The sequence below is a fragment of the Alosa alosa genome, chromosome 18, assembly GCF_017589495.1.
Source record: "Alosa alosa isolate M-15738 ecotype Scorff River chromosome 18, AALO_Geno_1.1, whole genome shotgun sequence".
Taxonomy (NCBI): domain Eukaryota; kingdom Metazoa; phylum Chordata; class Actinopteri; order Clupeiformes; family Clupeidae; genus Alosa; species Alosa alosa.
Window position 1 is genome coordinate 499921 of NC_063206.1, and position 144179 is coordinate 644099.

The following is a 144179-nucleotide window of genomic DNA, read 5'->3' on the forward strand; positions in this document are numbered from 1 at the left end:
CAACATTAGCACCACACACACACAACAACATTAGCACCACAACACACACAACAACATTAGCACCACACACACAACAACATTAGCACCACACACACACACAACATTAGCACCACACACACACACACACACAACAACATTAGCACCACACACACACAACAACATTAGCACCACACACACACACACACAACAACATTAGCGACGTAACAGTAACAGATCACTCTCCTTACAGGAGTGTACTGAGATGTAACAGTAACATCTCACTCTCCTTACAGGAGTGTACTGAGACGTAACAATAAATGAAGCCCGAATCTCGAGAGGGCAGAAGTGGCTCACACTCCCAACTGTATCGGCCAACTCTGAGGAGTCCTATCATTCATAATGAATCTCTTAATTACCATTCATAATTAATTAATATCTTCATTATCATTCACAATCAATAAATCTTTTAATTATTATTCTTAATCAATTAATCTCCTAATTCAGGGTTGCCAACTTTGGGTGTTTGGCTGGAGTGAGATTTTGTGAAGTCATAGTGCGTGTGCGTTAAATTTTTCTTTAAACCTAATTTTAAAAATGTCTGTCCCCTGACTTTTTTGCTATGTACAGTATAATCCCTGATTTATGTTTTAAAAAAAAAATGAATGGAAAAGTTTCTTCAAAATGTACAATTAAATTATTGATTGCACTTGAAAACAAGACCAGTATTTTAACCCCGTGGCATGGAAAGATTATGAGCCACTGGGCCCCTGGGCACAGACATGAAAAGGGCCCCCCTGCCCACCTGAAAAAGGTAGCAGCTCAGTAGAAAAAATTGAAAAATAACCCCTTAAATGATGACTTCTGGTGAGTTTTGTGGAAAGAAATGGACAGATTAAGACTTATGAATGTGTGTATGAGTGTACCTATGTATCAGGGATGGAAATAGCCTAAAATATTTTTTTCCACCTACCATTGTGGCTGGTGGATTCCAAAGTCTACCAGCCACTAGAGATACAGTATGAACATTTGATGAAAATCATGACCAAAATGATCACGGTTATTGGTATTATTGCAATATGATTAAAATGTGCTGACTTTTTTTTCTAAACCTACCATCAATGTTGGACAGAACTCATAATTGGCCTGCCCTTCATGCCCAGTAGCAACAAATCTAAAGGTCAACAGAACAGCTATATTGTCATAAAAGTGGTGTGGCTCCTTTAAGACCCAATCCACTGGTGTGAGTTCTGGAGCCATCCAACTTTATCTAACTCTATACTATCCTACATCATCTGATTTTAATATTATGTCTAGGCTATATTTAACATTTGTTTTCTATTTGGCCTGTTATGAAATTATGCATTGATCAATATAAGCACACTTTTTTAAGACACTTATAAATACATGCATGCTTAGCATTTTGTGAAAACAAATCATTATGGCTACATCGACAAACTCTTAGCCATGAGCTGTATATCCTCTGATTTTAATATTTACACATATGTAGGTATTAAAGCACAGCTCAGTTTTAAGACACTAAAAGCCCAAAATTGGAGACCATATAGAAATTTGCTATACCATTTCAAAACCGGATTACTTTGGAACGGCTTATTTTACAGGGGATTGCATTACACCTTTGTGTTCGGTAAGGTCTGCTGTTTAGGCTATTCTGGTTTACGGTTTGTCATGTGTGGAACGAAAAGTTTGTGAGATATTCCACCTATATGAATTGAAATGAGCGCAGAGCTATAGCCTAATATGATTATTTCTTGAAAGTTAATTTTCTTGCGAACCGTTTATCGCAGCAAATAGCGGCTATAGCACCTTATAAAAGATGAGAAAAGTTATTTCATGTGATGTCTGTGAGGCTACTTCGCAAGTAGTTTCTAGAGAAGAATGGGCGGCCACACTTTAGCGGTCTGCCTCATGTCTACATAGCAGCGTGTTCCGTGAAGGTGTCGCGGACCGGATTAAAATAGCCTAGTCAGCGAATCAACAATCAGAGAAAACTGCGCTGAGAACGTTGTAGGCGGATATTAGACCTACCTGCTGTTGGTCTACATATGTATGCCTTAAACTCGTATCCTGTCATTTAGAAACAAGTCTAGTCTAGTCATCAACAAAAAACGAACGGATTGCAAAAAAAAATTGGCGGGATTTGGCGTGACATTTCTTGCATGTGCGTGAGAGCGTGAGATTGGTGCTGAAAGCGTGAGTGTCACGCCAGATGCGTGAGAGTTGGCAACCCTGCCTATTGAGTCTGTATATTAACAGTTGTCCACTAGGGGTAGCAGTTGGGCTCTTCAGCTAACAACCTCAGCCAGGTCTATTTGCAACATAACATCACTTGCAACATGCCCAACATGCACCACACACCTGTAAATGCCTTCTACATGTGAATTCCACAGACTGGGTTCTACATGTGAATTCCACAGGCTGGGTTCTATATGTGAATTCCACAGGCTGGGTTCCTAATGTGAATTCCACAGGCTGGGTTCTACATGTGAATTCCACAGGCTGGGTTCTACATGCATTCTAGTTCCTAATCCTGTCATTTTGTGTTCCATCTCAGTGGACAATGTTCTACATTCTATCTCTGTAGTCTTTATTTGAGTGTGAGTGTGGTTCTGCTTGTTTGTTTGGGAGATGCTTTTAACCAGTGTAACCTGTGTGCTTTCTTCCTGTGCTCTTCTCCCCTCACAGGTGTGTGTGTGTGTGTGTGTGTGTGTGCAGGGCTGGGCAGTATGAAGAGAGTGTGGGTGGCCGGCTGGGTCGTGGTGTTGCTGTTTGCGCTCCTCTGTGACCCCGTGACCTCTAAAGGGGGCAGGGGCGGGGCCAGAGGGTCGGCGCGGGGGACGGCCCGAGGGGGCCGTGGCCGGACCAGCGTTCGCTCGTCCCCCGTGCGTGTGGCGGGAGCGGCAGCAGCGGGAGCGGCGGTCGCCTTGGCAGCCGGCGGGTGGTACGCGTCAGCTCAGAAACGGCCGGACGACAGCTCGGAGCGCGATGACCAGTACGCCAACCGCACCGAATGGGACTTCTACAGGACCTCGGACTCCGCCCCCTCAGGCTGCCTCCTCACCAAAGTGTGGTCAGTCCTGCTGTCAATCAACACGCTGGCCTACGCCCACCTCTGAGGCTATCTGCTATCTCACAGCTTGATAAGCTACCTATCGTTAAGTTCCTGTGCAATAAATTCACTAGAAAACACAAACATTAGAGCAGTTTTATTACATGTTACTGGGGGGCGACAGAGAGCTGTTTAGACAGAAGACGTTTTGTACCTGAGTGACTGGGAGAGCCGTTTAGACAGAAGACATATGTGTTTGTACCTGTGTGACTGAGAGAGCCGTTTAGATAAAAGACATATGTGTTTGCACCTGAGAGAGCCGTTAAGATAGAAGACGTATGTGTTTGTACCTGAGTGATTGAGAGAGCCGTTTAGACACCTGTGTGACTGTCCGGGCAGGACACCTGCGATCCGTGTGACAGGAGGCGTTCCAGCTGTGGGGGGGACTGTGTAGCGTTTAAGCTGAAGGCGCCGGGGCAGCTGGGAAATGTAGTGTTTAAGCAGAAGGGGCCGGGACAGCTGGGAAGTGTAGTGTTTCAGCTGCAGGCTACAGGCTCTTCTGCTTCACTGATCACAGCCACACCTGGACCAGCATTACCTGTGCTCACCACACCACACCACACCTGGACCAGCATTACCTGTGCTCACCTGAGACTCTCACCTGTGCTCGGGGCACCAACGCTCACCTGACGTGCACTGTTAAGATCCCACAGATACTCTGCAGCGCTAACAAAAGCCCAGCCACTGACTCCACATTCCCAAGAGTCAGGAGGTCACGTTCACATTCATATTCAGAGCAGTGTCTCTTATTTCTACCCTTGTATAATGCAAGTGATCTGTCTTGTGAGCACCACTTTGTAAACCTACACAGATAGAATTTGAGCTACAGCTTTTGAAAAACCCGCTTGGAATATTTATATTGTAGGTATTTCCTATATGCAATTTGTAAGAAGTTTTGATTGCAGAAATAAGGACATCTCAAAATTTGAGAAAATTAAGATAGCAAAGCTACGGACCTGGTGAATTAAACCAGACAGATATTTGTATTAGAAATATTTTGATAGATAATCTGGATCTCTCCATTGCTATTGAAGCAATGCAAACGACAATACGGATCTGTGTCTGTATTGTGACTGTTGTCCAATGTGAAGTGTTTTTGTGTGTTTTGTTGTAGATTCCCTTATTGTTGTTCACCAGGTGTTTGTCATTTCTCTGTTCCTCTGAAATGTTTTTAAATCCCTGTGAAAGTATCAGATTAGATTATGAAATTATATGACGTAACCAACATCAGTGGAAATCTAAATGTACCTGTTTACCAAATATTCTGTATAATTAAATATCAAATAACACACAATATGAAAATAAATAATTTATTGCTGTTGATGTGAACCTCCTCATTAACATACTTACAGTATACTATTTTATACAGCACTATATACAGTATACTATTATATACAGCACTTACTCCTGCTAACATTTATATTGAGCCCCATGAAGACACCATAGAGATCTCCACATAATGGGACCTACTGTTTGGCGGTCAAAGTGCAAAGTCTGTCAGCAAGCAAAGTTCTCAAGTATGTACTAGAGCTATTGTGTGACGTATAGGAGCATTGAGCTGACTCATCAATGTTTGAGCTGACTCATCAATGTTTGAGCTTCAATGTCTTGCCCATAGTGTTAAATTAGCAAATTTGGTCTAGTTACTGAATTAGCTTTAGTTAGACTTGAGACTTAAGTCTTTGCACTTTACCCGTCAATCAAATGGCATGGCTGGCATGGCATGCCCGACCGAGACCTTGCAAAGGCCTAACCGGACAGCTGCTGTTGCCGTGGCTCCCAGGTCGTACCATGTGGGGTCATCCCAGGGGGCTCCCAGGTCGTCCACATGGACTAGTCCAGCATGACCTGGCCGAGCTCGCCCTTCCTGAAGGCGCGGATGAAGTCGTAGGCCGCCGCTGTGTAGTTGGGGACCGTGATGGTGATGTTGCCTGGACGACCACAGAGAGAGACACAAATGGCACGCTCCCGTGAGTGGACCAGACACAAAGGGCACGCTCCCGTGAGTAGATGGTGAAAACACAACTTGAAAACACCTCCAGCTAAACCACTAATGTAGTGCACAGCAGCTCTTAGCAGTAGCAGCAGCAGTAGCAGTAGTAGCAGCAGTAGTAGCAGTACTAGACTAAACAGCTAGTTCATGTCTAGTCATTTTATCTCACTCTTTGCAACTTGGCAGATAACAGTAGACAAGGTCGAGGGAATGCCAAGCTCCATACACTTTACAGTAGACAAAGTAAAGGGAATGCCAAGCTCCATACACTCTCTTTGGACGTGAAATATGTGGATATCTGTCTCACTCTGTGTGTGTGTGTGTGTGTGTGTGTGTATGGTGTGGTGTGGTGTATGTGTGTGTGTTGTGTGTGTGTGTGTGTGGTGTGTGTGTGTGTGTGTGTGATGTGTATGTGTGTGTGTGGTGTGTGTGTGTGTGTGGTGTGTGTGTGGTGTGTGGTGTGTGTGTGTGGTGTGTATGTGTGTTGTGGTGTGTATGTGTGTGTGTGTGTGTGTTGTGTGTGTGTGTGTGTGTATATGTGTGTGTGTGTGGTGTGTGTGTGGTGTGGTGTATGTGTGTGTTGTGTGGTGTGTGTGTGTGGTGTGTATGTGTGATGTGTGTGTGTGTGTATGTGTGTGTGTGTTGTACACACCCACTCCAGTGATGGCTTTGACACGCTGCGTCTTGCCCAGCTTGATGGCGATGCGCTTCAGTACCTGCTCGATGCTGTCACAGGGTTCCTCCAGCCCGTACTTCTCCACATAGCTGCACAACACACACACACACACACACACATATCACAACATACTTCTCCACATAGCTGCACAACACAACACACACACACACACACATCACAACATACTTCTCCACATAGCTGCACAACACAACACACACACACACATCACAACATACTTCTCCACATAGCTGCACAACACAACACACACACACACACACATATCACAACATACTTCTCCACATAGCTGCACAACACACACACACACACACACACACACACACATATCACAACATACTTCTCCACATAGCTGCACAACACACACACACACACACACACACACACACACACACACACACACACACACACACACACACATCACAACATACTTCTCCACATAGCTGCACAACACAACACACACACACAACTCTGGTGGGTCTCATCACCAAGGGCGACGAGACTCAATACAGGTTGGAGGTCGACCATCTGACCACGCAGTGCAGGGACAACAACCTCCTGCTGAACGTCCAGCAAGACCAAGGAGATTGTTGTTGACTTCCGGAGAGGTCACACCCAACACCTGCCACTGACCATCGACGGTGCTGTGGTGGGAGAGAGTGAGCAGCACCAAATTCCTGGGGGTGCACATCAGTGAAGACCTCTCCTGACCACCAACACTGCATCACTGGCTAAGAAAAGCTCAGCCTGTACTTCCTAAGTGAAACTCAGGCAAGCAAGTGCTCCACCAGCCATCATGACCACATTCTACCGAGGCACCACCAGCTGTATCGCTGTGTGGGGCGGAAGCTGCACTGAATACAACAGGGAAGCCCTGCAGCATAGTGAACACAGCTGGAAGGATTATTGGTGCTTCACTCCCTCCCTGAAGGACATTTACACCACTCCACCTCACCAAGGGGCGACCACAATTGTGAGTGATGCAAGTCACCCCACACAATTTGTTTGATCTACTGCCCTCTGGGAAGACGTACAGAAGCCTGCACTACCACACCACCAGACTCACCAACAGCAACAGGCTGTTAGGATGCACCAGGCTGTTCAGCTATGCTGAACTTTTAGACCCACCACCCTCACTACTCCACTTGCACCCTGGACTTTTACTACCCACAATGCACTGCCACTTGCACTACTCCACTTGCACTACTCCACTTGCACTACCCACTTGCACTACTCCACTTGCACTACCCACTTGCACTGCACCTGCACCCCACTTGCACTACCCACTTGCACTACACTTGCACTACTTGTTGTGCACTGTCCTGCAACTTGTTGTTGTCCTGAACACACTTCTGAACACACTTCTGCTGCTCTTACATAACTTGCACCACTATGCCACTTGCATACTTAGGTCAAACAGAACTACCTCAGCCATTTATTGGCCTGACTTTGCACTATTATATTGACTGTCTACTGTATGCACAATTGCACAATTTCTACCAAATTTTGCTGCTCTTATTTCTTCATTGTATGTGCCTTCTTATTTTTACTTTTTATATTGTTTACTTGAATGTTATGTTTGTCTGTGGACCTAATTGGTAAAATATGTCTTGTCTCCACCATGGGATAGTAGGAAACGCAATTTCGATCTCTTTGTATGTCTTGACATGTGAAGAAATTGACAATAAAGCAGACTTTGACTTTGACACACACATATCACAACATACTTCTCCACATAGCTGCACAACACAACCCACACACACACATCACAACATACTTCTCCACATAGCTGCACAACACAACACAACACACACACAGACACACCACAACATACTTCTCCACATAGCTGCACAACACAACACACACACAGGGTTCCTCCAGCCCGTACTTCTCCACATAGCTGCACAATACAACACAACACAACAGACAGAATATACACAACATGAACAACATAAACATCTATCGTAAGATACAAAATATATCGTAATATACAAACAAACGCAACACCAACAACGTACAACACACACAATGTACAACACACACAGCTAAACATACAACACACACAGCTAAACATACACAACACACACAACATACAACACACACAGCTAAACATACACAACACACAACACACACAGCTAAACATACACAACACACACAACGCACAACACACACAGCTAAACATACGCAACGCGCACAATGTACACACCATACAATATACAATATATACACAGCACAGGCACAGCAACATCAACAACAACAACACAGGCAGCACAACATGCGCAACATCAACAACAACAACACAGGCAACACAACATGCGCAACATACATAATATACACAACACAGGCATCACAACATGCGCAACATACACAACACAGGCAGCACAACATGCGCAACATCAACAACATGCGCAACATACATAATATACACAACACAGGCATCACAACATGCGCAACATACACAACACAGGCAGCACAACATGCGCAACATCAACAACATGCGCAACATACATAATATACACAACACAGGCATCACAACATGCGCAACATACACAACAACACAGGCAGCACAACATGCGCAACATACACAACAACAACACAGGCAGCACAACATGCGCAACATACACAACATGCACAATATCTCTCCTGTTTACATAGACATTAAGCCTCATAGAGCCTAAAATAAAATACTAGTATTTCATCAGCCTTGACACCTGGATAAATAAATACTAGTATTACACCTGAGGGGTATTCCATCAACCTCGCTAAAGGCCAAACCTGGCTTATTTCGATAAGTCTCGCTTAATTTTAGTGAGAAACTGCTCCATTAATGAGGTTAACGTGGAATCCCAGCTTGGTAACTATGGGAATTAATGCCACAGAACTAACCTGTTCGTAGCAGGTTAACTTTCAAGCTAAATTAAGCTGGAAAAACAATCAGTCTGAAAACGAGTCCAAAAAGATGGTTCCGGCAACCTGTGCTTTTTTCACCTGTAGCCTACAACTTTAAAAATAGAAGTAGGCCTAGAATTTTTTTTTCCGACAGTGTCACCAAGCATGGATTTACACATTCACTGGCTCCAAAGAATGTATGAAGATTATGCAACTTAAAATGTTTTAACTTCACATGCGGTGGTTCTAGGAATCGTAAGCTACTCTTGGCCACCACGCTCGTGGTGGTGTAACGTGCAGAGAGACGCATACCAAAAGCAGTTACATTCTTTATGTTCACAGGTTTGCTTCCCAAACAAAGTATTATGGCTACATAGCTTATCACCTTGATAATGGCATTTTTAGTTATACTCTTTAATGAAAGACATGTCTACTGTTGATAATGGGTCATGCACATTTGGTAGGCTGTTCAGTGACAGTAATATGCTTTGCCAGTGGGCTATATATAGACAGCTAATAATTAAAACTGCTTCATGTGTCGACAATTGTTCACGAATGTCAAATCAACTGTGTGCTACACAGATTAAATACTAGGCAAAAACAAATTGAAATTGACAAATTGAAATCCATTGCATTTCAGATAATTATATTTCAAACACTTTGGGACTTATGGGAGACATTAGGCTATTATGTTGATACTAATTTATTTTATGACCACCTACACCTAGACAATAATTTGGACTCTTTTAATCTAAGAACGTAGGCTATAGATAGTTTTGAATATATGACAAAGTTGTTTTTGCATTTATACTATTTATTTCAAGCATAGACTGTATAGTCTATGTGTTCAAGAGTGAAGCCAATCAAACTCACAATTGATTTCAAACCATTAGTATTGTGGTTTTAAATGTATGCTTTCATTATTCTCCAATTTCTGTAGGCAATCTATTTTTTTCTCTCGATGTTAAATTTGATGACTTTCGATGAAAATCCTGTAGATGGCGCTTTGCCAACCTAACAGAAATCGCCTAGTATTGTCTTAATTTTTACTACATATATCCTCTTTTGGTCAATCTACTGTTTTGGTCTACTGTTCTACCTCGTGCACAAGCAGAGATGAAGCTGAACTAAAACCTCGCTTGAATAAACGAGGCCAAGATGCCGCTAACTTGAGTTAATGGAACGGCTTCAGCCCCAAGTGAAAGTCTACGCTTAGTTCAAGCCAGGCTATTTCTGTTGTTACCATTAGCTTAGGTTGATAGAATACCCCCCTGGATAAATAAATACTAGTATTACACCTGGATAAATAAATACTAGTATTTCATCAGCCTAGACAAATGGATAAATAAATACTAGTATTACACCTGGGGCCTGTACTACGAAGGGAGCTTAACCTACCCAGATGTAACCCAGGGTTATTTGTTAAACCAGGGCTGACAAAACCTGGTTATCTTAAGTGGTGTTAATCGGGCACTACCACGACCGATTATGAAGTTGATTTGTTGAGCCGGGTTAACCTCATTGGAGTTTGTGCTGCTCACATAAAAGGGCGGGTTGTAGCGCTGTCACCACTTTCAGTGATGACGCATCACCTTATTTTACGGATGAGGAATGCACAATTATTATGCCAAGTTATGAGGAATTAAAACCCACTCTACGACAAAAATCAAATACGCCGGCAGTGAACAAAGCAAGGCAAGGTATTGCAAATCGGTAGCCTAAATGCCTAAAAGTAAAGTTTTATTTCCACATGTTCTTCAAATATGTGTTACGGAGGATTAATAGCTTTGGAATGTCTGAAATTAGTTGAAATAATTAAATTGCCTATTTTGAGTTCATAGAAATGCCTACAGATGCAACACAATTTAGAAGTGGGCATATAGATTACAGTAATAGGATATTGAATATTTAAGTAGCCCCCATTGACTGATTTAGTGTATGCCTAATCCTGTGAACATTTCAGATGCAACACCATTGCCAAACGCACATGGCAGCAGGTGAAAATGAAACACAAACACATTATTCAGAATAGTGGTTTATATAGTTATAACTTGCATTAATATTTCTTAATTATGAAAACATGTAGGCCTAGTAGGCTATAGCCTTCATTTGGCCTCTGTTTTACAGCTAAAAAAGGAGTCTTTGAACACTACTGTAAGGAGTGTTTTACAGTAGCAGAGGAGTTGGCCATCGCAAATAATAGTGGAAGGCCGATTGTGGAAGGGGTTGAGGGAGGCATTCGGTCAGATTCTGGTGCTGTGGAAATGTGTAGCCTTTATGTGCAGGGTACAGTAATATGACATTCAATTCAACAAGTTTGTTAAAATGGTGATTTTTATTTATTAGGCCTACTGTAGGCTATGTCTGATTTATTTTAGGCTATTCTTGCTCAGATGTTCAGCATACTGTAGGCCTATGTCCGATTTATTTTCGGACATACAGTATTCTTGCATCACCGATGGAATACATGAATGTCCACGTACGGGCATTGCTATGAGACATCTTCCTAGATCATCTGACAAAGATAACGAATTCCCTCGGCTGACAATCTATATCTTCATAGAGAATATCGTCCAGGTAGGCTATATATATTTTCTGGCGGTCTCTAAAACCCTCGCCCCTGCTAAGAGAGTCCCTCACGATTTGCGCCCCAATGTCGTAGCCTATGGATCATCCAGGTACGCCCGACGTCTCGGGAGAAATTGTTAGTGGAGGGGTGGTACTTATAAAGGGTGTGGTTAACGGAAACCCTCGGGTTAACCAAGAACATAACCTGCTCCGAGCAGGTTTGAGATGCAGCGTAAATTGCCATGGCAGCATACCTCGGTTAAAACATATCCAGCTTTCGTAGTACGGGTTAATCGGGAAGTTACGCCACACGTGATCAAGTTACTCTCGAAATTACCCGGATAAGCCAGTAACCCCGCTTCGTAGTACAGGCCCCTGGATAAATAAATACTAGTATTACACCTGGATAAATAAATACTGGTATTTCACAAGCCTAGACACCTGGATAAATAAATGTGGCACATTTGTGAGCAGGCTTGGTTTGGTATCTGGCCCTGGCGCTGATACACCTGGAGTGCACACCTGAATCTAATCTGTTGGGTCTGAGTTTGACGGCTCACCTGAATCTCTCTAATCTGTTAAGGGTGAACAGCAGGTAGTCCGCAATCACGTCCTCTCCAACTAGATGGTCAAGGATGGTGCCTAGGATGCACAGACAGGAAAAATATTATATATGTATTAGGGGTGTGAATCTCTCATGTAAAAGACGATACGATTCGCATCTAGATACATGGGCACGATTCGATACAAGAAAAGATACATGTTTATAAAAAACGATTCAGTACGATTCGATGCGATTCGATGCAATTCGATGCAGTTCAAGAATGGAAAGCATTCTGAAAGATTTTTTATTATTTGCTCAAGGTGCACATTCATTTTATATTATCAATTATCATGGTCATGGTTGTCAATTAGGCAACAAAATGTGTGAATATGATTATCTAAACTGAGGTTTGTTTCATATACTGTATTGAAATGAAAAAAGAATAGTCTACATTTCAGTCAAGCACAGCAGCCAAATACAACATAAAAATACATTTTTATAGACTTTACAGATTTTATAGAGTTATATCTGATTGTTTTCATGGAGCTGTAGCCTTGTTGAGGTAAGAAAATACCGAAACAAAATAAAACAGTGCTTAAGACACTCTTGGCCTTTTCTCATATAGGCCTAGCCTACAAGAATAAAATAGGCCTACAAATCAATGAACTCTCTGGGCTTATTTTGTTCCAACAGTAGACCTAATGCAGAAACCTAAAATGCCAGAAGTCTGAGTGAATATGTACAAAATCATTGGCTAATAATTTATGCATCGTTTTAGCAGCAAGGGCCAAATTATTATTTAACATTAAGGAAATCCCTTCATCAAAGGTAAGGCTACTCTACAGACTATCGTTGCTGTTTAGGAATGCTATAAGTGCTTAATTTCGCAGGGATTTCGAAAAACAAAAGCCGACCGAAAGTGCAAGTTGTCACATGCTTAAGTTGCAATAGATGTATGGGTAATGAGGTCATTTGACAACTTTGGGCAATGAATGTAACCAAAAATAACTGCATTACCCACAATTCCGTGCCGCATGATAGTTTCAAAACCCGAAGTGGGATGAACGCTGCTTGGAAATAATAAATGAGTCTGAGCGAAAGCAGAAAAGGTTGTGCACCGATTCAGAACAAGTAAATCGATATAACGACAGGTTCATTTCAGTTTTTTCCGATACGGGGCTTCACGTATCGATGTAGCCATATCTTACACGTTAAAAACGGATACCGATACATATCGGTTAATCTTTACACCCCTAATATGTATGTATGTATATAGTGTATGTCCATTCATGTCCACTCTTCACAATACGTGTGTGTGAGCATGCATAACAACACAGCACCAGTTGAAGGGAGACAGATGTAATGACATGTAAGCAGATTACACTCAATTTTTTTACACTCAATGGCACGAACGAGTGAGCGCATGTGTGTGTGTGTGAGAGAGAAAGAGAGAGCGAGAGAGATTGTGTGTGTGTGTGTGTGTGTGTGTGTGAGAGTGTGTGAGTGTCGTACCACACAGGGCTAGCTTCATCCCTGTCTCCACACTCTCAATGCCAGGTGGCTGGACCCCTGGAGTATCCACCAGGTGCATCACCGGACGCTCACACACCTGACCAGAAGGGGGCGCTCTTATTAGCATTACAAGTAAAGACACACGCACGCACACACACGCACACACACGCATACACACACACACGCATACACACACACACACACATAAACACACACACACACGCACACGAACACACACCCATACACACACACACCCATAAACACACACACCCATAAACACACACACACACACACACACACACGCACACGAACACACACACACATACATAAACACACACACACACACACACACACACACACACACCTTGCAACTCTTACTCTCTTACTCTCCTACTTCTCATAGCAGGTAAGTAAGTACACCTGTGTGTGCGCCCCCCATAAAAACACAAACACAAAGACACGTCAAACTGCCCTGGGAGTCAAACGCACCTGGATTTTGGTCAACACAGCTTTAGTGATGCCAGGCTCAGCACCAACTCTGGACGCTTTACCTGTGGAGACAGAGGGGCTTGGATGAGAGAAGCCCTCTTTGAGTACACACACATGCAAACGCACATGCAAGCAAACACACACACACACACACACACACACACACACAGGCAGACACACACACACACACAGGCAGACACACGCACGCACGCTCACATGCGAACACACACACACACACGCATGCACGCACGCACGCACGCACGCACACCCTGTGAAGCTCAGTGGCCACATCTGATACCTTTCTTCAGGTTGGTTCTTCGTAGGGCGTTGATGAACGACGACTTTCCAACGTTGGGAACTCCGATCACCATGAGGCAGTAGCTCCTCTCCTGGGAACCAGAGGAAATCAGAACGTCAGCAGAACTGAGTCAGAACGTCAGCAGAACTGAGGAAATCAGAACGTCAGCAGAACTGAGGAAATCAGAACATCAGCAGAACGTCAGCAGAACTGAGGAAATCAGAACGTCAGCAGAACCGAGTAGTTCCTCTCCTGGGAACCAGAGGAAATCAGAACGTCAGCAGAACAGAGTCAGAACGTCAGCAGAACGTCAGTAGAACTGAGGAAATCAGAACGTCAGCAGAACGTCAGTAGAACTGAGTCAGACCGTCAGCAGAACGTCAGTAGAACTGAGTCAGTCTGAATGTGCATGCTCCTGGATCAACATCCTTAAAGGATGGGTGCTGGGTGTAGTTCTCATAGTTCTTACAAGGAACTGAGAACTATGATGACCAAGATGAGGCCAGGACTTCACTGGTTTGTGTCTCACCTCATCTCTGTGAAAACGTGGACGATTCTCGATCAGCTCGACCACCTGAGGAACTACCTGAGGGGCAGAGGACGCACACATCAGTCAACAACACGACTGATTTCATTAATGTACAACACACCAACCTCACACACATCAGTCAACAACACAACTGATTTCATTAATGTACAACACACCAGCCTCTACACACTTTTGCTTTCCAAGCCAATAGGACTAAACAGGGATCCAGGCATCCCTTTAAAGGTATACTACGCAGTTTCAGGTATTTTTGACGACTGTATAGCTCCCACTAGAGTCACGATAGATTTTACTCTGCCGTTGTAAATAGCAATATATTTATATTTTACTCTGCCGTTGTAAATAGTGACATATTTATATTTTACTTTGCCGTTGTAAATAGCAATATATTTATTTACTCTGCCGTTGTAAATAGCGACATATTTATATTTTACTCTGGCGTTGATATTTATATTTTACTCTGCCATTGTAAATAACGACATATTTATATTTTACTTTGCTGTTGTAAATAGCCTACTAGTCATGGCTTGTTTCCCCTGTACAAAATGAAAATGCTTTTGTTGTGGAGGCGAAGGATTAACAACAGGAACAAACTTTCTCCAAAGAGATATCTGCTGACAAGGCAATGTTTCACAATTCTTGCGAGATGCCTTCAAGTCGACAGTTCATTAAGTTGCGACTCGCTACGGCTGTGCTCTATGGCAATGCTAGGTGAACAATACGGCTGTGCTGTATGGCTATGCTAGGTGAACACTACAGCTATGCTGTATGGCTATGCTAGGTGAACACTACGGCTATGCTGTATGCTGTACGGCTATGCTAGGTGAACACTACAGCTATGCTAGGTGAACACTACAGCTATGCTGTATGGCTATGCTAGGTGAACACTACGGCTGTGCTGTATGGCTATGCTAGGTGAACACTACAGCTATGCTGTATGCTGTACGGCTATGCTAGGTGAACACTACAGCTATGCTGTATGCTGTACGGCTATGCTAGGTGAACACTACAGCTATGCTGTATGCTGTACGGCTATGCTAGGTGAACACTACAGCTATGCTGTCCGGCTATGCTAGGTGAACACTACAGCTATGCTGTATGGCTATGCTAGGTGAACACTACGACTATGCTGTATGGCTATGCTAGGTGAACACTACAGCTATGCTGTACGGCTATGCTAGGTGAACACTACAGCTATGCTGTATGGCTATGCTAGGTGAACACTACAGCTATGCTGTATGCTGTACGGCTATGCTAGATGAACACTACAGCTATGCTGTACGGCTATGCTAGGTGAACACTACAGCTATGCTGTATGGCTATGCTAGGTGAACACTACAGCTATGCTGTATGCTGTACGGCTATGCTAGATGAACACTACAGCTATGCTGTATTGCTATGCTAGGTATATGATTCCCCTATTACAAGTTTGTTTACCATCAAATTGTCTTTGTAAAGGTTTAATTAAGGTGAATATCTTGCATAGTGTACCTTTAACCTTCAAGAGCTAATCAGGGATCCAGGCCTTAAGAACTAATCAGAGACATGGTCAGTTAAGTTTGTTAAGCATCAATGTTTGCAATAAATAAGCACCAATATTTGCAATAAATATACACCAATGTTTACATTAAATAAGCACCAATGTTTGCAATAAATAAAAACATGGTGCCTGAGAACTATGGGGTGGGATTCATTAGTAAGAAGAAGGGTATGTACTCATTAATGATAAAATGATTTAAAAAACGTGACTCATGATTAATTATAAAAATAAAGAAAACCTCACTGAGAACCATGCAAAAATGGGCTAAAAAACAGTCATGTGATCTAGCGTTGTCATGTGATCTAGCGTTGTCATGTGATCTAGCGTGGTCATGTGATCTAGCGTGGTCATGTGATCTAGAGTTGTCATGACGATCTAGCGCTATCATGTGATCTAGCGTTGTCATGACGATCTAGCATTGTCATGTGATCGAGCGTTGTCATGTGATCGAGCGTTGCCATGTGATCTAGCTTTACCTTTTTCACGTTGTCATCCCGCTGCCTCAAACAATCAGTGAAAATGACGTTCCTGATGCCGTCTTTCTCCAGCCGTCTTATAATGCTCTGGGGACACAAACAGGTGTGGACACTATGAACTTTGGGTAATGCAACTACGTTGACCAGGTTTTTAAAAGAGACAGCATAATAACTGTGGTCATACGTGCTTATTTGAGGTGTCCGCCAAGTCCACTTTGTTCAGGACTAATAGGTGGGGACGGATGTCTAACGACTCCTGAAAGAGAGGGTTTCTCCCGGAGTAAGGAATGTAGCCCAGTTAAAGAACATGATGTCACAGAGAAACAGAATAGGACATGGCAGTTAAAGAACATGATGTCACAGAGAAACAGAATAGGACATGGCAGTTAAAGAACATGATGTCACAGAGAAACAGAATAGGACATGGCAGTTAAAGAACATGATGTCACAGAGAAACAGAATAGGACATGGCAGTTAAAGAACATAATGTCACAGAGAAACAGAATAGGACATGGCAGTTAAAGAACATAATGTCACAGAGAAACAGAATAGGAAATGCCATAGGTATACAGACTGCATCATGTAAGCAGGTAAAGAAGGATATTCTGGCGTCGTGGATTTCTATGATGCAGTCAACATTCTTCAGGTTTGCTCTCATCTGCTTGAGTCCTGATAAGGAGAAACAGAATCAGTCACACTTCATTCATATCATACATCTTCAGAGAACATGACAAAGCATATAACAGCTAGGCTGGTTGGCTACATAGAGAAGCCGATGTGGTAGTCGTGGTTTAGTAGTGGTTGGGAGGTTGGGCAAATGGAACACCTGAGGGTTGAGAGTTCGACCCCACGTGCTGCACCATTCTGTTGTGACCCTGAGAACGGGCCCCATACTGTCGCTCTCAATGAGAGTATATAATCTAAACAAGTGTGCACTGTACAATGAAATGTGTGGGGCATAAAGACGAGGTTTTTAATGTTGCCATTGCTATCTGCTGTCTTTAGGTTCGCTGTAGGTTAACCCATTTCACCTCATCGGTCACAATTGTGACCGAAAAAAAATATGTACTTATAAGCCTCTAAAACTGTAACTGGGGAATATCCCAATACTCTTTCAGTAAATATTGAAACAATAGAGTGTTTCAATTAAATGTGTGCAGTGTCAAATGTTTTGAGTAAATTGTCACATGACCAAAGCTGTTTACTTTCTTGTTGCACCTTGAGAAGAGGATGACGGCCTCACAGCTCCCAAATAAAAGGTTTTTAAAGTATGTTAAAATAAACATAGGACAAATATTTTTTGTACACATGGTCTTTAAACATGTTAACGGTCACAATAGTGACCGGTGGGATAGAATGTTGTATCTAGATGCACACATACTTCTACACCTACAAACACACAGACATACACATACTCATACATACACACATACAGAGACATACACACACTCACACACAGATACACACACACATACATACTCACACACAGATATACACACTCACACACACACACAGACATACACTCACACACATACACATATTCACATATTCACACACACAGACACACACACTCACAGACATACACACACACACACACAGACATACACACTCACACACACAGATACACACACACACAAATACACACAGATATACACACACACACACATTATATATATATATATATATATATATATATATATATATAGATATATATATATACACACACACACACACACACACACACACACACAATAGTGTAAGGCCGCATGAACTTCCGGGGGCACGGCCAGCTGCTGACCCTGTGCTCACCGTTTGTTTGTCTGTGTTTTTAGACTCGTTTTATACTCGTTCATATGTTTTTATCATTCCGTTGGATTTGTATCACTTGCTAAAAATAGCATCTCACTATGGACTTTATCGTCATGAAAATCGCCTTTCTATGGATTATACTTTGCCTATCGGCGTTTGGAACTGGGGACTGCTTGCCAGGCCTTCAAGACTACCTCACTTACACCCGCGAGCACCTGCTCTCCCTACGACTAACTGGTGTAGCCCCACCACCTCTACCTGCTGACTGTGTGGAAATCCGACGGCCTGCTAAATGGCCAGAGAGGAGGAGGAAAGCAAGGAACAAGCGAGGCTCAAGGGGAGGCGTGAGGCACCGACTAAGGAGACGCCGCAGCAGATTCCCACTGCCTGTCATCACTCTGACCAACGCTCGATCGGTAAGCAACAAACTCGATGAACTGGCGTTAAGAGCAGAACATGACTGTGAATTCAGACAGAGCAACCTTGTGTGTTTGACGGAATCATGGCTCAAAGACCATCATGAAACTCCAAGTCTGTCTGGGTATACCACAATAAGAGCAGACAGAAATGAGTGCGGCTCAGGTAAACCCATCGGAGGGGGACTGTGTCTATTTGTCCACAATCGTGGGAAATCCGACCATAATGTAATCCACCTCCTGCCTAAGATACAGGTGTGGTCTGAAACAAACAAAGATCGACTCAGGGACTGCTTTGAAAACACAAATTGGGACACCTTCTTTGAATCCTGCCAGGATGGGAATGAACTTACGGACACTATAACATCATACATTAAATTCTGCGAGGACTGTGTGTCAGAAACAAAGACTATTAAAATATTCCCAAATAATAAACCCTGGGTTTCTAAACAATTAAAAATCTGTCTTAATGACAGAAAAACTGCATTTTGCTCAGGCAATATGGAACTAGCGCGGGAAAAAAGGAAAGAACTAACGGGGTAGCCTATCCTAAAGGCAAAGATTGAATATAAAAACAAGATAGAGAGCAAATTTAGCGGTAACATAAAACAGGCTTGGGAGGGCTTAAACACTTTAATGGGGAAAAGTTGTAAAAAAGCTGACAGTCCTGCAGTTTACAGTCAAGGACTTGTAGAGGTAATGAATAAGTTCTTCTGCAGGTTTGATGTTGTGGATAATAAGGTTGAGTGTGATGACCTCTCCCCATAGGTTCAGCAATATTTATTACAGAAAAAGCTGTTACCAAAAGCCTCACCAAACTGAAACCAAATAAAGCCACTGGCCCAGATGGCCTGAAAGCCCGCTTACTGAAAGACTGTGCCCCACAATTAAAAGGTGTCTTCTCAAGGCTATTTAACGCCCTCCTAGTTGCAGGTGGACCCACGTCCTGGAAATTTTCTCTAATAAGACCCATACCAAAAAAGCCAGGTGCGAGTCAGCCTGAAGATTTCCGACCTATAGCCATCACCTCCATATAGTGTAAAACAATGGAGAGGGTTCTGGTGGATATTCTGACCCTTGAAGCATGGTGCAATGATAGCGAGCTAGAGATCAATGTGTCAAAAACAAAGGAGTTAGTCTTCTGCAAAAAACAACACACAACAGAGCCAGTTTCACTTAATGGCCTAGCAGTTGAAACTGTGGGAACTTTTAAATACCTAGGTACGGTTGTTGACAACCATCTCAGTTTTTCAGACAACACCGAGTACATTTTTAAGAAATACTCACAACGACTCAGTCTCCTTAGAAGACTGAGCCGTCTGGGTGTTAGTGCTCAGATAACTGAGCTAGTATACACCACACACATTGAAAGTGTGTTAACCTTTCACCTCTCTGCTTGGTTTGGACACCTAAGCTGTAGATCCAGGAACAAACTAAATAGGATAGTGTCAATGGCTAGTAAAATAGTAGGAAGACCTCAAAGACATCTGGCACAAATATGTACTGACAGAATGAGAAAGAAAGCTAGGAAAATCATTGCAGATAGAACCATGGAGGTATGGATAGAACACACCCTCTCTCTGCAGATAGTACCATGGAGGTAGTACACACCCTCTCTCTTTATATGGCTCTGGGCCACACCCTCTCTCTTTATATGGCTCTGGGCCACACCCTCTCTCTTTATATGGCTCTGGGCCACACCCTCTCTCTTTATATGGCTCTGGGTCACACCCTCTCTCTAGCCAGTTTGAGCTCCTGAAGTCTGGAAGGCACTACAGAGTGCCTCTGGCCAAAAGTGGATTTAAAATCCTTTACTCCAAATGCCATCAGTATCCTCAATCAAACCAAGTGACAATATCAAACTGAGATGCTATTTCTTCTTTTATTTTTATTTTTATGTATTTTTTACTCTTATTCTTTTCTATGTATTTTATCATGATATTTCAACTCATATGTCTGAGATGATATTGTGGCTGTATGTCTATCTGTCTTTTATGTCTGGTGAGCCAAAGAAAAATGTCCACCTTGGTGGACATTAAAAATTTATTCTATTCTATGCACACTAACTCACACCCCATGCAGATACACACACACAGATCATATACACTAACTCTACATGCAGGCACACACGCACGCACAGACATACACATTCAAGGTTCTATTTTAACGAGCCGAAGCTCCTGGTAAATAAACAATGTTTACATGTTTTTCATATTTATTATTGCCATTGGTCTCAGTGTTCATATCAGTTTGAAAAGTCCTGTCAGAATACCTTTATTTTAACAAAAAAGCAATTTGAGCAACCTTTTTGAGTATAAGCATATCCCACCTGTGACCGGTAATAAAACTCACTTTTTCATCTACTTTTCTAAATTTTTAGAAAAAAATAATTATTGATTACTTCAAAGGGTTGCTAATAACACATGACTTCCATATTTGCATGTCTGGGGAAAATTTGGGCTTAAATGGGTTAGAGAGGGAGTTGTTCGCACACTGAAAGAATTAACTTAAAGTCTACAGCAAGAGTTTGTCCATTTAATTTTGGGAGCACGAGCAGACGTTTCAGCCGTCCGGCTATTCTCAATGCTCACAGCCGGACGGCTGAAACGTCTGCTCGTGCTCCCAAAATTAAATGGACAAACTCTTGCTGTAGACTTTGTTTAAGTTAATTCTTTCAGTGTGCGAACTACTCCTCTCTCTCTCTTCAACTCTTGGTTTAAACGCACCTGGCTAAAACTCTAGATCATCTGAGCGCAACAATACTCCCCTGCATCCTGGCTTAAATGGGTTAAGCATAAGGAACGAACCTTTTGCCATATGACCGGGAAACCAATGCGCCACTTCCCTCTCGCCGAAATCAAACGCCGACCTGAATTTCACAGCATTCTGTAAAGTCCGATAAAGCTTCATCGTGGATAAAATAACTTTGACATTCAATCACACTGCAAGCAGACCTTCAACACATAATCTACCATGAGGGCAAGTAAACAGTTGTTCTTCGTGTTTTCCAATGGACAAGCTACCAATGTTTACACTTACCGCCACCAAGTGGTTAGGAAGATACAAGGCCCACGCACTGATTTCAGTCACGGAAATCTGTCACCGATAACTTTCGATCCGTGGCGTGAAAGTTGGATTTGCTGTGACTTCGCGGGTGACACTGATCGGAGACAGGTAAAGTAACTTAATTCTTTGGCATTCTAAATGGGATCGTTCGATAGGTTTCGGGATTCAGCTGGTTGGTTATCAGAATTTCTGTTTAGTAGTTCTAGGTTATTCGGTAGCCGTCTAGCCAGCCTATTACTTCTTAAATCTTAGTTTCTATTAGCCTACCGCTCCCAATACTCTCCTGCTAGTTCTCAATGTAACTTCAAGTTCAAGTTCAACTTCAAGTAGGGCAGGCTATTTTGAGTGGCCTATTTTCAAGTGTTTTAAAACAATTGTGAAGGCAACCTAATCATTCTTGTCAGCCTTGGCGTGCGTGAAGAAGATATAGCTCTTCGGGGATCCTAAATGCACAATGATAAGCACACACTGTAACTTAGTGGCAGTAGTCCAGCAGCCATGTGGTCAGACCTGGTTTTGTCGGTTAAAGTTTTTTTTTTTTTTTTTTTTGCAGAATCTTGTAGACTAGGGGTATCTCTTTAAGATTTAGGAGGGTGCCCAGTGATATCCCTTGGGCAATTTTGTATATTAACCCTTTCTTGTTCAATGTATTGAATACAAGGTGAGACAAGTGAATAGGGTAAAAGAAATAACTAGCAGATATCACTATGAAACTTCCCCAGTTGATTACTTAAATTAATATGGAAAACAAATGTATTACAAGTGATCTGAAATGTAATGTTTAAATATGCAAATTAGGCACAATCTAATTAAATATGTGCTGATTTGCATAAAGTTTAAAAAGAAAAAAATCTGAACATTAGATGAAGCCGGGTTCAAAATTAGCCTACTTTTTCATTGTGTTCACATATTAAATGAAAAGTCTTTTACACAGGAAATTTGTATTACAAGTTTTCTGTAATTTAAAGGGACACCAGGCAACGTTTTCGTGTTAATTACTCATCTTCCTAAGTCGGTATATGGTTAAATGACTTTAATTACAGGGCGAATGAAGACTCTCTCGCCCGCCCCTACTGCCTGTAGGAAGAATATCCCACTTGCAAGTTCAGTGTATCGTACCCACCGACCGAAGCAGGATCAGTTTACATCCTGCATCCACAGCAAAGAGGCAGGCTAACGAAACGCTAGCGATTGTTGCAAACGTGTGTATAATGGTAGCCTGGGTGTTCCCATGCTGCCTTGCGCGCGATTTGATTCACGCTGCTAAGGCAGCCTGGAGACCATGGAGCAAATTTTCGCCTGAGAAAGGGAACCAATCACAGAACAGGGGGGAAAGCAAGACGATGATGAGCTATGCACAGACGCATTTGATAGACATCCATGGCACCCAATAAACGGGTCTGGGCATTTTTTTCAAATACGAGAAAATGAACGTTTGGTTCCCAGACCACGTCTCATTGAGAAGTGGTGGCGCTAGCCAGGCTAGTATAATAGCAGAGCCGGCGAAGAAGCAGCGAAAACCCTGATGGAAGACACAAAGGAGAAGAGCTACAGGCCGAGCGAGGGGGAGTTCCGTAGAGAAAAAGCATCAGGCTTGCCTGGTGTCCCTTTAATGTTTAAATATGAAAAAGCCCAATCATGAAAAAATAGGATATACCTCTAATTTCAAGATGAGTAGGCATACTCATTAAATGCAAATCAACTCAATTAAAATGTACTAAAATACAGTGTTCTGTGTGGTAGTTTTTCAGACAGTTTTTTCAGATTTTTTAGACAAATTTGGAAATTCAACCCTTTACTAAGCAAATTAATGAATTTCTATATTTCAGATAATGCCAGTCCGGGAGCCATGGGGTCAGACCTGGTTTTGGGGGTTATTTATTTAATATTTTTTGCTTAGACTTGTTGACTTGGGGTGGCTCTTTAATATTTAGGAGGGTGCCCAGTGATATCCCTTGGGCAACATCCTATATTAACCATGTGTAAAAGACTTTTCATCTAATATGTCAACACAATGAAAAAGTAATTTTGAACCTGGCTTCATCCAATGTTCTGATTTAGTTTTTTTTTGTTTATGCAAATCAGCACATATTTAATTCGATTATGCTTAATTTGCATATTCAAACTTTATATTACAGATCACTTGTAATACATTTTGTTCCATATTAATGTAAGTAATCAACTGGGGAAGTTTCATAGTGATATCTGCTAGTTCATTTTTGTACCCTATTCACCTGTGGAGCCTCGCCTTATTTTCAACACATTGGACAAGAAAGGCTTACTATCGAGAATTGCCCAAGGGATATCACCGGGCACCCTCTCTAATCTTATTGAGTTACCCTTTGGAAGCAAGAAACAGTAAAAAAAAAAACTTTAACCGACAAAACCAGGTTCACCTAAATTATGGCATTTGGCTGCCGGACTACAGTGGTTCTAAACTAAACCCCCAAAACACTGTCCAAGTGTCGCTTCGAGTCTCTCTCTCTCTCTCTCTCTCTCCAACCTCCGAAATGTGGTTTCACTTTTGAAATTAACTTTCCAATGTTGGCTGGCCAGACTGATCTGCCCGTGAACCTGTCAGTGCACAGTTTCAGGTGATACCTTTGGAGTAGTCCCCTGGTGAGCGGCTTAGGAGAGAGCAATTATAGCCGTAGTGTAGGCTATGGCTGCAACATTTAGCTGAATTGATTAATCACAATAAAACAATAACAATTAACTATTAAATTAATGTTTGCTCCTCTATAAAGGTAAATTAAACGCTTTTGGCGTGTGGACTAAACGGCATTTGAGGGAAACGTTCTTGGGCTTTGGGAAACACTCTTTAACATGTTTCACCATTTGCTGGCATTTTATAGTTTAAACAACTGCGTGACCGATCTAGAAAATAATCTACAGATTAATCTACTATTAAAATATTTATTAGTTGCAGCCTTACTATTGAGATTGCTTTTGATATCTACAATTCAGCTGACTTCCACTTGCAGTATTAGCCTTTACGTAAGTCTTTATTCACACACTCTATACACAGGTTTCCCGTTTACCAACAAAACTAGATGCGAGCGCAGCCGGGGGGCAGAAGACGCTTCGGGGCCGTCCACAACGTTATAAACCTAAATAGTCGGCTGCTGTAAGCTACAATCAGATTTTTTTGTACCCCTGTTGTCTCAATAACAATAACATCTCATTTCAGACTATATTTCAAAGTTTGCCGTTCATTTGCATTATTAATATAACATCGTATTTTGTCATTTTTGGCGAAGACATGCATTCCGTTAGGGATATTGAACATGTTTAACATATTTAACGTTCTCTAACCGTTGTGATTTCCAATTGGTGCAAAAACTCATTTTATTCTTCTGTGCGTTTGCATTGCTTTCTGCTGTTCTATGGTGCTTTCTGCTGTTCAATGGTGCTCTATGCTGTTCTATGCTGTTCTATGGTGCTTTCTGCTGTTCTATGGTGCTTTCTGCCTCTTGGTTGCGCACGCTTTATGCTGTTCTATGGTGCTTTCTGCCTCTTGGTTGCGCACGCACGTTGTCGTGACGTTGCATAGAAATCCATGTATAGGGAGGGGAAAGTAATCTCATCGCCATCTAGTGGTTGCGTTCCTAGAGTTTAGCGGAGTGGATGGGTTTTTGTTTTAGAAAAAATATATCTCGGTGCACATTGGGATCTTAATTTAATGCCTTCCATATGTTAGGCACTGGGGTCACCTCTATTGCTTCAAGTGGTCATACCTTATTTTTAGGATCAGTTGAATTGTTTTGAGTTTTTGTCGTAACACGGTGATAACGAACTACAGCTGCATGTGATATCACAGGTTTGGGCGCTTAATCTCTAACTGATCAATACGGCAATTTGCATCACTGGCTTAACATATTTTTGTAATAACGGAGCGCGATGTTAACCCTGTGGTGATTACCTTTATGTCTGGATAACTGGTGTTGTGCTTCTACTCACATGAAGAGCTGGCAGTAAGTGTTAAGTGTCAATGCTAACCAGGCTAATAAACAAACCATGCTACCGTGAGTCGAAGGGTAAAGTCACGTGACTTTTTTTGTAGTTCGTTTATGAAACAAAAGGAGCAATTTCGATTTTTATAAATAAGGCAAAATATGGTCTGACATTTTCACAGTTAGAAGATTATTACTGTATAGACACTGAAAAATATTTTTGGTGGATAACATCGCTGATTTGGCTTCACAATATTTTCTTTAAAATAGGTCTATTGGACTTAACATTGGAGCTGCTCTTCGATAGGAACGCAACCACTTGGGGCGCTGGTTTTCACTTTCCCTCCCTATACTACTTATAGGCAGCGTACATCACCATGGCGTCCCCTCAACCAATCAGTGAGCGGGAGATAAGTGAGATGAGTTCCATGCTGCCGTCTGGTGTGGTTTCCGTGGTGATGGGTCAGGTGCGAGGCATGCTGGAACAGGCGGACTCCACCACTCTAGACATTGCAGTGACCGGGGAGGCCGGAGCAGGCAAGTCCTCCTTCATCAACGCCTTCCGCTGTCTCCGTGACGACGATCCCGGTGCTGCGGAAACAGGTGTCACGGAAACCACACAGAAAGCTTCCGCATACGCCCACCCTACTGCTCCAAACGTGCGTCTGTGGGATTTGCCGGGCATAGGAACTCCGGCGTTCCGTCCAGAGCGCTACCTGGAGGACGTTGGTCTGCTGCGGACGTACGACTTCTTCATCATCCTGGCCTCCGAGCGGTTCCGAGAGTGCCACGCCCAACTTGCCGGCGCCATCTCGGAGGCCGGGAAGCACTTCTACTTCGTACGCAACAAAGTGGACCGAGAGCTACAGGCAAACGCACGCCGACGAGGCCCACAGTCCAGGACTGACGCAGATGTTCTGCAGGAGATCAGAACAGACTGCTTGGAGAACCTGAGAAGGACTGGGCTGAAGGAACAAAAGGTGTTCCTGATCTCCTGTTTCGAGCCGCAGAGCTTCGATCTGGTCCTGCTGCAGACCAGCCTGCTGGACGACCTGGACGGTCTGAAGAGACGCGCCCTCCTCCTGTCCCTCCCCAGCCACACCTCCACCCTAGTGGAGCACAAGAAACAGGTGTAGTCACATCTACAGTACCTCCATCACCTAGCCACACCTCCACCCTAGTGGAGCACAAGAAACAGGTGTAGTCACATCTACAGTACCTCCATCACCCAGCCACACCTCCACCCTAGTGGAGCACAAGAAAACAGGTGTAGTCACATCTACCTCCCATCACTTAGCTGATGATGCTTTTAGCCACATTGACTTACAGCAGAGATACACATTTTGAACAGTATAGGCCATGTGCAATCCCAAACCCATCATCAAACCTGTGATGAACAGTATAGGCCATGTGCAATCCCAAACCCATCATCAAACCTGTGATGAACAGTATAGGCCATGTGCAATCCCAAACCCATTATCAAACCCGTGATGAACAGTATAGGCTATGAGCAATCCCAAACCATCATTAAACCCGTGATGAACAGTATAGGCTACGAGCAATTCCAAACCCATTATCAAACCTGTGATGAACAGTATAGGCTATGAGCAATCCCAAAGCCATGTTGAACAGTATAGGCTATGAGCAATCCCAAACCCGTGATGAACAGTATAGGCCATGTGCAATCCCAAACCATCATCAAACCTGTGATGTCTGTGTAATTTGCTCCTCTGCCAGTGAAGCCAAAAGAGCTCAGGACATCTACTGACACTCTGTGACCTCAAAAATGAGACACATTCACTCAACTGGTGCTTGGAGTTACAGCACAGAAAGATATTCTCATCAGCCATGTGTGTAACCGTGGGGATGGTGCTGTTAGTTCTTATTGGTGCATACACAGTATCCTAGTGGCACTGTAACCATGGGGATGGTGCTGCTAGTTCTTATTGGTGCATACACAGCATCCTAGTGGCACTGTAACCATGGAGATGGTGCTGCTAGTTCTTATTGGTGCATACACAGCATCCTAGTGGCACTCTTTCCATGGAGATGGTGCTGCTAGTTCTTATTTGTGTGTATACAGTATCCTAGTGGCATTGTAACCATGGGGATGGTGCTGCTAGTTCTTATTGGTGTGTATACAGCATCCTAGTGGCACTGTAACCATGGGGATGGTGCTGCTAGTTCTTATTAGTGCATACACAGTATCCTAGTGGCACTGTACCTTTATTGGTCCTTATTGTACCTTGATTGTTCTAAGTCGCTTTGTTGATTGTTCTATGTCACTTTGGGTAAAAGCATCAGCTAAGTGCTTGAATGTGATCCCTCTGCCAGTGGAACCAAAAGAACACAGGGCATTAAGTGACTTCCTGTGACCTCACAATGTTCTTTAATTTGTTCTTTATCCTTTTGTCCTCTGTGGTGCAGTTCCTAATTTGAGCACAATTACAATCATAATCCCAGTACAAATCAGTAGAGGGAGCAGTTAAACCTAGATACAGTATTCCAATTAGCAGAGAAATAATATAATAATCATGTAATATTGAAAATAAATCATGTATTAATAAAACAAATAGTAATAATGTATTGCTTGTTGATATTCTGTGCTAACACTTTTTTGTTTGTAAAATATTTTTGAAACAGAGTGTTCCTCCACAAAGGTGTTCTCTTGATGTGACTGAGTAATTGATTTTGAGTAAACATTTGGGTTAAATGTAGTTAAATGCAGAGGTGAAAAAAGTACGAAAATATTGTACTCAAGTAAAAGTACCAATACCTTGATGAAATATTACTCAAGTACAAGTTAAAATACCGATCTGAAAATGTACTCAAGTAAAAGTAAAAAGTAGTTCATTTAAAATGTACTTTTAAGTAAAAGTTACTTAGTTACTTTTTTTTTTGGGGGGGGGGGGGGGGGGTACCAGAACAACCAGTTTTACCAGAGACTTTCTAATGAGCAGATACAGCACTCAAAAAATCCTCCGTAGTAATGCATGGGGTTAGTTTGTAACGTTGTCTACACATATCACAACCCTTCCGCGGCAAAACGTCGACATGTGAATACATTGAGCCAATCATGTGGTGTGTTGTGAATACATTGAGCCAATCATGTAGCCTGGCTCATTGAGATGGGGTCTGGGAACTAGACATTCATTTTCTCGTATTTGAAACGTGGTTTACTTAATGCCCAGAGCCGTTGATTGGGCGCTACGAATGTCTATCAAATGCATTTGTACATAGCTCATAACGGCTTTGGTGTGTCGTCATCGTCTTGCTGCCCTCCCTCCGTTCTGTGATTGGTTCCTTCGTTGAGGTGAAAACGAAGTCCATAGAATCCAGGCAGAATCCAGGCCGCGTGCGTAAGCCAGCATGGGAAAACCCAGACTACCAATCATGTGGTGTGCTGTGAAGACATCGTGCCAATTATCTGTTGTGATCTCACCGCTGGAGCAAGATTGGTGTCGTGAAGCCTTTCGCACATGCATTTCTGCCGAAATAGATGCACGATAAGTGCCCAAAAAGCTTTGCAATATGGCCGCCAAGTGGAGGTACTTGCCTAAAAGGACTTTGGTCCTAGCTCGAGTTGCTGCAGCCAGCAGCTAAGGCAGCCATGTTCATGCTCCCAGTGTGTAGCGCTGTAGCTGCAGCAACTCGAGCTAGGTAAAACTGATTGTTTCAGTTTTGTTCATACCGACAGTACTCGGCGACATTAAGAAATGGAGATCTATGTGAAAAATCACCGGAGTTCTCCTTTAGGTTTGAGCAGTAGTTGCAGTAGTTTTGTCATAGGCTACAGGAAATGTCTTGAAGCTGTCTTTACATACAAAGGCTTTTCCACAAAGTATTGAAGAAATTTCAGTAGGCACGTTCAATACTTTTTTCCTGTGTCATTTCACTTTAATACACATAACTCTTATGTTTGACTCACTGGAAGTTTAGGCTAATTACTGAAAAAAAAAATTAAACGTTCAATACTTATTTCCACCATATATTTATTTTACCTGAATATTTTAACTTCCAAATTAAATGTCAAAATGAATGTCAGACGAAATTTAAAGTTTGACTGACTGGATTTTGTATACAAAACATAGTGAAAACTGTCTCAGGTCACTCTCACTCTCCCTTGCTAAAGAGCTAAATGGTTTAGTCCGCCTGCACTTGGCTTTCTTGGAGAAAGACATTGCATGTTGTTCTGCTGGTGCAATGTCTTTCTCCAAGAAAGCCAAGTCAGGTTACTAAAAACAAAGGCCAAAAGGAAAAAGAGAGACATCAAAATGAGGGGAAACAACTGCTAATAAACTTCTTTCCAAAGAAAGGTGAGCACAAATGTCAAAACACGAAATCCCGTGGTGTTTGCTTGAATATCTCCGCAATCATTAGTGCTAAAACGAACTGAGACAACCCATTGAAATAGCGGAAAATACACTTTCATAGGTTAGGCTACACATGTAATCTGATGCATCTGGTGATCCAGCTCCATCTCCATCCCAGAAAGACTGCATGGCGCCAGCTTGATTCATGTGCTGTTGTAGGCTACATGCTGATCATTATCACTAGGCTGGTGGTTTAGGGCGCGATTTCTTTTCTCTCCCTTTCTGTTTTCGTTAGTCTTAACTTTTTTTTTTTTACTCAAGTAACGGATGGGATTTTTTGATGTAGCGAAGCACAATACTTCACTCAAAATGTAATCAAGTAAAATTTAAAATACCGATTTTATAAACTACTTAAAAAATACAAAATACACAGAAAAACTACTCAATACAGTAACGTGAGTAAATGTATTTCGTTACTTTCCACCTCTGGTTAAATGTAAAAGTTGTCCTTTCTGAAGGAGCTGGGGGCAGAGTTGTGGAGAGGAGTCATGTCTGCGTGCCTGGACGGCTTCACCCGCGGCGATGCGATCGGCGGGGCAGTGCCCAAGCTCATGGACACACTGCGGGATTACCAGAGGAACTTCGGCCTGGACAGTGCATCTCTGCATCGCTTGGCAGCTATGACGGGCACAACATATGACGTAAGCTGAACTGTTCAACTGTCCTAAGAGTTCTGGTTATGAGCATACTGACCTGACTGTTCTTCTTAAGTGTTCTGGTTCTTTCATTACCTGTTCTTCCGTAGGAGCTGCTATGAATTTCTTGTTTCTCTTCTTTTGTTATAAATGGTGTTATATTTCCATCTCTAAACTTGTGCTATATATTGTGCTATATATTGTGTTATATCTTGTGATATATCTTGTGTTATATCTTGTGTTATATATTGTGCTATATCTTGTGTTATATATTGTGCTATATATTGTGTTATATATTGTGTTATATCTCTGTTGCTTTTCCTTTGTGCTCTCCTGTAGGACCTGTGCAGTGAGGTGAGGTCTTCGTTGGGTCGTGAGCTGGTCTCTGGGACTCTGGAGCGGCTGCTGTCCCAGCTGGGCCCAGCCCCCCAGTTCCTCATCAGGCAGCTGGAGAGCAGAGTGCCCGTGCTGGGCTCCGTGGTGTCTGGAGGCCTGTCCTTCATGGCTGGGTATTACCTGCTGAGCACCGCACTCTCAGAACTCAGCCAGGACGCAGAGAGGGTGATGCTGAGAGCCCTGCAGGCAACTCAACTCAGCTAATGACCAAGGAGGCTGGCTAACAACTCCACTGACCACTGACCACTGGTTAGCTAGACTAAGCAGTTTACCCTATGAATAGGTCCTTTGACCCCTAATCCCCCATTTGTTAAGCGACCCTGCGTAAGGCGCTATATAAGTCCAAGTCAGGGATGGGCAACTGGCGGCCCTCCTCCTCACTCAGTGCGACCCGCAGATATATTTTGAAATGTCATTAAAATGTTCTTTTCACATGGAACGTCATTACGTCAGGGAATACCTTTGGGGGGCAAGGTCATGGAATATCAGGGAATTTTGTTGAAGGAGTTTAAAATTGACTTGCCAAAATACATTATATATTTACACGCAGCATTGGGGTTTATTGAGTTATTAGCTCAGTGTTTCCCATACATTGACTAATCTGTGGCGGGGCGCCACAAAATAAAAATCGGCCGCCACACATAAATATTCTATGTTTAATTTAATTTAATTTAATTTAAATTAAATATAAGGTCAAATCCTTGCATTGCCATTGAGCTGCGCCTTTTACGCACGCAGCCTTTCCATGCCCCGCCCTGCTCTCTCTCGTAGCCCGCTGCCCCTCCTCTGCATGTGCATTTAACAAAATATTCACGATTGTTGAAGGATTGTTGTTGCCACATAGAAGCATTGCATAAAAGACGTCTGGCTAAATTACTATTAAATCCGCTTAGCATCGTGACCATGCTGCGCAAATTTGTTCAAAACTGCTGCATTGAAGTTAACTCTCCTAAGATCTTATCAAAACATAGTAGGCTACATTGAAGAGACTAAACTAAGTTAAGTTATGCAATCAAGCAGTATCTCAAAGCTAACGTTAGAATACTGTTTGGACGTCGAATTTAGCATGCTTAGCCTACTTACAGCTGCTTGTCAATTTCGTTGAAGGACTCATTTTATTGACTCTGACACTGAATGTTTGCAAAATCCCGATGTAAATGGAAAAGTGTTTTCCAAAATCCAAAAGTGCTTGTCCCAAGGAGAAGTACGAACCTTTATTTTAACTATGTAGAAAACGTTATGAATTGCATCCACACATCAGCAGCCTTTAAACTGTGTGACAATTGCAATTTGCAAGGGTTCCCTCACGAACGTCTTAAAGTGACGTTGTCCAAGTCAGCTAATCCAGTTCTGTGGGAAACACTGTAGCTTTTTCCATTACTTCTTGCTTGAGTGATTGTAGTTAGCCCTACCTGTTTTTTCAATGCCCATTTTTTAATTTCCCGATTGGTCATGGAAATTCGGGATTTTTGCCAGGGGAAAGTCATGACATTTAACATTGGACTTAGCGTGGGAACCCGGTAAAGATGCATTTACAGAGCCTTTTTACAAGAGTCACTATTACCCATTACAGTGGAAAAAGGTTTAGTCTGAATGTGTAATATTTTTTTGTTTATTTCAAGTTCATTGGTGAATAGAAGCAATATTAAAATGCATTTGAGTATAGAATATATTAAATGAATGCATGTTGGTTTAATAAACTGTACAGACATACTGTATATATTTAATACTCCTGATTCCTGATATCCCAGTGGTAGACGTGTGCAGGCCCTCGACAGCCACAAGAAAATATTTGTGTCCCTCCCTGATCCAAGGTATTATTAGGGGTCCGAGCAGCGTAGCTGCAGGACCCCTATTGTTTCTGTACCGTTCATTTTTGGCCAAAATTCTGTAAAAGTCATACTGCAGCCTAAACCGTAACTCCAAAACTCTTCAAATTTTCAGGTATGGTTACCAGTACCCCCCTCTGCCCATAACCCAAAATTTGGGGTACTGCACCCAAAGGTGGCGCTGTTGGAAAATAAGTTAATTATGCTAATTTCTCCTTACCAGATTGACCTAGACTCAAAATTCTTTCATCATATTAATCTCTACATTTAGATGCATCTTTTTTCACCCTGGTCTTATGCTCTAAAATGTTTACTTTTGCCACAATTTCAGAGAAAAGCCAAACATCATAAAAGTTTCACAGGCTTCAAAAATTATCAAATCTTCACCAAAATTCTCACAGACAATGTTTAGACAAAGCCTCACAAAAGTTATCAAAAGAATTTGGATATGTTGTTCCATTTCAGAGATATAGACCAATAAAGTGCGACCACTCAGCCCATTTCTCCTATATCACCTATATTCCAATATGAGTAATTTTTTTTCCCTTGGAGAACAACCATACAACCATCATTATCTGGATACCATTAACAGTGCACATTTTCAGATCTGTACTCTTTTTTATAAAGCCCTTAATTCTATTGTCAAATGTATGCTAGGAATTTTCTTGATTTTGTGTGTTTGCCAACACATATTTTCACCATGTGAATGTGACTGCTAAATATTTAGGATTGTCAGTGGCTCAGTGGGATAATGCCTAGTGCTGGTGTTTGTTAGGTTGAGAGTTTGAATCACCGGTAGTGCTTTAGGCTCTAGCTCAAATACTATTGGTTATTGTAGATTCACACCATTGAACAGCACCTGAATGACATCAGGCAATCAACATACACAGTCATTAGTTGCCAAGAATCAGAATGCAGAGACACTCTGACATTTAGGGGAACTTCTTTGTTTACTATTTTTCCTTCATCATTAAGTCTATCATATTTATATTTCATCCATTAGTGTTCTTCTCTACAAATGTCTAATTGCCCCAGAATTTCAAAAAGATTTCAGGTGTACTCTTTCAGGAAAGCCCTTCATTTTATTGTCAAATGTATGCTTGGAGTTTTTCTTGTGTGTTTACCAACACATATTTTCACCATGTGAATGTGACTGCCCAATGTGTATGATTGTTAGTGGCTCGGTGGGATAATGCCGTGTACTGGTGTTTCTCAGGTTGAGAGTTCGAATCCCTGTTAGAGCTTTAGGATTTGTCATTTAAGATTCACACCATTGAACAGCACCTTAATGACATCAGCCAATCAACATTCACACTCATCAGTTGCCAAAAACCAGAATGCCGGGACTATCTATTACATTTAGGGGAACTTCTTTGTTTACTATTTTTCCTTTATCATTACGTCTATCATATTTATATTTTATCCATTAGTGTTCATCTCTACAAATGTCTAATTGCCCCAGAATTTCAAAAAGTTTTCAGGTGTACTCTTTTAGGAAAGCCCTTCATTTTATTGTCAAATGTATGCTTGGAGTTTTTCTTGTTGTGTGTTTACCAATTCACATTTTCACCATGTGAATGTGACTGGCCAACATGTAGGATTGACAGTGGCTCAGTGTGATAATGCCTTGTACTGGTGATCCTTAGGTTGAGATTTCAAATCCCACGTTAAGCATTAGTGTTTGAATGCTGTTTGGTTGTGAATGTTCGCATACTACAATAGAATGCTGTTGGGTTGTGGAGGTTAACGCACTATAACATTACAGCTACTTGTCAATATGGACTTGTAGTGCAAGGCAAGTATAACTGTATAATTATAGGCTGTTTATCTTATTGACTCCGGCAAAGCTGTAGCCTATAATTATTTGTTATTCTTATAATATTTGTAATTTCTTATACATATTTAGTTGGCTCTTCCACTTGACAGAACAACTCTGTATCGGTTAAGGATGTCACGCATGAAACAATGCTGCAGAAACACAAAAATACGACTTTGAGTTTAGTAGGCTATAATTTTCAGTTCCTGTTTATCTATTGCACGATGGGTAATAATTTAAAGGAATCATGTTGCAGTCTTGTAAATAGTGACCCTGCAAGATCCCTAGTCATTGCAAAATCATAGTCTGTGACTTAAAAATCTACTACTTGTCTTTAGATGTGAGAGGGTCCGAGACTGTAGTCTTTCAAAAATCTTTTCCAAATCTTTCCAAATCTTTCCAAAGTCTGTCAGTGTAAGGAGGGCTTGAGGTGAAAGTGCTGTGGAGAAATTGCAGGATTGTTTGGCTCTGCCACCTAACCACACCCAGTTTACCTGCTGGGAAACCCTGTAGCTCCGGAGCAGGGGCTCAGACCAGGATAAATTGTTTGCTCGCCCTCAGTTCACTCTTTTGTTCATCTCAACCCAGCACTCCAGTGTGTCCTGCTCTGTGTGCGTCTTTGAGTTAACGTAAGTCATCACTTTAATGACCCTCACTATGACTTTTGTGATGTTTATCAGTTTGTAGAGTAGCTCTGCCATCATGTGTAAAGTTAACGTCTTTCTTTGTTGGTTTGGTGTGTTGGAGTCCCATGTGAGAGATGATTAGGTGATGTTGGTTGACTTGGGATGTCAAGTATTGTTTAGTTGTACCTTATATGATTTCAGTTTATTGTTCAAATGTCAATTGGTTTGTTTGTGAGTTGGGATCTGTACTGATTTACCCCATTTCACTGATTACTCCATTTTCTGTTTGTTTCCTCTTTGATGCAGCACACATACAAGTAAAGAACAAAAGAAAAGATTAATTGAAACTCAAATAAAGTTAACTTGTGTTGCACCGAAACCTGCCATCTCCGTGTCATCACTCCATACCATTGAGCCTTCTGACCGAGGCTCTGCCTGCTCGCTACACACTCACTCTACCTCGACCCACATCGCCCCCTACAGTTCCTTCAGTTGGGTTGTGGAGGTTAGCATACTAGAATAGAATACTGTTAAGAATACTGTTGGGTTGTGGAGGTTAGCACACTATAACGTTACAGCTACTTGTCAGGACATGTCGTGCAAGGCAAGTATAACTGCATAATTATAGGCTGTTCATCTTATTGACTCCAACACAGAACCCACCCCCACCCCCCTTCACTACCACCACAAATACAATTCCATTCTGTGGGAAACACTGCCTTCCATAATCAGACCCTTCATCTTATCCATGACAAATGCATAGTCCTGTAGAATAGAGTTTTGTTAGAATACTGTTGGGTTGTGGAGGTTAGCACACTAGAATATTATTAGGTTGTGGAGGTTAGCACACTATAACGTTACAGCACAGGGTAATCCTAATTTTATGCATCAAATTTATTCCAATCCAACTCAAAAGTTTTGAACCACAAATTGAAGGTTTTATCCAGATCAAAACCAAGAATAGATTATATGATCTAATCCAATTTCAGGATCCTTGTTTCCCTTTGAACAAGCTTTTTTCAAGATTTGATCCAATCCGTTAGCCGAAATCCGGTAACTAAAATCCGATAACCGAAATCCGATCACGTTTCTTTTGAACAATTGGGCCCAAACAAAGCATATGTAAAACTAAAAAGCTATGCTACCTCATGTTTGTTTTGCTCGGACCCCGTAAATCAACGCTTGCGGTTATATGTATTATTGTTATTATTATTATTACAGAGAAGAAACATTTCTAGCCATCTGTGATCATTATTTGATCCCAGAAGGTACTAGTATGCCAACAATGGCTTCCTTCCTGTACAAAAGCACCTGCTACCATAAAAATAAACATGAACAAAAACAAAATGAAGTGTCAAAATTGTTTGTCCAGTTTTAATGACTCTTTAATTTATTGAATGAGTTATTTTTATTTCATTTGTTATGTATCAGACTTTAACTGTGGCCTCCAGTCAGGGGTGACCTATTTGCTACACTTTTAAACTTAAAAACATAAATTTCAAACGCTATAATTTGATGGTAATTTAGATACCATAGATTTAATAGAGACCCAGTCGGACCAATAGTATGAAAAATCAGGAACAGAGTTTATTTACAATGATGCGCATCAAGGGAGAGACAGCATGACTTCACCTGAAGATCCATCAGCTGCTCTAACTAGACAAGGAAATAGTTTTAAGGAAATAGGGTTTAAGTATCCTTCCAGGCTGACGGGAGATGGCGTTAGTCATCCCATCTCACGTTGACTACACTGAATCAGACTCTGATTAGTGGCAGCCTGGCAATCCGAAGCAGATAGCTACTGATGCAGCCATGCAGAACAGTGAAACACTGCAAAGTCATAATATTCCTGCTTATCTCTAAACACAGTCACCCAGAGATACAGTATACACAGGGACAGTACAGATATCATGCAGTCATTACATAGAATCATACTTTTAGTATCAAAGTGACCTACTAATGAGAAATGCAGAACATTAAACCACATATTGGAATATTGGACATAATGCAGAACATTAAACCACATATTGGAATATTGGACATAATGTTCTATTCCACTTTCCCTCAAATTCAAAAACATTAAGAAATATTTGTTACAGTAGGGTATTTGCCAGAAGTGTATTTTATATTACCTGAATGTAATTATGTATGGACGCCTTCTGTTTGTAATCCATATATAATACTTACTTTGTTTGTTTATTTGTATGTTAGATGTAGTTATTAGTTTATGTTTAAGGTTGTAGCTGTGTACCGGTAACCTGACTCTCGCCAGATGAATTTCGTTCCGCCTAGCTCCACTCATCCATCTGGGATCAATCCATTGGAGTGGTGCTTCAGAAGGCTGGGCCTTATTAAAAAATCCTTGCATAAGATTGGACAAGCCACTTGTCCGTCATGTATTGACGTGCTACTTCAACCACTCACATCGAAGCCAACCCGTGACGCTGAGAACAGTCTCACAGTCACTTCTACGCTACGTCACATCTATGACTAACTCCCGCCCTGCGTCCTGATTGGCTCTACCATACAATCTGGTGCAGAAATCACTCTCAATGGAAGAGGTCCCAGATGGATGTGAGTGAAGCTAGGAGGAGCTAAGCGGAACGACATTCATCTGGCGAGAGTCAGTGTTTGTGTACCGGTACTATGGTGTGGAAGTCTAGTGTGGTCACACCATACATTTGCTTAATCGTAGAATTGAAAAAGTGCAAGTGAATGGTGGGAAAGTGGCTGCCAATAAGGAAACAAACATGTCCGCCTTTGAGAACACCATCCTCAGCCATCACAAACCTTCACTTCTTATTGTCACCTTAGTCCGCTGCCTTTGAAAGATTAACAACAATTTCACATCGCAGACCCAGAATTGGAATCATGAATCATGGCATCCACCTTATTATCTAGAAGTTGTCAGGAAAAGGCTGGACTCAATGTTTGTATTGTATTGATGAAATATTGAGTTGGAGAGGGCAAACCTACTGGGATAAAGGTGCTCTAATAACATTGCTTAGTCTAAGCGATGTTATGCAGTTTCTAAGCTAAAACGTTTTTTTGTCACATACAGCAAACGTCACCTCACCATCCGCTAGCTGCCTGTGCCCTAAAAAAATGCTCTGTCTCTGTGGACAGCCCAGGCTTTAAAAACAGCAACAAAAACAACTTGGTCCAACCTGGACCATAAAAACATAAACTAATGTGTGTGCACGGGTGGCCGTCTCCTAATGTTTCACCCACGTTCCGCAGTGCTCTAATATAGTCCATCACACTTTCATTTGGTCTTAAAGGGATTGCCAGAGAGTTGTAAGCCATTTGCAATACATGTGGCACATACAGACGATAACACCACGTTTGCAGAATTCAAGACTAACCTACGTAGTTTTGAAGAGACAGAGAAGATAAGAGCAGCTTGAAATAAAAAGGGAACTTTACTCACAAAATACAACGTGGGGAAACAAAACAACCAAGAGAGCTGGCTGATGCAAAGGCCCAGAGCAGATAAACTAAGCACACAAAATATTTATTAATATATCATTTATAACAGTAGCAAAGCTACTTCAGATAGACAAGATCTGCTTGCAGACAGCAAATAAAAGAGACAATCTGGAGAGGTACACATACAAGCACAGAAGTTAAATACAGAGGAAACTAAGGGAAGGTGGAGGGGCGGGCAAATCATTGAGCAAACATGTCACACAAGAAAACACAGCGGCCAACAGACCCAGTCTAGAGACCCTGACAACAGATTAAATCCCAAAACATCTCATTTACCATTACCACAGACAAAGTAGAACGGCATACATTTTGACATTGTAAAATCATAAACAAAAGTTCTTGCTCTGGAATAATTTTGGTAAAATGCTCTGGTATACTTTTTTCATGCTCTAGACTGAAGACCCCTCTCTAGAATTCGCTGAGCATCATCTGCAAGCTCTTGCAGGCACTTTCCCAGCATGGTTTTGACGGTAACAAATGACAGTGAGCCGGCTGCCAGGGATCCCAGAATGGGTAAAGTGCTGAGCCAGAACTCCACCACCGCCTCTCCAGCACCTGCCACTGTGGTCAGCATCTTCACCACCACCTCAGCACTGATCTCCTTACTCAGAGGAGACTTGAGACAAGCCCTAAACTCCTCCACCGGCACCTCCATCTGACTGGAGAGGCTCTCCAGGGACTCGTCATCCAAACCAAAAGTGTCATAATACCGTTTGATCTCGGTCACTAGGATTCCCAGGTCTATAGCAAATGAAAGGCCTGGGATGGGTACAGTTGCCATAGCTGCTGACAAAAGAGCCATCCGCCATATGTTGGCCTTAAGAGCCTCCACCTTTCTATGGTGGATCTTCATGTTCACATTGGGCAGAGACTGCAGCAGAACATGACACTTATGCTTGTGCAGATCTTTTGCCAAAGTCTCCTCCAGGAGGCTGAAGTCATAGAGGCCAAGGTCATAGCTGGATATTAGGAAGACTGCAGGGGATCCTATGTTACATTGCTGGAGGCCTTAGGAACAGGGGAGATAAGGAGACATTGGTTGATCTTGAAATTGTTTTTTTATTATTATTATTATTATTATTATTTATTTTTTACAGTTTTGGTGTTTGGGTTTTCTTACCATTTCCTTTCGTATTTTATCAAGCACTTGTTCTCGGTCAATGTTCCTCTTTTCTCTCCCCTTATGGTGTTATCGATCTTGGAGCTTTTTTTCATTTCCTGGATCTGTTCACACAATTGAACACAGCTGCTCTTAAAACGCTCTGATGAAATGAGAATGAAAAAGTCATAACGGTGAAATTGGACTTTCTCCAGGTACTCCTCAGCTTTAAATGGGGGGGTTCCAATGCCTGGCAGATCCCACAAGATGATGTTTGGGTACTTGGGGTGGGGGTAAGCTGTGGGCTCCATGGTGGTCTCCACTGGTCCTGTTGGAGCAGACAGCTCTTCGTCGTCCCCTAAGGCCCGGAGGGCATTCACAAACGAGGATTTACCAGAACCGGACTCCCCAGTGATGCCCATGTGCAGCTTCACATGGTCCAACTCGTTGATGTAACAAATCAGCAACTCCTCACTGATTAGTGATAAATCTCCCAAACATGCAATGAACTGTCTGGTAGCCTCAACCTCTACATCTGTAATGATGTCCCTGTCAGGAGTCAGGTCATCAGTCTGTGCACCGGAAGGCTCCATCGGGAAAGAAAACCAAAATTAAAAAAATAACTTTCAGCAGCACGACGGTGGTCCGTGTTCCATTCGTTCTTTTGAACGTGTACCATTCGTTCTTTTGAATTTCAATTAAGAATGAAAAACAATAAAATGGGAAAACAGTTTGTTATTTCATTATTCCGTTTTAGTGTCAAACAAAAAAACAGATTTCGACCTCTATTTCCAATATTTAATTTAAAGTTTATTTCAAATATACACCAATCAAAATACCATAGACTGTATATATAGAACATACATTTTGATGACCCTGACATGTTCTACATTATTAATAGCAGTCCTGGTGCTTGATTGAGTCCTTGATTCATTTAAACTTAAAAGTTATTTTGAGTCATTTGAAATAGGTGTTAGCTGAGCTAGGGCCCCGCGCCACCTAACCTGTAGTAGTAGTAGTAGCCTAGAGACCCATAGGTCAATGGTTGTTCTGCATTTAGGCTAATCACTGATAGCCTATGTTGTCCCGAGGACAGAATTGTGCGATAAACACCACAAAATGAAGTTGTTGTATCTCTCCCCCTGTCGACTTCTCCCACACGGATTGTCCCGCAGGAAGAAATGACGCCCTGGCTGTCAGCAGACGGAGGAGCACACAGTCTACGAACATGCAACGCACAGCTATAAGTTTACACGATTTTAAATGGCTCAAAACCATTTCAGTTTTAATGAATCAAAAAATACTTTCCAGGGCTACTATTAAGAATGTAGAACACGTCAGGGTCATTAAAATGTATTTTTATGTGTCACGAAAGGCTTCAGAGGGTGGGTTACAGTTAATACTATAGTACCAATATTAATATTGCTCCTTGATTAACCTTGCACTATTTGTATTTGTATAGGTGGTTGAGCATACCCTTTACCTGACTGACGACACAAATACGGCAATTTTCCCTGAGGAAAGCGATGGCCATTTTAGTTCCATGGCGCTGGTGGACAAGGCCCACTATGGCCATTTCAGTTCCATGGCGCTGGTGGACAAGGCCCACTATGAGGGTTGCGGTGATAGTGGAACTACCTGGAACTAGATTTTCTTTTCCCATCGGCCACCGCAGCATCTGGCCCAGCCTCTGCTAAGGGCCTCTGCAGCAGCAAGAGCTTCCGCAGCAAAAGCCTTTCAAAGGTCAGTATGTGAACTTTGCACTTATTTGGGGGCCTACATTTTCTACCACAACTACTTGGACGCTGAAGACAGCATAGGCCGAAACGCGTCCGTCTGGGACATGCTTCCATTAAACAAATAAAGAGCTATAGCTTGAGTGTGTTTACTTTTTCATCACCCAGTATTGTTTTACGCATCCAAACCCCATTTACTTTAATTGAGTTGAGTGCAACTTTCTCGCTCATCTATGCTTAGATTCAACCACTGTCCTAGAGAATATATGCTGTTATCTTAATGTCTGGTCCTTCAACCATAATAAAGTAAATTCACATGTCAAAGGACTTAACTGTGTGGAATAGTCTTACACTCAAATTAAGTTGTTGCAATTGTGTGTGTGTGTTTATTGAACTACCATCTTCATCGCAAACATGACCAATGGCAAGCCAGAGTCCAGTCAGTCACTGGTAGTGCGATTTTCTGAGTTTGAGGCCTCTGTTGAGGGCATACTTAGCAAAGTTAGTAGTGCCCTTGGAGAAGAGGAGACCTACGTCCTCACTGATGGTCAGGGAAACCCGATTGTGGACTCAGAGGGGACCAGAGGGGGCTATTGTTAAATACTTTATGTCTGAAGAACATCATACATGTCATCAGCTGAAAGACTTGCTCTTAGCATGGCCATTACCAGCCAATCATCATCTCAGTCTCATTTGTATCTGGAAGCATACTGCATTTGTCATCTTGTATTTCTAAAGGCCTCCACAGATCACAAAATGTATTGTCTCCACGGGTTACACCTAGGAAATGAGGTCAGTAGATAGGAGGGAAAAGTGCATTTATGTTTTAAGCTATCTCATGTTAATGGTAAATGGACTGAGTTTTGGGGTTCAGTGTTTTGCTCAATTACACTTGGACAGAGATTTGGACAGAGAGCATGCGGGGCTCGAACCAGTAGCCCTCCTGACTCTGGCTAGCCTACTCGTCTGCCTCTGTGCCACTACTGCCTCTCATGTCAATAACATGAGGTAATTCTGAAATAAATGATCTTTTTTACAGGATCTGCATTTTGGAAACAAAATGTACGGAAAATATATGCTGTGAAGGAGGAAGACTTGAGGCAGCATTCTGCACCCAAGAGACGAAGAACAAGGTATCTTAATAGAAGTTCTTAGTGTGCTTTGCAGAGGCAAACAATACTAATGAAATCCCTCTGTTTGTGTGTTTGTGCAAGACAGCCGTGAGAGACCGAGATAGAGCCAATGTGATAGATAGAAATTGTCAGTTAAAGCTGTATCTTTGACCCCTCATTCTACATTATAGATACAGTATTTTACAGTTTTCTACACTGTTTTTTTTAACAGATGACACTATTTTGACCTATCTGTTGTGTTGTTTGCTCTGTCTGCTTTTCAGTCACCGTGAAAATACAGGCCTTGATGAAGTGAAGTGTCAAATCGAGGAAGTTGTTCTAGCCTCCCAGGGCCTTGGAGAAGTACTGTAACAGATCAACAAGCTGGTGCAGTCCGTGGGCTCCGATTGTAGGACCGTACTGTCCCTGACGTCAGCCCAGGTTGATGCAGTTAAACACGCATTTGCGTGTATAATTTGTATAAGTAAGGCTTTGTAAGGCTTTATTCTGAATGTAATTAGTGTCTACACGTCCTTCTTTATTGTAACACACTGATTCACTAGGTGCAACACCCAACCGGGTCCGTGTAGACACTAATTACATTCAGAATAGCAGCAGGTTCAAACACACCTGGCTCCACAGGAAACAAACAAGCCTACCGAGAGCCTTTTTGTGCACCTAGTGTATTGCATGAATTTACATCAACCATTGGATAGTTTGAAATGCAGTGAAACAGCTGATGTGAAAGATCTCACCACCCCATATGACAATCAGACAGTATTATATTTTAAAGATTGTTTCCATTATTTCAGACCCAGTCACTGACCCATATGTGTCAGTGTGCTGCAACAGCATCATAGGCTGTGGTGCCTGTATCCACAGACTGCGACTGGAGAACACATCATGCCCTAAATGCAGGGCGGAAAATTTCAACCCTCACAAGCTCGTTGGCCTGGCTGAAGTCATGTCAGCACTGGGGGATGTATTGAAGGAGTAAGAACATATATGAATATATCTATTCATGTTTTATTTGAGAGTTCAGCACAGCACTTTTATACTTACAGTAATAGATTGTATTGTATACTTAATACTCAAAATTTATGTTTTATTGTTTAGCAATGATGCCACTGCAATTTTACAGTGTATGTTTCTTCTAAAGTGATATTCTGCTCTATGAGAGAGAGAGAGTGTTCCAATTGTTATACAGCCTTTGTATTTTTGATACATGTTGCATTTCATTGAGGACAAAAGACAGGGCAAATCTGGTGTAAATTTGACTCATTGCCCTGCTGTCACTGGCGCCTTAATGCAGGGGCTTACCTGGGCTTCAGCCCAGGGGCCTCGACCAATGAGGGGCCTCCTAATAATAATTATTATCAATATAAACGGCCGTGTCCGTATTCGCAGCGTCAGTCATAGCCTACTCTGGAGCTAGCCTACATAATTGAGCACATCACACAAAGGCAATGACATCCTTGCAGAGGCCCCCTTTGTCTTCTCTTCTAAAGTGTAACAAAATGTAACAAAACTTAATAAATCCCAACGGGTGTGTAGAGGAGCTAGAGAGGCTGAAACTGACTGACAAACTTACAAACTCTGGAGATAACATGGATAGGATTGAAGCAACGATAACAAATGACGTTGATTCCTGTAACTGTCCATGAAAATATAGCAGGTAAATATCGTAGCAAATAGCCTGGCAATGAAACGGCTTTAAAAACATGTATTTTACTTGTTTCACTAGAGTGAACGCAGAACATGGGCTGCTGCGCAAAGAAATGAATTAGTGGTCTACATCTCCGTTCATCAAAAGCTAAGTTTGTGCTAACCCATTTGTTATGTTTTCTCCATTGTTAACGTGAGATATGTCTCCATGTAGGGTAGCCTACGTAGTGATAATGCATAAGGTAGGCCTAGCCCAGGGGTCAGGAACCTTTTTGGTGGAGAGAGCCATAAACGCCCATTTTTTAAAAATAAATTTTTGTGAGAGCCATACCATTTTTAAAAACACAGAATACAATTAAATACATGTATTTCAATTAAGACCAACAATTTCAGAATGTACTTTCAAGTTATTACTTTTATTGATAACAGGTAAGTAAGAAGTCTTCAGGGGTTTATTCTGCCCTTGTGCTGGAAGACCTGTCCCTGTATCAAACATGAATTTTATTGCATGAATTTAACTACTTTGCTGCTTAACTTATTTCAGCAACCTGTTTCTTTTTGTTAACAAAACTTACTCTCAAGTCTCAAAACTTACTTTAACATCAACAATTCACATTTTACAATCACAAAACACATTTACAATCATATTTTCTTTTTTTCTTGTCTTTTTTGTTGTTGGTTTCTCTTTTCTTTTTCTTTTAAAGAGTCAAATAAGTGGCCCATAAAGTCACAAGTCTCTGTGGCGGCCTCACCTCTCTCACACCCTCCCACGTTGTTATTTTGAAGCTTCCAAAAAACAAACACTTCTCACCATTAATGAGACTTCTGGTGCTGCATCGTTTTGCTGATGGCTTTGTAGTCTGGTTAATACGCGGTGAGGTTAAGCTTCATGCAGGCGTTGAGGCTGTCATCAGTCAGACGTGATCTTAGGTTGGTCTTGATGTGTTTTAGATGAGAGAAGGACTGCTCACATGTATACGTAGATCCAAACATCGTCAATACAGCAATGCTCACTCGCTGCAGTGTGTGGTATGTGACTGGAAGCGCATTCCATGTTTTGACAATCAGCTCGTCTGCGTGTGGAAGATTTTTCATTTCTGTCCACTTGTGTTGGCTGGCCAGATCTGCTTGTTGTCATGCAAGTTTTTCAAAATCTTCTGTCAGGGACTTGAACTTATTCACCCACGTGTCTGAGGCCTTCAGATCAGCGACCTCAAGCTCGAACTCTCCGATAGACACACCAGGAATGTAACTCAGCTCTGCTGCGTCCAGTGCGCACTTGTGTGGATGAGTGATGTGTTGGAAAAGACCACTGTGCTCACGAAAATCTCTAAAACGTGCTTTCAACGACTGAAGGAGATTAGATGTCATGCCAACTAGCTGTTGGGTGTCAACATGTCGAGCGGGATCACTTGCTGTGCAGGCATCTTTAAACTCCCTCAGTTTTTCAAAGTGCAGTAAACGTCCCGTTCCGATTCAATGAAGAGCTCCAGCTTGTTCTCAAATGCGAACACTGTTTGTTGAAGGGATGCGACTGTATTTCCAATGCCTTGCATTTTCACGTTGAGTTGGTTTAGATGTGCTGACATGTCTTCAAGGTAGTAGAACTCGATGCGATTTTGTCATTGCATACGAGACACACAGCAGCCTCCTCTCTCCACAAACGCAAACTCTTCCGTCCATTCACCCCCCCGACACGACAAACACATGCACGTCTGAAAGCTTGAAACGTCCATATGTGTAACCCATCTTTTAACTTAGCCAGCTACAGCCAGAGTTCGCCAAACGCTTGTTTTCGTGCAGGCTAGCCTTTTTGATAAGCGATGTCATGGGTAGGCTGACGTGATTAAAAGAATACGCCACCCCTAGGTGAAATTGGGTCACTCCCCGCAGTCCCTAGAGTTGGAGGAGTCAACCCATGCTGACTGAAATGGAGTGTTTGTGCTGTGCAGAAAGCATAGCAAGTGTGGGCATAGCACCGCTGCCAGGCGCAAAGACATCACGCAGCATCTCTTCGGGAGCGTTGCCCACCATCGATGGCAGTATTTTATCCCACTCTGCACAGCACAAACACTCCATTTCAGTCGGCATGGGTTGGCACACTCCACACTCACACCACCAGTTCGTGTTTGCTCTCATTCTCTCATCCGACTCGCCTTGACCAGTCGCAACGTCCTCTCTTCCCAGATCCAAAGCTTGCAACTCCTCTTCAGTGAACTCAGGTTCAAAAAGGTAGGGTCTTGGATCTTGGTAGTCGAAGTCATCATCTTCGTCTATCGTGTAATCTTCCATATTCATCGCCATTAGAACTCTTAGAGAAAGCCCACCTGTCAGTGTCAGCCTAGTAGCAGAGAACTTGGTAGTCACGCTGGTGTATTGCCGAAAATTGAGGGTTTTCAGATGCTGCGTGATGTCTTTGCGCCTGGCAGCGGTGCTTTGCCGGTGCTATGCCCGAAAATAGTTCCAAATCTAAATTGGTGTAGTAAATCCCTTCGTGTTAATTTGCATTGATATTTGTACTCGATGTGAATGTACAGGTTACGAGAAATAATTATAACAAATCTTATTTTATTCACTTTTGCAACGACATGCTAGCTGATTTGGCCGGATTACAGCGACTACGCTAAGCTAAAGCTAACCAGGCTGTTTCTAGATCAGGACAATGGCTGGGTCGGCTATAAAACGCTTTGGCTCACTCCTCCAACTCTAGGGACTGCGGGGAGTGACCCAATTTCACCTAGGGGTGGCATATTACTTTGAGGGCTTTCTGTTCCTGTTTATATAAATGTTTTACATAGGCTCAATAATGATAGGCTACACTGCATGTTAGGCTTTATTAACCAAAAGCGCACGTTATGTAAATAGGCGGGTCAGATAGCAGGCCAGGTATCATTTAATCATAATTAATATTTGCGGTGTGGGGGGCCTTAAAGACATGTAGCCCAGGGGCCTCAGGTGGTATTAAGGCGCCCCTGCCTGTTGTTGGCCACCTGGTGCTGTACATTGGAAATTGAACAAGAAAACAACATGGACGGAACTATGGGAAGTGAAGTAAAGCTGACCTAATGGGCAACAGAATCAAAGGTTCTATGTCCCATTAAAACAGCTTTACATCCCTGTCCATATTTCAGTCTAAGCTGTGCCAAAATTCCTTGTTCAATTTCCTATGTACAGCACCAGGTGACCTCAAAGGTCTATGCATCAATCTACACCAGATTTGCACTTTAAATGTTTCTGTCCTATCAGAGAAAATGTTCCAATTGTTAAACAGCCATTGTATTATGTATTTTGATGCTGCACTTTATTTTTGATACTGCACTTCCATTAATCCATTAAAGAAAAAAAGAAAATATTTTTATTTTTACAAAACAGGCAAGACTTCTAGCCATACACTAACAGCTGGGGACACAGGTGTATTTATATCTGCCTTTGGGTAACATCTATAAGGTTGCACAGCGCTTTTTGAAGCGCTATGTAGTTGTCATTTACAGCATCATTAAACAACACAGAGACATCAGGGTATAGGTGTGCAAACATCTCCTCCGCACAACATTTGTCCTCCTCAGATGGAAAGGGGTCATTTGCAAATTGTCAAAGTCAGCGAGGAACACAACTCCACTTCATACATGTTTGCCACGATAGAGGCACTGGGAAGCAGCGCCTCTGCGATTTTGACAGGACAGCCACCTGTCCCCGCGGAAATTATTGATGATAATTATGTTAAGGGTGACGTGAATAGTACATGCTGTTTGGGCAACAAACGCTCAGTATTGGGTAGGTGGTCACAACCTAATAGGTAGAGTAGGGACGTGGCAGATGTGTGTTGCAAACAGCAGAGCCCCTCATCTATTTACACATAGAGCTAATCTTATGGGCTACTGAGGATGACTGGGCTGCATATAGGCTACTACTGATAATGCTGTGGTTGTGTTAGGCAGTTTAGCATACCTGGCACTCTGTGGGCATTCCATGCTTGAATCATTCTGCATAAGCCAATCTCACTTAACGTGCGGGTAAGGTTTGAGGTGCAGTATTTGGTTAAATCATCCTCCATATCAATTAGTTCTTGGTCCTGCAGCTGAATTAGGGCTTCTTTAAGTGGATAATTAACTCGTTGGTTTACCTCTGACCATATCCTCTCCACCCGATGATTCTGTTGATAGCAAAAAGCACAGTGAGTATAACTATTAGTCATACAAGTCCCTAACTAATCAATGTGCTGTGCACCACCCCCAATCCATATCTGCATTATTTTACCATCGGTATGGTGGGCCACTGGTGTTGTGTCTTCGTCCTGATAACCTCTCTTGCATGTACAGGCACATGTAAAACTCCCTTCCATGATCAACGCGTACTTGATCCCACATCCCATGACGGATCACTGCAGATCTGGAATAAGGTGCAAATGAGGTTAATATGGCACCTAAGCGTATTTTTTTCTTACCCTGCATATTAAAGCACTTTAACATGATATTATGCAAACTATTTTGAGATTTCCCATCAAGAATGAGAAGCTTGAATTAGAGTGTGTGTGTGTGTGTGTGTGTTAGGCTGAGTCACCTGTAAACTTCCTCATAGATGACAAGGTTGTTTTTAACAGGCATACTGGAATGAGCGACTATGTTACCACTGTAGCCATCCACGGCTAGGACATGAGTCACCCCAAACATCACTAATTTTTCATTTTGGTCCATATGTAGTTTATGGCCCATGTAGCAGCCTTGATAGGGGAGGGGATTCAGATTTCGCGCACCCTGTTTGATTGGACATTGTCACATTAATGCACACATATCATGACATGTTATATTAAGAATATGGTGACAAGACAAAATAAAGAGCCAATTAACCTGACATCGTTGCTCATGGTACGGCCGATGGATATCTCCCAGTACCTTCCCGACTCGACGTTCTGCTGCACACACTCCCCTCGTTGCCAGGTACCCAGTCGTGAACTTACGGCCATACAATGGGCCTGTCTGGTGATGAGAAAACATGCCTTTGTCGATGTGATCCTAGGTCTACTTCATAGCCAGACAGATAACGTGAAAGATACATACCTCACCTATCGAGCCCATAACAGCTCTTTCCAACTCTGCATCGGTAACCAATCCTTTGCGTCTTAGGTTGTGTTTCTCACAAAATCTTCGAATACCCATTGTGAACACATCTTAATTCCATTTTTCTTCAGTGTGGCGGAAATTTCTGCATGTGTTTTGCCTGCTCCAAACAACTCTTTCATGTATTTAGCATGGATCTAAATGGCAGCCATGGTAGAATAACATCCACCGATACAGACTGATGCATCCAAAAACTTAAAATACGCGCTAGGCAGCATAGCTGCATAACTTCCGGGGCATAGAAACCAGAGAGAATAAAATATCCAAATTGAAATAGGCACGAGGGTCCGTGTATCATTCGTTTATTTGATATTCAATTGAGAATCCAAAATGAAAAAACGAAAAAAGCACTTGTTTTTTCATTATTTGTTTATGAATGTGATACAAACCAACAAATAATGCTTTGTTTTTCAGACTTTTGATTTCATGATCAGATCAAAAGTAGAATGTTTAAAAAACGGCCTCAGGCCCAAAACTGATTTTGTTATTTATTTTTTCCGATTGCTCTGACCCGGAAATTATTTATCGACTTCCATTGCCAGCTGCTACTTCTGTTTTGCAGTGTTAAATCGGACTAGGCCTACCAGTCTGATTATAACTTTTCCACACACAATTTAACCTAAAGATCTATATTTAAATGACCACTCGGACAGAGCAACAGAATCTCTTTTTTTCTCCTCAGTCGACAGTCTAAACGCATAACTTAAAACACTTGGACAATCCTAGGGGAGAACCGGGACGAATGAAACACTTCTTAATTAAACGTAATTTACAAAGACATCGTAAAACACTGAAAGTTAATATTTTAGATAGATTGCTGCTGGGCTATATGTCTTGGTTCATGTCTGTTAACAACTCATTGCCGTCATGGTGAAAGCGCATTACTCGCGGTTATGGAAATAGCATGCGCTATGCCATTAATATAGCTAGAATAATGCATGTTTCGAATTATATAATGTTTCTATAGTATAAAATGTTATTTCACTCTGTTTTACGTGGTTAAAGCCACCACACATCCAAATAAGTGACCCACAGGCGACATGTCAGTCTCCAGGTTAACATGGCAAAACTCGACCCCCTACCTGAAAACCCCAAATATATTTGCATCTTTTTAAAACCGCTTTTCCATGTCTCACCTGCATAAAATATAGTATAAACACAGATATGTGTGCATTGACTTAATAAATAGGGTTTACGGCCTGGTTGGGACGAATGTAACAGGTGTTTCAATCGTCCCGTCATAGACATCTAGCATTATAGGCTGTTTTGCATCCATTACAAACAAACATGCAATGTGAACGTCTGGGATTGGGGAGAGCACTAAATGCTCTACTGAATAAGCATGAAGTCAAGCCTTTAAATGAAAAACACTCTTTAATAATAATAATAATAAAAAAACGCTAATGAAGTAAACTTGTGACCATCAAAAATCATTTATCGCCTACTCCGTGATACCAGGACGTAACAGGAAGGCATTTGGCTGAGCAACGGAGGTTATGCTCTATGTTTTGTCCAAATGATGACTGTCTATCATCGTTGCACTCGGAGAAAACCGGAATGTTTCATTCGTCCCCCGTTTCAATTGTCACGGTTGTACCCTACTGCAAAGCCATTCCTTCCATAGGCATGCAACGTCTGACATAAAAAGTTGAATATGAACGTATTTCACACCTGACAATTAAACGGAGCTGCCGCCTGCTCGAGATTTGACTGATTCGTGAGCTCTCAGAGTGTTTACTTGCGCGTCTTTTTTAGATGGTGAACGTAATTGGACGGGCAAGACTGACAAGTAGACAGGCCTAGGCCCGCCTGTGGCTATACGACTATGGCTCGATTTGAATTATTTGCTCTGTTTGTGAATGAAGTTGTAGCCCCTCTTTCTTTTGATCAATGTGCTTGTTGAACGATGTGTGTCCCTAGTTTCCCTGTCATAGCTACTGTCTTTGGTGTAATCTCACCAGAAGGCTACTGCAGCATGAGAAGGGAGATGATTTTCTGTCGATTCAACGAAACCGAGTTTGCCATCGTTGCGCAAGTCGCCCAATTTCTCGCTATAGTTGTTAGACAATATTTTCTGTCGCTAGGGATGGTCAAAATTAGTCGCTAAATCTAGCAACAAAGTCACTAAATTGTCAACACTGAGCACTGACAAGTCTAGACCAAGAAAGTGACTTGGATAGACTTCCAGGTCACAGAAATCGGAACAAATAAATATCAAAATCAGTTTCGGCCCTGAAGCCATTTTTTAATGTATTTAACGTTATACTTTTGATCTGAACATGAAATCAAAAGCCTGGAAAACAATGTGTTGTTTGTTTGTATCACATTCATAAACAAATAATGAAATAACAAGTCATTTTTTATTTTTTTCGTTTGATTCTCAATTGAATATCAAATGAACGAATGATACACGGACCCACGAGGACTGTATTTTGATTGGTGTATATTTGAAATAAACTTTAAATTAAATATTGGAAATAGAGGTTGAAATCTGTTTTTTTGTTTGACACTAAAACGGAATAAAATAAACTGTTTTCCCATTTTATTGTTTTTCGTTCTTAATTGAAATTCAAAAGAACGAATGGTACACGGACCTACACGGACCGACGGTGATTAAACAGCAGAACACTTCAGCAGCACGACGGTGATTAAACAGCAGTGTGAACACTTCCAGGTTCATGAGGTCCTGTGCTGCGGTCCTGCTGAGGAGGAAACTGGTTGGACCTGATTAGACACAGTGTGGCTGTGGAGCAGTGTTCCCACCAGGCGGTCAAGAGCGTGCAGATTAGCTTCGGCATGTTAGCATACGTCATTTTCAAGTATGGCGCCGTATGGATCATTTGGAACCAGCTCCATGCACGAAAATCTGTGTTGGGCACGAGCTCCCATGCGCGTACATGTTGGTGGGCGGGTACCTATCCGGCAGCTACAGCCAAACGTTATTCAGTGCGTAATTGAGCTTATGAGAAGACATGTATATTATGGTTATGCATGATGACGAATAAAGAGAATTGTATTGGCTTTGTTTCGTTGTTGTTTGCCCTGAACAAAAATAGCCTAAATATGATTAAAGACAATAAATTACACAACAGCGGCATAAAGCCCTTAATTGTCTCGTTATAGCCTACACCATGGGTCTCCAACACTCTCAACCCATCATAGCAGCCCCATTTTGAGCTAGCCAGAGGCTGAAGCAGTAGGCCTATGCTACTACATTTAAACACAATTGTTGCCGTGAGGCATTCCAGCCTACGAATTTAATAACAAGTAGGCCTACACCATGCATAATTAAAAAATAACTCAACTTAGGCTACATAATAAGGTTTCCATTACAGCACAGCACACATTCAATGAATGAGTGAAAGCGGCTGCCTTGTCTCGCAATAAACAGCTGGAAATTCCGACACTTTTTCAACTACGTGAAACCTCACAGTGAGCCATCAAATACCCCCTATATTTAAGTGCCTATCAGTCTCAACATTTAGATATATAATAAAACAGTCTTAAAGTAAATTAAATCCCAAACCAAACCGAAAATCGTCTGCTTTTGATAGCCTGGTATGCCGCTCCAAAAGAAACACACGTCTTACAATAAAACGCACAATGTAAGAAATAAAGCTCTGCCTCGCATACAATCCTGCCCCAAACATACCAGGCTAAGCAAATAGCAAACCCCGGACATAATTTGAGGATTTACGGAAAGTGTGCGATCATACATGGCTGCCTGGCGATGCTCTGGCCGTCTGTGCCTCCGATTCCGCTGCCTCATTTGGATGGTAACTCGACAGGTGAGCGCGAAAATTGGATGTTGTGGATGCGTAAGTAAACTGTTTTTTGCTGAGTCCGCAGACAACATTCTCTTTAAGGGTTACTTTACCATCTGCGGTGTACAACCCAAAGTATTTCCAGACACTACATTTTAGATGAGTTGGGGACGTAATTGTCCGCTCAGGCTGGCCGTTCTATGCGTTATCTTTCATTTTCGAACTCCATGCACGTTCCCGAGCAACTTTTTCTTCTTGTTACGTGGCAAGCAATGTATGTGCATTGTCGTCACCCTCTTACTGGAGGACGACTCTCTTTTTACAGAATATTCAATAAAAATCGACGTTCGTCCATGCGTCATTTCCAGCTTTGGAACTTGGCGCATGGTCAGAGCCGACTGGCGCTGGATCCGAACCCCAGTGTTCAAGATGGCGTTGACTATGAATTGGCCGGATTTACTAGCCTAGCCTCCACCATTCATTTGTATGGAGGGCGGGACTTAGTCACTCTCTCCAGTTATATATAATACCTCCATGGTTCCCACAGGGTGAACTCATGGCTCCACCCACCCATCTTGGCCCCACCCACAGGGTGAACTCATGGCTCCACCCACCCGTATTGGCTCCACCCACAGGGTGAACTCATGGCTCCACCCATCCCCTTTTTTGTGATCAAATTATTCTCTTTTGTATGGAGAATCTATATGACCAAATCACACATTTCAGAAATGAATAAACATCAAAAGAAGACAAATCACATGTTTTTAATCACCCCACCCCTGAGTACTTGACATTCCCACAGTGAACAATCTAATAGACCCACCTCTTCACCTGGGTTGGATGAGAGTTGAACACAGGTGGAGTTTGACATGATTGGCACAACCTTCCAACACTATTACTGTGTAAACATTAACACTTCTGAACTTCTGAAACCTCTACGATACTGAAGGCAGAGCTTGTATGACTTTCATTGTTTACTTGGAAGTACTGTAAAGCTTCAACATACAAAGCACTGTTATAAACCTCTTATAAATGCTTATGAAGAGTGATAAAGCTGTTTACTAGTGTTTCCCAAAGTACTGTTATATGCTCAAGGCACACGGTCGTCATTTTCAGTATTTTCTGCATGATCATGATGCTTTGGAGGTTCAGAAGTTCTGAAAGTTTCTGTGAGTAATTAGACTAATAGCTAATTACTTACCTGCAACGGAACTAATTACTAGTTTTGGTGCCCAAAAGATACAGTGGACTGCCAAAATATAGCGAGATGCTGTACCATATTTTGAGATAGCACACCAATCGTTCTCTACCCTTTTATATAGGTGATGATGTAGCCCTCTATCCTATTAATATATCCTGTTATACTGATCTCAGGATCCGATTTCCTTCATTAGCCCATGTTTTGATATCCATCATTGTGAACATTAATATCAAAGACACAAAGTTTTTCATCCAAGCCATCAGCATTGTTGTCAAAGCATCACAAACTGTAAAAACATTGTAAGTGAATGTAGCGCAGCAGCATGTCTACCACCAAACCCTTGTTTTCGCACAGAAAATGCTCAAAATGGCGACCACGTGACCTGCTCGATGCTGTTTTATGCCCCCAACGTCGTCTTCCAGGCAGCGCTGCCACCGTCGACTTTAAAACACCTTACCCTAACCCTAACCCCAACCCTTTTCCTAACCCCAACCCATGCCTTGAAGACAACGTTGGGGGCATAAAACACCAAGAAACACGTGACATAAGCATACAATAGACTATACATTGTTACATAAACTCATTATATCATGTATAAAGGAGCATGAAGCCACAGTTAAAATCACTCTACATCTGTGCGTTGCTGTGAGTCCACTTGTAGTTACTCAAACTTCAGTTTGCAGCGCCCTCATCAGGACACTCTGTGCATCAGCAGCCAGCTCTTTGAGGCAGCTCTCCAGCATGAGTTTGGTGGAGGCAAAAGACAAAGCCCCGGCAGGCAAAGAGCCAAGGAGGGGCAACATGTTGAAAACGTGCCCAGCTACCATCATACCCGCTCCTGCCGCCTTGGTCAGCATCTTCACCACCACATCAGCACTGATCTCCTTGTTCAGAGGAGACTTGAGACAAGCCCTAAACTCCTCCACCGGCACCTCCATCTGATTGGAGAGGTTCTCCAAGGATTCCTCATCCAAACCGAAGGCCTGGTAGTACTCCTTGATTTCTGTCACCAGTATTGCCACATCGGTACAGATAGAGAGGCCTGGGATTGGAACTGCTGCTATGCCTGCAGACAACAAAGCCATCTTCCACACTCTAGCCCCTAGAGCTTCTCTCTTCTTCTGGTGGATCTTCATGGTGACGTTAGGCAGAGCAAGTAGAAGCATGTCACGCTTGTGGTCAGGCAACTCCTTCTCCATAGTGTCCTGCAGGGCATTGATGTCATAGTTGCCAAGTTCATAGCTGGAGATGAGGAAGACTGCAGGATGATCCACACCATTCTTCACCAGCCCTTAAAGAGGGAACATGATTACAGGCCAACTTACAGGATGGAGAATATTCACTACAGTACTTGATCTGGAGATCTAAAAACATGTTCAACTGAGTTTATTTAGTCTGTTACTGTCATTGGTATTTTTCTATTTTTAGGTTATATGACTTTACCTTAAAGGTGCCATGTGTAAGAATTCAGGTAAAAATATCCCAAAAATGAGTTACACGCATCAAAAGAATGAGAAGAAATAAGGGTGATGATGTCATTAAAAAAATGACAAGGTATAGTGCTGCATAGACATCAACCTGAATTAGGGATCGACCGATATAGTTTTTTCAGGGCCGATACCGATATCAATTATTACCAAAACAGGAGGCCGATAACCGATATGTAAAACCGATATTTCAGTTTTCAAAAAGGGGGTAGATAGTAGCCTAGGCTATGGCGATATGCTGAAAATTTTCATTCAAAAGCATTTAATTATGCTAACTTTTCTTTCTTCTTTTGATACACAATTGTCTATCAACTTGCATCACAAGTGTAAATCCTGTGTATCATGTTAATCCAAGAGCTGACTGATAGCAATTATTTCCATAGGCTAGGCCTACACAATGGGCTATGTGCTTGTTAAGGAACCTGTCACAAAGAGGATGCTTTGCCATCATGTATGTAAGTGCACGAGAGAGGGAGAGGAAGAGGTGCATGCATGATGGCTGAATAGTGAGAAGTGTTATGGTTGAATAGTTTAACAAAACAGTTTTAAAATAGTTCTTAGGCTATTTAAGCATGCAATTTGTGTCCATATGTAGGCTATAAGCTACACTTCTGTGAGCCTAAAAGGCACGTAAATGCCAGCTCAGGTCTGACCCTGGGTGCCTGTAGTCTTTTCTGACAGTCCGTCAAAAAGCAGCAACTAGACTTTTTGACATTCGCTATCGCATAATTTAGGACTACTATGTAGGCCTAAGGAATAACGTCCGCCGAGGTGTTCCGTTATTCACAATTAATGGACGAGGCGGATGCAAAGAACTACCGAAGCGCAGCACCCGAGTTTGTAGGCTAACTAGTAAACGGTAGGCTATCACTAACATGCATCAATCGGGAATTCGCTAAATGAAGGAGGTGGGTGCTTTAGGCTACTTATTGATCCGGATCAAAGAGACAATAGCTTACAAAGTGGTGTTTTTGTAACTTCAGTGTAGTAGATGATTGTGATTCATTGCAACTTCAGCAATGTAAGGTAGGCCTACCTTCCTTACCTTCGAAAAATAGCTCCGTACAGCTGAAGCAAAAATCCTTGATTACTGCTCCGCTTTAACCCTCTCTGGCTGAAGCCCAGTCTACAGTAAGCCTCAGTGAAAATTCTAAACTTTCTCCGTGTTCAGTCTTCGATCCTGATTGGCTGCATTTGTGCTAACTAACAAATCAGACGGTGTAGTGGGCGGGACAGTGCTCTCGACCACAGAGTAGCAAATGCAGGGAGTGAGAGACGCTTTACAGACAAAGTAGCGCGTTTCATTCTTTATCCAATTTAGTATCGGCTTATCGGTGGAAAAAATGACCGATACCAATTATTATAAAAATGCTAAATATCGGCCCTAATAATCGGCCAGGCCGATAATTGGTCGATCCCTAACCTGAATTAGCATGCTAAATTACTAGCCACAGCCCGACAGGTGTCATAATACCAGTTTCGGCCATGGGAGGCGGTATGCGGGCAACATAACTGCCAGCCAAACTGCAATACACGTGTCTCGGTTGTTACTCTAGGGTAGACCAACTCACTTTCTGGAGGTATACTGCCCCCATCTTTTATGGAATGTGGAGTATGAATTGATTTTTTGGTGGACATTACACATGGGACCTTTAAACTGATTTGAACGTTAATTTATTGTTTATTGATGTCATTGTAAGTTGCTCTGGACAAAAGTTTCTGCTAAGAAGATACAATTGCTGGAAAGACTAATTAATTCCTGGCCACTCCAGTATATCTTAGCCCCGCCTCTTCACTGTTGAGTATATCTTAGCCCCGCCTCTTCACTGTTGAGTATATCTTAGCCCCACCTCTTCACTGCTGAGTATAGCCACGCCTAGCCACGCCTCTTCACTGTTGAGTATAGCCTAGCTCCGCCTCTTCACTGTTGAGTATAGCCTAGCCACGCCTCTTCACTGTTTAGTATAGCCTAGCCACACCTCTTCACTGTTTAGTATAGCCTAGCCCCGACGAAAATTAAGGTTGCTTTTGGTAGTACAAATACTTTCACCACAAAAACTGGTGTTCTAAATAGCGATTCTGTTGTCTTTGAAAGGTTCTCTTATTGACGCATTGAACTGCAATGTGGATTAACACCTGTTTTTACAAGGCGGAAGTATTTAGGCGCAGAATAGACGTGTGCTTTCAGGAGCAGTCTTTGTACATACCGCGGAATACATAACTAGGCGCTCTTTACTCTTCCCCTCCCATCTCTTTACACTAAACTCCCACTTTCCCCTGGATCCTCCCATGAATGCATATGCATGGCATGACAAACGCAATCTGCCACTTTCAGCTCCCGCGACAGGCAGTTTGCGCTTTTACATCATTGGGGCCTGTTTGTACATACCTCGCAATGATTTTACATGCACATTGCGAAACAAATACGTCTGAAATGGGTGCAAAAGCGTTAGTACATCTGGCCCAGAGTGTTCACTTTGTGCTCTGTTTGTTTCACTAATTCACAGATGGGATAAATGCAGAGATCAAATACTTGGCCTAAACCTGATTTACATTTCTTTACATTTACATTTACACATCTAGGAACATTGTTGGGTTGTCTAGAACAATTTCCATCTATAGAACCAAACTGCATGTTTTTTTTTGTCTTAAGTTGTTTAGGAAGTCCAGAGAATGTCCAGAGAATCAGGTCTGTATATTTTCTGGGGTAGCCTTTTCCTGTATAGCACCTGATAGGAGATTACTCTGGTCAAATGCATTCTAACCCTTGAAGTTTTTGGAGTTCTTACCCTGAATGCAGTCCTGTCTTATTCGATCAAGAACCAACTTTTGATCGAAGCTCTTCCTCCTTTTCTCGGCCTGAACGTCCACGTCAATCTTCGAGCGCACAAAGTAGAACTTCTTCTTCATCTTCTGGATTTGAGTGGCCAGGTCAACATTGCTGCTTCTAAAACGCTCTGATGCAATGATGATGAAAAAGTCATATCTGTCAAACTCAACCTGCTCGAGATATGTGTCTGCCTTAAAATTCTGTGTCCCAACCCCTGGCAAGTCCCACAAGATGACGTTCGGGTACTTGGGGTGGGGGTAGGCCGTTGGCTCTGTGGTGGTCTCCACCACTCCAGTTGGAGCGGACATCTTCCTCCTCATCCCCCAAGCCTCGGAGGGCATTCACAAATGAGGATTTGCCAGACCCGGACTCCCCCGTGACCGCAATGTTCAGCAACACCTCGTCCAGGTCCCGGAAGTAAGTCTGGATCCTTTGAACGGCTGATGTGATGTTCTGGGTCTCCAGGGATTCACTGAACTCCCTCACGGCCTTCACCTCAAGGTCACTGATGAAGTCCCAGCCATTGTCAAAATCCTCCCTTTCAGCCATGGTGGTCGCCCCTCTCATGAAAAAAGAAAACAAGACAAGTTTAGTTGAAAAGAGTTTACACGTTACTCCTCAAGTCTGTCACCAATACACTTACCAATTACTGTGGTGGATTGACAAGTCTGTCACCAAAATATGCTCAATATTGTGCAGGACTGTCTTGACTGTGGTGTGGGAATCAATTCCACACGAATTAAATCAACTAATGGATACAGATATTAAGCAGATGAGCAGAGAATAGCAATTATTTATATAACAAGTATATTCTAGAGAAATGGTGGATATAAAGGATCTCCCTTAAAACGGATAAGGCAGCACAGATAGAGCTGAAGATCAATACAATGCAGAGTAATGCACAGGACTAATTATGGCCTTGGTACAATGGTGTGGGAACTCAACAGGACAAGGCATGCATCCAAAAACAACTAACAGCACAAAACACAACAGAAAGACAAACAACAAAGAGGGCCACGTCAGCCACACAACACGTCTCATGAGATTAAATCATCTAATATTAACAGGTCTCATGAGATAGACTGAAGCATCTAATCTTAAAGGTTGTATCAGCGATTGCAAGCCCAAAAAAGGCTCAAACATTAAATGATCACATTCATCTAATCTTTCCTAACGATCCGCTAGCTGCCAACCACTCAAAGGCAAAATAAAGTGTTCCAACCAATAACCGACTGCAATTGCACGGGAGGGAGTGGGAGGGAGTAGCGAGCTAGCTCTCTGTTTTATTTGAACGTCAACAGAGTGACATTACCCCGCCATCGCTGATACAACCTTTAACACGTCTCGTGAGATTGACTAAAGCAGGGGGGGGGGGAAACTTTTGGCTCAAGGGCCACATTGGGTTTTGAAAATTGGCCTACGGGCAGCAACCCAACCCCCGCCCCCAAACACACACACAAAAAAAATATTTTTTAAGCCCATCATTTAGTGTCAAAAGTAATTTTGTTTTAAAATATTAATTCCTTAAAAATGCTACTAATTTGATGATGTTTAACAAATTAATAAATTGTGCACTCTCACTTTAAGAACAATTCATGTTTAGTTCTCAATGATCTTCTGCCAGCTCCGCTATGGCTTCTGCTGTAGCTATGGCTGTGCCCTCTCACAGTTTATAAATGGTCGGTAGACGTTTGCTTCTTATAAGAAACTTTTAAAAGTTTCTTATAAGAAGCAGATATGAATTATCAACAATGAACAATCAAACCTGCCGCTCTCTCTCTCCCTCTCGTGAGCGCTCAGACGCGTTCCCAATTAAATGGAGGAGCAGAACGTTCAAGTTAGATCAGCTGCAAAGGAGATAACAACGAGTAGGCCCATCATCTGTAACATAATGTTGACATTGACATTGTAAACATTCTCTAAAAAGAGTGAAAAGCAGTTTGTAGTAAAGCTAACCAATGTCGTCTATCGCAGGAAAAAAATAGCGAGCAGCCTGATAACCAAATGAAATGCTCGGTGGGCCGGATGAAAGTGCTTGGCAGGCCGGATCCGGCCCGCGGGCCACAGTTTGCCCACCCCTGGACTAAAGCATCTAATATTAAGGTAGACGAATAATAATTCATCTAATATTAGCCTAACACGTCTCATGAGATAGACTAACACATTTAATATTAAGGTAGACAAACAATGACTCATCTTAGATACCTTGAGACACCTTCATTCAATGGTATAAAACACATTCAATAGTGGACTGAAGAGTAGTTGTAGATAGATTATTTTAATACATTTTGGTGACATGATCATGTGGAGTAAATCAGAACTCTGAAGTCATAATGACCTGAAACCAACACACCAAAAGACAGGTGACCTGTGGGCACAAACATGCCCTTCACTGTTGACTCAATCAGTCCCTGCTGATATTGGCCAGTTCATAGTTAGTCAAACTAGGGCTGTGCGATATATATAGAATATACTCGATATATCTCCGAAATAGATTTGTGAGATATATAAAATTAGTAAATCGTATGTATCGAGTATTTTATTGTCATACATTTTTCAAGCGGCAGCTGAGACTTGCCCTGGTTTCGTGTTTAAAAACAATCTCCGGTAGCTTTCTCCCTCTCCCTCAGGCAGTAACTGGAGTGACTGAGGGATAAAAAAAAAAACACTCGCGTCACACACTCACAAACTAATCCCGCGTGACCTGTAGTTCCGAAAGGGAGGAAACTTCATCTTCTAGTTTCTTTTGATTTGCAGCGCGAACACCGGCCTAGACAGTGCGACCTAAAGCGAACTATGAGTTTAAAATGGACGAACAGCTTGTTCCTAAGAGCCAGTTAGCAATAGGGTGGCCATACGTTCGAATTTAGACCGGCCCGGACATATGGGTTTTAAAAGCCCTGTACAGCCCAGCCGCAAGCCGGACGCTCATTTGTCCTCCTTTTTGGAGTTGCGCTGGGCATCTAGAATATTTGCTCGGATGCAGCATCGTTTCACAAACTATGGACGGGAAGACTGCTGGTCGAATTATGTGTAGTGCTTCTGTCACTCGTCTGATAAGTTGCTGCGCAATTTATGAAGGAACCACGGACTGACAGAAAAAGAAAACAAACGTAAATCAGGAGGAAATACATGTTTAGTTGATCTTTGCATCTTTCCAGCGTGTGTTGCTGGCCTAGCCTATAGGGAAGAAAATATCTAAGTTATAATACCTGTAATATCTGTCAGCAGCTTGCTTGCCAGCGTTTGTGAAATATAACCGCATATTTTTGAATGTCGGCGACTGGTTAGCCTACATAAAAAAAACATGCGTTCATAATACGTGCTTGCTTGAGATAAAACCAGCAGTTTTCAGCAGGATCATGCGAGGAGGACTTGTCTCTTAATTAATTTAAAACAAGTCAATGGTTTTACAATGTTTCAGTCAAGCTTTGGTTTGGTTAAGGTTAAGTTTGGTTAAGTAGTGGATTAAATTTTAATTTGCTGTGCTGCATATTAGAGCAGGGCGATATGTAGCAAAAAAAAGGTGTTTGGAACATTTCATATAGATTTTTGCAAATTATGTTTTTTCACTTCTTCAGACCCTATAGTTTGCAAAACTACCTGTTTCCAATTTTTTCCCAGACTGCACAGGTCCAAAATCAGGCTGATACATCACCAGAAATAGCAAATAATTGCCTTTTTAAACATTTTAAATGGATATATGTTAGGTATTATCATTATATACATACATTTTCTAATAAAATTGAATGGCTTAGGTAATAAATATGACCATGGGTGACATGAGATGATTATCAACCAGTGATGGGTGTAACCACCATTATGCTATTTATTGGCATACCCGGAAAAACACATTGACTGATTAAACGTTTCCTTCACATAACCTAATAATCATTTGAATTAAAGTAATGTTCTGCACTCACCACAATAGATTAGATTAGATTAGATTCAACTTTATTGTCATTGCAGAGTACAAGTATGAAGACAACGAAATGTGGTTTGCGTCTAACCAGAAGTGCAAAAAAGGAGAAAAGTGCAATGTGATATACAAAGTATAGACAGGTGGTGCATAGACAGGTCAAGAAATATAGTGTAGTGTAGTTGATTTATATAAGGTTGAGATGTTTACAGTAATATAAATATGTAGAGTGTATTAGCAGTTACCTTATAAGAGTAGAATAAATATGGCTATGTAATGTGAATGTATGAACAACAGACATTGGGGGGTCTGCCTCCTTGTTGTCCCTGTCAAGGTTGCCATGGTTGTGGACACCTCAATAGGCACAGGCAAGGAGGCATTGGACCGGGGGTGGGGGGGGTCTTAGTTGGTTGGTTGTCACTGGGATGGAGAGCTAGAGTTCAGCTGCAGGAAAGAAGTTTCCTCTGAACCTGCTGTGCGCCTTATGCAAGCATCACTTGCCCTGGATGGGCTCAATGGAGGGGAGTGAGGAAATGGAGATGCATTGGGCAGTTTCCACCACCCTCTGCAGTGCTTTTCGGTCGTGGCCAGAGCAGTTGGCAAACCAAACTGTGACACAGCTAGTAAGGATACGCTTGATGGTGCAGGGGTAGAAGTTCACCAGGATCTGAGGAGGAGGTGGACCTTCTTTAGCCTCCTCAGATAGAAGAGACGCTGGTAAGCCTTCTTGATCAGGGTAGAGGTGTTGAGGGTCCAAGAGAGGTCCTCAGAGATGTAGACACCCAGAAATCTGAAGCTGGTGATACACTCCACTTCAGTCCCATTGATGAGAATGGGGGTGTGTGCTAGCTTTAGACTTCCTGAAGTCCACAATGAGCTCTTTGGTCTTCAAAAATTCTGTTAACAGGACTTGCCAGAAATTGTGGGAACATCTGAATTTGTTGATTATATGCAAGCCTAATGCTGCCCACTACAGCTAAGTCTGCCTTCATCCATGAATTGTGACTGGTTTCAGAAACAGCATCCTCTGAACACAGAGAGTAGCTCAGTGCAATTAACACACACATTGGATAGCATCTTAATAGATGGCATGGCTGTTGTGCAGGATATGGTTGTCAGGAAAAGTGACATAAACTGTTGCTAAGATCTGGCAGAATGCTTCTTTGAAAATGTTGAAAGTAAGGCACGAGGCTACAATGACATATACTTATTATTTAACAGCTATACCATCACAAACTCCATGAAAGACAGGACGAGACAGGTCCATACAATGGGAAAAGCACATGATAAGGGATAAAAAATACAAGACTTCACACCAATCAAAGACTTTAAAGCTTTCCTGGGATCGAAGGAAACCAAAGCCAACCTCGTCCTCTACCTTACTCATAAAGCTGTTAAACTATGTAAACTGTAGTAGTGGAGGTGTGCACATCCCCACCGGTGAGGTGCAGGGCAAATGGAACTAGAACTGCAAAGGAATGAAATGCCCGCACTCTGCTAAAACTCTCATATATTTATTGTGTTGCAACGTTTCGACCCGGCTTTTTTGTTTTTTGCCTGAGGAAGACCCAGCCGGGTCGAAACGTTGCAACACATTAAATATATGGGAGTTTTAGCAGAGTGCGGGCATTTCATTCCTTTGCAAACTATGTAAACTGCCAGTCACAGCCCAGCCACACACACAAAGGTGGCAGTAACAGTAAGTCATTTTGGCAAAACCCCACATATCTACACAGGTCACACAGAGGTCTTGGTGCTTGCCCTTCGCAGGGTACCAGACATCAACAAAGACAGTCTCATTATCATGGCCACAAAAGATTAGCCTGACGAGCCAGACCCACATTAAAATGTAGGGTCTGGGCACTCACCGTTCGCAGTGCTCAGTCCGAGGGGCGGGATAATCAGTTGTCTTTCAAATTCCCTCTGCACGCAATAGGACAGCGCAGCAGCTATGAGTCCCATGCGTTTCCCACCAAGCGGAGCTAGTTGGCTAGTTCAAACGTTTGCCAACTTAATAAAAGCTTAACTCGTGTCAAACTGTTCGCCAACAGCAACATCCATCTTATTTGTTTTCAAGTAGCAGGGAATTCAAGCCAAACTGTTGCAACTCTGCCATCAATCATTATGTTAAGCCCACCTAACGACTCTATACACAATTGCATTGGCCTGATTGAGTTTCGATTTCTGGAGCTCACAAGCCAACGGAGAGTTGCTAGACTAGCCCTGACAGCAAATGTAATTTGCTGCCGCTAGGGGCGCGTCTAGATTTCTAGGCTAACAAAAGATACATCTCAGCCTAGAAATCTTGACGCACCCTAGCGGCAGGAAATGTAATTTGCAGCCAGGGTAGTCTAAGTATAAGTATATATACTTTTTTGATCCCGTGAGGGAAATTTGGTCTCTGCATTTAACCCAATCAGTGAATTAGTGAAACACAAACAACACACAGTGAGGTGAAGCACACACTAATCCCGGCGCAGTGAGGGGTTTGCTTGAGCCTTGCTCAAGGGCACTTCAGCCGCAGCCCACTGGTCGGGGCTCGAACCGGCAACCCTCCGGTTACAAGTCCAGAGTGCTAACCAGTGGGCCACGGCTGCCCCACACTCTAGCAACTCTCCGTTGGCTTGTGAGGTGGAAAAACCAAACTTCGGTCAGGCCAATCACATCATGTATAGAGTTGGTGGACCTATCGGGGTATCCTATTGTATCCCATTAGGAAATTGAAAGTCAACCGTTTGTCCCACCATTTACTGTTTATCCTGTGGAAAAGGAAAGGTTTCTGTTTCAAGTCAATTAAGTCATGATGGTGTCATTAACACACTTTGTAGGCTTGTAGTAGGTCCTCATCCATCTCCAGACGTGTTAGCTGGATGTGAGAAATTTGTGTCAGCTCCTCAAAACATGGTTTTCAAACAGCTAAAGCCCTTCAGTGGAACATGCTTAAAACTCTAAAACCCAACCAGGGAATGGAAAAACTCGGGAACTAGGGAAATCCCATCCCTATGATTGCCCTACCATCGCCTGTTGCTGTCCCCATGCTCGATTCCTGCCTCGCAGCCTAGCAAACCCACTACTTGCCCGATGACAACTCCTAATCCCTATGGACTCATCCCCTACACTGGACTATTTGAACTTAACACTAAATAGGATTCATGCATTATCATACTGGATATGTAACCATCCAACCACTTGGTAACATATACCTCAGGTGGCTCTAAATATCATGTTCTATTCTCTGTATATAGACCTTACTGTCCTGTAATTGACCCCAGGCAGATGGGTCAGGCCCTTGAGTCGTGGATCTGCTTGAGGTTTCATCTTATGTGTATCTCCAATTCTTGGGAGTTTTTCCTCATGGAACTCATGGGCTCTGTCTGAATGTTTAACACTCTGTAAAGCGCCATGAGACATGGGTAATGTTTTGACGCTCTATAAGTGAAATTAAATTGAAATTGAAATTCTGAGAGCACACAAGCAAGCAAATGTTTAGGCACAAGCTACAGTCCCTGGTCCAAAGATTCTTGACTCACTATCACTGGGATGGAGACAAATTGTTGATGGGCAATGGGCTCCTGTTCTGTCAAAACTTTCACCAGCACCAGAGGCTGTTCTGGAACTTGTGAAGTGTTGTTGTCTTGCCAGCCAATGCAGTATAAGGTGTTCTTGCAAGAGTAACAACTTACAATTCACGCAATTTTGCAGGTGTAAAGGCTCTGAGGAGATGTGCACCAATATTAAAGCAACACCAAAGAGTTTTTTGTACCTTAAAATAATGTTTCCAAAATCGTTTCAGTGGTTCATCAACTTCGTAACAAGGGTGAACGGCACTTCTGCATTCGCTTTGCGACCCTCAATCGGCTATAACCGCACTATGCAAGCAGATCTGTAGTTCGATGGAATGAGACATAAGAAACTACAAATTTGACTTCCTTCTGATGTCGCAATACATCATACTTTCATAAAATCATGCAATATACTCTACCTCAGGGGTCTCCAACCTTTTTGGGAATGAGGGCTACCTGAAGACCCGAAATCATATGGAGGGCTACTCATTTAAAACAAACATACCCTCACCCCTTTTTTGCGAGGGTAGTCCTCCTAAATAATAGGCCTAAGTGATTTTTACTTTTAAATTATCAATATTGTGCAGGCCTATACTTCTTTATATATTAAGCAACTGTATTTTCAAATTTAATATCAATAACCTATGCAACACTACCAACATTTTTGTTCAGTTTGTTCATTTCAAAGTTTGCATGGGGAATCTAATCTATCTTTTTGTGCAATTAATAATTTGGGTTACAATTTGTACCCAATTTATACCCACCCACCATTATGAATTCAGGGGTTGTTTAAGTTCTGATTTCAGTGGACAATTCGGTTTTAACATTTCAATAGTAATCGCCCTTTAACATATTAAAACTCCTTTTAAAGTTATTGCACACCTGAAATGATCCATGATCTGACAAAAAAGTGTAATGCACAGTCCTGCTCAGTCATGCATGCTATAACATTTTCAGCGCTATTATACGGCAGTTGCCAACGGAGGAGAAAAGGCCTGTGAGCTAAAGCAATTGTTTTTCAGTCCTTGAACAATCATGCAAGAACCGTATTTGACGAACATGGAATGGCCACAGAACTTTTGCAAAGATATGCTTCCATTGGCTACACCAGACAAGCAAGTTTTTTCCCCTTTGTCTATGCATGCGAGCAGCGTGTATGCGCTCCGCTTCCGTTGTTGTTGAGATTGTGATTGAATGGGAAACGGATTTGGAGCCAAAGGCTAAAATTTAACGCAGCTACAATTTGTAAGGTATAACCAATATCAATTTAATGTTACAGATGTATGGCTACATACATTCTTAAAATGGTTCTGGTCTAGACTTAAATATCTATTGAAAACTTCACAATGGAGTGTGTTTTTAGAGCGTGATCTGCAGGCGACCTGTTGGCTATTTTTAGAAAGTGCGCTGGGGGCGCCTCATAGCCGTCCCGCGGGCTACCTGGTGCCCGCGGGCACCGTGTTGGAGACCACTGCTCTACCTTGTCTGTGGACATAGTTATTTCCAAAGTCAGTGCTGAACAAACAAATAGCGTGTGTGCGACAGAGGAAAAGTGCTTTGGTGTTGCTTTAAAAAGACAGTGACAGTGGTGAGGATAAATACTTGAGTGACAATGACAATGTTTTTTTCACATTTTTCTCCAAATGTTTTGGCAAATGATGAAATACATCTTTTGAAAATAGTCTGTATCTCACTTGTCTACCTTATTAGGTGTATATTTATCAAAAAGTTGACCACTTTAAGCCTTTATATTATTTTTAAAAATAACAAATAACAAATAAAATACAAATAAAAATAATTATCCCAGAAAGTCCCAGAAATATGACTTGAATATAAGTTAGTTAGTTAGTTATTAACAATTCATTTATAAACTTTTAGAATACTTTGAGCACTGATGCAGTCAGCATAGGCCTCTTACATTGTTTGCAGATAGGCCTACATTTTATTCTGTTTTTGATGGCAAACGCGAAACAGCGCCAAAACAACCACCAGTGGACAAAAAGAGTATTACATGTGTACTGTTAAGACTCGCCATAGAGAATGAATGGGGGAAATTGCGGAGGTTATAGTTTGACGATGTCGTACTCCCGTGCGGGCCGGTTGCTATATACCACGGACATGTTTTGGGGGGCCACCCAAAATGAGGTGGCGGTTCGTAGTTTGGGGACCACTGCTCTAAAATCACTTTGAATTAGACATTCAAAGCCAACAACTCTCAAAGCCATCCTATAAGTTTTCAGCAAATGGTACAGGAATCGATATGGAATCGCATCGATAAGCAGACTCTATGGCATCGATATCGATAATTTCTTAACGATGCTCATCCCTACACTTTAGTTTATTGCAGTTTGAATTCTGTTCAGTTCTATTTCATATTTGTTGTAATTTTGTTTCTGCTTTGTTTGAATAAACAAATAGTCTTAAAAAAAATAGTCTTATGTCAATTTAAATGTGGTTAATCACTATGAAAATATAAAATGTTTTGGATGGATACCACCTGTGAAGTTAACCAAGAATGGTATATAATCTGCAGGGATTGTAGTGAAAACAGTAAAGGGTAAAAGTGTGATTTCATGGGGTCCTTTAAAGGAGATTTCAAAATATCGAGATATGTATCGTATATCGTGAAATTGAGAAAATGTATCGGGATAATCATTTTTTCCCATATCGCACAGCCCTAAGTCAAACATTTATTTTATAAAACAAAAAGACAATACAACAATCTCGTGTGTCTTTCAGATTGCAAAGTTAAAAAAAATATGTTGCTAACTTTAACAAGGGTGATATCAGATGGGTTATTTGATTTTTTTTTTTTTTTTAAATGTAATCATGTTAATTCAATAGTAGGCCTACCGTTCCCCAGCTACTAAGTTCCCAGTGGAACCTTTCGGATCTGAAAAGGTTCCTCTACTGTGAGAATAGTGAGGAACCCTGAAATGTTCCTCAAGGCTGTAACTTCTAATGTAGGCATATCTGGATTCAATCTACAGGCTGTGTGGATTATAGGCCTATATCAATAGGCTGGATCATAAGGTAGGCTAGCTAGTGCAGTCGTTCGGTATGGCTTGCAAAATCATGCCATGTAGGTATTAGACCTGTGTGTTGGGACCTCATATCATGCCATGTAGGTATTAGACCTGTGTGTTGGCACCTCATATGATGAAAATATGAATAAAAGTATTGTGATTTGTTTGTGCGTGATTGTGCACAAACGTCTTAAGGATATTAAACTTTAACCTGTTTAGTGACCCATCCAGCCGTATTAAACTTTAGCCTGTTTAGTGATGGGGTCAACCTGCACCCCATCATCACCTACATTTGAACAAACGAATCAAAATACTTTTATTCATATTTTCATCAACTTCACACAGCAGTGTTTCCTACAGAATTGGATTCAATTTGTGGCGGTAGCTGACTTGGACAACGTCACTTTAAGACGTTCGTGAGGGAACCCTTGCAAATTGCAATTGTAACACAGTTTAAAGGCTGCTAATGTGTGGATGCAATTCATAACGTTTTCTACATAGTTAAAATAAAGGTTCGTACTTCTCCTTGGGACAAGCACTTTTGGATTTTGGAAAACACTTTTCCATTTACATCGGGATTTTGCAAACATTCAGTGTCAGAGTCAATAAAATGAGTCCGTCAACGAAATTGACAAGCAGCTGTAAGTAGGCTAAGCATGCTAAATTCGAATTCCAAACAGTATTCTAACGTTAGCTTTGAGATACTGCTTGATTGCATAACTTAACTTAGTTTAGTCTCTTCAATGTAGCCTACTATGTTGTGATAAGATCTTAGCAGAGTTAACTTCAATGCAGCAGTTTTGAACAAATTTGCGCAGCATGGTCACGATGCTGAGCGGATTTAATAGTAATTTAGCCAGACGTCTTTTATGCAATGCTTCTATGTGGCAACAACAATCCTTCAACAATCGTGAATATTTTGTTAAATGCACATGCAGAGGAGGGGCAGCGGGCTACAAGAGAGAGCGGGGCGGGGCATGGAAAGGCTGCGTGCGTAAAAAGCGCAGCTCAATGGCAATGCAAGGATTTGATCTTATATTTAATTTAAATTAAGTTAAACATAGAATATTTATGTGTGGTGGCCGATTTTTATTCCCCGCCACAGATTAGTCAATGTATGGGAAACACTGCACAGGTAAGAATTGTAACTTGTTTTAGTCACCCATTTACCCATGCTGTTATATTGAGCTGTAGGTGGCAGTATGAGAACAAACTACCCAGAGCCTAGACTATTTCTGAGAGAAAACGAAACTTAGGAGTGAGAACAAAGCTGAAAGTAAATGTAAATGTCACGGCGCCTGAATGATCTCTTGCCTAATCCTGTGTAGTTTGAATAAATGAATATAACCTCCCCGTGAACTTGTTGAGGACATTGTGACATGTGATTCATTGTGAAGCACTATTTCTTCTTTTCTCGTACATTTCTGGCTTTATTTTCTCGCACATTTGTGACTTTACAATGTTAGAGAATGTCCGCGTTTAGAAGTCTAGGGGAGGCTGAGTTGAGTTTGTTCTCGGAATATTGCCCTCTCCCTCGTCCAGGTCAGTAGGCCTATTGTTTCATTGCCCGATGACCCTAACTTCGCCGTCATAAGTAGGCAGCCTACACATTCAGAAATGCCAATTCAACGTGGCGATGATGTAGACCGCCACAAAAAGCCTGCCCGATGTAGGTGTAGGCTAAATTTTATTGACAGCCTGAATTACGGAAGTCTAATCTAATCTATTTTGCTAGCAAGCGTATGGATAGTTTGAAAACCACTGCAGCTAAACGTTTTAAGGACAATAACTGTGCCATGCCATCACATTTCAAAGTTTATTTCTTGCTAACGTCAGACTTACCACAAAGTAGCCTATCACCAAAATTACGGGCAGTCCTCTGCGAAGCAAACGAGCAATGATTCCACTCGGAGTTTGTTTTCCCCTTAGTAGCCCAACGTCGCTGAGTTGGTGTATGTAGGCACGGCAGCTCGGCACTTTTACAGTCGGCATAACTGTGGAAGCGGGCCAATACTTTTGTTAGCCAATAGATGGCGGGCCAGAGTATGCTAATATTTAAACACCACTCTGGTAGATGACCTATTAGTCTAGTAGTTGATACAAATATGGGTGGCCGTTTAGGCCTTAACTGAATAACTTCACATGCACATATATATATATATATATATAGGCTACTGACTACTGAATATACATACAATGTAAGTATGTGTGTGTTAAAGGGGTGATAGAATGATGATATAGGGTATTTTGTGCTGGTCTTTAAGGTCTCTGAATAGGGTGTGTAACATTGGTTGGGCTGAAAATGGCATATGTGCTGTTCTATGCGCCCTAATGCAAGCCTGGTTAAAAGCCCTAGAATGAAACGAGAGGTTTTCTTCCTTTTATGGTATGCTCATGAATATTTAGATGAACTGCGTGCTGATTGGTTGGTTTACAACGAGCAAAGCTCCGGAGCAAAGACGTAAACATGGCCGACAGCACTCACTGAAACAGCCAAGGTGGAAATACTATGGAGACATAGGTGTTAATTTCAAAGTCAAAGTCAAAGTCAGCTTTATTGTCAATTTCTTCACATGTTCCAGACATACAAAGAGATCGAAATTACGTTTCTCACTATCCCACGGTGAAGACGAGACATATTTTACCAATTTAGGTCCACAGACAAACATAACATTCAAGTAAACAAAAAAGTAAGTAAATAAGTAAATAAGAGGGCACATATAATAATGAAAAAATAAGAGCAGCAAAATGTGGTTGAAATTGTGCATAGACAGTCAATAAAATACTAGTGCAAATTCAGGCCAATAAAAGGCTTGGGTAGTTCTGTTTGACCTAAGTAAGAAGAAAGTGGCATAGTGGTTACAAGTTATGTAAGAGCAGCAGAAGTGTTGTGTTTCAGGACAACAACACCAGTTGTAAAGTGTACAAGTGTGCAAGTGGAGTAGTGCAGGCGACCATTTTGGGTCCAATGTCCAGGATGTTATGTAGCTGAGGGTGGAGGGGAGAGGAGGAGAGAGTTCAGCATCCTTACAGCTTGGTGTATGAAGCTGTTGGTGAGTCTGGTAGTCTTGCGGGGCGCAGGCTTCTGTACCTCTTCCCAGAGGGCAGTAGATCAAACAGATTGTGGCGGGGTGACTTGCATCACTCACAATTTTTTTGTCGCCTTCTTGGGGTGAGGTGGGTGGTGTAAATGTCCTTCAGGGAGGGGGTGAAGCACCAATGATCCTTCCAGCTGTGTTCACTATGCGCTGCAGGGCTTTCCTGTTGTATTCAGTGCAGCTTCAGCCCCACACAGCGATACAGCTGGAGAGGATGCTCTCAATGGTGCCTCCGGTAGAATGTGGTCATGATGGCTGGTGGAGCACTTGCTCGCCTGAGTTTCCGCAGGAAGTACAGGCGGCTTGAGCTCTCTTCGCCAGTGATGCAGTGTTGGTGGTCCAGGAGGTCTTCACTGATGTGCACCCCCCAGGAATTTGGTGCTGCTCGCGCTCTCTCCACCACAGCACCGTCGATGGTCAGTGGCAGGTGTTGGGTGTGACCTCTCGGAAGTCAACAACAATCTCTTTGGTCTTGCTGGCGTTCAGCAGGAGGTTGTTGTCCCTGCACCACGTGGTCAGATGGTCGACCCTCCAACCTGTATTGAGTCTCGCCGCCCTTGGTGATGAGACCCACCAGAGTTGTGTCGTCAGCAAATTTCACTATGTGATTGTTGCTGTAGGTTGCAGTGCAGTCATCGTCAGCAGGGTGAAGAGCAGCGGACTGAGCACGCAGCCTTGGGGCCCCCCTGTGCTCAGTGTGATGCTGCTTGAGGTATTGTTGCCAACACGCACTACTTGGGGCCTCTGACAGAGGAAGTCCAGTAGCCAGTTGCAGAGGTAGGTACTGAGTCCCAGTTTGTCAAGTTTGCAGATGAGTTGTTGTGGTATTATGGTGTTGAATGCAGAACTGAAGTCTATAAACAGCAATCTCACATATGAGTCTCTTTTTTCCAGGTGGGTGAGGGCTGGGTGGAGGGCAGAGCAGATTGCATCCTCTGTAGACCGCTTGGCTCGGTATGCAAACTGGAAGGGGTCCAGGGTGGGGGGGAGAATGGCTTTGATATGTGACATGACAAGCCGCTCAAAGCACTTCATGATGATGGGTGTCAGTGCCACAGGGCGGTAGTCATTGAAGCAGGATGGAGCAGTTTTCTTCGGCACAGGTATGATGGTGGCAGCTTTGAAACATGATAATTTACCAACCATTTGGAAAGGGGCAACAATTCTACCATTCCCTAAACCAGGTAAAGATGCAACTAGCCCAGGAAATTATAGGCCTATTGCACTCACTTCACATTTGGGTAAATTGATGGAAAAACTCATAGTAGTGAGATTAAATTATTTCTTAGAATATATCAACCCTCTAAAGGGATATCAAACAGGATTTAGGAGGTGCAAGTCTACCATGGATGCTTTGGTTAAGCTATGTAATGAAATTGAAAAAGCACTAATTATGAAAGAAGTAATGATTGCAGTCTTTTTGGATATTGAAAAAGCCTATGACACAATGTGGAGAGAAGGTCTATTGATTAAGTTAAAAAAGCTAGGTATTAATGGGAAAATGTATAATTACATACTTGATTTTCTTTCTCAACGCTCCATTAGAGTCAAAGTTGGTGATGCAGTATCTGCAGAATGCATTGTCGAAAATGGTATTCCTCAGGGAAGTGCTATCAGTCTCATTCTGTTCAACATAATGATTAATGATATTTATGAGAATCTGGGGGATAACTATGATGGTCTACTATATGCAGATGATGCTGTCATTTGGAGAAGGGGAAAGGATATTAACAGGAGAAAGGATATTAACAGTCTTGAACAATGGGGAGTTGACTGGGGCTTTACATTTTCTGTTCAAAAATCACAGGTGATGTATTTTACTAGGAAGAAAATTCATGAATACCATAAATATCTACTATATAATCAGCAACTGGAGATAAGTGAAACATTTAAATACTTGGGAGTATGGTTGGATTCCAAACTTATATGGAAAAATCACATTGAGTATATTGAAACAAAATGTAAAAAGGTAATTAATCTTATGAGGATGGTTAGTGGGCATAATTGGGGAGCTGACAGACAGTCCTTGATTAACATGTATAAAGCACTGATAAGATCATCTATTGATTATGGCAGCATAGTATACAGTTCCGCATGTAAGAGTTCTCTCATGAAAATTGAGAGAATACAATATAAGGCCTTAAGACTTGCCTTAGGCGCATTTAAATCAACCCCTACTAGTGCTTTATTAGTAGAAGCTAAGGAAGCCCCTATTCATTTAAGATTTGATCAATTATGTTTGACTTACTGGGTCAGGTTAAAGGGAAGTTTCAACAACCCTTCTATGTCTGTACTAGATGATTGCTGGGAATACTCAAAGAAGTCCTGTGGATTTGGTTGGAGCATTAACAGTTTAGTCAATGACTATAGTTTAAGAGACCTCAAGTATGGCCCAGCATTAGCATTAATCTGCATTCCCCCATGGCTACTTCCTGATCCAAAAGTTAATGTTGATTTATTAACAGAAAAGCATGAACATCCTACCAAACAAAGCTTCACTGATGACTGTCTAAATTATATGAACAACTATTATGGGTATCTAAGAATATTCACTGATGGTTCTAAAGATCCTAGTGGCAGATGTGGTATTGGTATATATATTCCTCAGTACCTCAGTAGGTGGCGGTATATAACGAAAGATATGACCCGCCATTAACCGAACGAAGAAGAAGAAGAAGACATAGGTTGTTGAATAGAGTTCCGTGGAGCTAGCGACAGTAAGTTTACACAATCTCAGCGACACTAGCGGGCAATATGGCGGCGTCAAAATAAAGGTACAGACGAACGATCAGATAAAGTAGGTTAAAGTAGGTTTTCAGAGTATTTTTCAAAGGTTTACACGAAATGTAAACATGTTGCTGAAACTTAGCCTATGTAAATGCATGTGCAAATAATTGTAGCAGAATTGTCTTGCTAACATCCTTGAAATTGAACGGAAGTGATCTCACGCAACACCTTTCTCAATGCAAGGCAAGACAAACCAGAGCCCGTCTAAGGACATTCTCTGGACAAACGTCTCCATCTCCTGATGTAGGCTACTATCAAAAGAGAGGGGAACAAAAACAAACATAGAAAAAGGGGATAATAATGTACTATACATCGATTTATAATAATGTTTTATAATAATGTACTATACATCGATTTATAATAATGTACTATACATCGATTTAAAGTTAATGTTTTATAATAATGTACTATACATCGATTTATAATAATGTATTACATAAAAGTTAATGTTTTATAATAATGTACTATACATCGATTTAAAGTTAATGTTTTATAATAATGTACTATACATCGATTTATAATAATGTACTATACATCGATTTAAAGTTAATGTTTTATAATAATGTACTATACATCGATTTATAATAATGTACTATACATCGATTTAAAGTTAATGTTTTATAATAATGTACTATACATCGATTTAAAGTTAATGTTTTATAATAATGTACTATACATCGATTTATAATAATGTACTATACATCGATTTATAATAATGTACTATAATAATGTACTATACATCGATTTATAATAATGTACTATACATCGATTTAAAGTTAATGTTTTATAATAATGTACTATACATCGATTTAAAGTTAATGTTTTTATACAATTATACTTTGCATTAATATAATTGTGGAAGGATTACCTTTTTCATTAACAAGACCTAAAATAACACTATTATCAAATAACACTTAGTTCAAACTTAGGGTGGTAGGCTAAAATGGACTCCTTGTACTTTCAGAATAGATATTTATGCCAAATTAAGTCTTTATAGGTATATGCCATACTAACTCTATCACAGGACTCATATAGCCTACCCTAGGCCTGTCATACTATACACAATACTATTGAACTTTAAATTGTGTGGCTATGGAAACAATAAGTTGTGCATATTTAAAAGGGGTAAAAATGGACTCCTTATAACATATACTTTCAGAATACACATAGATATTTATACCAAGTTAAGCCTTTGTAGTACCAGGCAATACCAAGTCACTAGGCCTTCTATTGACACACACTGTTGAACTTCAAATTGTGTGGCTGTGAAAACAATAAGTTGTGCATATGTAAAAAAAGGGAGTGAAATTAAATCCTTATAACATGTACTTTCAGAATATATAAAGATATCTATACCAAATTCACCTTTGTAGGTACAAGGCCATACTAACTCTGTATCAAGTCATATACTATGTCTGCCATTGACATACACTGTTGAACTTCAAATTGTGTGGCTGTGAAAACAATAAGTTGTGCATATGTAAAAGTGGGGGTGAAATGAAATCATTATAACATGTACTTTCAGAATACATATAGATATTTATACCAAGTTAAGCCTTTGTAGGTACCAGACCATACTAACTCTGTACCGAGTCATATACTTTAGGCCTGTCATTGACATACACTGTTGAACTTCAAATTGTGTGGCTGTGAAAACAATAAGTTGTGCATATGTAAAAGTTGGGTGAAATGAAATCATTATAACATGTACTTTCAGAATACATATAGATGTTTATACCAAATTAAGCCTTTGTGAGTACCAGACCATACTACCTCTGTACCAAGTCATATACTATGTCTACCATTGACATACACTGTTGAATTCAAATTGTGTGGCTGTGAAAACAATAAGTTGTGCATATGTAAAAGGGGGGTGAAATGGAATCCTTATAACATGTACTTTCAGAATATATATAGATATTTATACCAAGTTCGCCTTTGTAGGTACCAGGCCACATGACTCGGTACACACTTAGTATGGGCTGGCACTCACAAAAAGGCTAACTTGGTATAAATATCTATATATATTCTGAAAATGCGTGTTATAAAGGATTCCATTTCTCCCCACTTATAGATATGCACAACTTATTGTTTTCACAGCCACACAATTTGAAGTTCAACAGTGTATGTCAATGGCAGACATAGTATATGACTCGGTACACACTTAGTATGGCCTGGTTTGGTATCTACAAAGTATATATTTGGTATATACATCTATATATATTCTGAAAGTACATGTTATAATGATTTCATTTCACCCCTTTACATATGCACAACTTATTGTTTTCACAGCCACACAATTTGAAGTTCAACAGTGTATGTCAATATATTCTGACATAGTATATGAACAGTCAATGACAGTACAGAGTTTGTATGGCCTGGTACAGCCACACAATTTGACAAAGTGTATGTCAATGAACTTATATATACATATCTATAAATATTCTGAAAGTACATGTTATAATGATTTCATTTGACCCCACTTTTACATATGCACAACTTATTGTTTTCACAGCCACACAATTTGAAGTTCAACAGTGTATGTCAATGACAGGCCTAAAGTATATGACTCGGTTTACACTTAGTATGGCCTGGTACCTACAAAGGCGAACTTGGTATAAATATCTATATATATTCTGAAAGTACATGTTATAAGGATTCCATTTCACCCCCCTTTTACATATGCACAACTTATTGTTTTCACAGCCACACAATTTGAAGTTCAACAGTGTATGTCAATGGCAGACATAATATCTGATATATATGGGCTGGCACTTGGTATAAATATCTATATATATTCTGAAAGTACATGTTATAATGTTTCATTTCACCCCACTTTTACATATGCACAACTTATTGTTTTCACAGCCACACAATTTGAAGTTCAACAGTGTGCCAATGACAGGCCTATTCCATTATGGCCTGGCACACCCCTATATATATTCTGAAAGTAAATGTTATAATGATTTCATTTGACCCCTTTTACATATGCACAACTTATTGTTTTCACAGCCACACAATTTGAAGTTCAACAGTGTATGTCAATGACAGGCCTAAAGTATATGACTCGGTACAGAGTTAGTATGGCCTGGTACCTACAAAGGCGAACTTGGTATAAATATCTATATATATTCTGAAAGTACATGTTATAAGGATTCCATTTCACCCCCTTTTACATATGCACAACTTATTGTTTTCACAGCCACACAATTTGAAGTTCAACAGTGTATGTCAATGGTAGACATAGTATATGACTTCGGTACACACTTAGTATGGCCTGGGTACCTACAAAGGCGAACTTGGTATAAATATCTATATATATTCTGAAAGTACATGTTATAAGGATTCCATTTCACCCCCCTTTTACATATGCACAACTTATTGTTTTCACATCCACACAGTTTAATTATATTGACGTTGAAAAAATATAGCATTCTAATGTGTATTTTCGATTTAAATGTCTTATTTAATTATTTTCTAAATTTACTTTCCCTTTGGTAACACAATACAGTTTTAAATTAATATTTTTTAAACATATTCATTACTTTTCATTGAAAAGTAATGACTATCATTCTGACTTTATTTTGAATGATTCGCGAATGGCGGCCATATTGGAATTTTCTTTACTGTCGCTAGTTTCACACTACTGTTGAATAGCATATTTGACCCTGAATCAGAGGAAGAATCTAAAATAGAGCAGCAACCAGTCGCCCATAGATTGGAAATGACTACTTCAGAGTGGTAAGTTTTGTCATTTACTTGAGTTTGCCACACGTAGCCCAGTTAGCTAGCTGTAATACTAGTGCAATACTCGCATGTTAGTGTCGTAGACTAAGCTAAACATTGTATTAGGTTCGTTTTTAGCATTGTAAGCAACATAAGTTAATTTGCACAAACAAATGTTTTACAACTTGTACCCTTGTGCAATATTTGTCAAGATGTCCAGTTAGAAGCTAGCTGAAAAGTTCGTAGCCAGTCGTGGGCAGTTCAGGCTATGCTGTAGTGAAAGGAGTACTGCTTGCAAAGAAAGTAGCTGCTACTTGTTTTAGTCAGTTAAGTATAATCTCCTGCTGAATAGGTCATCTGATTAGGAGTTACATACATTATTGTAGTGGTAATATGCGATCTTACAACAGGACGTCCAGTTAGCTGGGCAGGAGCTCTGTGCAGTTTGTAGGCTATATGGCTGAAGTGAAACGAGTAGCCTACTGCTCGCGTCAATGAAAATATTACGTTTGTGTCAGTAGGTCTAATGTACTCGTGTAACTGCTATCCTGCTGATTAAGTCATCTGATTATCGGGATTTTTACCTTCTTTCCATGTAGTAATGTATGATCTTACAACGGGACGTCCAGTTAGCTGGGCAGGAGCTCTGTGCAGTTTGTAGCCTATGGCTGAAGTGAAACGAGGTCAACGAAAATATTACTAGGCCTACTCTCGTTTGTGTCAATTCAAACACTTTTATTTATCCCCAAGGGGCAATTTACGTACCTGGAGTAGAGTACAATGATAAGAAATCCTATAAATATCACTGTTTAAAATACAGTAGGTACAGTCAGTAGGTCTAATGTAATCTTGTAACTATCCTGCTGACATCTGATTGAGATTATTACCTTCTTTCCATGTAGTAGCCTAATATGTGATCTTATAACTCTGGTAACTAAAACTGGAGACATTTACTTAAGCTACTGTGTGCTTCCTGCTCATTCAAAATTACGAAATGACAGCAGGGAAATTATGTTTGTTTTTACAGGTTATGAAAAGAATGGCCCAGGTTCCTGAGGAGCTGACCTGAATGACCATAATGGCCTCGATCCGTTGTGCCTCTATATTTATTCTCTGCAAAATGCAATGAATATTTACAGAGCTGACCATGGCCGTTTGAGAATCAGAGGGATGGAAAGGTGAGGACAATCTGATACAAGTGTTAGCAGTTACAGTATATAAATAAAATATTTTTAACCAATACACATTCATTATTGGTTCAGCATATTGCAAAAACACAGTTTGATCAACACCACAAAATGACAAACTATTTTTTTTTTTCAACAATCGTCCAGTGATACTCTAATGTAAAAAATGTTTTATCTTCTACTGTCCTTACTGCTTAGTTGTGTTTTTATATTATATACTTTAATTACTCTTCTGCTGTTAAAGAATGTGTTGTATGTATGCTGCTGAGACCTTGAATTTCCCCTGGGGATCAATAAAGTATCTATCTATCTATCTATCTATCTAGTAAAAAAATGTGCTTTTCCACCCTGTTCTCGTTGCAGGCAATGAAGTGACTTGGCCTACAGGTCTTTTGTGAGCAGATGCTTGGGTTTCCTTAGAAGAAGCGTCTGTGTCATGATCCCCTCGTGTGTGGTGCTACGCATATGGAGGGAGCTTCCGGATACTTCAGGGCAGTACGTTGGATTCAGACCCCTTGTCGACTGAACCGTGACTTATGTTCAGCAACAGCATCCTCCATGGAAGGTCTGTCAAGCTGAGCACACAAGTCTTGGGGCACAGGAATCCGCTGGACGGCATCCCAATCAGGAAGAGGGTCTTTGATGATCTCGAAGAGGACAAGAAAGAGGACTTATATTGGATACTGTAATACAGTGCATTGTAGGCTGTATACTGTACAATAAACAAATTGTATGGCCCTGAACATTGTGCTTTGTTTACAGTACTGATGATTTATTTTGACACCAGTAGCATCAGGTCTAAGACAGCCTGTTGTGTGTGAATCGATAAGTTATTTTTAGTGCCTATACTGTTGCACATTTTGATTTGTTGTTTGTAATAAAAAAGTATATTTTTATTAAACTTACAAATTGTTTGGCAAGTCTGTACATAGTTTCTCCTTGGCTGTCTTAGACAACACAGTTTTCAACATATCGACTAGATATCATTTGAATTGATAAGGTGAAGTTGTTTCCACTTCTGACGTCAATAACTTATGTGGGTTATATTACAGCTTAGCAATCAAACTATCGTGTTACTCCGCTTCAGTTAGCTATCTTGCTGAGAACATAACCTGTCAGAGATCGACAAACATGCATAGTAAAATGTAGGTTAACATGACAACACAGGTTTTATCCGAATGACACACAGGAAAATTAAATAGCCTTGGCAATGAACTAAATCACACATTCTACTTGCTAGATACACGTTAGCATAACTGCTTAGCGACAAAATAATACTTACAGCATGCGGTTGTGATGACCTTGCGGTCGAAACAGCCCCTTGTTTCAGTAACAGCAGCTTAGCAAATCCATCTTTAAACTGTCCAAGGTTTTGAAAACTGCCTTCGGTGAAATGTTTTGCAAATTAATAACGGAGTGTCAAACTTTGCAGGGATCTTCTGGTAGAAAAACATTATCCATGCCCCTCTAACTTTTGAATCCTTGGGAAGACTATGGAAAGTCTCCGCTTTCTTTGTAGCCTAAGTTTCAGCCTGGAACACTGCATTTCTTAATCGTGGCTCATTTTCGATATCCTTGAAGAACTGTCTGCTTTATAATTCCTGTGGATGTAAACGAGCAGGCAGCTAAACTAGTGTTTGTCTCATCTTCGCTCTCCATTCACGTTCCTGGGCTCAGAGCACCAGTGGGCTGGTCTGTATGTAAATTTTGAGGCGTGACAAATGTACAGGCCAGAGCCAAATAAGGTACCACCTGCGGAGTTTGCGTAAACTCGCAGCTTCGTTTGGATTCGCCCGTTTTCTGGCGGGAGTTTCGAATTGTGAGATTTGCATAGGAAGGAGGTGTCGATGGGGTTTTGAAGTTCTCTGTATGTCCATTTCACCCACTGAACTATCACTATTCATCTATGACAAGGTAAACTCGGTTTTGCATTCTATGACCCCTTTAAGTATGTATGTGTGTGCGTGCAATGCATAAGTATGTGTGTGCATAAGTATGTATGTGTGTGTGTGTGCATAAGTCAAGTCAAGTCAGTTTTATTTGTATAGCGCATTTAACGTGCACAGAGTGCAACCCAAAGCGCTCCACATATAAATAACAAATGCAAAAGATGCCGGACGGAGCGGCGTAGTCGCCAGCGTACCCGTGACACCAAGACATACAAGACAGACAACAAACAAATTAATAAATACAATAAATAAAAAATAAAAATAGTCCAATTTCCAACCGGCTGAAAATGTCCAAGGGCAATGATGACTCGCGTGAAACTGCGCACAGCTGTGTCTCCACAACCGATGCAACGCCAACAAAGTTCTTTACACTCACTGGCAGTCAGTTAGGCCTTGTTAGTCTCGACATCACTGGAAGCATATAGTCCGAAGTCGTGGGCGATCTTGTAGATCAGCAACTCGGTGACAGCGACAGTTTGTTGGTCCGTAATGCAGAGTTCTTCAACGTTAACGTTAACGTTAGTCTGCTAAATCCAGACTCCAGGCAGTTGGCATGGCACCTCACAGGTCAGAAACAGCTTGGCGGCCTCGGCAGATTTTTCGCAGAGTAGCTCCAGCTGCTGTCCCGAGAAATCCCCTTGACCAGACAGCGAAGTGCAGCACCGGCTCACAGATGGATGGGAAGGATGTAAGAGGCCCAACGCAAAAGCTAGCCATAGCAAGCTCCCAATGGACAGAACAACATCATAAGTATGTGTATGTGTGTGTGTGCATAAGGATGTATGTGTGTGTGTGTACGTGCTTACGTATGTGTGTATCCGGAAGGCACTGTGCGAAACCGGAAGTAGCACAACGTGTCATGGGGCATTTCGGGGCATCTTGCCGGGGGTGAGGGGTCAGGGGTCAGCGCGCACAGGCAGGCACAGCGCTAGCGAACCTACACTAGGTCTTAAAATCTAACAAGTTATGCTTTTTACAACAAGCTTTTGGATGGAAAAGTAGTGTTTAATTTCCATAATCTTTGTTTAGTGAACGCATAAAACCGTCAGCTTGTAAATCAAGAATTAAGATGTTTGAGTTTGTTTATCGTTACCTAGCAACCGAGGCTTTAAGTGTTAAAAATGATTGCAATTTCACTAGGCCTATGTGCCAGAAGTGCCGTAGCACAGTGGTTAGAGGTGTGAGATTTACCCTATTTTGGTTCAAATCCAACAATAATCATTCTGCCAATTTTAGTTTTGGACTGGATATTTACATATAACACAAAAGGTTGTAAAAAGGTTGTGTTTACATACAACAAAAAAGGTTGTAAAAATAAGAGTCAAATAAGCCAAATAAGAGTGCTTCTCTCACAACACATACAGTACTTACAGCAAAGATTGTTAAGGCGGAGCAAGATACTTCGTTGTAGTTCATGTCTATGGGCGCGAAATGGGGATCGAATCCTGTCTGCATAAAGAGGCGTGTCGATGACTTATTGATAAGCGTACGTTGCAACCGGCCAACAGCAGTGGCAGAAATAACCGGCGCACACCTGATATAAAGTTGATTTTCTCCAGACTGGAATGCTCAAAAATGCTAAAAATGTACCTGAAACGTTCAGAAGGGTTTGAGGATCATGAAAACGTGCCCAAAATTCACATTCTTAACTCTATAGAACCAAGACCTTAGCATATGTGGTAAAATTCTGAGCTATGCCCATAGACTTCAATGGAGCATTCGCTGCCTCTGCTCTGCATAAAGGGGGATTTTGACCCCCCCTCGTGCGATCCGGGTTCCCGGAAGTAGCTCCTGATGAAATATCTTGCTCCGCCTTAACAATCTTTGCTTACAGTATACAGTTCTTCCCTTCTCACACATACAGTGCTTATGGGTGTTGTAACGCTCCTCAGCACCCCCGCTGGCCTGTAGTGGCAGTGCAGCAGCCTTTGGGTGACGCATGGGCAGGATCAGCTAAGAAGGTGTGGATAAAAAGGCCATGAGTTTGCCTTCAGAGGAGGTGTGGATAAAAAGGCTGTGAGTTTGCCTTCAGAGAAAAGGCTGTGAGTTTGCCTTCAGAGAAGTGCACAAACACACGCACACACACACACACCGAAACCCATAAAGGGATTGCATCCATGTCATTAACAGGAAACAGCATCATGGCTAAAAACAGGCGTTTTCTTTGCCTCTGAGAGTAACTGTAAGAACTGCCCATTCTGTGAATGAGGAAGTCATTTTACATGTAAGAGTTTACTCTAAGAATCTTTCCATAAGAGTAGGATACCACTAGGGACCAGATATGCATGAGGAAATAATCTTACCAGTAAGAGTTTACCAGTAAGAGTTTAGTTATAGTTATACAACCATTAGGAAAGTTTCTGTGTAACATTCTAAACGTTCCCTCTCTCTCTCTCTGTGTCTCCATCCCTCCCTCTCTCTGTCCCTCTCTCTCTGCATCTCCACCCCCCCGCCCGACACACACACAAAAACACACACTCACACACAAGTAAGAGTTTACTCAAATAATCTTTCCAATACCACCAGTCTAGATATGCCATCCTCAGTGCATGACCAGAAATCCTCATTTAACTAGCTCACCCTCCAACCTGCTCATCACTCATTTCTCACTCTCCAACCTGCTCATTTCTCACTCTCCAATATGCTCATTTCTCACCCTCCAATCTGCTCATCACTCATTTCTCACCCTCCAACCTGCTCATCACTCATTTCTCACCCTCCAACCTGCTCATCACTCATTTCTCACCCTCCAACCTGCTCATTTCTCACCTTCCAAGCCGCTCATCGCTCATTTCTCTCTGTAGAGTCTCTTCACAAGTCTATCTTTCTCTCTGTAGAGATTGGTTTCTTCACAAGTCTATCTTTCTCTCTGTAGAGTCTCTTCACAAGTCTATCTTTCTCTCTGTAGAGAATGGTTTCTTCACAAGTCTATCTTTCTCTCTGTAGAGTCTCTTTCACAAGTCTATCTTTCTCTATCTCTTTCTCTGTAGAGTCTCTTCACAAGTCTATCTTTCTCTCTCTGTAGAGAATGGTTTCTTCACAAGTCTATCTTTCTCTCTGTAGAGAATGGTTTCTTCACAAGTCTATCTTTCTCTCTAGAGAATGGTTTCTTCACAAGTCTATCTTTCTCTCTGTAGAGTCTCTTCACAAGTCTATCTTTCTCTCTGTAGAGTCTCTTCACAAGTCTATCTTTCTCTCTGTAGAGAATGGTTTCTTCACAAGTCTATCTTTCTCTCTGTAGAGTCTCTTCACAAGTCTATCTTTCTCTCTGTAGAGAATGGTTTCTTCACAAGTCTATCTTTCTCTCTGTAGAGAATGGTTTCTTCACAAGTCTATCTTTCTCTCTGTAGAGTCTCTTCACAAGTCTATCTTTCTCTCTGTAGAGAATGGTTTCTTCACAAGTCTATCTTTCTCTCTGTAGAGTCTCTTCACAAGTCTATCTTTCTCTCTGTAGAGTCTCTTCACAAGTCTATCTTTCTCTCTGTAGAGATTGGTTTCTTCTTTATTAGTTTCTTGATCTCATGGGACTTTCTTCTTCTTTCTTCTTTCACTTTGTAACACCAACTGCACAGCTGACTCAGCTGGGGAAGCTGCCTGTTTGCATGTTAAGACCGTTAGCTAGTGATCTCGTGTTAGCGAGCTTCTTCTCGTGTTAGCTAGTGATGTCTAAATAACTCTTCTTCTCCATTTGCTAGTGATGTCTAAATAACTCTTCTTCTCCATTAGCTAGTGATGTCTAAATAACTCTTCTTCTCCATTTGCTAGTGATGTCTAAATAACTCTTCTTCTCGTGTTAGCTAGTGATGCCTAAATAACTCTTCTTCTCCATTAGCTAGTGATGTCTAAATAACTCTTCTTCTCGTGTTAGCTAGTGATGTCTAAATAACTGTTCTTCTCCATTTGCTAGTGATGTCTAAATAACTCTTCTTCTCGTGTTAGCTAGTGATGTCTAAATAACTTTTCTTCTCGTGTTAAGACCATTAGCTAGTGATGTCTAAATAACTGTTCTTCTCCATTTGCGGGGTGATGTCTAAATAACTCTTCTTCTCGTGTTAGCTAGTGATGTCTAAATAACTCTTCTTCTCGTGTTAAGACCATTAGCTAGTGATGTCTAAATAACTCTTCTTCTCTTGTTAAGACCGTTAGCTAGTGATGTCTAAATAACTCTTCTTCTCGTGTTAACTAGTGATGTCTAAATAACTCTTCTTCTTGTGTTAAGATGTCTAAATAACTCCTCTTCTCGTGTTATCTAGTGATGTCTAAATAACTCTTCTTCTCGTGTTAGCTAGTGATGTCTAAATAACTCTTCTTCTCGTGTTAGCTAGTGATGTCTAAATAACTCTTCTTCTCGTGTTAACACCATTAGCTAGTGATGTCTAAATAACTCTTCTTCTCGTGTTAAGACCATTAACTAGTGATGTCTAAATAACTCTTCTTCTCGTGTTAGCTAGTGATGTCTAAATAACTCTTCTTCTCGTGTTAGCTAGTGATGTCTAAATAACTCTTCCTCTCGTGTTAAGACCATTAGCTAGTGATGTCTAAATAACTCTTCTTCTCGTGTTAGCTAGTGATGTCTAAATAACTCTTCTCGTGTTAAGACAATTAGCTAGTGATGTCTAAATAACTCTTTTTCTCGTGTTATTAGTTAGTGATGTCTAAATAACTCTTCTTCTCGTGTTAACACCATTAGCTAGTGATGTCTAAATAACTCTTCTCGTGTTAAGACCATTAGCTAGTGATATCTAAATAACTCTTCTTCTCATGTTAAGACCATTAGCTTGTGATGTCTAAATAACTCTTCTTCTCGTGTTAAGACCGTTAGCTAGTGATGTCTAAATAACTCTTCTTCTTGTGTTTTGTGGGTGACTTGCATTGTAGCACCTCAGACTGGGAAGCGTGGATGCTAGCAACACATACAAACCGCATGGGTGCTAGCGTCTGTCACTAACACGTCTCGTAAGGTGTTAGTGATATAAAGATAGATACTTTATTGATCCCCAGGGGAAATTCAAGGTCTCAGCAGCATACATACAACACAAACACATTCTTTAACAGCAGAAAGAGTAATTAAAGTATATAATATAAAAACACAACTAAGCAGTAAGGACAGTAGAAGATAAAGAATATGCTAAATATACTAAAATACAAATTATACTAACACTTAATGCAATATATAAAACATATACTAAAATACAAATTACAAAAATACAAATTATACTAACTAACACTTAATCTAAATAAATTCTAAAAACAGTATCCACATAGTGGTGATTAATAAATCAGAGGCGCTTGCAATGACTGAGGCAGGGACTGAGCCTGTGATTCTCTGTGCATAGTAAGGTATGCTAAGGTGCTCTGTGTGAATGAGTGTCATGGTGGTAGTGCAATGGTGATAATGGTCATGGTGATAGTGCAAATGAGTAAGTCCAACAGTGCAACAATGCAGAAATAAAGTAAAGGAAAGTCTATATATCTATATATTTAACTATTTAAGAAAATGTATGTGTGGCCACAGTGGCATGGAGGGGGGTGAGGCATAAAGACAGTGGTACAAGGGGGTTAGTGAGGCATAAAGACAGTGGTACAAGTGGCTAGTGGACAGACAGTACCAAACATGGAGGGGGTGAAAAGGCAGACAGACTATGCAGAGAAGTCTATCTCTCCTCTTCCCTTAAGTGAGGCATTGAACAGTTCAATGGCCCTGGGGACAAATGACTTTCTCAGTCTTTCAGTTGTGCAAGGCAGTGAGCGAAGTCTCCAGCTGATCAGGCTCTTCTGCTTAACAATAGTGCTGTGGAGTGGGTGACACTCATTGTCCAAGATGTTGATCAGTTTGTTCAGGGTCCTTTTGTCAGATAGTGAAGTGATGCACTCCAGTTCAGCTCCCACTACAGAGCCAGCTTTCCTTACCAGACTGTCAATTCGCCCCACATCGACAGGCTGGTAAGGAAAGCTGGCTCTGTAGTGGGAGCTGAACTGGAGTGCATCACTTCACTATTGGGAGGGAGGTTTATTCACTGCAGTCAGAGTGCCCACTGGCTACTCTCCCACATAGTCCTGGACACAGGAGCCACACAGACACAGAGTCCGAGAGAGACCCGTACTGAGGGTCAGTGGCCTCTTAGCGGCCAACATGGACTTCCCCAGGCCTACTGCAGGAGGGACTGCATTACTGTTTAACAGCCACAGACCTCTTTGACAAAACTAGAGCTGCGGTCTCGCTGCTCATGACACCACTTCAAACTTGAGTCTATAATGAGCCACCTATGAGGTCCATCTCTCAGTCACGAAAAAGAGGAACTGGACTGATGTAAGGCGCAGAGGAAAACCACAGGTTCATTTCCTCTGTAAGGGTTATGCTTTGGACAGGGCTGTTTCCGCTTTAAGGGTTATGCTTTGGTACAGAGTGGATTAGAGTTTCTCACACAGAACCCTTCAGCAAAGCAGCTCAGCTCCAGCTCAGATGGAATACTCCAGAAAAACCAGGATGTTGAGAGTTCTCCTCTGTATGCTGCTGGGTAAGTTGAAGAGCTCTTGGTTGTTATGGTAGAAAAAGACAAATGTATGTTTTTGCTGTTATGTTTACCAGACATAATTATGTGTTATAAGGAAGTGAATCTGAATTATATACTGAGCGGATGATTTTTCCCAGTCTTGGAGGTCACGTTATCCAAACAGGAGAAATTAGAGACACACTCCTTAAAACAAATGGTGATAAATAATTCTGATAAATTCCATGTGAACATTAGAAAGGTTTCAGTCTCCTATTGTGTTTCCCCCCGACAGCACATCTGAGGATTCCTATCTCATCAAGTAAGTGATGACAGTGTTTATACTAAGACCCATTTAGAGCAGAAACTTTTAACTGATTTAAAGGCACAGTCAGCAATTGCACAAGAATTTGTGTTTGTTTATGTTTAAAATCATGCTTTTGTCCAGAATGTACATTATATTTTAACCAAGGACCACATGAAACAAGCTAGAGAGGTAGCTCACCCCTCCCTTTAGTTTCCCAGATAAAATCCACACAAGGTTTCATTTATGTTTGGCTGCCCCCACTTTGTTTATTTTTAGTTTTCAGAGCCTGGGCTGTCCAGAGAGACTTTTTTTTTTACAGTTTACACACTGGACAGCTAGCGGATCGTGAGGAGATCTTGCTGAAAATGACAAGAAATGTTATGGGCTTGAAATCGCGTACAATTGATGACTGCGCCTTTAACTGAGGCAGAGCTGCTGAGTGCACGTCACTTTATAGTCAGTGATCAAAGGTTACTTCTTCTAGCTCTCCTTCAGAATCCCATACATCAGGTCATCTCACCTTTCTGTCATTCACATTTAAAACTCTAGACAGTCACAAGATTGGAGACTAGTGTAAGTTTTCTTTAAAAACTAGGGGGTGCTGTTATAAGGGCAATTCCACGGAAAATTGACTTTTTGTCACATCCATAAAGCCAGTGAAATACCTTGGCATTTGTATGATATGAATGATAACTTTCATTTTTTGTGATTTTTTTTCTCATTTACATTCTTCAGCCAAAAATAGCAAATGCTCAAATTTCATGTAATCATTCACATCATACTATACCATCACATTTTATCGGCGTTATGGATGTTACAAAAAATGCAATTTTCCATGGAATTGCCCATAATGAGGGTAGTAACATGGTTGTATCTCAGCGCTTGTGGGAAAGAGTGTTGTCAAATCTACCTACACTACATAGTATCAGTTCATGTTTGAGACCAACTGCATGAGATGAGTCAGCAGTGATAGTCAGTCCCTCCAGGAATTCGCGATGTTGCGATCGCAACAATTAACGCAAATTCAGCAAATCCTCGTGAATTCTGGGCGACCTCGCAATTTTGTCCAAACACTGCAACTTTTTCGCAAATTTGACCAATCATCATGGTTTCCCCGTGAAATTTCATCTACCACAACAGCCCCTCGCGCAGAATATTGACTCAGATGCCACACTCACTTCTGCAGACACCAGAGATAACTTGTTCACTCCTCTGCAGTTTTTATGACAATAAATAAAAGGCTAACGTTAATGATCTGCTTTACTTGCATCTGTCATCTCAAACTAGTGTTGCTAACCTGCCTAAGCTATGAAAGTAAGTTAATTAAGGCCTACTTGGTTTACTGACATTTGAGTAGGCTACAATATGCAACCCATTGGCAAACGTTTACACTTGGAGATGTCCTTTTAGCTCGTGTCATGTTTGCTAGCTTGTGGGCTCAGTTTGTGTAGTGCAGTGCTACCAAAATCATAGAAATGAATAACATTGTAAGACATTTACCTCTTCTAGGATCCAAGAATGATTCCATACGAGTTATTTTTTAACATTTATTTTAACTAATGACATAGAAAACATCCCGAATTCTATCCACATATCGTAATGCACTATGCAAAAAGTTATTTCTAGTCGTAGCCGAACACAGTGAGATGCAAGCGTTCCAATCCAATTAGATATGTTATTACGCTACTCTCGCGTCCTTAAAGTGGCAGGCAGTCAATTAGACTTACACACCACCAATGTAATAACATTAAAGAAAAGTGTAGTCTAATAGTTTAAATCAATATGAAATTACTAGATACTTAGTTGGATATCAGTAATTATGCCAGTCACAGAATATGAATTATTAAAAAAGAAATGAACTTAATATGAATTACAACATATATGAATGTATTGAAACATATGATATTGACTGTCTACAGGCAGATGTGAGGGAGCGGTTGGCAGTGCTAAGAAGAGCTGAAAATATTAGGAAAAATAGTAAGAAGAAATCACAAGCTCGACTAGCATTCTATAAAGACCCATTTAAGTTTGTTAAGTCTTTATTCGTAATGCAGAAGAGTGGTAGTCTTTTGGAACCTAAGCAGAAGCTTGAGGAGTATTTAGAGGGAGTGCACAAAGATAGGGAGCGGTTCAGAGAGATGGTACTTCCTGCTGATATCCCACCTATTGGTGAATTAAGTAGCCAATGCGACGATAGTCCACCAATAGGCGGGTCAATATATGAAGAAAAAAAACACCTAACCTCAAAGAAATTGATACAAAAGGTTTTTCAACTGATTATGATACCTTTAGATGTACTTAATAACATATTAAAAATCTAGTAAAATCTGACCCCAGTAAAGGGGTCATTTTCAAGATGGCGTCCAAGATGGCCACCAGAAGCTATTTTGGGATATCTGAAGCATTAATCAGCCTAGGAAAGTGTTTTTCGTGTTTAATCAGATTTAGAGGTCACTGATTCATATATGTCACACTAAAGTATCAGTTCATAATTTTCAAAGACTTATAATTTTCAAGATGGCGTCCAAGATGGCCACCAGAAGCTAATTTTGGCTATATCTGACGCATTATTCAGCTTAGGAAAGTGTTTTTTGTGTTTAATCAGATTTAGAGGTCACTAATTTATATACATCAGACTAAAGTATCAGTTCATCATTTTCAAAGACTTGTCATTTTCAAGATGGCATCCAAGATGGCCACCAGAAGCTAATTTTGGCTATGAAGCATTATTCAGCCTAGGAAAGTGTTTTTCATGTTTAATCAGATTTAGCGGTCACTGAGTCAAATATGTCACACTAAAGTATCAGATCATCATTTTCAAAGACTTAGAATTTTCAAGATGGCCACCGGACGCTAATTTTGGCTATATCTGACACATTATTCAGCCTAGTAAAGTGTTTGTCGTGTTTAATCAGATTTAAAGGTCACTGATTCATATATGTCAGACTAGTCAGTTCATCATTTTCAAAGACTTGTCATTTTCAAGATGGCCACCAGAGGCTAATTTTGGCTATATCTGAAGCATTATTCATTCCCGTACCGCTCCCTCAGTTTAGCTTTCAGATACTGATTACCGAATGGAATGGAATCAACCTCAATCAAATACTCTTTTATGTTAGATCCAAGTACAGAGACAGTCAACTGTTCTTAATTGTGTGCATTTCTGCAAGACACTCCGCTGTTCGTGTAGAAGATATGGATTACCTTGCACTGCTGCCTGTGGAACATGTCAAAATGAACAATGTGACAATCCACACAAGTTCCTTTCAAAGGAGTCAGAGGATGATAAATAATGATATAATAATTATTTCTGATCTACTTATGCATATAGTTTGAGATTCAGTTTAATTAGCTCCCCCCTAATGATAGATGCCAACAATTATTGATCTACACAAATATACAATCCATGCCTATACACCGTGTGCACAATTATTAGACAAGTGAGTATTTTTACCTTATCATAATTTATGCATATTTCCAACTCCAACCTATATAAACCTACCTGCTAATTGTATTTATGCATCATCAGTTGATGTGTATTTGTGTAATGAGGGAGGGTGTGGCCTAAAGTGATCAACACCCTACAATCAAGGTGTGCATAATTATTAGGCAGCTTCTTTACCTCAGACAAAATGGGCCAAAAAAGAGATTTAACAGACTCTGAAAAGCAAAAAAATTTAAAATGCCTTTCATAGGGATGCAGCACTCTTGAAGAAACAAAGATATTGAGGCGTGATCACCGAATAATCAAACGTTTTGTTGCAAATAGTCAAAAGGGTTGCAAGAAACATGTGGAGAAAAAAAGGCGCAGAATGACTGCTAGAGACGTGAGAATAATTAAACATGAAGTTACCAGGAACCCATTTACATCCAGTGCGGCCTTATTGCAGAAATGCAACCTACCTGGAGTGTCCAGAAGTACAAGGTGTTCAGTGCTCAGAGACATGGCCCAGGTAAGGAAGGCTGAAACACGACCACCACTTAAGACTCATAAGTTTAACGTCAAGACTGGGCCAAGAAATATCTGAAGACAGATTTTTCAACGGTTTTATAGATAGATGAGATAAGAGTGATTCTTGACGGACAAGACGGATGAACCCGTGGCTGGATCACTAATGGGTACAGAGCTCCACTTAGTCAGACGCCAGCAACGTGGAGGTGGGGTACTGGTATGGGCTGCTATTGTTAAGGATGAGCTAGTTGGACCTTTTCGGGTTAAAGATGGACTTAAAATCAACTCCCACAGCTACTTCCAGTTTTTAGAAGATACTTTCTTCAAGCAGTGGTACAGAAAAATCTACATCCTTCAAGAAGGCAGTGAGTTGGGAGAGAGAAAGCAAGAACACATAGGCTACTACTGGCCAATCCTCTCCAATTGTTAGAATTGGACTCTGGGCGTTTAGGGAACAGCTGAGGGAGGAGGCTACTTGAAACTGTGAGTTTCGGGTCGGTGTGGCTTGAGCGGACTTTCAGTTGACAGTAATTAACACCCTTTTGAACAATCTAAGCTGTGCTTAACGTCAGAGGGCGGTCCACGCTGATGCATCATTAGCGAGATAGGAGGACAGCTGCATGCAATTCCTAGCAGCATAAAAATAGTGGCTGCTGCTGAAGCGTCAGCATAAGCGGCAGCCCTCGGTTCAGCCAGCCTCGTTTAAGACGGACGCGGTCAAGACAAGCAAGTTTACCTGTGCTGGGTCACGGCACAGGCACCGACAAAAGGCAAAATGTGCCGTTCCACCATATCTGTTATCACCGCCAATGCAGAAAACGGCATCATGCCAAAAGGGGCAGAAATCGCCTTTAACCTCCAGGAACTTAAACGGTTCTCACCGACAGAAACCTCCTTCTCCATGGGCTTGTGGAACTGTCAATCCGCCCAGTCAACAAACGGACTTCATAGCTGGCTATGCCAACCACCTTTCATTGGAACTCCTTGCTCTCACTGAGACTTGATCAAACCAGAGAACACTGCCACCCCGGCTGCACTCTCCACTAACCTTACACTATCCCACACCCCTCGCCTATCTGGGCGAGGAGGCGGACGGGCCTGCTGATCTCCAACAAATGGAAATTCACCCCGCTACTGCCTTCAAACAAATATGTCTCATTCGAATTCCATGCCATCACAGTGATCGCCCCAGCAAAACTCTACGTGCTGGTCATCTACCGCCCTCCAGGCCAACTAGACTACTTTATTGACGAACTTGACACTCTGCTATCCTCCATCCCTGAGCATGACTGTCCGCTTTTGTTCTCGGTGATATGAACATCCACTTAGATGCCCCAGGCTCAGCGGACTTTTTGGCCCTGGTCCACTCCTTTGACCTCGAACTGGTTCAAAGCCCACCGACTCACAAAGCTGGCAAAGAGCTTGACTTGATTTTCACTCGGAACTGCAGCACAAACACCCTCATGGTGACGCCTCTCCATCTTTTCTGACCACTTCTTCATCCAGTTCAACGCCAGCCTGACAGAACAGCCTCCGGCTCCTCAGCCGATGGTCACGTTCGGCCGCAACATCCGGAACCTGTCTCCAACGCACTTCTCCTCTCTGGAGGTTAATGAAGCCACTGACTCGCTCTGCTCCACACTGACCCCTCATTATCTAGACGAGGCTGTGCCCTCTTACCACAAGGCCAGCTCGATCCAAACATTCTCAGCCATGGCTAAATGATACCCTCCGATCACAGCGCACCAAACTCAGAGCCGCGGAGAGGAAATGGCACAAATCCAAACTAGCTGACGACCTCAAAACTACCAGACACTCCCTGACCTCCTTCTCAGCCAGCATCACTGCTGCTAAGACTGCTTTCACAATGACAAAATCAACAGTGCTACAGACACTCAAAACATTTCTCAACCTTCAAATCGCATTCAACCCTCAGCTGCCTCCTCCTCCATCCAGCCTTACTGCAGATACCCTCGCCTCATTTTTTACAAACAAAGTGGCGGCAATCAGCAGTCAATTCTCTATGCCCACTCAACGATCTGACTCAGATACCGCGACTCCTACAACCTCTAGGGACTGCTGGAACATCTTTTTTCAGCATTCACGCCTCTCTCCCGAGAGTGAAGTGTCCAGACTCCTGACATGCAGCCGTCCTACCACATGCTTTCGCTGGACCCTATACCTCACGAGCCTACTTCAGTCCATCAGCCCGACCATCGCTCCAGCTATCACACATGTGATCAATGCCTCGCTAACCTCCGCACATTTCCAACAGCGCTCAAAATGGCCCGGGTAACACCGTTACTTAAGAAAGCTTCTCTCAACCCTGCTCAAGTCGAGAACTACCGCCCCTGTCTCACTACTGCCTTTCCTATCCAAAGGCATTGAACGAGCAGTCTCCAAACAGGTCTCTGACTTCCTTTCACAGAACAACCTTCTGGATCCAAATCAGTCTGGGTTCAAAAGCGGCCACTCTACGAAACGGCTCTGCTGTCTGTAACAGAAGCCTTGAAAGAAGCCAGGGCGACCGCTCGATCATCAGTACTCATTCTGCTTGACTTATCGGCTGCCTTTGACCGCGGTTAATCACCGTATCCTTCTCTCTATACTCGCTGACATGGGAATCTCGGGAGCTGCTCTCTCCTGGTTTGAATCCTACCTCACAGGGCGCTCGTTTAACGTATCGCCCTTGGTCAGCTATCTGCACCTCACCATCTCACCACAGGGGTCCCCAGGGCTCAGTGCTGGGCCCCCTTCTCTTTGCTATCTACACCACCTCCTTGGGACAGATTATCCGTTCGCCGCGGCTTCTCATACCACTGCTATGCAGGCGACACACAGCTCTATCTGTCCTTTTCCACCTGGCTGACCCCCTGGTTTCAGCATCGGATCTCAGATTGCCTTTCAGACATAGCTACATGGATGAAGGCACACCACCTCCAGCTGAACCTCTCAAAGACTGAACTGCTGGTCATCCCAGCTAAACCTACCATACACCCACGACATCAACATCAAATTTGACTCCCTGTCTGTTTCACCCGACCAGGACTGCAAGAAATCTAGGAGTTGTTCTCGACAACCAACTAAACTTCTCAGATCATGTTGCCTCAGTCGCCCGGTCATGCGTTTAAGCACTCTACAACATACGGAAAATCAGGACTTACTTGACTCAAGATGCTACCCAACTTCTGGTTCAGGCAATAGTCATCTCACGACTCGACTACTGCAATGCCCTCCCTGACAGGTCTCCCAGCCTGCGCAGTGAAACCACTTCAGATGATCCAGAACGCAAGGGGCGGCGCCTGGTCTACAACCAACCCAAAGGGCACATGTTACCCTCGCTGCTCATCCAGCTACACTGGCTACCTATGGCGGGCCCATCAAATTCAAGTCTCTAACGCTTGCCTACAAAGTAGTCTCGGTTCTGCTCCCCACCTACTTGAATGCCCTCATACAGACTTACACTACCTCCAGACCGCTCGCTCCTCTGACGAACGGCGCCTGGCTCTACCACCGGGTGCGGCTCAAGCCAATCCAAACTTTTCTCATCTGTTGTTCCTCGTTGGTGGAACACACTGCCAGTTCCTACAAGGGCAGGGACATCCTTTTCCACTTTCAAAAAACTCCTGAAGACCCAGCTCTTTAGAGAACATCTACTCTCATAGCAACACTTACAACAAGTCTTACTGATCCTAGCACTCACCAGCCGTTAAACTGACAAGTAACTGTTAAAATACAGCACTCACCCGGCACTTATTCTTACTGTACTCTAATGTGTTTTTTTAAACTGTCCTAAAATTGTGAGAATTGTTCTAAAACTTACTGTTTACCATGTTGTTAGTCGCTTTGGTTAAAAAAGCGTCAGCCAAATGTAATGTAATGTAATGTAATGTAATATAATGTAATGTAATGTAAAGAAGGCCATGATTTTTATGCAGGACAATGCTCCATCACATGCATCCAAGTACTCCACTGCATGGCTAGCCAGCAAAGGCTTTAAAGATGACAGAATAATGACATGGCCCCCTTCCTCACCTGACCTAAACCCATTGAGAACTTGTGGACCCTTCTTTAATGTGAGATTTACAGTGAGGGAAGACAATACACCCCTTTGAACAGCATTTGGGAGGCTGTGGTTGTTGCTGGACAAAATGTTCATCATCAACAGATCAAGAAATTAACAGACTCCATGGATGGAAGGCTCATGACAGTTATTGAAAAGAAGGGTGGCTATATTGGTCACTGAATATTTCATGAAGTGTTTATTTGTACATTTTGAGTTTTATTTTTTATTCTTACTCTAGGAAATGAAAATAAACAAGTGGAGTGGGAAAATTTTAGTTTTTTATTTAGTTGCATAATAATTCTGCACACCAGTAGTTGGCTAATAATTCTGCACACCAGTAGTTGGCTAATAATTCTGCACACTAGTAGTTGGCTAATAATTCTGCACACCAGTAGTTGGCTAATAATTCTGCACACATAGATTTTCTCCTGAGAAAGCCAAAAGTCACTTTCCCTTTCTTAAATATTCAGGTTTGAGGTTTATTAACATTTTTGATTGACTGAGATCATTGTATTTGTTCAAAAATACAATTAATCCTCAGATATACAACATGGTCATAAAGTCATGACATGGGTCATGGTCATAAAGTCATAAAACAGCCACTTACTCGCAAACGCTACTCTACATATTATAAAAGCATATACCCTGTACATGAAATATAACATTAATCAACAAAATAACATTTCCATCTTCCTCCACACCAAGCATAAAACATACTCTATTCTGTATAGGCAAATATAGTGTAAAGCCTATACATTTTGGCATATACAGTCCAGGGAAAACAAATGAAACACTCTAAAATATATATTTTCTGAAAGCATATAATCTGTAGATAAGATATAGCACCATTTAAAACATGTCCCATCTTCCTCCATGCCATGAACAATGCATTGCCCTCTATTCTGTATAGGCAAATCTAGTGTAAAGGGGATACATTTTAGCCTATATTGTCCAGGCAAAACAGATTAAACACCCAAAACCATATATTTTCTAAAAGCATATAACCTCTAGAGGAGATATAACACCAGTTAAGACATGTCTTATCTTCCTCCATGAATGCACAATACAATGCCCTCTATAATCTATAGGCGAATCTAGTGTAATACATATTGGCATGTTATCCCAGGAAAACAAATTAAACACCCTAAAAAATATATATTTTCTGAAAGCATATAATCTGTAGATAAGATATAACACCATTTAAAACATGTCCCATCTTCCTCCATGAATGCAAATTGCCCTCTATGTAAAGGGTGTATATATGTTGGCATGTACAGTCCACAGTCCAGGAAAACAAATTAAACACCAGTCCAGGAAAAAGAAATAAACATATATATTTTTCTGAAAGCATATAATCTGTAGATAAGATATAGCACCATTTAAAACATGTCCCATCTTCCTCCATGAATGCACAATACATTGCCCCTATTCTGTATAATCTGTAGATAAATCTAGTGTAAAACATGGATACATTTTCTATTCTGTATGGCGAATGTACAGTCCAGGAAAAAACAAATTAAACATCCTAAACTATATATTTTCTGAAATTTAACCTGCAGATGAGATATAACACCAGTTAAGACATGTCCCATATTCCTCCATATAACAATACATTGCCCTATTCTGATGAGAATCTAGTGTAAAAAGCACATTTTGGCATGTACAGTCCAGGAAAACAAATATATTTTCTGAAGGCATATAACCTGCAGATGAGATACAACACTAGTTAAGACATGTCCCTTCTTCCTCTATGCCATGGATTCTGATGGTTAATAAGGGGATACATTTTAGTATTGTCCAGGCAAAACAGATTAAACACCCCAAACCATATATTTTCTAAAAGCATATAACCTCTAGATGAGATATAAAAGTTAAGACATTGGATTTTAATAAGCCTGTATTGCATTTGCTCTGTATTAAAAAGCATTGATTTTAATTTATGGCTGAAAAAGGTAGAGCATTGAAACATTTTCAATTTTAACATTTAAAATCCTATTCTTGTTTAATTTGGCCATCATTTGATATCAATTTCACCCCTGTAGGCTGAATAGTAATTGAGATATAGCCATTCTAACCTGTTGACAGCCATTTTTTCAGCCATTTTGAAATGACCCCTTTCCCAAGGTCAGATTTTACTAGATTTTTAGTATGTTATTTAGCATGTCCAACAGTACCAGAATCCATAAAAAAACTTTTGTATCAATTTTTTTGACGTTGAACCCTATATTGACCCGCCTACAAGGTGGAAAGAGGTGCAAGAAGTAATAAAACGTGCAAGGGCCTCTTCAGCCCCGGGACCTAATGGAGTGCCCTACCGGTTGTATAAAAGTGCACCAGATGTTTTAAGATTTCTATGGTAATTGATGAAGATAGTTCGTAAAAAGTATTCCCAAGGCTTGGCGGAGGGCTGGGGGAATATTTATTCCCAAAGAAAAGGATGCAGTGGAGATTAATCAATTTAGGCCAATTAGTCTACTGAATGTTGAAGGGAAGGTTTTCTTCAGTGTGGTGGCACGGAGACTGAAAAAAATACCTTGAAAGGAATAAATTAATTGATACCACGGTGCAAAAAGCTGGAATTCCTGGCTTCTCCGGGTGCTTAGAGCATACAAGTCAAAGTCAGCTTTATTGTCAATTTCTTCACATGTTCCAGACATACAAAGAGATCGAAATTACGTTTCTCACTATCCCACGGTGAAGACAAGACATATTTTACCAATTTAAGTCCACAGACAAACATAACATTCAAGTAAACAAAAAAGTAAATAAGAGGGCACATATGATGAAAAAAAAGAGCAGCAAAATTTGGTTGAAATTGTGCATAGACAGTCAATAAAATACTAGTGCAAAGGCCAATAAAAGGCTGGGGTAGTTCTGTTTGACCTAAGTAAGAAAGAAAGTGGCATAGTGGTGCAAGTTATGTAAGAGCAGCAGAAGTGTTGTGTTTTCAGGACAACAAAACAAGCTGCAAAGTGTACAAGTGGGCAAGTGGAGAGTGCAGGCGGCCATTGTGGGTCCAATGTCCAGGATGTTATGTAGCTGAGGGTGGAGGAGGGAGAGAGTTCAGCATCCTTACAGCTTGGTGTATGAAGCTGTTGGTGAGTCTGGTAGTGCGGAGGCGCAGGCTTCTGTACCTCTTCCCAGAGGGCAGTAGATCAAACAGATTGTGAGCGGGGTGACTTGCATCACTCACAATTTTGGTCGCCTTTATGGGTGAGGTGGGTGGTGTAAATGTCCTTCAAGGAGGGGGGAGTGAAGCACCAGTAATCCTTCCAGCTGTGTTCACTATGCGCGCTGCAGGGCTTTCCTGTTGTATTCAGTGCAGCTTCCGCCCACACAGCGATACAGCTGGAGAGAGGATGCTCTCAATGGTGCCTCGGTAGAATGTGGTCATGATGGCTGGTGGAGCACTTGCTCAGCCTGAGTTTCCTCGCGAGGAAGTACAGGCGGCGCTGAGCTTTCTTAAAGTGATGCAGTGTTGGTGGTCCAGGAGAGGTCTTCACTGATGTGCACACCCAGGAATTTGGTGCTGCTCGCTCTCCACCACAGCACCGCCAATGGTCAGTGGCAGGTGTTGGGTGTGACCTCTCCGAAGTCAACAACAATCTCTTTGGTCTTGCTGACGCTCAGCAGGAGGTTGTTGTCCCTGCACCACGTGGTCAGATGGTCGACCTCCAACCTGTATTGAGTCCGCCGCCCTTGGTGATGAGACCCACCAGAGTTGTGTCAGTCAGCAAATTTCACTATGTGATTGTTGCTGTAGGTTGCAGTGCAGTCATGCGTCAGCAGGGTGAAGAGCAGCGGACTGAGCACGCAGCCTTGGGGGGGCCCCTGTGCTCAGTGTGATGCTGCTTGAGGTATTGTTGCCAACACATACTACTTGAGGCCTCTGACAGAGGAAGTCCTGTAGCCAGTTGCAGAGGTAGGTACTGAGTCCCAGTTTGTCAAGTTTGCAGATGAGTTGTTGTGGTATTATGGTGTTGAATGCAGAACTGAAGTCTATAAACAGCAATCTCACATATGAGTCTCTTTTTTTTCCAGGTGGGTGAGGGCTGGGTGGAGGGCAGAGCAGATTGCATCCTCTGTAGACCGCTTTGGCTCGGTATGCAAACTGGAAGGGGTCCAGGGTGGGGAGAATGGATTTGATATGTGACATGACAAGCCGCTCAAAGCACTTCATGATGGTGGGTGTCAGTGCCACTGGGCGGTAGTCATTGAAGCAGGATGGAGCAGTTTTCTTCGGCACAGGTATGATGGTGGCAGCTTTGAAACATGATGGGACGATGGCTTGCTTCAGGGGAAGTGTTAAAGATGTCTGTGAAGACATCCTCAAGCTCCCCCGCGCAGTCCTTCAGCCGCCGCGACCTGGGATGTTGTCTGGACCTGTTGCCCATCACGGGTGTTGATAGCAGCAAGTGTCCTCTTCACGCTGTCGGCAGAGAGGCACAGGGGCTGCTCATGTAGAGGGGGATGGGTCTTCTGTGGGCAGGTGCTGTTTTGTGCTTCAAAGCGAGCAAAGAAGCGGTTCAGGTTGTTGAGCAACCAGCATGATTTGGCACCAAATTCAATTAGCAATGCGTGAGAAGAGAGACCTGCACGTTGTGTTCTTGGATTTGACTAATGCTTTTGTGTCTGTGCCGCATAGTCTGTTGTAGGAGGCCTTTGATTATTTCAGAATCCCGGGTAGCATTAAAAGCCTAGTAAAAGCATACTTTCTGGATATTCAATTATGTTTTACTACAGCTGATTACACCACAGGGTGGCAACAACTCGAGATAGGAATCATGGCGGGATGTACCATCTCCCCACTTGCTTTTACAATGGCAATGGAGGTCATCATTAGGGCCTCAAAATGGGTAGTGGGTGGGGAGAAGTTGCAGGGAGGGCCACCTCCTCCCGATTAGGGGCTTTCATAGACGACATGACAACCTTGACGTCCAACCGTTCCATACACCAACAGGTTGCTGGATAAGTTAAATAGCAATCTGCAATGGGCCAGAATGAAGGTGAAGCCAAGTAAGTCTAGGAGTCTCTCAGTTGTTAAAGGGAAGGTAATAGATAAGAAGTTTGCTATAAATAAAGAGGTGATTCCCACAGTTCTGGAGAAACCAGTGAAGAGTCTAGGAAGGTGGTATGATGCAAGCCTTAGTGATAAATCACAGGTTGAAGACTTGAGACAGGTCACTAGGCAAGGTATTGCAAAAATTGACAAGTCAGGGCTGCCAGGTAAGCTCAAGCTGTGGTGTTTGCAGTTTGGTTTATTGCCTCGGCTAATGTGGCCATTGACAGTTTATGAAGTTCCTCTGTCAAAGGTAGAGAGGTTGGAAAAAATTATCAACTCCTTTGTCAGAAAATGGCTCGGAGTACCACGCTGCTTAAGCAGTGTAGCCTTGTATGGGAAGGGCATTGTAGAGTTGCCAATATCTAGTCTGACAGAGGAATTTAAGTGTGCTAAGGCTAGATTGGAAATGACTCTTACTCAGTCCAAGGACCCAGTGCTGAGGAAAGTTGCACCCACAGGTAATGCAGGGAGGAAGTGGAACCCAGAGCAGGCAGTTAAGCAAGCTCAATCAGCATTGAAGGGATATAATGGGCCATGTGCAGCATGGGTGGGAGGTTTAGGGGTGGGTGTAAGTAAACCCTTGTGGAGTAAGGCTTCTGCAGGAGAAAAGAGGAAAATGGTAGTGGAGGAAATGCATAGACAGGAGGAGGCTGTAAGATGTACTAAGGCAGTGTCGCAGGCAAAACAAGGGCAGTGGGTGAACTGGGAAGGGGTGGAAAAAAGACGGATTAAATGGAAAGATCTATGGGGCATGGAAGCTGGTAAGATCAGATTTATGTTAGGTGCTACATATGATGTGCTCCCATCTCCCAAGAATTTAAGTCAATGGTTTGGTGAGGATGATAAATGCATACTTTGCTCGTGTGTGGGCAGGCTCCACCATATCCTATCAGGGTGCAAGGTAAGTCTCACCCAGGGGCGGTATCCGTGGCGTCATAAGCAGGTATTGAAATGTGTGGCAGCGGCAATAGAGGATAAAAGGAGAGAAGTCAATTCATTAGCAGCTAGTAAAGGGGTAAGGCAAATTAACTTTGGACGTCAGGGGGATAAACCTTGTTCCGCGAAGGCCAGGTGTAAAACCGCCAGTTGAAAAAATGGGGCTGGCTGGGAATGAAGGTTGATCTTGGCCAGCAGATGGCGGTACCTCCACATATAGTGAGTACTAAACTACGACCCGATGTAATTCTATGGTCGGATTCAGAGAAGATAGTTTACTTCATTGAACTCACTGTTCCTTGGGAAGACAGAGTGGAAGTGGCCAATGAGCTGAAGAGAGCTAAATACACTGAAATAGCAGAGGAGGCAGCCAAGCGAGGTTGGAGTGCATGATTAAGGCCTATAGGCCTATCGGAACTATTTGTGCAATTTTTACTTCGCGAAGTTGTCGCGAAATCAGGCATTTTAGATCGCAACAATCTCAAAAAATCCTTGCGAAATCCTGGAGGGACTGGATAGTGATTGATGTGTTCTGCATGTGCAAACTACTACTACTAATACTACTAATAGTAAATAGTAGACGTAGTGGAGATGTGGTATGATTTATCATGCTCATTGCTCAGTGATATTGTGCTTGCATGTTCTTCCTGGTCAGGCCCATAGAAGCCAATGCACCTGTCTCTGTCTGAATAGTCAGCTGGATATAATGTGCAGCTGACCTGAATGTGCTGTGGAGTGCCATAGGCCAAACTTTACCAAGAACTTAATACGGAATCATAGTAATATTGCAAAAGGTATGGTGATGGTGCCTTTTTGGGAAGGAAAAGAGGATAGCTTACATGTAAACAGTTTTCTGAAAGGTCACTTTGTCAAAGCAGCCTACTCTAACCACGCATCTCCAGACATGATAAAACAGCTTATTGAAAAACTATGTGACCTCTTCTTGTATGTGATGGTTCTGCTCTGTTCATTTCCCACATATAAAGGGGGTGGCTTTTCAAACGTAAAAAGCAGAGATTTCATGAAGGGTAGAATTTGTTATTGGAGTTCTCTGACTAGTATGTGGCCGACTTGTTAAGTGTGCTTGCAAAGCAGCACACTTATTGTTCTTCCTAAGTTTTATTATTATTTTTCCCGTCTCCCTAATTTTTTGTCAGCTCTAGCGCCTAGGCCCTTTGGACAGAGACACCGTTCCAACTTTAAAACGTCCGGTCAGTACTGGTGTAAGTTGCTTGCGAAGATGACGTCAGGTGGGCGTGTCGTTCGTCCGCCATATTGGATTGAACAGAAAGCTAAACTAAATTTTCACAGGTCACAAATTCGGTCAGAACGCTACGAAACTTGATGTACATTATCCTTGGACCAAGCCTCACAAAAAGTTACCAGAAGGATTTTTGATTTTTTTCGAAAGCCGCTTTGCCCGCCACAGCTAAACGAAATCGGGCGGGCGGTCTCAAACAGGAAGTCGCCCATATCTCAGGAACACTGTCACATATCGATACCAAATTTTGTATATGAACTGGGGACTCCAGTGTGAGGGTGCATAAGCAAAAAAAAAAAAAATATTCCAAAAGTTTCCAGCATTTGGCAAAACACCCACAGGTATTTGGTAACTATCACCTTTCACCTTTGCACTTGCACTTCTATCATGTACAATGCCTTCCAAGTATGCACAATGTCTCTGGGCAGCCACAATGTCTCCGGGCAACCTTGCCCAATCATGAAATCCTTGCTCTGCCATGGGGTAGTATGGACTTACGAACTGAAGTAGCAAGGAGAACATTAGCTATTTATAGCTGACGTAGTACAGTTATTTTCACATTGACGGTATTCAAATTAAATTTTTCATTATTGTTAAATATCATGATGGGAGAGTATTATTAAAAATGTTACAAGTATGCATATGTTTACAGGCATTTAGGTTTTACTGTGTTGTTTTGTTGTAAAGACATGCAAGGCATTCTGGGCCATGTAATGAACAGTGTTCGGCACCACTCCATACGTATTAATATGAATAGGTGTTTCTGTAAACCTAGGGACAATAAACAGCTATCTCTGGTAATCGCTCATTGAAGAGGAAACTATGATAAAAAGATTGTTTTCCTAAAAGCATGGTGTTGACAAAAGAATAAGCAGGAAATGCCACGTTAATCTTAAATAGCCTACATCTGAACGCTAGGTGGCAACGTTGTATTACATTTCACTAAATGCGGTGGAATTAGTGTGAGCTTCTCAAGGAAGTAAGGTGCAAATATTATGTAATTTATCATGGGAAATTATTGGAAATGTTATTTCTTGTTTATTCTAATTGCAAACCACACACATCCATTCGTAATCACACGTACAGTGGGCATCGCTTTCAAATGGCCACTTCAGTCGCGCATTACGAGGCGTGAAGCTGCGTGAAGCTTTAGTACCACTTTCAGCCACTGTGCTTCGCTCTGCCACTGTACATCGCTCTGCCTGCCGCCCCTTCTGAAAAAGCTCGATTTACCTCGATTTAGGCTACTTGGGTATGGCTTAAGGCTTGACTACACGGTGGTAACGGAAATCGAAATTTGCTGTCTACATTATTGTCAGTGTTGGGTTAACGCAACTACGCAAATCAAAACAGTGGTGTGATAATTGAGCCAGTAGAGAAATAACTGTTCAGAATTAATCTGTAGCCTTGGGTAGGCTTCTGCAACGTTTTTAACAGGCTACGCTATAGAGGCTTACCCACGTTTTGGTTTCGCAAATTAATTTGCCCTACTTCTTGACTGCAATGTAGTCAATTGACTGCTTGACATGTCATTTTTATTTTTCTGTACAATAAACAAATACATCTGCTTTATGCCGCAGAATTACAGTAATATTTGGAACTTACATAGTCCAATGCATCGTTACACTACGTGTTTCCCAAAACCATAGTAGCAACGAACGTTCGCAACCACTATCGTAAAGTTGTGTAGTTACAACTATACCTCTCGACCTGTGGTAGAATGCTAGTAGAGGCATAGTTCCAGGGATCTTCATGTCAAAGACGTCACTGACGCCAGTTATTTGTTTGCAAATTAATAATTATAAATATATTTAGGTTTCTAATTGATATTTACACTTCTAACCACCATACATCCATATTTTAAAATGCCCAAGGCAGAAAATACATAAATTAAAAGTTAATTTGCAGCCATGTGCACGTAAGTAAAAGTCACACCTGCAGATAATAATAAGGTGGTGCGACTTTTGACGAGTCAGCTGAGAATATGTAGCCTTTGATTTTCATGGAGGGGGGGGGGTCCTTGTTAGTTTACGCAAACCAAGCCAAGAAAGGCTGATTCTGATTTTGATAATATGATCTGCACAAAAGATAAACTTAGGTAAACAACAATGTCAATATTGTTGTCAAAATCTTAACCCAGATTTGAACTCTTGGACAGGGGACTGGTAACTGCTGTGCAACGGCGGCTGTCATCTGCCGGCCTTAACGCAATGCGCCACAGAAGTATGTGCAGGTGCCCGTTCACGTGCTACTAAACGTCATTAACCACCTTAGTCCAGACTACTGACGTTTGGAAACTATCATGGTCCAAACTTACAGTACTATGTAAGTACGACAGTTTTGGGAAACAGTCGTAACTTACATGTTGGTTAGTTGAACGATTAGTTAGTAAAAAGCTAACCTCCGTAGTTGTACGGGAAACGCACCCAAGATCAGCTTGTAGGCCGTTAGCAATCTGTTTATTTTATTTTATGAAGCCTACACAGTAGATCACATGCCACATTCTCACTTTCAATAGACAGATGCAATAGCCATTGGTCAAGTATTGAGTATAAAGCAATTAAGATAGGACCCTATACAAAAAGTACTTCATACTATCATAAAAATTCGTTAAAAACAAATAGCATTTTACAACTTGACAAAACACTGTATTAAATATCGTAGGGCACAGGAGAAAAAAAACTTGTACATCCATTGGCCCGTGGGAGATCACATGCCAGTTGCCTCTCCCTTCAGTGCTATGACTCGCTCGGGCTGTGAGCTTGTTTCGCCAAAAAAAAACTATTGCAAATATCAATGCGTCTTTGTTCATGGGTTTGGCCTCACAGCAGAGGCTTAGACAACTATGACCCACGTTTTGGTTTCGTAATTTGCCCTACTTATTGACTGCAATGTAGACAATTGACTGCTTGACAGGTTATTTTTATTTTTCTGTACAATACACAAATACATCTGCTTTATGCCGCAGAATTACGCACTTGGCCAGCCTATAGAACGGGCACATTTGAGAGAATAGAGAATGTACGCACGCAAGAATCTGTAGGCTATTTGTGGCTGGTTACCAGCAAACAATGTTTAATGCATTAACTCAAGACGTCAAACATTTTCTAAACAATACAAACAGAAAGGATGCAGCAGGCAGCAAATGTAGAAGAGTCATTTCCAGTGGAAGAACAAAATGCTGAATGAAGCCCAAAGATATAAAGGCATATCTGGCAAGTTGTTATTTTTGAAGACGTAAATGGTTGGGCTATAGGCGTAGTTTGCAAGAAGGAGACATAAAGCGTGAGCATGCCACACTATCCACAGCTGTGGTAGGGGGGGGTAGGAGGATTACTGTTAGCGCAGGATTTATATAAAATTCTTCAACAGAAGGCCTGCCTCGAATGCAGGCATGCCCAAAAAAAGGCCTGTGGTTTGCGCAGCCTACAGTAAGTAGGTCTTAGTGAGTTAGGAGTCCCACTTCATTTCAGCTGTCTCAGAGGTGGAAAGTTGCGTTCGTTGGGGGCAGGGCCGGATTAACAATTCATAGACCCTTGGGAACAAATGTCTGATCCCGCCCCCCAGCCAACGTGAATCGGGCAGTCAGTTAATAGGCCTATCGTGAAGATTTGTATTGCCATTTAAGGCACGAAGCATCTGTGAGGCCAAGCCTCACCAAGTAGCCCGTTTGTTTACAACTAACATTACATTTAATTAAACTGCTTATAGGCTATGCCGAAATAGTTTCAACATTTTGAATATCAGTGTCGGGTGAATTAGGAAATGCCTTATGGCTGAAAGCTGCTTGGGATCCCCCCTGTCAAGCAATAACCATACAAAAAGTTAAAAACAGATGACATGATGCGCGTCACTGACATAATGCGCAAATAATATAGCCTAGATATTCCAATATATTCGAATACATGTGTTTATTTTAGAGGGGATATTCATTCGAACGTCATTTTTGAGCAATTTTGACAGCCCTAGTCCACAGTAGGCTACATGGATCGCCTATTAACACCTTCCACCTAACCCCGGTGAGTGGGGGTCGCTATAATCGCGCGGAAATAGCACCATTGAGTAGCTTATGCGAAATAGCCTTAAAATCGTTCCGTGTTGTGTGCCTTCTGGTTTCTCCACCTACTGGTTTCCTTGCGCGTGCATGCGCTGCAGCAGTTGTCAGACATTCACAAACAAGTTGTTTTAGGTGGTTTGAAGTCGCTTTTCATACGCCATGAGTGCTTGGCTACATTACAGCCACTCGGACAAGACATGTAAAAAATATATGTTTTGAAAACTAACATTAAACTGGATTCGATCCCGCAAAAGCAACACACGCGTGACTCTCTCCATCCTGATTCCCTACTCTTTGAGCCAACTAATATGTTACGCGAATCAATTAACTATTGTAGGCTACCATTAATTAATAACGTAGGCAACACCCAGGTAACATGTTGTCCAGGCTATCTGAAACAAGGGGTTGCCTCTCATCTACAACAACTGGTTACCTTGGGCTGCTACAGTCGTCAGTGCACTGTGCACAGTAGGCCTATGCTACTCTTTGTGGTTGATCAACTAAAAATAAAAGATGTATTTGGTGATGACGTTAATGTAGGCCTAGTAGACCTAAATTCTGAGAAATTAAATGGTACGAGAAACGATCTACATAGCGCACCAGACCGTGATGTCTTCAAGGGTTGAATGAAGGGAGTTTGCAAAAATTAGTGTATTTTTCAAGTCAATAAACATTATTATTTTCGAATGTCTTTGTCAGGGAACATCTGACTTTTAAAAACCACAGGCCTGGTAGTCGCTCAGACAAGGAGTTATAAGATAAAGGCAATACCATTTGTGTCACCTAATGCAGTTCAGTGAATTAGCAAGATACCATCAGAAGCCAACAAACACCTGTGCGCGCGTTCTCTCTCCCCATGGTCATTTGATATGAGATGCTTGTACTCGTAACTTCATCACTCGTAACTTTAGGATAGGGATGCACGATATATCATCACTCGTAACTTTAGGATAGGGATGCACAATATATCATCACCCGTAACTTTAGGATAGGGATGCACGATATATCATCACTCGTAACTTTAGGATAGGGATGCACAATATATCATCACCCGTAACTTTAGGATAGGGATGCACGATATATCATCACTCGTAACTTTAGGATAGGAATGCACGATATATCGGCGGCTGATATATTATTGGCCGATAAGTAAAAAAATAAAAATATTGTTATCGGTCCGATAAAAGAATTCTGGCCGATAATTTGCGCCGATATTTTTGTCCTAATTTAGGCCTAACGAGTAAACAAACTCGTTAGTGGGACGAGTACATAAGTAGGCCTAGTTCTAAGTTGTGTTTTAGTATTATATTTGCATTACTTTAGCTTGGGTTTTGTTTTATTACCTAGAAATATGCTAACCATTCCTGCTTCAGTTCCAGACAGGTCATCATAATAAGTTATTAAAACCTTCGGGGCTAACGCCTTTCATTTCTGCTGCAGCAGGTTGTGCGCAACAGAGTAGACGGACATAAAATACAGTCTGAGGAGTTGCAGCTTTATTCAGTTACCCGCAGTTGAAACTAAACCTAACTAAAGTTTCCCTCACAAACTCTGATTTGGTCGCTATACTGTAGCTTATTCCCAGCTGAGCCGTTTATGAGTGCTTAGTCCTAAATGAAAACGATTCATACTCTAGCCACTCACTCGCAATTCACTGACGTCAGGTTCACTTAAAGGAGCCACACATACTGTAGGGCTATGCTACTGTTATGTTGACTGCTGTACTATTGAGGACTGTTATGAGTTCTGTCCATCATTTGGTGGTAGGTAAAATTACTGCAATAAAATTATGCTTATTAAATGCTTTCCCCAAATCACTTTTCTCAATTTTTTTTCAAGAGTAATATTATCGGTTATCGTATTGGTATCGGCCACAACAAACCAATCAATATCGGTTATCGTTATCGGCCCTAAAATTCCATATCGGTGCATCTCTACTTTAGGACTCCTATTTTTTTTTACTAAGAGTAATTCAGGAAGCATTTTAGCCCTAAAAGTAGCGCCTGAGTCTGTGACAGCTTAAGCGAGGACTCCTAATAAGACCGATTCACAAACAATGTTTTGTGGTGGCATTTCACGTCGTGATGTTTTGAAATGCGTCTAACAATCACGAGGGAACAATTTTGCATTGTAACGTTAGGCATAACTAAGGGATGCAGTAACACCACCAACAACAACCAAAACTAGCCTATTTATTGTTTACATGTACATTAAATGTAACGTTTCATTGTGAATCAAATTAAAAGATATCCTCTTTGCAACCGTTGGCATAGGCATATGGTGACGGATTCATTTAATAATGTTGCTGCGTGAATCACGGTAAGCGCGAATGAAGTGGCCACTTCTTAACCCTTAAAGGTGTAGGTTTTTGAACGTTCTAAGTTCCGCAACAATTGAAGGTTCTAAAATTCTATGTTGAATTCAATGAACCCAGAGATTCTTTAGAACGTTCATTTCTCAACATTCCCGTCACACCAGTGTGACTGTACTCCTTTAAGGGTTAATGGGACTCACTGTATGGAAGTAGGCTAGGTAAAATAGAGATGTTTAAAATAAGATAAAGTTAGGATATGCCCGCTTGATAACTGGCCTTTGGCCATAGCAACCATCCATTTAGAACGACTGGCCTTCATAGCAACCAAGGATCTTAGCTGTGATTCATGTAGCTACAGTATGCATGCAATGTGATTCAAAGTATAGAAAGGTGATGAAATATACAGAGACAAGTCAAGAAATATAGTGCAATGTAGACAGTAGTATACAGTTGATTTACAGAAGGTAGTTTAGAGTAATATGAATTAAATATAAATATGTGCAGTGTATTAGAAGTTATCTCATACAATAAGTAGAATAATGTATGTAGATGAAGCAGTAACATTATAATAGTAGAAATAATTATATAGATATATGCAGTGTATTAACAGAATATAATAAAACAGAATAAATATGGATATTCAATATGACAAATATATAACAGATATGTACATAACATACAGCTATGTGCAGTGTGAAAACAGGGTCATTGTAGTGCAGAAACAACATTATAAGAGTAGTAAGAATAAGTCTATGTGCAGGATGAATAGTATAAAGATCAGTAGAATAACTATGTATAAATGTAATTACAGTAGGCCTATGTAGATTTGTAAATAAATAGAAAACTATGGGTGAGAGGGATAAATTAATTTTATTTAATCGTAAAAGTTAAGTTGCAATTAAAAATCTTTCCAGTAGGCTTTAATGTCACGCAAAAAGTACAACCAAAGCTGAGCTTAATCAACTAGAACGTCTAAAGAACCAGAACTTGAGTGTAGTTTTTTGCTGGGTCCCAGGCCATGTTGGTCTGAGGGGAAATGAGAAAGCGGACAGTGCTGCTAAGCAAGCCCTCAATGAAGAAGTCACAGAATGTCAAATCCCTGCCCCAGACCTTAAACCTATACTGAACTCTTACATCTCAGATAAGTGGCAATCTGAATGGGATTAATGTACCAACAACAAGCAAGGAATGTGAATTTTGGCACATTTTCATGATCCACTGGGTCGTTATGGGCCACACAAAATACGGTGTTGCTAAAATTACTCCAATTGTGGCTATTAGAGACATGCGTTCATGAGTATCCAGCTACATTCAATGAGTTTAAAATACATACACACACAAAAAAAAACATCACTAATGTTGTGGACATTCCTTTATTCTGAGATACATCAATAGGCTCTCAAAACAATCCCAAACAGACATAAGGTCTTTATAGAGCAAATCCATATAGATTATTTGTCAAATAAACCAGTAAAACAGAATTAGGGGATGGAATATATAACATTCACACTCATAGCTCATATTTTTAAAATAAATCAGTGAAAAAGTATCCTGACAAACAAGCAGCATTGTAATGCCTTAGTCATATTTCATAATTTCAATTCTTTCTCTAGGTTACCTGATAGCCCAGTTTGAGAGGTGCAAGACGCGTGACATTATTTATTTTTGCAGCCAATCACTGCTGTTATTTTATTTTATTGATTTGATTTTAGTCATAGAAGCTAAATTCGAAGGCAGGCCACAGGTAAAATCCAACGAACCGCATTCACCCCGCAAGGCAATAGTTGAATAGAGCTTTTGAGGTATTGCCACTGCTCCAACACTGAAAGGCACTGTTAGAATGCTTGGATCAAGCCAGGTTCAGCATAGCGTATGTCACTGTCTGCTCACGTTGGTGACCGGACCAGGGCAAGCACACTTTCGCAGTTCCCGCCGGAAATGCAGTCTAGTTTTGGTTGCTGTCCTCAAGTAAAGCTAGATAACTAACTATAGCCAGGCCTGCTGATCTCAACTAAAGCTAGCTAGTTTAACTGTAGCCTGGGCAGTGTTGTATAAAGTACTAGAAAGCAATACTTGAGTAAAAGTACAAGTATCGCACTAGAAAAAGACTTTGGTAAAAGTGAAAATTACCTTTTAGAATATTACTTAAGTAAAAGTCTTAAAGTATCTGATATATACTGTACTTAAGTATCAAAAGTAATTTTCTGATATTTCTGTTCATATTCAAAAGAAGCTGGTTTTCAAAGTTGCCAGAATTCAGTGCTTGGGAGTTTCAGGCCCAAGACCGGCCCACGTTTTCCATAGTGGTGGAAATTGGATAAATGAAGCAACATTTCAGCTCTTACTATCCTGTAGTTTTTATTAGTACCATGCAGACATGTGGACTCGAGTCACATGACTTGGACTCGAGTCAGACTCGAGTCATGATTTTAATTACTTCATACTCGACTTGATAAAATTCGGCATGACTTGCGACTCGACTTGGACTTGAATACTATTCACTCGAGACTTGACTCGGACTTTGCCTCTTTAACTTGTGTTAATGACTTGACAGGTCTCGAGTCAAAAAAATAATTTCCTGATCGTGGACCAGTCACCCCAGAGATGCTTTCACCTCGCAATGAAAAAAACAAAATACACATAGTGGACACAAACAGGCAGAGCACAGTGATCAGTGCTGCTCTTACCACCACGCATCACGCACACTGTGTGTAGGGCACCAAGAGACAGAGGAAGGACCAATTATAAATAAATATTAGCTTTACTGCAAACTGATTTGCATTTTTGTTTGAGAACGTTTACAATGTCAAAATGTATCAACAGCATGTTACATAAGGATGATCCAACTTGAACGTATGCTAGCGGCCTACTCCATTTAATTGAGAACGCGTCTCAGCGCAGCACGAAAGGGAGAGAAACGTGGGCCTATGAAGGGAAATCATGAAGGAAACAAAGACGAGATTAGAGGAAATTGCGGATTTATCCGGTGCTCACTACTGTTATAAACTGTGAGAGCCAGGGCACTTTGACATAGGCTGCAAATGGACAAGAATATGAAGAGTTGTCTTTGCTTTTGTGTAATGGAACTGGTGAGTCTTGATGTCTTCAATAATTCGTTTACATGAAGCACATGATATTATGCCGATTGAAACGCATTCCACATAATTAGGTGGCTACTGGCTATACCAGGCTCATAATTCACTTTTAATTGCAAACAGAAAATGTCTAGCAAGCATGATGTTATTACATGCTTTTATTTCCAAAGGAATGAAAGCTGTTTGTGCCAACTTAATATCATGCGTATCGTTGTTAATATTGTGCTATACATGTGGCACAAACAATGTTAGAGTTTGTGGACTAGCCATAGCTATATTTGAACGGAGCTGGTAAAAAAAACATCATTAGGAGAACGTGTGGACAGTGGCACACAATGGGCTTAAGTTTACAAATGAGTTAAAAAGCATCACATGTATAGTATTTAAGAAATGAATACTTTAAAACAAAATTACTTTGTCATTATTATCCTTTAAATAAATAGAAGTGTTTTACTTTTACCTTTGTGGTTACTCAGTAATTTTGTGATTTATGCTGTATTTAATATGCCATATAAGAAGCTTTAATCGCAATTAATCTAGATTAATTCATTTCAAAATATGAGATAAATTAGTTATTTTTTAAATTGTTTGACAGCCCTAATAAAAACCTAAAATATTTAACTGCAGCAATTTACTAATGTAGCCTATGTGACGATTCTTCTCGTCACCATTTATTATAATCATTAACCATGACCTTGGCTTCCCTTATGAGTCGCCACTGGCAGACAGCCTAATAAATTGTTTGCAGGCAAATCTGTGGCCTAGCGCAGTGAACTGCCATCAGTCAAATTAGTACTCATCCTTACAGTGGACACCGCAATTTGGAAAAACAATATATATTTGCTGCTATGAGTGTTTTGTAGCTATCCGTTTCCTACAGATTACTCAGGTATGCTTATGCGTATATTTCACAGGTATGCGCATGCATATATTGTAAAAGATTTCAAGAGAAAACCATTGAACATATTTTAATCTGTATTTATAAAAAAAAATACTGTAGATTAGATTGATGTGTTAAAATTATGATCAATAGTCTAATAATGGCATTATTAAGTGAAGAGTACCTGATGACTTGTTCAGGACTTGAAAAAGATTGGGACTTGGACTTGGACTCGACTTGGCTTTGAGGTGACTTGGACTTGGACTCGACTTGCCCTTCTCTGTCTTTACTTGGGACTTGACTTGGACTTGACTGCTAAGACTTGGGACTTACATGTGACTTGCCAAACAGTGACTTGGTCCCACCTCTGGTACCATGGTTCAACAAATGTGTAAAGGTTATATAATAATTCACTTCAACTAAGAAGTTAACAAAAAATATTCCACTATTCCACAAAGAAGTTAACAAAAACAGAAAGAAAGAAAGCCTTTGAAATGTAGCCTATCCCACGCTTCCACAAAGAGGCATATTGAACTAATGTTTAGGCTACATGTTTTTTGCATGAGTAGGCTATATTGTTGTTTGGTGATTTAGCCTACTCCTTTACTACAACCCTCTTCTGAGCAAACAAGGCATATAGGTTTATCATGTAGGGTATTTGCTCTTTCTTACATTAAATAACTTTAATTTATCCTCTCTACTTGTCCCTGTAGTCAAATTTCGGGCTCATCATTTTTCATGTAGGGTCATGCCATCCTTCCTGAATTGTGTCTACTGTAGAACGGTCCCTATCTGTTCTGAAGAAAAAGATAGGACCCAACCAAATCGTTTTGACAAATGTCAATATATTTTTTGGTGTCATGCACAGAATGCGGAACGCCCAAAAAAAGATAGGCTAAGCGTGACAAATGTCAATATATTTTTCTCCCGATTTCCCCCGACCCCCCCGGCCTGATTCAGTCTTACTCTTCTTGGACTGAAGACAAGTCCTGCGATGCTAAATAGCCTTTCACAGGCCACTGAGGCAGGTAGTGGAGTGTTCAGCTTCACAGAAAGCTGCCAATGTACAGAAACATTCCTTGCAAATACGGCCACGGGTGTATGACTTTATCTTCACCACTACCCTGTTCACCGAGTTCACCACTATCGTTGGGGTGGTCGTCTATGATAACGGGAGCCATGGCTGACAGGGGATGTCCTCAGGCTGCTGAGGGCCAGAGACAAAGCTGGGGATGAAGCTGGCATGAGAAAAGCGAGAGCCAACCTGTCCCGTGGCATCAAGGAAGCAAAAAAGGAATACACTCACAAGATAACCCACCCACTTCAAAGACAGCAGGAATGCACAAAGCCTATGGCAGGGTATTCAGGCCGACTACAAGCCCGCGCCACAGAGCTGTGAGAGCAACATCCCTCTGCTCAACAACCTGAACCGCTTCTTTGCTCGCTTTGAAGCACAAAACAGCACTTGCCCACAGAAGACCCATCCCCCTCTACATGAGCAGCCCCTGTGCCTCTCTGCCGACAGCGTGAAGAGGACACTTGCTGCTATCAACACCCGTAAGGCAGCAGGCCCAGACAACATCCCAGGTCGTGCGCTGAAGGACTGCGCTGAGGAGCTTAAGGATGTCTTCACAGACATCTTTAACACTTCCCTGAAGCAAGCCATCGTCCCATCATGTTTCAAAGCTGCCACCATCAAACCTGTGCCGAAGAAAACTGCTCCATCCTGCTTCAATGACTACCGCCCCGTGGCACTGACACCCATCATCATGAAGTGCTTTGAGCGGCTTGTCATGTCACACATCAAAGCCATTCTCCCCCACCCCGGACCCCCTCCAGTTTGCATACCGAGCCAAACGGTCCACAGAGGATGCAATCTGCTCTGCCCTCCACCCAGCCCTCACCCACCTGGAAAAAAGAGACTCATATGTGAGATTGCTCTTTATAGACTTCAGTTCTGAATTCAACACCATAATACCACAACAACTCATCTGCAAGCTTGACAAACTGGGACTCAGTACCTACCTCTACATCTGGCTACTGGACTTCCTCTGTCAGAGGCCTCAAGTAGTACGTGTTGGCAACAATATCTCAAGCAGCATCACACTGAGCACGGGGGACCCCAAGGCTGCGTGCTCAGTCCGCTGCTCTTCACCCTGCTGACGCATGACTGCACTGCAACCTACAGCAACAACCACATAGTGAAATTTGCTGACGACACAACTCTGGTGGGTCTCATCACCAAGGGCGACGAGACTCAATACAGGTTGGAGGTCGACCTTCTGACCACGTGGTGCAGGGACAACAACCTTCTGCTGAACGTCAGCAAGACCAAGGAGATTGTTGTTGACTTCCGGAGAGGTCACACCCAACACCTGCCACTGACCATCGACGGTGCTGTGGTGGAGAGAGTGAGCAGCACCAAATTCCTGGAGGTGCACATCAGTGAAGACCTCTCCTGGACCACCAACACTGCATCACTGGCGAAGAAAAGCTCAGCGCCGCCTGTACTTCCCTCGCGGAAACTCAGGCGAGCAAGTGCTCCACCAGCCATCATGACCACATTCTACCGAGGCACCATTGAGAGCATCCTCTCCAGCTGTATGGCTGTGTGGGGGGAAGCTGCACTGAATACAACAGGAAAGCCCTGCAGCGCATAGTGAACACAGCTGGAAGGATTATTGGTGCTTCACTCCCCTCCCTGAAGGACATTTACACCTCCCACCTCACCTGCAAGGCGACCACAATTGTGAGTGATGCAAGTCACCCTGCTCACAATTTGTTTGATCTACTGCCCTCTGGGAAGAGGTACAGAAGCTTGCGCTCCCGCACCACCAGACTCACCAACAGCTTCATACACCAGGCTGTTGGGATGCTGAACTCTCCCCCCCTCCACCCCTCAGCTACATAACATCCTGGACTTTGGACCCACAATGGCTGCCTTGCACTACTCCACTTGTACACTTGCACACTTTGCAACTTCTTGTTGTTGTCCTGTTGTCCTGAAAACACTTCTGAACACACTTCTGCTGCTCTTACATAACTTGCACCTCTATGCCACTTGCATACTTAGGTCAAACAAAACTACCTCAGCCATTTATTGGCCTGACTTTTGCACTATTATATTGACTGTCCACTGTATGCACAAGTGCACAATTGCAACCCAAATTTTGCTGCTCTTATTTCTTCATTGTATGTGCCTTCTTCTTTACTTTTTATATTGTTTACTGGAACGTTATGTTTGTCTGTGGACCAACATAACGTGAATTGGTAAAATATGTCTTGTCTCCACCGTGGGATAGTGGGAAACGTAATTTCGATCTCTTTTTATGTCTTGACATGTGAAGAAATTGACAATAAAGCAGACTTTGACTTTGACTTTATAGTGCACAAAAACATGCATCTTGGGGTTGGTGGCACGGTTTGGGGTTGGTGGCACGATTTGGGGTTGGGGTTGGTGGCACGGTTTGGGGTTGGGGTTGGTGGAATGGTTTGGGGTTGGTGGCACAGTTTGGGGTTGGGTTGGGGGTTGGGTTGGGGTTAGGGTTGGTGGAATGGTTTTTGGGGTTGGTGAGACTGTTGATTTAAGGGTTGGGTTGGTGGCACAGTTTGGGATTGGGGTTGGTGGAATGGTTTGGGGTTGGTTGTCCATGAGTCATTTTGGTGGAATGGTTTGGGGTTGGTGGCACAGTTTGGGGTTGGTAGCATTTGGGGTTGGTGGCATGGTTTGGGGTTGGTGACACGGGTTTTGGGTCACGGTTGGGGTTGGTGGCATTTGGGGTGCTTAATGTTTGCTCGCCGAGGGCACCAAAAGTCAATAATAATATAATTATATTAATTATGATAATTATGTAGATACCTTATCGACCAAATCACTGTTTGATTAGGACAATTTGGCTGAAGTTTTACCAGTATCCCTGTGTTTTCCAGTGAGTCTGAAACAGCCCAACATCTCTCTCATCTCAGAAGAAGAGGGGGGTGCATCGTGTCTCCCAAACCCACAGAGGTCAGAGGGCACAGTACGACCCCAGACCCTAGAGGTCACCAAAGGTCACAATTTCTCCATCGTCTGCTCCTCTGAGCCTCAGGGGTACACAGGAGGCTCCTTCCGGCTCCTCCTCAGCGGGTCAAACCAAACCTGGAGAGAACCAGCACAGGACCACTCGGCACAGCACCACTTGGCCTGCTTCCTCTTCCATGAGGCCAACGACTTCCACCAGGGCAACTACAGCTGTGTGTTTGAGGTGACTGTAGACTCTCGCCACTTCAACTCCACTCCGTCTGAACTGCTCACTGTCACTGTTAAAGGTACGACCCAGTGCACCTGGCTGCACATTGCACAAGAGTGTGTGTGGGGAGTGTTACTGTCACATTTGTACAATGAGCACAATACTTCGGAGTGAAATGATGCAAGTGTGTGTACAATTCTTCTTGTTTGTGGATACTAACTGATTTTGGTCATATTGTGGCTGTACGTGTGTGTGTGTGTGTCTGTGTGTGTGTGTGCGCGTGTGTGTGTGTGTATATGTGTGTGTGTGTGCGCATGCGTGTGTCTCTGTGTGTATGTGTGTGTGTGTGTATATGTGTGTGTATATTTGTGTGTGCTTTGATCTCCACAGTGTCCTGGCTCCTCTACCTCCTGGCTGCAGGGGGGCTGGTCCTCCTCCTCCTCCTGCTCCTCAGCATCTTTCTAGTGTGGAGATGTTGCCTTGGCAACAGGCGCAAGAAAGCATCTCTCAGTGAGGCTAGATGTGTGTATCCCCTTAACAACGTCTCTCAGTGAGACTAGATGTGTGTATCCCCTTAACAACATCTCTCAGTGAGGCTAGATGAGTGTATCCCCTTAACAACATCTCTCAGTGAGACTAGATGTGTGTATCCCCTTAACAACATCTCTCAGTGAGACTAGATGTGTGTATCAACATCTCTCAGTGAGACTAGATGAGTGTATCCCCTTAACAACATCTCTCAGTGAGGCTAGATGTGTGTATCCCCTTAACAACATCTCTCAGTGAGGCTAGATGTGTGTATCAACATCTCTCAGTGAGACTAGATGTGTGTATCCCCTTAAAGGGGTGGTTCAGGATTTTGGACATAGGACCTCATTTCCAAGTAAGCAAGTGTGATATTTATCAGTGGAGACCGTTTTCAACATGTTTCATCCAGTCCTTCTAATTGCAGAGTTCGCAGGTGCTAGGCTAAGCAAAGTCAGCGGTATGTGCTAGCCTGCCACTAAAACAGTCTTACCTACTCCAAAGGACACTCGAGGCAAATTCCAGACAATCGATGTAAATGTCTGTGTTGATAGAATAGTGTAAAAATACAACTACCCTTGCATCGTGTTGCAATAGTTATACTTTGTTCCCTGAAGTTGGTAGTAGTCATTTTGCATCTCAGCGGCGGACTGATATTACCAAGGCTACTACTAGTCTCCATCGGAGTGCGCTTTACAGTTTACTTTTTGGCGCAGTACTACTAACTGGAGCAAGTATAATTCCGCCGCTGCTAAGACACTAGTCCCTCAAAATGTAATGCGATCGTTAAAATGCAAGGATAGAAATAAAATAAAACTATCAATACAGACATTTACATCGATAGTCTGGCGTTATAATTTATTTGCCTTGGGTGTACTTTGGAGTGGGTAAGACTGTTTTTAGTGGCAGGCTAGCACATACCGTTGACTTGCGCTAGCCTAGCACCTCTAACTCTGCAATTAGAAGGACTGGATGAAACGTGTTGAAAACGGTCTCCACTGATAAATATCACACTTGCTTACTTGGAAATGAGGTCCTATGTCCAAAATCCTGAACCACCCCTTTAACAACATCTCTCATCTCCCCATAACAGATCCTCATGGTCAAGTGTAGTAACAGCTACAAGTTTTTGTAGGAAAGCACAACTCTTTTACAACTCTACCTTAAACTGCCATTTGATTTTAAATGGGCACAATGGAGTTATTTTACCTTCAAATAGTTCTATACTGTGCTTTTAGTGACAGTTGGACATTAGCGAATGTGCTTTTAGTGACAGTTGGACATTAGCGAATGTGCTTTTACAGACAGTTGGACATTAGCGAATGTGCTTTTTAATCCTCTCGCTGTCCTGCGCTGTCTCTGTGTCCACAGACGCCGGTAACCCAGAGGGTGGGGTGACCTACTGGAGGAATGAGCCGGTTGAGGATGACGAGAGAGACTACGAGTCAGCGGATGATGAAGATGATGAAGATAAAGAAGACTACGTCAACACTGAGACTCTGGGTGTCAAGGCAGAGAGCAGAGTTTACAGGAGGAGGAAGACTACGTCAACACTGAGACTCTTGGGAGCAGAGAGCAGAGTTTGGCTGAAGAGGGAGACTACGTCAACACAGAGACTCTTGGGAGCAGAGAGCAGAGTTTGGCTGAAGAGGGAGACTACGTCAACACAGAGACTCTGGGTGGTGGAGTGGAAGATTATGAGCGCATGGATAATTACACAGAACACAGTGACGGGGAGGACTATGAACACATGGCGCATCACAGTGGACACAGTGACGGGGAGGACTATGTGAATGTGGATCCTCTCAGTGCAGGGATCTATTGGGGCAGCCGTGGCCCACTGGTTAGCACTCTGGACTTGTAACCGGAGGATTGCCGGTTTGAGCCCCGACCAGTGGGCCGCGGCTGAAGTGCCCTTGAGCAAGGCACCTAACCCCTCACTGCTCCCCGAGCGCCGCCGTTGAAGCAGGCAGCTCACTGGGCCGGGATTAGTGTGTGCTTCACCTCACTGTGTGTTCACTGTGTGCTGTGTGTGTTTCACTAATTCACCGATTGGGTTAAATGCAGAGACCAAATTTCCCTCACGGGATCAAAAAAGTATATATACTTATACATATACTGTAAAGAAGTGGATCCGCTCAGTGCAGGGATCAACATATAAAGGCCCTCAACATATAAAGGCCTACGCTGCTGGGATCAACATATTAGGGGGCCTAGGGCCTATTAAGGCCTACGCTGCGGCTGGGATCAACATATAAAGGCCTACGCACACGGCTGGGATCAACATATTAGGGCCCTCGCTGCGGCTGGGATCAACATATTAGGGCCCCTCACGCCGCATCACACGCCCTACGCACGGCTGGTGACGCAACAAGGGTGACCACGTGGCCAGTCGTGGTAGTAAAGCGACACGCCGGCTGTGTGTGGTGGGGTGGTGGGCTTTAGAATGTCTGCTGACTCTCTCAGACGTTTATGTTTATATTTCATGTCAGCAGTTCTCATTTATTTAGGTCTAATTGTATGCATCAGTACAGGTTCCATAAGACACACTGTATATATTGCATTTCCTATATTGTATATACTGTGTAATTTCAGACGGTGAAACCAGCACTGTGAATGAAATAGGAATACATGATTAATATTAGGACCACCAACCTTTTGCATTGTTTCTTTGACTGCTCAACTGAGAGAATTGTCACTTTTTATACCAGGGCGCCCTCTAGGGTCTGTCTGGAGTAGTGTTGTATTTATGGTAGAAAAGTGGGATTTCATCTTCCTCTTTTCTTCAGTTATAGGAGCCTAATAGAGTGCCGAAGCCATGACGTAGCGTTGTCAAGGCAGCAATTTCACTGGATCTAAACAAATCAATCTAACCATAGTAATCAAAGCGGTGGCTTTCTTAATCTATTTCAATAATTTTTACAACGTTTCTAAGATGTTAGTATATTTGTTTTACACTGTAGGAATCACATTTTGTGACTACAGAGTATTATTTTAGCATGGGTTTCCTCCGTAAAAGAGACCTGCATATAACTTCACAGCATACGGTTAAATCCTTAGATTCACAGATGTCCAGTCAAGTCAAGTCAAGTTTATTTATATAGCACATTTCATACACAGAGGTCATTCAAAGTGCTTTACATAAACAAAACCAAACAATAATAACAAATAAAAGCATAGAAGGGCAATATAGTCAAAGAATAGTTCAAAAGGTAAAGATCATAATAAAAAGAAAACATAAAACACAAGGTAAAATAATTTAAAAATAAAGAATAATTACTAAGCAAAAACAAAACAAAGGCAAAAGTAGTAAAAAAGTAATAAAAGACAAGGTAGAATAATTATCAAGGCAGGTTCAGAATTTGTATGACACATCTTGGCTTTATTTTTTGGCAAAAATCGTCACACTTAACAGCCGACAGGCTTTAGGAAGACGTGAAATATCCACTGGAATATTGTTTCTTTCTATTACACCTGCCAGATAATCCGTGTTATGTGGCTAAGCTGCTGCCTAGCAGGTAAAAGATGTTTAAATGGCTATAGCCTACATTTGAAACAATTTATTAGCTAGAAATGGTGCCACATGTCTACATTCAATGCTATTTAAGCCACTTCGAAAGTTTGTTTAGATCCAGTGATTCTGCCGTTATGGAAACGGAACGTCACACTTCAGTTCTCTATGCCTGATGTACTCTATTCTTCCATATGACTGTATATCCACACACACTCCTGTGGGCTCAGGCCTCGTGACGGCTATGACTGTATATCCACACACACTCCTGTGGGCTCAGGCCTCGTGACTGCTGAGGAGGGCACAGGGGGTCGTAACACAGGCCTCGTGACGGCTCTGTGGTAACTCAGGGCCGTTTCAGAAAAGAGAGGGTCTACTTCACACACACACTAGAGAGGCTCTACTTCACACACTATAATATGATCTGCAAAGGTTAAAGAGAGGGTCTACTTCACACACTATAATATGCTCTGCAAAGGTTTACCCAACCTTTCAGTAAGCAGACTTCTTCAGAGTTTTGGATCTATACATACCTGATGATATCCACCCTGCAGTCCATGGTTATTGGACATGAAACTTGAGCTGGGAGTGCTTATTACCATGTGTGTGATATGATGACACCAAGTTCTTGAGCTGTGAGTGCTTATTACCATGTGTGACATGGTGACACCAAGTTCTTGAGCTGTGAGTGCTTATTACCATGTGTGTGACATGATGACACCAAGTTCTTGAGCTGTGAGTGCTTATTACCATGTGGGACATGGTGACACCAAGTTCTTGAGCTGTGAGTGCTTATTACCATGTGTGTGACATGATGACACCAAATTCTTGAGCTGTGAGTGCTTATTACCATGTGTGTGACATGGTGACACCAAGTTCTTGAGCTGTGAGTGCTTATTACCATGTGTGTGACATGATGACACCAAGTTCTTGAGCTGTGAGTGCTTATGTGACACCAAGTTCTTGAGCTGTGAGTGCTTATTACCATGTGTGTGACATGGTGACACCAAGTTCTTGAGCTGTGAGTGCTTATTACCATGTGTGTGACATGATGACACCAAGTTCTTGAGCTGTGAGTGCTTATTACCATGTGTGACATGGTGACACCAAGTTCTTGAGCTGTGAGTGCTTATTACCATGTGTGTGACATGATGACACCAAGTTCTTGAGCTGTGAGTGCTTATTACCATGTGTGACATGGTGACACCAAGTTCTTGAGCTGTGAGTGCTTATTACCATGTGTGTGACATGATGACACCAAGTTCTTGAGCTGTGAGTGCTTATTACCACGTGTGTGACATGATGACACCAAGTTCTTGAGCTGTGAGTGCTTATTACCATGTGAGACATGATGACACCAAGTTCTTGAGCTGTGAGTGCTTATTACCATGTGAGACATGGCTGTGAGTGCTTATTACCAAGAGTGTGACATGATGACACCAAGTTCTTGAGCTGTGAGTGCTTATTACCATGTGTGACATGGTGACACCAAGTTCTTGAGCTGTGAGTGCTTATTACCATTTACCATGTGTGTGACATGATGACACCAAGTTCTTGAGCTGTGAGTGCTTATTACCATGTGTGTGACATGATGACACCAAGTTCTTGAGCTGTGAGTGCTTATTACCATGTGTGTGACATGATGACACCAAGTTCTTCAGCTGTGAGTGCTTATTACCATGTGTGTGACATGATGACACCAAGTTCTTGAGCTGTGAGTGCTTATTACCACGTGTGTGACATGGTGACACCAAGTTCTTGAGCTGTGAGTGCTTATTACCATGTGTGTGACATGGTGACACCAAGTTCTTGAGCTGTGAGTGCTTATTACCATGTGTGACATGATGACACCAAGTTCTTGAGCTGTGAGTGCTTATTACCATGTGTGTGACATGATGACACCAAGTTCTTGAGCTGTGAGTGCTTATGTGACACCAAGTTCTTGAGCTGTGAGTGCTTATTACCATGTGTGTGACATGGTGACACCAAGTTCTTGAGCTGTGAGTGCTTATTACCACGTGTGTGACATGGTGACACCAAGTTCTTGAGCTGTGAGTGCTTATTACCACGTGTGTGACATGGTGACACCAAGTTCTTGAGCTGTGAGTGCTTATTACCACGTGTGTGACATGGTGACACCAAGTTCTTGAGCTGTGAGTGCTTATTACCATGTGAGACATGATGACACCAAGTTCTTGAGCTGTGAGTGCTTATTACCATGTGTGTGACATTATGACACCAAGTTCTTGAGCTGTGAGTGCTTATGTGACACCAAGTTCTTGAGCTGTGAGTGCTTATTACCATGTGTGTGACATGGTGACACCAAGTTCTTGAGCTGTGAGTGCTTATTACCATGTGTGTGACATGGTGACACCAAGTTCTTGAGCTGTGAGTGCTTATTACCATGTGTGTGACATGGTGACACCAAGTTCTTGAGCTGTGAGTGCTTATTACCATGTGTGTGACATGGTGACACCAAGTTCTTGAGCTGTGAGTGCTTATTACCATGTGTGTGACATGATGACACCAAGTTCTTGAGCTGTGAGTGCTTATTACCATGTGTGACATGATGACACCAAGTTCTTGAGCTGTGAGTGCTTATTACCATGTGTGTGACATGATGACACCAAGTTCTTGCCCTCTTTCACCCACCATCACTTCTTGCAACTTCACACGTTTTCAAATGTGGTTTGTGTGAATCTCTGCGTGAATTGTACCGTTTCATATCTCACTTTATATCCAGACACAAAACTGTCTGATTGTATCATTTCATATCTCACTTTATCCCCGGAGACAAAACTGTCTGATTGTGTTTCACTTCTGGCTGACTAGGTGGATATTCTGTATATTGGGACATCTATGAAGTAGGTCTGGTAAAAAAAGTTTGATCACTGTTCCATATAAATCAATCAAATCAATCAATCAATCAACCAATCCATGTATTGTTTATAGTGCAGTATCACCATGCAACACGATTTCAATACCCTTTACAAATTTGAAAAAAAAAATAAGACAAAACATACTCAACAAGTACAAAATAAAATAATAATAAATAAAGAAAAAAACATAGGGCCAAGTACTGATCCCTGGGGTACCAAAGTATATTTCAGAAAATGCAGAGATTATGTTATTATACAGGTTGAGTTCTATTTGATAAATAAGAGTGAAACCAAGAAAGCACCCTAACCCCTGCACCCCAATATAGCTAAGCACTGTCCCCTGGACATCCTGCTGCCCCCTATCCCGCTTTTGTGCAACTGGATCACAGATAAATTGAGCCAGGATAACCAAGATATCCCGGCTTAATCCCTTATCCTAGTTTTGTGCAATAGGCCCCTGGTGTCCCCTGCACCCCAATATGCTTCTCTAAATAGCTAAGTAGTACAGTATGGGCAATAGTGTCTAAAGGCTGCACTAAAGTCAAGAAACAATAACAATAATGGTTGATCAGAATCAGCAGTAAGAAGATCATTTGTAACTCTGGTCAAGACGGTTTCAGTGGAGTGACAGATTGACATTTCTCTAAGATACTATTGTGAGATAGATAGGTAGTAAGTTGGTCAGCAACAGCCCTTTCAAGTAATTTTGACATGAAAGGGTGTTAGATATTGGCCTATTATTGTTCCAAAGTTGTGGAGTTGCATGTTTCCTTTGTGTGCTGTAAATGCATGACTATTGTTTATATACCGCTGCTGTCGGGTGGAAACCTTGTATCTCCAAATTAGTTTTTTTTTTTTAATTTGATAGCATAATGTTGGATTATTTAAAAAAAAAAGGTGTATTCTATTTTCTGGAAATGATTGGATTTGGAGATACAAGGTTTCCACCCGACAGCAGCGCTACATGAGTTGTAGCCGGGGAATAAGCAGGATAATGGCATTCAAGGTGTCCTAAAATGGCAGAGGTGTCCCGACATGGTGGAGGAACTCGTGGAGTTCTTGGCCTCCCCCTAGTCCATTAATTCCATATATGGGGACACCTCGGCAGCCATTATCCCCCATAGTGCTGTAGTTCTAATTCTCAACTTGCTGGTCATGACAGGTCGTTTTTTCACTGGACAGTACATGACTCTTTTTGTTTTGGCATTTTCACCGTGACGTTTCTCATCTGCTCACACTGCTGTCTCAGCGTGGCCATGGCCTGCTCGTGCTGCTGCTGCATCTCCTGCTTCTCCAGCCTCAGCCTCTCCATCTTCTCCTCGATGGCTCGGGCCTGCACCGCCTGGCTTTCCGCGCCCGACTTCTTGGTCTCCTCTAACTCCTGCATTAGTTTATGAGTCTTCATCGCCAGGTTGTTCTCCCGAATCGCCTGCATCGTCTCCTGACTTTCTTTCTCAGCCTGAATCGTTGCCATGACTTGTTCATGTTGGTTTCTCATCTCAGTGAGGGTCTGCTCGTGTTGCAGATTCATCTGAGTCATAGCCTGGTCGTGTTTCTGCTCCTGCGTCTGGCGCTCCTTCCTTAAGTTCTCCAACATCAGCTCGTGCTGCCTGGCCTGCAGAGCCTGGCTCTCCTCGTGCTTCCTCCGGCTTTCCTCGATCTCTAGCTTCAGCATCTCGGCCTGCGCAGCATGACCCGTGTCCAGCATCTCTCTCTGCTCCCGCAGCTTACTCTTCAGTGCCCTCTCAAACTCCTCTTGGCTACGGCTCATCTCTTTCTCCTTATTCTCGGCTATCTGTTTTATATTCTCCTCAAAACTCTCCCTGTCTGCCTTCATCTTTGCTTCCAGCCTGTGCTTCTCCTCCTCGTCAGCCTTCACCTTCTGCTCCAAGATAAGAGCTTTCAGGAGACATTCAGGAGACAAAGATAGTTTTAAAATGAAACCAAGCATTTAATGAAATGCATGGCAATACATAATAATGATGACCCAATCTACAGCACCTCTAAAAATCCCATATATGATCTACAGAACCTCTAAAGATTCCATGAGGAACCCAATCTACAGCACCTCTAAGGATTCCATATATGAGGAACCCAATCTACAATACCTAATATTATGATTAGGTGTTATGTGAACGTCTACCTCTAAAGATTCCATATGGTACTAATGTTATGATTAGGTGTTATGTGAACGTGTACCTCTAAAGATTCCATATGGTACTAATGTTATGATTAGGTGTTATGTGAACGTCTACCTCTAAAGATTCCACATATGAACATACATGATGGTAATAATGTTATGATTAGGTGTTATGTGAACGTCTACCTCTAAAGATTCCAAATGGTACTAATGTTATGATTAGGTGTTATGTGAACGTCTACCTCTAAAGATTCCAGGTGCTCTCCCTGATCATCCTTAAAGCGTCGCTTCATGAACGTCTGAACGGCCTCTGTGTGGAGACGCTGGTGTTCAGAGGTGATGAGCGTCAGCTCTACAGGGAAGGACTGTTTCAGCTGCTCCATGCCGCTCCGGTACACGCCAACCCCGTCCTCCACCGCTGCCTTGTTCTCTATCTGCGATATGGCCACCACAGCGTTCTCCAGATAGGGCATCCCACCGTTGGAGATGGTGTCCACGTACAGCTGCACTAGATGACCCAGAACTTAAAAAATACAGACAAACAGAAAGAATACGATAAGCATATGTGTTTTCAAAGATGCATAGTATAGTATGTATAGTATATATACTCTTTTGATCCCGTGAGGGAAATTTGGTCTCTGCATTTATCCTAATCTGTGAATTAGTGAAACACACTCAGCACACAGTGTACACACAGTGAGGTGACGCACACACTAATCCACTAATAATTTGTTGTTGTTGCTGGCTCACTTTAACCCACGACATGCTATTCGGCGACGTGAGATTCCATTCACAATGCTAAGCTAGGCGACAGAGGCAACATGATTGGAGAAGATAAGTTGGTTGTTGAAAACGACTCCTAAATTTCTTGCAGCCCTGGTAGGTATAACAATCAGGGAGTCAATTTCGATGTTGATGTCATGGTGTATGGTACAGTGGGTCCCAGTTAAAAATTGACACTTCATTCACGATCATGGTGAATGGTGAAATGTAAGTACAACTGCAGCCGCTTGGGGGCAGCATAGTCCGCTGTGGAGTTCCACGGTCGAACCAGACGGCGCGATTCGACAGCAAGGGCTGTGATTGGCCGAAGCTTTCAGTGCGCGCTTCTGTGTTTTTTAGCAGCCCCTGCAACATGCTAGTCCACTGTAGCCTAAGCCTTGTACATAATGTTAAACATAGTTTTTGATTCAGTGGCAAGATTTCTTGATTGTACAGTGCCTGTCTCTCAGTAATGTTTTAAAATGAGAGCTTCGTCAGCTGGCAGTAGGCTACTTTGTCGGTAGTCATGAGAAGTTCGCTTGCTAACAGAACATAAATATGCTGCCCAGAAACCTTGTGAATAGTTCTGATTTTTTACTACACTAATGAGGTTGAAATATAGACTTTGCCTACAGCATCTTCTTAACAGTAATGTTAACAAAATGACAGCATTGATATGACAAAGAAAAACGAATTCGGTCACTCAAGACTGTGCCACAGCAACCAGTGTAGGCTACAGTCCTACCCAATAGGCCTACTCGAAGCAGATAGCGTTGTCTGACGGTCGAGTGGGTTAATGCGCCAGATTTCCAGAACAGGTCTGCAACTTTCAGGTAGTTCTGAGTTCGAATTTAGGCAGGAGCAGAGCCATATAAAGGCCTAGGCCTATTGTTATCATTTTTGCAAGGTGTTGCTCCTGGCAATACTTGTTTATAAGACGCTTGGTGATTAATTGATAGCTGTTTTGGGACACGCAAACGCTCTTTATAATGAGCGCATCCGGGGAGTAAAACGACTGTTACGCGCTGTTACAACTGTAGGCTACAATGATTGCAATACAAAAATATGCGGCGTGTTAGTTTAGTTAGTTTTGTGATGTTTTGCACTTTGCCTCATGTGTTTTCAGGTTTGAGGGCTTTTTTTTTTGGCAAGATTGACCTTGGTTAGACTCTGCATATGTTATTTCTCCGTATGGAAAATAAAGTCATTTTTCGACACACGTCTGTTATTAGTTCAATAACAAGTGTTGCTTGTTAAAACATGTGACTAGTGAAACTAAAATGATTTTAGAAATATTTAGCCAAAGCCAAAAAGTGTTAGAGAGAAGGAGAGACGCCGATGCAGCTCAGATGTCTTCTTAATTTTCTTTATTCTTTAGTAAAAGGTGCAGAACATTATTAAACTTTGACTAACGTTTCGATGATTGTGGCCAAACGACAGAAGCGCGGAGAACCCTCCTTTGCCTACCAAAAAGTGTTACTTTGTGCCCCACGCTCCCCCACTGCTTGTGAAAGAAGAGGATGGGGGAGGGGGGCTTAACGTGAAAAAGCTTAATGTCACAAAACGGCAACGAGTCGTTTTAGGCTACAGGCCTTCATAATGGTAGGCTACAGGAAGTGGGGGGAGGGTATGGGATGACCAGAGCCGTCATCTATCGTCTTTCCAGGCACACAGCTCGTTATATAGCCTATCGACTGCCTTAACAGATAAGCTTTGCTCTTGGGTTTGGCCTTACAGCGAACTTAATGCTCTTGTTGCTTGCAGTTTGTTAAATAAAGTGATGCAGATTACATTATTTATTTCTGATTAATTGCGTCTTTTGATGTATTTTGCAACATTTGCTTGTTAGGCTGGGCTACTGTCAATGTCCTGTACAGGTCAATGTTCAACAATTGCTGGTGTAGGCCTAGGCTATTAATCAATTAGGGACTGTTCGTTATTTATTTAATTAAGGGGCTACCGGAGGAGTTTTGGGAGCGTTAGTCAAAAAAGACGTGACCCTCCCTCGCCAGCAAGAATTTTTTCTATGACCCTCCAAAGTGATTGAGAAAAAACGCATGACCCTCCCCAGTCCCAACAATTTATTGATGCCTTAGGCTACTGTGTCAATTTGGGAGCTTGCATGCTACGACTCTTTCCTTGAAATGCCTTGAAAAGGCTGTCGTTTGCACAATTTCACAAATAATCACCGGGACCGAAACAAACCTGTCAACTTTTCCCGGGTTTATAGCGTATTTTAACTTTTTCCTCGCTGTCATAGGAGGAGCTGCAGGGCCGTCGCAAGGGGATGCAAGGCCCTGTGCGAACTTGACAGATGCAAGGCCCTTTTCACATGAAATCATGCGATAGCTTACTTTACACATAGCCAAGGCTACCGGGCGGTGTATTTTAATAGTAGCCTAGTCTAATAAGCTACACCAGCTTGCCTTTAAGAGGGGAAATTCAATTGTATAGCCTATAACATTAGCTGAGTCACATATTTGGCCATATGGTGTTTATCATAGGCTACATCACGAAAACCAAATAGTGTAACAAAGGCGAACACTTTAACAGGGGAATTAATTGGGCATGAATCATTGTGCTGAACGGTATTTGTCAATGAGCAGAAACACACACGACATTCAAACTATTGATAAGATGTACTGGTCTGTATCTATAGGCTAACATTGACAAATAAATGACACTGACTCGCCATATCCTGACTCAGGAAAAAAAAAACATTTTCTTGCTTTGTCAAGCAAACTCAGCAATGAAATCATAGGCCTGTTTGCAGGTAGCCTAACGTATTTTTCATAGAAGGAGAGCCCAGTCTCTCCTGTGACATGGAGGTGCGCAAATAGTTTTAATAGCCTGTTCAACTTCGAAAAGCTTCGCTTCACCCGATGCCAGTCACTGATCGCAATTTCAAAGTTCGAAAGCTTCATCTTTTTAAGTTTTAAGTGCAGTGGCCCCTATCTGCCCCTTTGGAATTATATCTCGAGCCTATTATAAGGTCTAGTGCTTATGTCCTGGGATTCGATGTGCTCAAAAAGAAAAGAAAAATACTTTTTTATAGATGGTTATGAGGAGCAATGTGAGAGAGAAATTTGATGACCATTGATCGTTGTTTTGGGACGCGCTAAGCCTTTTCCATAGGCGTCAGTGAAAGAGATTGAAGAATGACCATTTTTTTATACCTAAAATATTTCTTAACTACAAAAACTCAGTGTCTAAAAACTCAGTGTCATTCAGACTCAACCCTCTTGTTGTTTTATTATCTTTTTAGTTGTCGTTTGAACGTTGGCAAGCAGGCATGTTGCGGTTGCAATTTAAGTGAAATTTCTACAGTAGGCCTACAACATGCTGTTAGGCTGGGCTACTGTCAATGCACTTGTACAGGTAAATGTTCAACAATTGCTGGTGTACAGGTTATATAATCAATTAGCTAAATCATTTGTCCAGCTGTTTAAACATTTTTTTCGTGCAACATTCAAACGCCAAAAGGTGCTTTGATATATTTTTCGCTTGAACGCCGGGCAAAGCAGGCATGCTTTGGTTGCAATGAATGAGGATAATTTCTTTTTTTTTGCATTATTTTGAATATGACTCGCCCCAGTCTCAACAGCACGTACTTTTTCCACACACACGCTAAGTTCTAACACACATAGGCCTATCCCTCTCGCTTTCTCTCTCCATCCCTGCACACGGTGCTTTCTTAAAGGAGCTGCACCATTTTACAACAATTGCATCTACATTTTCATATTAGAATGTTTTGTCAAGTGTAAGCTTAAACTACCGTGATCAATTTCCCGTGCCCCCGCTGCGTCATGGAAGCAGTAAGTCAGTCGCATCAAAAATAGTAGTGGCACCCAAGTGACACCTTGTGGTTGTTTGTGTCAACTGCAGTTTGTGCCATTTCTGCTGAGAAAATGGGGTGCGTGATTCATGAAGGAACCCGTCCAAACTTAACGGGGACCCACTGTAGGTTTAGCTGGGAGGACCATCAGTACAGTTTTTGAGAGGTTTAGCTGGAGGTGATGTGCCTTCATCCACGTAGCTATGTCTGAGAGGCAATCCAAGATCTGTGCCGAGACCAAGGGGTCATCAGGTGGAAAGAACAGATAGAGCTGTGTGTCGTCTGCATAGCAGTGGTATGAGAAGCTGTGCGAACAGAAAATCTGTCCCAAGGAGGTGGTGTAGATAGCAAAGACAAGGGGGCCCAGCACTGATCCCTGAGGGACCCCTGTGGTGAGATAGTGAGGCGCGGACAGCTGTCCAAGCCATGATACATTAAACAAGCATCCTGTGAGGTAGGATTCAAACCAGGACAGAGCAGAGCCAGAGATTCCCATGTTAGCGAGTATAGAGAGGAGGCGATGATTAACCGTGTCAAAGGCAGCCGATAAGTCAAGCAACAATGAATTGTTCCAAATCGATCGTGAGTTGAGTGTATCGTTACATCTCTGTAGGATACTGATTGGCTGCCATTTATGTTGCCAGGTGCAGAGCAAAATTCAGAGATGTAATTGGCTGAGCCGTGTCACTGAATGGCAACATTTAGAGATGTAATTGGCTGAGCTTGGTCACTGAATGGCAACATTTCTAGAGCAACATTCAGAGATGTATGTAATTGGCTGAGCCATGTCACTGAATAGCAATATTTCTAGAGCAACATTCAGAGATGTATGTGATTGGCTGAGCCGTGTCACTGAATGGCAATATTTCTAGCGCCTCAGAGGGGAGAGGGGATAGTCAGGAACATATTTCCCCATATTTTAAACACACCATACTTAAATTAAGCTGTAATTAATTATTCCAGAAACATGTATTTTAAAATGAAAACAGTAAAACATTGTCCTCCAGGTGGGCGGCACTCTAACGCCCTCTATTGACTAGACGCCGCTGGTGCTATTTATGTAAAAGACGAGAATCTACATTCTATTCCTAATTTCTAGTAGCCTGACGAGCTAGTATACATTTACCAGCCACTGGCAGCTTTTTGGGTCAATTTCACCAGCAACTCAATATTAAATTATTACTTTGTGTCTGAACTCGATCAACCACTTTCATATTTTACCAGCTGGTGGCTGGTACTCATTTCCTTCACGTGTGTGTGTGTGTGTGTGTGTGTGTTAGCCTGTTGAGCCAGACCCACATTTAAATGTAGGGTCTGGGCACTCACTGTTGGCAGTGCTCAGTCCGAGGGGTGGGTTAATCACCCGGTGAGTTTTGAAAACGAACGTTAAGGGTTGTTTTAGGACATGTTTGAGTAGCCTACTACAGTATGCCCATTGCCAGCCACCCTGAGAAGTCAAAGGCGATTCAAAACGAGTCAGAGAAGTCGAGACAGGACCAATCGTCAAAATGTTGGTGTCCACCACTTTAGTTCATCCAAAACAAACCAGAAAAGGGCCTTAAAGTGCTAAAAAACAGAAATTTCCTTTAAAAAAAGCTTAACTCGTGTCACGCTGTTCGCCAACAGCAAGCACTTTGTTTTCAAGTAGCAGGGAATTCAAGTCAAACCGTTGCACCTCTGCTATCAATCATTATGTTAAGCCCGCCTAATGTCTCTATACACAATGTGATTGGCCCTATCGAAGTTTAATTTTTCCAGCTCGCAAGCCAATGGAGAGTTGCTAGACTAACCCTAGCTAGGGTGCGTCTAGATTTCTAGGCTACATTTCTAGTCTATTTTCAATGGTAGCTAAAATAAAAAAAAGGTGTTGACAGGGATTACGTTAATGACATATTGGTAAGAATGACCAGACAAAAATGTGGAATGATGAGTTGGATTGATCACCTTTCTAAGTCAATCAAGAGGGGGGAGTAATCCTGTAGTCCTGGTTCTAGAGGTGGGTTTCTGGGGACACCCGTAAGGGAGCTGAACACGCAGCAACGGGTTAACCGGGGACTCACTGGGGGACCAGGATTGGGAGGTTGCTACACCCCTATAATAGATGACTATATATATATATATATACACTGTTGTTTTCATGACTATCCTTCGACTGATACTTCTCTTTCTTTTCACTCCACATGTGCCTATGAGGTTGCCGGGAGCCACAGACAACATCTGGGACCGAGACTTTGCCTTTAAACTGAAGTGTTGCCAGCCGGTTTCCTGAACTTCCAAAAGACTTTGTTTTCCTTTTCTTTTAACCCTCTGACAGAGGGATAATAATCAGCAACATAATCAGTGTTTAAGTTTTCTTTCAAGGTGCCTGAGAAGTAATGCTTGGTTTTATTATTTTTCTATTTTTTGTTAGGACACATTAGACTCTGTTTACGATTGTTTGATCTATACAAAATCTGTGTTTTTTTTATTGATCAAGAGGGGGGACTGTAGAATTCTGGGGTATTCTTACTGTATTCTGATGTGTTCATATGTTACTTCTGTGTGTAGTATACAACGGGGAGAGGTCCATACTATTGTACATAACATAACTGTGCCTTAGGCCTGTGCACCAGCAGGAAGGTTAGACAGGCTGATGTGTGGGAACATCCGAGGAACATCAGACATAACATGGGCCATTCAGGGCTGGTATCCATCTGGGCAGAGCCTGGTTTTGTACACTGGTTGGCACCTGCCACGTTGGCATGATTTTCGTTTGTATGTTTTTGTATAACAGGCTTGGTCTTAGGTTTTGACTCTGAGACGGATCGAGGAAGCGACCAAGGAGCATCTTCTGTCGGAAGGCTCAGCCGCCGCTTCTAACAACAAGCACAACTGTTAGACTCTGCACAGTTTTACTGTTCGAGACTTAGCCTGTGTTCTGTTATTCATTATTGTACCATCTACAATAAATCATCATCTAATCGCCGATCCTGATCCTGCCGTCAAGCTTTATTGACCATCTTCAATACAGACATTAGAACTAAAACACAACGTAACAACCAGAGAATCCTACATACATATGGTGAGACAGAAGGATACTGCAGCTTCTCTAGTATAGTATAGTAGTATAGTATATATGGTGAGACAGAAGGATACTGCAGCTCCTCTAGTATAGCATAGTATAGTATAGTATATATGGTGAGGCAGAAGAATACTGCAGCTCCTCTAGTATAGTATAGTAGTATAGTATATATGGTGAGGCAGAAGGATACTGCAGCTCCTATAGTATAGTATAGTAGTATAGTATATATGGTGAGACAGAAGGATACTGCAGCTCATCTAGTATAGTACAGTATAGTATAGTATATATGGTGAGACAGAAGGATACTGCAGCTCCTCTAGTATAGTAAAATAGTATAGTATAGTATGGTATATATGGTGAGACAGAAGAATACTGCAGCTCCTCTAGTATAGTATAGTAGTATAGTATGGTATATATGGTGAGACAGAAGGATACTGCAGCTCCTCTAGTATAGTAGTATAGTATAGTATATATGGTGAGACAGAAGGATACTGCAGCTCCTCTAGTATAGTATAGTATATAGGGTGAGACAGAAGGATACTGCAGCTCCTCTAGTATAGTATAGTATAGTATATATGGTGAGACAGAAGGATACTGCAGCTCCTCTAGTATAGTATAGTAGTATAGTATAGTATGGTATATATGGTGAGACAGAAGGATACTGCAGCTCCTCTAGTATAGTATAGTATATATGGTGAGACAGAAGGATACTGCAGCTCCTCTAGTATAGTATAGTATAGTATGGTATATATGGTGAGACAGAAGGATACTGCAGCTCCTCTAGTATAGTATAATAGTATAGTATGGTATATATGGTGAGACAGAAGAATACTGCAGCTCCTCTAGTATAGTATAGTATAGTATATAGGGTGAGACAGAAGGATACTGCAGCTCCTCTAGTATAGTATAGTATAGTATAGTATAGTATATATGGTGAGACAGAAGGATACTTCAGCTCCTCTAGTATAGTATAATAGTATAGTATGGTATATATGGTGAGACAGAAGAATACTGCAGCTCCTCTAGTATAGTAGTATAGTACAGTATAGTATATAGGGTGAGACAGAAGGATACTGCAGCTCCTCTAGTATAGTATAATAGTATAGTATGGTATATATGGTGAGACAGAAGAATACTGCAGCTCCTCTAGTATAGTATAGTATAGTATATAGGGTGAGACAGAAGGATACTGCAGCTCCTCTAGTATAGCATAGTATAGTATAGTATATATGGTGAGGCAGAAGAATACTGCAGCTCCTCTAGTATAGTATAGTAGTATAGTATATATGGTGAGGCAGAAGGATACTGCAGCTCCTATAGTATAGTAGTATAGTATATATGGTGAGAGAGAAGGATACTGCAGCTCCTATAGTATAGTATAGTAGTATAGTATATATGGTGAGACAGAAGGATACTGCAGCTCATCTAGTATAGTACAGTATAGTATAGTATATATGGTGAGACAGAAGGATACTGCAGCTCCTCTAGTATAGTATAGTAGTATAGTATATATGGTGAGACAGAAGGATACTGCAGCTCCTCTAGTATAGTATAATAGTATAGTATGGTATATATGGTGAGACAGAAGAATACTGCAGCTCCTCTAGTATAGTATAGTATAGTATATAGGGTGAGACAGAAGGATACTGCAGCTCCTCTAGTATAGTATAGTATAGTATATATGTGGAAAAAGACAGAAGGATACTGCAGCTCCTCTAGTATAGTATAATAGTATAGTATAGTATATATGGTGAGACAAAAGGATACTGCAGCTCCTCTAGTATAGTATAATAGTATAGTATGGTATGGTATATATGGTGAGACAGAAGAATACTGCAGGTCCTCTAGTATAGTATAGTAGTATAGTATAGTATATAGGGTGAGACAGAAGGATACTGCAGCTCCTCTAGTAAAGTATAATAGTATAGTATAGTATATATGGTGAGACAGAAGAATACTGCAGCTCCTCTAGTATAGTATAGTAGTATAGTATATATGGTGAGGCAGAATGATACTGCAGCTCCTCTAGTATAGTATAGTAGTATAGTATATATGGTGAGGCAGAATGATACTGCAGCTCCTCTAGTATAGTATAGTAGTATAGTATATATGGTGAGACAGAAGGATACTGCAGCTCCTCTAGTATAGTATAATAGTATAGTATGGTATATATGGTGAGACAGAAGAATACTGCAGCTCCTCTAGTATAGTATAGTATAGTATATAGGGTGAGACAGAAGGATACTGCAGCTCCTCTAGTATAGTATAGTATAGTATATATGGTGAGACAGAAGGATACTGCAGCTCCTCTAGTATAGTATAATAGTATAGTATAGTATATATGGTGAGACAAAAGGATACTGCAGCTCCTCTAGTATAGTATAATAGTATAGTATGGTATGGTATATATGGTGAGACAGAAGAATACTGCAGGTCCTCTAGTATAGTATAGTAGTATAGTATAGTATATAGGGTGAGACAGAAGGATACTGCAGCTCCTCTAGTAAAGTATAATAGTATAGTATAGTATATATGGTGAGACAGAAGAATACTGCAGCTCCTCTAGTATAGTATAGTAGTATAGTATATATGGTGAGACAGAAGGATACTGCAGCTCCTCTAGTATAGTATAATAGTATAGTATAGTATATAGGGTGAGACAGAAGGATACTGCAGCTCCTCTAGTATAGTATAGTATAGTATATATGGTGAGACAGAAGGATACTGCAGCTCCTCTAGTATAGTATAATAGTATAGTATAGTATATATGGTGAGACAAAAGGATACTGCAGCTCCTCTAGTATAGTATAATAGTATAGTATGGTATGGTATATATGGTGAGACAGAAGAATACTGCAGGTCCTCTAGTATAGTATAGTAGTATAGTATAGTATATAGGGTGAGACAGAAGGATACTGCAGCTCCTCTAGTAAAGTATAATAGTATAGTATAGTATATATGGTGAGACAGAAGAATACTGCAGCTCCTCTAGTATAGTATAGTAGTATAGTATATAGGGTGAGACAGAAGGATACTGCAGCTCCTCTAGTATAGTTTAGTAGTATAGTATATATGGTGAGGCAGAATGATACTGCAGCTCCTCTAGTATAGTATAGTAGTATAGTATAGTATATAGGGTGAGACAGAAGGATACTGCAGCTCCTCTAGTATAGTATAGTAGTATAGTATATATGGTGAGGCAGAAGGATACTGCAGCTCCTCTAGTATAGTATAGTAGTATAGTATAGTATATATGGTGAGATAGAAGGATACTGCAGTTCCTCTAGTATAGTAGTATAGTATAGTATATAGGGTGAGACAGAAGAATACTGCAGCTCCTCTAGTATAGTATAGTAGTATAGTATATATGGTGAGACAGAAGGATACTGCAGCTCCTCAATGGCTCGGTTGTCAATGGTGCCTCGGCTGTTGTAGACTAGAGTGCTGCTCAGCAGAATGGCAAGAGCAAAGATCTTGGTGTCGTGCTTTGGGTCTCCCTATAACAGAGATAATAAGAACAAAGATCTTGGTGTCGTGCTTTGGGTCTCCCTAAAACAGAGATAATAAGAGCAGTCAGGTGCAGACCCTGTCCCCCATCTTGTTATTGTGGTGTTAGTGTTAGTGTTTCCTCCCTACGAAATGTATGCACCCCTCTGTCAGTGAGTAACTTTAAACTGCAACAGGAACTAGTGCTAAGATCAGCAAGTGGCCTATGACCTCATGACACAGATATAGCTGGAGAAAGTGAGTAAAATGACATCATTGGTGCGTTTGAGATTGGGTCATTGGGTCATTGGGTCATTGTTACCTTCTTGACGTCTCCCAATCCCTCTGTGTCCAACAGAACCAGTGTTTGGCCTGTTAGAATACATAAATAACAACACATGTTTACCATTACGCAGACGAGCATAAATAACAACACATGTTTACCATTACGCAGACAAGCATAAATAACAATGTACATACATCATGTGTTTGAGTGTGTGTCCATGGATGTGTGTGTGTGTCCATGGATGTGTGTGTGTGTGTACATGGATGTGTGTGTGTGTGTACATGGATGTGTGTGTGTGAGAATACATGGATGTGTGTGTGTGTGTGTGTGTGTGTGTGTGTATATGTGTGTGTGTGAGAGAGACTCACGTTCTCTGGTAGTGGGTAGTAGGTTTGACAAGCTCTCTGTGGGCCATTGGCCTGATGCAGAGCTCTGTGTGTGTGTGTGTGTACACACCTGGTTTAGAGGGGTGAGGTGTGTGTGTGTGTGTGTACACACCTGGTTTAGAGGGGTGAGGTGTGTGTGTGTGTGTGTGTGTGTGTGTGTGTGTGTGTACACACCTGGTTTAGAGGGGTGAGGTGTGTGTGTGTGTGTGTACACACCTGGTTTAGAGGGGTGAGGTGTGAGTGTGTGTGTGTGAGTGTGTGTGTGTGAGTGTACACACCTGGTTTAGAGGGGTGTGGTGTGTGTGTGTGTGTGTGTGTGTACACACCTGGTTTAGAGGGGTGAGGTGTGTGTGTGTGTGAGTGTGTGTGTGTACACACCTGGTTTAGAGGGGTGAGGTGTGAGTGTGTGTGTGAGTGTGTGTGTGAGTGTACACACCTGGTTTAGAGGGGTGAGGTGTGTGTGTGTGTGTGTGTGTGTGTGTGTGTACACCTGGTTTAGAGGGGTGTGGTGTGTGTGTGTGTGTGTACACCTGGTTTAGAGGGGTGAGGGTGTGTGTGTGTGTGTGTGTGTGTGTGTGTGTGTGTGTGTGAGTGTGTGTGTGTGTGTGTGTGTGTACACCTGGTTTAGAGGGGTGAGTGTGTGTGTGTGTGTGTGTCTGTGTGTGTGTGTGTGTGTGTGTGTACACACCTGGTTTAGAGGGGTGAGTGTGTGTGTGAGTGTGTGTGTGAGTGTACACACCTGGTTTAGAGGGGTGTGGTGTGTGTGTGTGTGTGTGTACACACCTGGTTTAGAGGGGTGAGGTGTGTGTGTGTGTGAGTGTGTGTGTGAGTGTGTGTGTGTACACACCTGGTTTAGAGGGGTGAGGTGTGTGTGTGTGTGTGTGTGTGTACACACCTGGTTTAGAGGGGTGTGGTGTAAGTGTGTGTGTGTGTGTGTGTGTACACCTGGTTTAGAGGGGTGAGGTGTGTGTGTGTGTGTGTGTGTGTACACCTGGTTTAGAGGGGTGTGGTGTGTGTGTGTGTGTGTGTGTGTGTACACCTGGTTTAGAGGGGTGAGGTGTGTGTGTCTGAGTGTGTCCATGGATGTGTGTGTCTGTGTACATGGATGTGTGTGTGTGAGAATACATGGATGTGTGTGTGTGTGTACATGGATGTGTGTGTGTGTGTGTGTGTCAAGTCAAGTCAAGTCAACTTTATTTCTATAGCACATTTAAAAACAACTGAGTTGAACCAAAGTGCTTACAAACAAACATAAAACAATGACAATGGTACAACAACAATATAACATGGGGGGGAAATAAATAAATAATTGAAATAATACACAAATTGGTCAAAAATAAAATAAAAGATAAAAAGTGTGTGTGTGTGTGTGGAAGTATTAAGGTAGATTAAAAGCTTGGGAGAAAATGAAAGTCTTTAAGTTAGACTTAAAGCAGTCAATGGTTGGAGGGGACTTAATATGTACAGGTAGGCTATTCCAGAGTTGGGGGGCAACAACAGAGAGGCTCTATCACCCTTAGTCTTAAAAAGTGTTTTGGGGATATAGAAAGATTCTGAGATGAAGACCTAAGTGATCTTGGAGTGCTGTAAGGAATTAGTAGGTCACCTATGTAACTAGGTGCCAAACCACTGAGGGCTTTGAAGATAAAAGTAAAATTTTAAACTTAACTCTGTGCTCCACAGGTAACCAGTGCAGCTTAGCCAACACAGGAGTTATATGCTCACGTTTCTTAGAGCCACTTAATAATCTAGCTGCTGCATTTTGAACTAGCTGAAGTCTGTTGAGGAGTGGAGTGGGTCAGGCCTGCATATAATGAATTACAATAATCTAGTCTAGATGTTATGAAAGCATATATAAGAGTTTCAAGATCGGGAGAAGGGACAAAAAAAGGGCTTCAGTTTTGCAATGGTTCTTAACTGGAAAAAGCTGCCTTTGACCACACTATTTATTTGCTTATTAAAATTTAAAGAGAGTCAAAGAAAACCCCAAGATTCTTTACTTCACTGTGGCAGTTTGCAGAGAGAGGTCCTAGTGCATTTTCAAGATAGAAACATCACTTGGAGGGCCAAAAATAATTATATCAGTTTACTTTTCGTTCAGTTGAAGAAAATTTCTTGCCATCCAGCATTTGATGTCACTGAGACAGTTAAAATATTCTCAAAGAACAAATGCCATTAGTGTTAACAGGCAGGTAAAACTGAGTGTCATCTGCATAGCAGTGATACTGAATGTTATACTTTTAAAAATTGAGCCAAGGGGTAGCATATAAAGAGAGAATAAAAGAGGGCCCAAAATGGAACCCTGAGGAACACCACACTTTATAAGGGCAGAGGAAGAGGAGAAATTGCCTAAACTAACTGAAAATGATCTATCACTAAGATAAAGAAGAGAACCATTGCAGAACAGAACCCTGGAGACCAACTTCATCCTCAAAGCGTTTTAATAGGATGTTATGGTCAATGGTGTCAAATGCTGCACTCAGATCAAGAAGCACCAAGAGGCAAGATCAGAATCAACTGCTAAGAGAATGTCGTTTTGGACTTTAAGCAAGGCCCGATTCAGTGCTGTGCAGAGATCTAAAACCTGATTGGAATTTATCACATATATTGAACTCACTCAGATAAGAAGAAACCTGAGAGGGACAACCTTTTCTAGTATCTTTGACAGAAAAAGGTAATTTAGAAATAGGCCTATAATTCTTCAGGTCACTGGGCTCAAGGTTAGGTTTCTTAAGTAAAAGGTTGCACAATTGCACGTTTAAAACCTGAGGGACCACTCCATTGGTTAGTGAGTGATTAATTATGGCCAATACAAGAGGGGCAGATGATGGTAAAAACTTCTTTAAAAGGCGTGCAGGTAAAACATCTAAGTGGCAGGATGTAGATTTCATATGGGAGACAACCTCAGAAAGCTGGGAGGAAGATATAGCCTGAAACTGTTGGAGGCAGCTAGGTGAAAATTCTATCCCTGAGGGATCCGAATCTGGAGGTGAGATTTGAGATTTTATTTTGTCATCGATGAAGAATTTGAGGAACTTCTCACAGATTTCTGTTGAAGGGGCAAGAGTAGATGGCCTTAGAGGCAGGATTTATAATAGAGTTAATGGTATTAAATAAAACTTTTGGCCTATGAGCATTATTGTTGATAAGCTGAGCATAATACTCAACCTTTGCTGCCTTAACAGAGTTTTGGTAGGTCTTTAGAGAATCTCTGAAAAGGTCATAGAAGACCTGAAGCTTCTCTTTTTCCATTTAAGCTCTGCTTTCCTGCAAGATTTTCTGACAGAACGGGTTAGTGGCATTTAACCATGGAGTGGTGATAGTTTTGACAAGCTTTTGTTTTAGTGGGGCAACACAGTCTAAGGTCTCAAGACATGATGCATTAAAGAGAGTGACAGAATTTTTCAATGTCAGAGCAGGTGGAAATAGCAACAGAGATAGTAGGTGAGTGAGAGGATGAAAGTATTAGAGAATGTTGTGGCTGTGGTGGAATTAATAGAACGGGCAAAGGAATAGGACTTAGGGGGAGATACAGGGGACCAAACAAAATAGATTCAAATAAAATCAAAAATGATCAGAGATCCCAACATCCATAATTTCTAAGTTGGAAACATTGAAACCATAAGACAATACTAGGTCTAATGTGTGGCCTTTCTGATGCTTGTCCGGGGCCATAACAGATTGCACAAGATTGAAAGAGTCCACAAGGCATAAAAAGTCCTTAACCAAAGGTTTTGATGGGCAACAGATGTGAATGTTAAAATCCCTAAAATCATGAAATTGTCAGGCGAGAGGCCATAAAAGATAGTAGATCAGCAAATTCTTGAATGAAATTACAATTAAGCTTAATTTTTGGTGGTCGGTAAACTAATGCACAGAGGAGGGTGGCATTTATCTTTACAAGCTGTACCTCAAAAGTGGAGAACATATCAATTTGTACAATTCTACATTTAAAGTTGTTATTATAAACAGTGACCAGACCACCTCCACGACCAGTAGCCCTAGGGGAATTCATGAAGCTGCAGTGAGGAGGACAGAGTTCACCAAGTGGAATGGCGTCATTTCCTATGAGCCAAGACTCGTTATAAACAAAAAGTCCAGGTGATGAGGCGTGAAGCTGATGGTTTAAAATGAAAGTCTTGTTACAGATAGATTGTGCGTTCAATAGCATGGGTTGTGGGAGGAGGGTCTTGCGCATGCTGCAGAACTTCCCTGCGTGAACCAGCTGTGAGAACCTTTACCTTCCGGATGAAGGTCTTGCGTGATTCAGGCGCAGTCTGACATGGTGATGTGACATTCTCAGCAGCTCCATCGAAGTTGTCCAAGATGTG

At 41.8% G+C, this 144179-nt stretch overlaps 7 protein-coding genes and 1 long non-coding RNA gene across 11 annotated transcripts in view; 4 read left to right on the forward strand and 4 right to left on the reverse strand.

Moving 5' to 3' along the window:
- The window catches only part of sprn (shadow of prion protein), an 8143-nt gene extending 3714 nt beyond the window's left edge, over positions 1–4429 (forward strand). Inside the window, exon 2 of the mRNA XM_048269419.1 lies at positions 2683–4429. Coding sequence (XP_048125376.1) covers positions 2724–3113 — 390 coding nt within the window. The 5' untranslated portion in view covers positions 2683–2723 and the 3' untranslated portion in view covers positions 3114–4429. The remainder of the gene's footprint in view (positions 1–2682) is intronic.
- mtg1 (mitochondrial ribosome-associated GTPase 1) lies at positions 4403–21881 on the reverse strand. Of its 3 annotated transcripts, none has more exons than XM_048269417.1 (11): positions 21686–21881; positions 17258–17322; positions 16838–16933; positions 16654–16740; positions 14620–14676; positions 14091–14181; positions 13793–13854; positions 13304–13400; positions 11808–11889; positions 5752–5864; positions 4403–5037 (listed from the first exon to the last, which is right to left on the reverse strand). In XM_048269417.1, the coding sequence occupies exons 1-11, from the start codon at positions 21786–21788 to the stop codon at positions 4940–4942; spliced, it is 951 nt and encodes a 316-aa protein (XP_048125374.1). In that variant the 5' UTR covers positions 21789–21881; the 3' UTR covers positions 4403–4939. The 3 variants fall into 3 exon arrangements, with proteins under 3 accessions (XP_048125374.1, XP_048125373.1, XP_048125375.1); XM_048269416.1 differs by having other exon boundaries at positions 16838–16942; XM_048269418.1 differs by lacking the exons at positions 4403–5037; positions 5752–5864 and adding an exon at positions 7445–7690 and having other exon boundaries at positions 16838–16942.
- On the forward strand, positions 21793–31600 carry LOC125311401 (interferon-inducible GTPase 5-like). Of its 2 annotated transcripts, none has more exons than XM_048269413.1 (4): positions 21793–22052; positions 26260–27027; positions 30729–30911; positions 31245–31600. In XM_048269413.1, the coding sequence occupies exons 1-4, from the start codon at positions 21852–21854 to the stop codon at positions 31503–31505; spliced, it is 1413 nt and encodes a 470-aa protein (XP_048125370.1). In that variant the 5' UTR covers positions 21793–21851; the 3' UTR covers positions 31506–31600. The 2 variants fall into 2 exon arrangements, with proteins under 2 accessions (XP_048125370.1, XP_048125371.1); XM_048269414.1 differs by having other exon boundaries at positions 21970–22052; positions 26168–27027.
- Positions 31601–39443: 7843 nt separating this feature from the next.
- On the reverse strand, positions 39444–40753 carry LOC125311859 (interferon-inducible GTPase 5-like). The gene is given in 2 exon segments (XM_048270222.1): positions 39444–40079; positions 40181–40753. Coding segments are annotated over 2 exon segments (1209 nt in total).
- A 14467-nt stretch (positions 40754–55220) lies between these two features.
- On the reverse strand, positions 55221–71541 carry LOC125311137 (interferon-inducible GTPase 5-like). The gene is given in 4 exon segments (XM_048268907.1): positions 55221–56046; positions 59032–59377; positions 59379–59634; positions 71423–71541. Coding segments are annotated over 3 exon segments (1215 nt in total). The 5' UTR covers positions 59622–59634; positions 71423–71541; the 3' UTR covers positions 55221–55420.
- Positions 71542–79106: 7565 nt separating this feature from the next.
- On the forward strand, positions 79107–81121 carry LOC125311780. The gene is made up of 3 exons (XR_007196526.1): positions 79107–79206; positions 80219–80369; positions 80742–81121. It is a non-coding gene; the product is annotated as an uncharacterized LOC125311780 (long non-coding RNA).
- Positions 81122–88769: 7648 nt separating this feature from the next.
- Positions 88770–121295, forward strand: LOC125311860. Its single transcript, XM_048270223.1, has 5 exons — positions 88770–88845; positions 89114–89140; positions 118679–119056; positions 119368–119499; positions 120874–121295. The coding sequence occupies exons 1-5, from the start codon at positions 88791–88793 to the stop codon at positions 121293–121295; spliced, it is 1014 nt and encodes a 337-aa protein (XP_048126180.1). The 5' UTR covers positions 88770–88790.
- Positions 121296–123840: 2545 nt separating this feature from the next.
- Positions 123841–144179, reverse strand: part of LOC125311861 (guanylate-binding protein 1-like) — a 24697-nt gene continuing 4358 nt past the window's right edge. Inside the window, exons 7-13 of the mRNA XM_048270225.1 lie at positions 144090–144179; positions 143830–143965; positions 139499–139548; positions 138929–139187; positions 128275–128555; positions 128148–128154; positions 123841–127791 (exon numbers count right to left, since the gene is read on the reverse strand). The exon at positions 144090–144179 is cut by the window's right edge and continues 86 nt beyond it. Coding sequence (XP_048126182.1) covers positions 127064–127791; positions 128148–128154; positions 128275–128555; positions 138929–139187; positions 139499–139548; positions 143830–143965; positions 144090–144179 — 1551 coding nt within the window. The 3' untranslated portion in view covers positions 123841–127063. The remainder of the gene's footprint in view (positions 127792–128147; positions 128155–128274; positions 128556–138928; positions 139188–139498; positions 139549–143829; positions 143966–144089) is intronic.

Bases quoted from the DNA above. Each gene is read 5' to 3' on its own strand.
- mtg1 (XM_048269416.1), bottom strand. From the start codon at position 21,788: ATGAAGCTTTATCGGACTTTACAGAATGCTGTGAAATTCAGGTCGGCG. The intron at 16,741-16,837 runs GTATGACCACAG...TTGTGTCCCCAG, and splicing joins CGGACACCTCAAATAAGCAC to AGCATTATAAGACGGCTGGA. The intron at 13,401-13,792 runs GTGCGTTTGACT...CCTTCTGGTCAG, and splicing joins CTGTGTTGACCAAAATCCAG to GTGTGTGAGCGTCCGGTGAT.
- LOC125311401 (XM_048269413.1), top strand. From the start codon at position 21,852: ATGAGGGCAAGTAAACAGTTGTTCTTCGTGTTTTCCAATGGACAAGCT. The intron at 22,053-26,259 runs GTAAAGTAACTT...TACTACTTATAG, and splicing joins GTGACACTGATCGGAGACAG to GCAGCGTACATCACCATGGC. The intron at 27,028-30,728 runs GTGTAGTCACAT...TCCTTTCTGAAG, and splicing joins TAGTGGAGCACAAGAAACAG to GAGCTGGGGGCAGAGTTGTG.
- LOC125311860 (XM_048270223.1), top strand. From the start codon at position 88,791: ATGGAATACTCCAGAAAAACCAGGATGTTGAGAGTTCTCCTCTGTATG. The intron at 119,057-119,367 runs GTACGACCCAGT...TGATCTCCACAG, and splicing joins GCTCACTGTCACTGTTAAAG to TGTCCTGGCTCCTCTACCTC. The intron at 119,500-120,873 runs GTGTGTATCCCC...CTGTGTCCACAG, and splicing joins ATCTCTCAGTGAGGCTAGAT to ACGCCGGTAACCCAGAGGGT.